Consider the following 122,130-nt stretch of genomic DNA (forward strand, 5'->3'; position numbering starts at 1 on the left):
ATGTAAACGGGTAGATTATTGAACAAGCTTATAACGAGATTAAGTTCATATGTAAACGTACTTTTAACGAAGTATCAACTAACGAATTACCAAATTAACAGGCTTCGGTCTGAATACCCCTAATATATACTATAAATCATTATAACGGTGCATCTCGACAGGCAAAAATTTATTTTATGCTAACTGTATTGCTGTTCGTATCCCCTGTGGAGACTTCATATTGCTTATGGAATACAATATATGGCATACAAAATAGTACTTCGGCCTTGAAAGCAATAAACTGCCACTTCAGCAGTTTGGCAGATCAGTTTACATTTCTATGAAAATTTCAAAGAAACAAAACATCCTGTTTACACATATACCGGCTACAGTGTCACCTCGATAATATTAATGGATGATCGAGTCACGTGTAGAAGTTCACGCAAGTGAGGGCCATTCTCATTTGGGTGTGGTCAGAAACGATTCTTTTACATTTGGCTCAAGCAGCTCACAACTTTCGGTCTTTGAACAAGTATCGTATGACTACCCAGAAAACATCTGTTTGAAGGCTAGCTAAAGTGAGAAGGCGAAACATCCCATCTACAAGGTTGTGCGCTAGGTTTGGGACCCGCCACATAAAAAACACTGCCAATGAAAATTAATCGACAACCTCGGATGAGAGACACCCCTTTTGATGACGATCATGGCAAACGAAATAAGGATTACGATTTGAGGGCATACACCCGGATTTTTTGGTCCCTTAATTGTTAAGGTGCCGCTGCCCAACTGGTTGATGTTCTCGTGAAAATAAAGACTGAAAGAAATGCGAAGGACAGGGCAAGGACTACTGGCATTTACTACAGTGGTCGAAATGCGTGAGTATGAAGAGCTTGACAACTTGGCCGACAGAGGTAATGCTCGAAAATTCTACGAAAAAATGCGGCGGCTAACAGAAGGTTTCAAGACCGGAGCATACTCCTGTAGAACTCCCAGAGGTAATCTGGTAACCGAAGCTCAGAGCATACTTAAATTATGGAGGGAACACTTCTCCAGCCTACTGAATGGCAGTAAACGTACAACGCCAGGAGAAGGCGAACCCGATTCCGAAATCGATGTCGATGCCATCGACATCGACTCGATGGAGCAGTTGTTCCATTGGCAGACCATGAAGAAGTTGAATAGCAATTGCCCTTCCGAAGAACTATAAAACGGCGGGGCCGATGGATAGCCGGCCGAGCTATTCAAACACGGCGGCGAAGAACTGATAAGGAGCATGCATCAGCTTCTTTGTAAAATATGGTCGGACGAAAGCATGTCCAACGATTGGAATGTAATCACAATCCACAAAAAAGGGACCCCGCAATCTGCGACAACTAGCGTGAGATAAGCCTCCTCAACATCGCGTACAAGGTTCTATCGAGCGTATTGTGTGAAAGATTAAAGCCCACCGTCAACAAACCGATTGGACAATTTGTTGGCAAATCAACAACCGCCCAGATGTTCACCATGCGTCAAATCTTGGAAGATACCCTTGAGAAGAGAATCGACACACCCCACCTCTTCGTCGATTTCAAAGCTGCTTTTGACAGCACGATAAGGAGCTGCCTTTACGCGGCGATGTCTGAATTTGCTATCCCCGCAAAACTAATACGGCTGTGTAAACTGACGTTGAGCAATACTAAAACCTCAGTCAGTATCGGGCAGGACCTCTCTGAGCCGTTCGATACCATATGAGGTTTCAGACTAGGCGACTTCTTCAATCTTCTCTTGGAGAAAATAATTTGACTGCAGAACTAAATCTAGCAGGTACAATCTTCCATAAGAGTGTACAGATGCTGCCGTATGACGATGATATTGATATCATTGGCCTCAACACCCACGCCGTTAGTCTGCTTTCTTCAGACTGGATAAGGAAGCGAAGCAGATGGCAGTGAACACGGGCAAGACGGAATATCTCCTGCCATTAAACAACAGTCCTCGCACTCGCGACTAGGCTCCCACGTCACTGTTGACAGTCATAACTTCGAAGTCGAAGATAATTCCGTTTATCTTGGAAGCAGCATTAACAGCAGCAACAATGTCAGCCTGGATATCCAACGCAGAATAACTCTTGCCAACAGGTGCTACTTTGGACTGAGTAGGCAATTGAGAAGTAAAGTCCCTTTTTCGATGAACAAAAATCAAACAGAGCAGAGGAAGAGGAAGACCTCCTCTCCGATGGAAAGGGAAACGACTGGCGCGCTGTTGTTAACTCGGCTATAATCGCGTAAGTGGTGTCTAGGCCAGTAAATAAAAACAAGAAGAATATTAAATTTAGTAGAGCAAGTATTAAGACGGTTGTGTTAAAATATAGAAATAAAGTACATTTTCAGGATATATTTTTTCCAAAAAAATAAAGTAATTATAAGGGAAGTGTTAAATTTAATACACTTATACAAGCATAAATCAGAATACCATTGCTCATATTACATTTATTATTTTTGTTGGTACCTAAAATTTATGCTATATGAAATATATTTTTTTCAAGAAATACATTTATTGAAAAAAGTATATTTCTATTTTTTCATATTCCACATACATTTCTTTCATCCATATAAAAATTTAAACAGTTCAAGAACTCATAACTACTTTACCATTTTTGTGCAAATGATTATATTATGATAACAGATCCCCGTTACCAAGCATCTCGACAGGCTAAAATGTACGACATACTAACTGTGAAATCTATTGCCATTGCCGTTGCCTAATATGTATGTGGGCATTTGTTATCATAACATAATCATTTGCGAAAAGGCGTCGGGTAGGTAGGTTCGAGCTGATGTCATGGATAAATTGATCCGAAACTCCTCTCTTCGCTTTCTGAGAGAGCCCATGATCTCACGGTTTGGTAAGTTCATGGGCTACGAATCAGGTGACAAGCAAAACAATGAACTGTTAGACGAAATCCCGTTAAAAATAACTGACAAAATCAGTTCGTTATTTTTCATTGTGGAGTACATAAGTAATTGTGTTGTGAAAATATAGTGTTTAGGTTTTTTTTATTAAAAATACAGTGTATAAGTGTTTTTACTAAAAATAAAGTTGGTAAGTGTATTATTAAAGCCATCGTAAATACATGTATATAAATATATTATGTTTTCCTAACGTATTGTTACAAAAGTAGTATTAAGTTGTATTTGTATTACTATATGCATCCCTGATTATGAACAATAGCTGTAGGTATATGGAATAGCATTTGTCTTGTTGTAGACATCTGGCGCCACGGCTGTCTGCTTGTCTAGTTAAACAATTGCTGAGTCTGGCGCCGCGACTGTCTGCTTGCGTCTGGCGCCGTATAGCCGTATGTTCTGGTAATTTCCAGACGCCATATTCTAGAAGGACACGTCGGCATCAGCGAGAAGTGCGTGGCTATATAAGCCGTGGCAGCGCCAACGTAATCAATCAGTGCTAAGAGTAAACTGCTATAGTGTAGACGAGTTGTGAAATAAAGAGTTGTTGAATTAAATTAAACAGTGTTGATTTTATTTGTCAATCCAGAGATACGAACCTAACAAAGTAAACTAGCAAGAGTAAATTCGTAACAATTGGTGTCAGAAGTGGGATTGTCAAATAATCCAAATTCAAGATGGTTAAATTCGGAGAATTGAGAATTCAACAATTAAAAAAGGAACTGGAGGAGCGTAATTTGCCGATAAGCGGGCAAAAGGCGGATCTGCAGGCACGATTACGTGAAGCAATGGAAGCGGATGGAATTAATGTGGACGAGTTCGAATTTGTTGGGCCAGAAACTTCTACAAAGGTAGAAGAGAAAGTAGAAGAACAACGAACTTCATCAAGTGCAGACACGAACATGCTGTTAGTGGCTATTAAGCAAATAATAGCTGAAAATACATCACAAATAGCAGAAAATGCAGTGCAAACAGAAAATCGTCTGGTACAGCAAATAGCGGAAAATGCAGCGCAAACAGAAAATCGTCTGGCACAGCAAATAGCTGAAAATATATCACGAATAACAGAAAATGTAGTGCAAACAGAAAATCGTCTGGCACAGCAAATGACGCAAATAGCTGAAAATGCATCACAGTTAGAGTCTCGCCTTACACAACAGATTACAGAGAATAATACACAAGTGCAAGAGAAATTTTCAAAATTTGAAGACGAATTAAGCACTTTAAAAAATGACGAAGAAAATTTAAAAGCAGAAGTTCTTCAATTAAGTAATCGTGTGCGAGAACTGCAACTACATGGCCCTGCACCATCAACAAATAATCAAAGATTGAAGGCACCCACATTCGATGGAAGTATTCCATTTCAAATTTTCAAACTTCAGTTTGAAAAGACAGCAATGGCCAATAATTGGAATGCAGCGGACAAGGTGGCGTCCTTGTTTGTATCATTGAAAGGACCTGCGGCAGAAATCCTTCAGACTATTCCTGTTCAAATATCATTGAACATGCTTATTTATCAGCAAAGCCGAAATTCTACTAAATATAAATATCTATTTATATATTAATATACTTACATACATACATATGTATATACATAATGCATTTACATGCAATGCACATCTACGAGTAATAATAATAAAAATGCATGGGACAAAAATCATAAATATACAGCAGAGACCAAACATTAAACACACACACGCACACTTGCAATAAATTATACACTTGAAATCAACCCCATGTCAAGCAGCAATAAAAAATATGCTGCAATACATAAAAACATACACACATACAAATATATTTAGTTATTTAAGATAGTTTTAGAAATTGTATATAAGCCAGAAAAATACAAAATAAAAATCAGAATGAATATATTCTCCCTCAATGTAAGACTTTCAATTCCCCCCACCAGCGGTAAGGATTGTTAGAAGCTATATTGAGGTATTAACATTTTTTGGTCCTTCGAGCCGGATTTAGAGCTCGGCCAAATTAAAAAGTCCTGTATTTACAAAACAGGCAATATACAAAAAAGCCCTGATAAAAAATACAGGCAAATATAATTAGCCCTGTTATTAATATAAATACAGGCAAAATTAAATTGTAAGACGGGTATATGTATATTCCCGCATATTGACTAAACATAAAATAATAATTGTAAGACGGGTGTATATTCCCGCATATTAACATCATGACAAATAAAATCAATTCAGATACATGTGATTTGGATCTTGGAATCTTCATATTTAAGAGGAAAATTCAACTCCTCAGAGAAGTAATGGAAGATCTCCACAAAATCACTACAATAAAAAGTGATCATATTAAACATTTGAAAATTGTGTTTCTTCAAATGCACAATTTCCACACAAATTATTTTTCAACAATTTTTCCTGAAGTTGAAAATTTATATTTTGAAATAACGGCGGAATATTTCCAAAATCTCAAGCTTTGTAAAGCGAGATTACAAAAAGGAGAGCCCGAAATTAGTTATATTTCTCTTCAGCGTGATGTCCTGTTTGAAGATTTTGCAATAGAAGAAAAACCTGAAATTTTGTATCGTTTTGACTCGGATTTAAAATGTACAAAAGTTCCTATCTTTTATCTGCCTTGTATATATCTATCTTCTGCTGAGGAAGAAACAGCAGAAGCAATAGAGGAAGGCAATAAACCAAAAAATGAAGCTGAAGAAGAATCACTTGAAGAACTTCGTAAGCCTTCAAAAACTGAGGAATCTCACAATATCATATCTCTTCCGGCAGGTTCACATTTTGGAGAAATGTGGGACAGTGAAGTCCAGACGAAATCGTTTGAAGATAAGGACGAAACTGAAGTATTTGAATACATTTTAGAAGACAAGCTGCGCGTAGAGGAAAATACTTTTGAGGAGCAAGGCACATTTAACGATGTGAACAATAAAATGTCTCCTTTGGAAATTGAGGAGAATGCAAAAGATGAAATAAAATATCTTGTAGAAAGAGATGTTGAAGTTGATAACGGAAGTGTTTCAAACGATGGTCCAGACAGGGAAGAGGAAAATGCAGGCGAATCGAATGAGGAATCGATAAATGTAACTATTGGTGAAGACGAACAAAAACTTTTGCATGATAAGGCACCTGATGAAAAGGAAAAATGCACCGATGCAGAAGGTGATACTACCGGCAAGAATTCAGCGCAAACGAGTACAAAAACGGTTGCAGCTTTGGATGACACAAGAACATCCAAGGGTGTATGCAGCAGCAGTAAATGCAGCAAGTCTGATGACGATAAATCAAAGAGAAAAGATGAGAAGTCCGGCGACAAAAAGGATAAAGACATTAGTGAACAAAAATCATCTTCAAACAAGTCTTCGCAGAAGGATGACAAAGAAAAGCCTTCAGTGAATATCTCTACAAAATCGTCGTCCACAGGAAAGCAGACAACACCTTCACGTAATTTTTGGATATCCGGGTTATCTTCATTAACGAGAGCCAGGGATCTGAAAACTATATTTTCTAAATATGGAAAAGTTATCGGAGCCAAGGTGGTCACCAACACCGGTACACGTTGTTATGACTACGTAACAATGCCATCATCGTCGAATGCCAGTCGTTGCATTGAGAATTTGCATCATACCGAACTCTATGGACGGATAATATCAGTAGAGCTCACTAAAAACGAAATCAGCAACTCAACAAATGTCGCCAAAACACGAGTGGATAAAACAAAAATAGATCCAGTTGGAAAAGCGGATGTAGTAACAGCCATTTGGGAGTTACTAATACCATGGCAGCTTACGTTAAAACAAACGGACAAGCTAAAAACCAAAAGACGACAACGAAGAGCAGAGAAAGCTACGAGAAGGCATTGACAAGATCAGCAACAACGAATTAAAATTAAGTGAGTTAAATTTAAGAAACCATAGCGGACATTTATCTTTAGTGTTAGTAGTAATTGTAATATTATGCCTTTTAATACTATATTTCCGTTATAAATGTAAAGCGAAAAATGCTGATAGAATCATTGTCAATATTCCCAACCGATAGAATATTAATAACATAAAAAATACAGTCCACTAGATTTAAATAATCATTTCTTTCCCTCGGCAATATGTTCAAATATCATTGAACATGCTTATTTATCAGCAAAGCCGAAATTCTACTAAATATAAATATCTATTTATATATTAATATACTTACATACATACATATGTATATACATAATGCATTTACATGCAATGCACATCTACGAGTAATAATAATAAAAATGCATGGGACAAAAATCATAAATATACAGCAGAGACCAAACATTAAACACACACACGCACACTTGCAATAAATTATACACTTGAAATCAACCCCATGTCAAGCAGCAATAAAAAATATGCTGCAATACATAAAAACATACACACATACAAATATATTTAGTTATTTAAGATAGTTTTAGAAATTGTATATAAGCCAGAAAAATACAAAATAAAAATCAGAATGAATATATTCTCCCTCAATGTAAGACTTTCATTTCCCCCCACCAGCGGTAAGGATTGTTAGAAGCTATATTGAGGTATTAACTATTCCAGACTATGAACGGGACAACTATGAGGCATTGATGAGTGCGATAGAAAGACGATATGGTAGTGAGCACCGGAAACAAATATACCAGATCGAACTGCAAATAGGGGTCAGAAGATGAACGAGTCATTGCAAGAGTTTGCAACTGAAATAGAACGACTGGCTCATTTGGCAAATGCAGATGCACCTGTGGATTACATTGAGAGGGTAAAAATTCAATGTTTCATAAATGGAATTCGTGATGTGGACACCAAACGCGCCACGTATGCATTGCCAAAAAGAACGTTTGCTGAAACGGTTTCGCACGCCCTCACACAGGAAACAGCTTCGCTACTAAGTAAACCAGCACACAAAGTACAAAGAGTTGGGATGGAACAACCGACGCTGATGGAAGAAATATTGAAGACTCTGAAGACAATTGCTGCACGGCGAGTAAATACAACAGACAGATGTTTCAACTGTAGAAAAGCGGGTCACTTTGCCCGAAATTGCAAGATAAAAGTAAACCCATCAGAATGGAAACAACCAACAGAACACCGAAAGAGGATTCACCACAAAAATGCGGATGCATTATCACGTCGCCCTTGTCCACTGGAATTTAAACATTGCTCCAAATCAGAAGGAAAAGAAGGTATAATCGACGTGCGATTACTGAATATAGATCCTGAAGATGATTGGACTCCTCACCGCATCAGAATCAATCAGCTGGAGGACCCTGATCTTACAAAGCTGGTAATGGCCAAAGAAAATGGGGTACGACCACCAAAGGAACAAATAAGTAACGAGAGTCCAACGGCAAAAGCATATTGGGCCCAATGGAACAGCATAAACCTCGTTAATGGATACCTTCATCGTACCTGGGAAAGCGAAGATGGCAAACAGTCTCGTCTGCTGATCATAGTACCGAAGTCCATGATCCCAAAAGTATTGAAAGAATATCACAATGGACCTAGTGGAGGGCACCTTGGAATTACAAAAATTATAGAGAAGATTAAACAACGGTTCTACTGGATCGGTTGTCGAGATTCCATAGCAGAATGTATAAGTAATTGCGTAGAGTGCATGGCAGCTAAAGGTCCTAAAGCCAAAAGTCGCGGTAGGCTACAACAGTACAACGTGGGATCACCATTTGAACGAGTCGCAATGGATGTTGCAGGTCCATTCCCAACCAGTACGGCCGGAAACAAATATCTACTGGTTGTCATGGACTATTTCAGTAAATGGCCAGAAGTATATGCCTTACCAAACCAAGAAGCGAAGACAGTAGCCGAAGCGTTTGTAGAAAATTGGATAACAAGGTTCGGAGTGCCCGTCGAATTACACTCAGATCAAGGCAGGAATTTCGAATCTTCCATTTTCCAAGAAGTCTGTACATTATTGGGCATCCACAAGACACGGACAACAGCGTTACACCCACAATCAGATGGGATGGTAGAGAGATTCAACCGAACGCTCGAAGAACATCTGCGGAAAATCGTTAATAAAGATCAACGGAATTGGGACAAGTGCATCCAGATGTTCCTGCTGGCGTATCGTTCAGCAAAGCACGAGAGAACTGGTTACACGCCAGCAAAGATTATTTTTGGATCTGATCTGCGACTCCCTGCTGATCTTAAGTTTGGAACGAATCCTACAGCTGTAAGAAATGATGGAAATTATTGTTCTGCCTTAAATGAAGAAATGAATGAATTGCATCTAATGGTAAGACAGCATACGCATCTGATGAGCAATAAGATGAAGGACCGGTTCGATCAAGCGGCAAATTCAAAAGGTTTTGAAGAAGGTGATCTGGTCCTGTTGTACAATCCACTTCGAAAGAAAGGCTTGTCCCCGAAACTGCAGACAGCCTGGGAAGGACCCTATATGGTGATGAAACGACTTAATGACGTGGTATACCGCATACAAAGAAATGGGAAAGCACGATGTAAAATGAAAGTAGTACATTTGGAGAGGCTCGCCCCATTTGGTTCAAGAGGATTTGTGCCTAATCGGGACGATTAGGCTTTAGTGGAGGGCAGTGTTACAAAAAGTAGTATTAAGTTGTATTTGTATTACTATATGCATCCCTTATTATGAACAATAGCTGTAGGTATATGGAATAGCATTTGTCTTGTTGTAGACATCTGGCGCCGCGACTGTCTGCTTGCGTCTGGCGCCGTATAGCATTATGTTGTGGTAATTTTCAGACGCAATATTCTAGAAGGACACGTCGGCATCAGCGAGAAGTGCGTGGCTATATAAGCCGTGGCAGCGCCAACGTAATCAACCAGTGCTAAGAGTAAACTGATATAGTGTAGACGAGTTGTGAAATAAAGAGTTGTTGAATTAAATTAAACAGTTTTGGTTTTATTTGTCAATCCAGAGATACGAACCTAACAAAGTAAACTAGCAAGCAGTAAATTCGTAACAATATTATCACTTATCAATAATAATACAACAAATATTTATATCAACAATATTCATTGCTACAATGTAATTGTTAAAGTTCAATAACTTAAAAGTTGACACAACAAATATTTATTTCAACATAACAACAATCATTGCAACAATGTTGTTGTTAAAGTTGAATAACATAAACAAACATCCGCTGCAACTCCCAAAAGTGATCGACATTATTGCTGATCAATAAATAATAATATCAACAACAATAATCAACTTCAATTCTGCTGACCATTCAACATCCGTTAAACTCTGCCGACGCCGCTGCCGTTGAACCACAGCTAGCTTAGGGTATTTTTAAGATTCTATGTATCAGTTTCTTTTAGAAATTCAATAAAGAAGAACTTAACTGGCGCCCGAGCAGGGACCAACGAGGATAAAAACTTAAAAGAAGACCTTGTTGGACAACATCGGTGGATTGCAAGTCTTGTCAGGTCAGCCCGCAGGACACCCTCTACACTTGTGTAAGCTGCAGGATCCCTAGTAGGAAGCAAACGGGACAAAATCCGAGTTACCAGGAGGAGCGACCACATCAATTTGATGTAATGTATGTAAGTTAGAATTTAAGTAATTTTGAAACATAAGTGAATTAAAAAATTAAAGTTTGATATTTGAAAGTGAAAAGAAAAGAAATAAATAAAGTACGCCAGAAATTAGATCTGAAATGTTGAAAATTTATGAAAAAAAATATACAGATATTAAGTTTAATTGAAAATAAAAATTATATTAGAGAATTTTAAATTTTATACAAACAAATTGATATTAAATCTCAAAACATAATTATTAATTAGAAAACTAAAATTTTATATAAATATTTCATAAAATATTAAACCTAAGTGAAAGTGAAATTAACTAATGAAATTGTGAAATTTAAGTGCATATAAAATTAGAAATAATCAAAAGGGCGTAAAGCGATAAAAAAATAATAACTCCTACTTTTGCAAACAATTAACTTAACGAAGTTTTCGAAGCAAAAGTAGTATAATTTAACCCAATTCTGCGATTCCTATCCAAAGGACCCTCCTGGATAAAAGGGTAAAACCAGCTACTGGTTTTCAAAAACAATAATAATAAATTAAAATAATGATATTGATTGATTAAGGCGAATCAAGAAAACTTATGGTGGTTATGGTAAAATACTCCAATTAAGTTAATAATACAAAACTAAATTTTGATAAAACGGATGGCTAATCCAAATAATTTAGTTAGACCCCCATTAATTGACATTGAAGAAAATCCCCACCAACGACAAAGACAGTTACAAAGACAAGCGACATTTCAAAACAACAGAAATATGACCCAACCTAGCGACTTAACAAATGCCATTCGGCAAGTGTTATATGAACAATTACCGATTTTATTACAACAAACTCAAAATCAAATATTTGATTTTCCCAATGTAGAGAATCAAGGAATTGACCAAGAGCAGCTAGGTAATTTAGGAGAACTAGACAAAGTGCCAGACATAGTAAAAAGTTTAAGAGAATTTTCCGGTGACCCAGCCGAGTTTGGTTCATGGAAAAAATGGTGTAAAAAATATTTTGTAAATATATGTATATGCATGTAATAAATATGTAGGTATATATAAGTAAATGCAAAAATAGAATATATGTATGGATGTTTGTATTTTTATCTTTTATTCTGCTTCTGTTTTTGGCTTTTGGGTGTGCTTTTTGTTTTTTATAAATCTGCCTTCGCTTACGGTTTAGGCAATCCTGCTTACTGCTTTACGAAGCTGCTCCTTTTTTCCTTTTCTTTCTCTGTTCCTCTGTGCCAGTCTCCTTTGTTGGTGTTGTGATTGCGTTCCAGCCCTCCGTGTTGATACTTGTGTTGTTTAACTTCGTTGGTTTAATTTCGCGCCCGTTTTCCGTTTATCCGTTTAGTTGTGTGTTCTTAGTTTTTTTTTTTTTTTGTTTTATCGCGCCCGTTTGTTGGTTGCTGAACGTACATATGTATGTATGTATTTTTTAGTTTCACAACTCCACTCTTTGTTTTTTTTTTTTTTGTTTCTTCAAGCTCACCACTCTTTTTTGTTTGGTTTTGTGGTCACTGCACTGTGTTTATTGCACTTAAATTTTCACTCCACTGTATTAATAAATATATACATATATACTTTGTGGTGTTTTCCATAGTTTTGTCACCTCGTATTTCACGATTTTTTTTTTTTTTTGTTAAGTGCACTTTTGTGTATTGTATTACATATGTGCTCACTTTTAATTTTTTTCTTTCCAATGTGTTCACTTTTTCCTGTTTCTTTTTACCACTGTAACTTTATGTTATATATATGTATTGGGTTTTTTTTTCTTTTCACAATGTGTTCACTTTTTTATGTTTCTTTTTACCACTGTAATTTTATGTTTAATATATGTGTATTGGGTTTTTTTTTTCTTTTCACAATGTGTTCACTTTTTTATGTTTCTTTTTACCACTGTAATTTTATGTTTAATATATATGTATTGGGTTTTTTTTTCTTTTCACAATGTGTTCACTTTTTTATTTTTATTACTTTGACCACTGGTGCCGTCCAGTACGGCTTCGAAGGGCCATAGTTATCTGTACAAAACTCGCGGCACTTACCTCGCAATGTAGAGTTAAGATGCACAAACGAAAAACGCTGAAAAAGTACGAAGGAACGCAAGGTGACTGTCTGAGTTCGCGGTCGAAATCAAAAAGAGGCTGGTGCCTTGTCTGTCGGTCCCTTTTGTTTCTTTTGTGCGGGGTCCTCATGTGTGTTAAATTCGTGATGTTGATATTGTGTGCGTGTGATGTGAAATGTGATGATGATGTGGTGTGAAATGAAGATGTGGTGTAGAATGATGATGTGGTGAATGTAATGTGTGTGGTGTAGAAGTGTAATGTTGTGAGGAGGGGCTGAGACTCATTTAGCCAAAAATTGTGAAATTAAAAAAAAATGCGTTATTAAAAATTGTGAAAAAATGTAAAATTAAAAGTATAAAAAATCGCGTTATTAAAAATTGTAAAATTAAAAGTATAAAAAATCAAGTTCTTAAAAACTGTGAAATTAAAAGTATAAAAAATCAAGTAAAAAGTGCCCACTAAAATAAGAAAGTGATAAACTTTTCAAGTAAGAACATTTAACGAAGTGACAATCGCAAGATAATAAAAACAAGAATTTTTTTTTAAATAATCTATTAAAAAAATAACAGTGACCAAAAAAGTGTAAGAGAAAAACTTTCAATTAAAAATAACTGCTTGATTAATAACATTTAACGAAATGACAATCGCAAGATAAAAAAAAAACAACAAGAAATTTTTTTAAATAATCTATTAGAAAAATAACAGTGACCAAAAAAAGTGTAAATGAAAAACTTCCACTCAAAAAAATAACTGTGAAAGAGTGACTTAAAAGTGCAACAGAATAACAGCCAAGCAACAGGGGTAACAACATCAGCGGACGTGTCAACAGTAGTAGCAGCAGGCATAAAGGGAACAGCAGTAACACCAACAGCATCATCAGCAGAAATTTTAAAAGAGACAGCAGAATATATTTGTAAGTTAAAATTAAAATATTCTTGTATATTAGAAATGGGAAGTATCAAGTATCAAATATAAAAAATTGTCATATTGCGATTTTTGTAAGGGCGATCACGAAATTAAGAAATGTCCTAAACTAAGAAAATAAAGAAACAAAACTATAACTAATGGTTTGTACAACCAATAAATTAAATAATTAAAAGCTGCGATTCACCACCGCAAGGGGGACCCTCCAGCTTATAACAAATTAAAATTCTCTGCGATTCACCACCCAAGGGACCCTCCAGAGAATTATGAAAAATTAATTCAACCAAAATTTTTTTAAATTAAAACAATAATTAAAGGCTCGATCAGCCACATAATAAAAATATATTGAAACCACGATTCACCACCGCAAGGGGGACCCTCCGGTTTATAACAAAGCTTAATTCTGCGATTCTGAACTCCAGACCCTCCAGAATAAAAAAGCATCTCTTCCTAGAAGGGATAAAATAAAAAAAAATTAAAAAGAAAAACCAGAAATTTAAAAATTAGACAAAATGGCTAACGGAGACGCTTTGACCGTAGACCGAATAACTCGCCTTATTGCTGACAGCAACATAGCATTACGTGAGGAAGTAGAGCAACTACGCTCACAAATAACAGTCAATACCACTAGTGCAACTGATTTTTTAACACAGACGATAGACGACAATATAGCTTGCCTAGAATCATTAGATGTAGTTAAATCCGTACCTGAATTTACTGGTAGGATTAATTCATATGTTAGTTGGAGAGAGGCTGCGCTTAACGCTATGAGCCTATACGTGAGGGCAGTAGGAAGTACTTTGCCGCACTCACAATACTAAGAAATAAAATAACGCATGATGCAAATGATGCATTAACAAATCACGGAACAGTACTAAATCTCGATGCAATTCTATCTCGTCTAGACTTTGCATATGCGGACAAACGTCCAATACACATAATTGAACAAGAATTAAGCATCTTAAGGCAAGGTGCAATGTCGGTTGTAGAATACTACAATCTCGTCAACAAAAAGTTGACGCTATTAATAAATAAAACTATTATGACACACGGAAACAACGCAGACTTGACCAAAGAATTAAACAACAAAAACAGAGAACATGCCTTAAGGATCTTCATAACAGGACTAAACACACCATTACGAGACATAATTTTCTCTTTAAGCCCACAAGATTTACCTGACGCTTTAGCAAAAGCACAGGAACTTGAATCGAATAATCAAAGAGCTCGATTTGCTTAAAACTTTATGGTTGACAGAAATAGAATGAAGCCAACTTACCCAAACAATAACCTAAGATTTCCTCAAAGGAACAATACCAATACACATTATAATTATCCGAAACCAACCCCAATGGATATAGATCCATCTGTATCCAGACTTTATAATCGAGATTTTAATATGAAGGGACAACAAAGTAATAATAATTTTTACCAACAACAAAGAAATACCAATAATAATCAAAATTTAAAACCTTTGCAAACCAATGCAAACTTTCAGGCCAATAGGGGGCAAAATCAGGAAGCCCATGGGGTAAAGCGGCAGAGAGAAAGCAATAATAGCTTTCGCCCGCAAGAAAAAAGTCAGCGAATTAACAATATAAACGAGAGCCATTTTTTAGGCGAAGAGGGGACGAACTCCCCTATCTCAAATTACATGACCCAAAATTAAATAAAAATTTAAAAGCTCTAATTGATACGGGAGCAACCTCATGCTACATTAAGCCTGGGGTTTATAATAATAAAAACGAATTAGCCATTTATAAGCTCATAAAAACCGTGAATGGCTATTCCATAATAAAATTTTACCACTTAATTACCCTATTTGGAGTCGAAGAAATCTTCTATGAAATAGAAGGATTAGAATCGGATCTCCTTTTAGGATACAATTTCCTTAAATATATTGAGGCACTCATCGATGTGTCCAATGGGAAAATTAATTATAGGGTAAAAAATAACTCAGAAAATAAAAAAAAGTAGCATGAATATTTATTTTGAAAACAAAACTAAGGAACAAAAAGCTTCCAAAAAACTAGCCGAGAAAAGTATCGGTGATATTAAAAATGAAAAAAACAAAATTGTGGAACAAGCAAGTTCTACACCGCCAGCCGAAGATTTTACCGGCAATATTATATTAAAAAAATTTATTTTGGGACAAAAAGGTCCTAAAACGCCAGCTGAAGATTTATACCAGCAAAATGAAAAAAATAATCATAAAAAAAAACAATGGAACGAAAAAGTTCTACAAAGCCAGCCGATGATAATACCGGCAAATTATATAAAGAAAATATTGTGGAAAGAAAAAGTTCTACAACGCCAGCCGATGAATTTGCCGGCAACATAAACGATAATTATTCGATACTGGGTGAAAATGGCTCAGAAATTAATGATGATAATGATTATTATTCGGAAAAGAATTCCGAAAAGTTAGATATTGCAAATTAAGATGAAAGATTAACTCAGCTTAAAGCCAAAATAAAAGAAAAAATTGCTCAAATGCATTCAAATATTAATACAAGCTTTCCCTTCATGACAAATGTAAAAGCGGAAATAAGAATGAAAAATGAGGATCCGATATGGAGCAGACAATATCCATATCCTCTATCTGTAAACTCGTTTGTAAATGAGGAAATAAATAAAATGATTAACGATAATATAATAAGACCTAGTAAAAGTCCATATAACTCACCAATTTGGGTGGTACCAAAAAAGGGCACAAACGACAATGGAACACCAAAACTTAGAATGGTAATTGACTACAAAAAAATAAATGAGCATACAATTTCTGATCGTTATCCGATCCCGGATACAAACGTAATACTGTCTAATCTAGGCAAAGCAAAATATTTTTCAACCATTGATTTAGAATCAGGGTTTCATCAAATTTTAATGACAGAAAATGATATTGAGAAAACAGCTTTTTCCGTTAATAATGGGAAATATGAATTTTTAAGGATGCCTTTTGGGTTAAAAAATGCCCCTAGAATTTTTCAGAGAGCAATGGATGATATATTGCGAGAACATATAGGAAAAATCTGTCCCGTTTATATGGATGACATAATTATTTTTTCGAAAAACGTAACTCAACACTTAAAAGATTTAGAAACAATTACAAAAATATTAAAAAATGCTAATATGAAAATTTCATTAGAAAAATCAAAATTTTTCGCTGAAGAAATAGAGTTTTTGGGTTATATAGTAGCTCAAAATGTCATCAAAACAGACCCAAATAAAATAAAATTAATCTTAAACTATCCAATACCAAAAAGTTTGCGAGCATTAAGAGGATTTTTGGGACTTGCAGGATATTATCGTAAGTTCGTTAAAGACTATGCTTCGATAGCCAAACCTTTGACAAAATACCTATCAGGAGATAACGGTAGGATTTCTAAAAACAAATCAAAAAAATTTGAAATAACTCTAGATGAAGAAGGAATAAATGCATTTAATAAATTAAAAAAACAATTAGCTTCAGAAATGGAATTGATACAGCCTGACTACTCAAAAACATTTGTATTAACTACCGATGCATCTAACGTTGCAATGGGTGCGGTACTATCACAAGGGGGTAAACCAATAACCTTCATTTCAAAAACTCTTAATAAAACAGAAAGAAATTATGCAACTAATGAAAAAGAGCTTTATGCCATTGTTTGGTCATTAAAAAATCTACGAAATTACCTCTATGGTGTAACCAATTTGGAAATACACACTGATCACCAACCATTAACATTTGCTTTATCACCCCGTAATCCTAATCCAAAAATGAAAAGATGGCACGCATTAATAGAAGAATTTTCTCCAAAATTTGTATATCAACCCGATAAAGCCAATATTGTAGCTGACGCATTGTCGCGTCTTGAAGTATATAACATTTCCGATGATTCCCAGAGTCAGGAATCTCAACATTCAGCACAGAGTAGTGAAAGCGTTCAAATACAAGAAACACAAAAACCCATAAATCAATTTAAACAACAAATAATATTATGTAAGAACAGATTTACTGTCCATGAGTTAATTGAAACCTTTGGAAATAAAAGGCATTTAATAGAATTTGATACAGTAGAAAATTTAGTAACAATTTTGAAAGAATATATTCAGCCAAAGTTAGTGACAGGGATTCACTGCACCGTTGAAGATTTGCATGAAGTCCAGGAAACTCTCAAACAAACTTTTCAGAACAAATTTGTATTCACAAAACTTTTTCCAATGGATATTATTAATAGAGAAGATCAGTCCGGATTAATCGAACAAACCCATAATAAAGCTCATCGAAGCTATAATGAAAATATCAAACAAATTGAAAAATTATATTACTGGCCAGAAATGAGGAAAAGAATGAAAGAATACTTTCGAAATTGTATGATATGTAATAAAAATAAATATGATCGTCATCCCAAGAAAATACGAATAGGCAAAGCCCCAATCCCAGAAAAAGAAGGGGAAAAACTTCATTTAGACATTTTCTACGCACAAAAACTCAAATTTATCACATGTATAGATGCTTATTCAAAATTTTTAGTATTAAAACATATAGAAGATAAATCAAATATTGAAGAAAAGGTTTTAGAATTGCTTCAAAGCTTCACAGATGTAAAACAAATTACTTTAGACAACGAACCAAGCTTTACCACACCAACATTTAAATCCTTAATGCAAAGGTTAAATATTGAAATTTATTTTTGTGATCCACGTCACAGCATAACTAACGGACAAGTTGAAAGAGTCCATTCAACAATAATTGAAATAGCCAGATATATAAAATAAGAATACAATATTGTCAGTAATTTAGAAACAATACTTAGAGTAGCACAAAAATACAATTCAACAATACATTCAGTAACAAATTTTAAACCGAATGAAGTACTTTATAATAAAATAAACCATGAAAATTTGCCAACAACTTTAAAACAAGCACAGGAGAAAATGCTAACGTTTCATAATAGACATAGATCAGATAAGCAATATCATCCCGGCCAAATCATTTACGAGAAAATAATAGGAGAGAGAAATAAATTAGAACCTAGATATAAAAAACAGCAAGTTAAGGAAAATTTAGAGAATAAAATAATAATTAATAATAGAAATAGAATTATTCATAAAGATAATATAAAATCATAATTTTATAGGTTTCCAATATGATCATTTTAATCTTGACTGCATTAATCAGCTCAGCAGCCGCTGATGTTATAGACTATACTCGACAAGACTACGTACTTATCGAAAATGGAGATGTTTCCATTTATGAAGAATACGGGGACCTATTCCACATTACTAATTTATCTTATTTTGAAAATATAATAGCAGACGAAAATAGAAATTTTTACAGTATTAACGAACAAAATCACGACAGCCTAGGAATTATTACACAGGAAACTGAATCTGAAATTTTGATAATTAAAACTTTAATAGAACAATTAAAACAAACCAATTTTCGGCAAAAAGAGGTATAAATGAATTAGGAACGCTTTGGAAATGGATAGCTGGTACAGCAGACCATGATGACATTGTAAAAATTAATAATAAATTGGACGAACTGGTAATAAATAACAATAAGCAATTTACAACAAATTCAGAAATGTTTAAAATAATAACAGAATTAACTGAAACAGTAAATAATATTAAAGGCGATACCGCCAACAGGAAAATAAAAAGAAAACGAAATCAATATGTTATTCATGAACTGCAAAATCTAATAAATACAATAACTTTTGGTAAAATTGGAATTTTAAATCCAACAATTTTACATTATGATGAATTAAAAAACATAACATATTACCAACACGGTATTATGACTATAACAGATTTAATGGACATTTCTAAATTTAAAATAGCCCAAAAAGGAGACATAATTATAATGTATGTATATTAAATATCCTAAAATACAACTAACATGTAAGTACTACGATGTAAGAGCCATAGCTCAATTAGATGGTAAGCTTATTATTGACCAGAACATAATATATTGTAAAAATAAGTTTTTTAATATTTAAAATTGTAAGACAGAAATTTCAAAAACCTATTGTAAATTAAATAAGAAAAACACATGTTTGTCAGAAATTTTAAATAAAAAACAAGGAAAATGTAACAAAATAAAAGAAAAAAATTTACAAATTGAAGAAATTAAATCAGGAGCGATATTAGTTTCAGGAAAAAACATTGTAGATAATCAAACATTAAATGGAACATATTTAATAACATTTGAAAATTATACTATAATAAATAATCAATCTTATGAAAACATTGAAGTAAAAATTTGGAATTATTTTAAAAATAACCACATTAATAATTTTGAAATATTAGAATATTTTGAAACAACCAATAAAATGTTAAAATTAGACAATATAAATATTTTAGCAGAACGGAACAAGAACATAATAGTAAATTCATATTTTTGGTATATAATTTTAATCTTGGGAATAATTTTCATAACTTACTTAATACTAAAATTAAAAAAATCTCGCGCAATTCCAAAACCAATCGAAAATGCGCAATTTCAAGAAATCACTTACAATGCTCTTTTAAATCAAATATCTAAATTAACTCAAAATAATAGTGAATCGGGGACGATTCATTTTAGGAAGGGGGGAGAATATATATTTTTTTAAAATTCCCTCGTTACGGGAATTAATTTGCATATAGCAATACAAATACAACTTAATACTACTTTTGTAACAATATTTAGTTTGGAATAGCGTAGTAGATGTAAATATTACTATAATTATAAGTTATAAGTACAAATAAATGTAATACGAGTAGAAAGTATCGTAAATACTAATAAAAGTTATAATGTAACAATATTGGTTTTATTTGTAGTCGATATTAGGTTTTAAAATTTATTATTATAAGTAAAGGTATTAAGGTTTAGGGTATATTTGTTTTTTCTTAGGCATAGTATTTGGAAATTACAAACTCCCAAAACATTTACTAAAAATTCCCTAACACATTTCTTCCATAGTGGCATCATTGGCAAATGTTATAAAAAATATGGACTTTGACAACGCTCTCTCGAATCAAAGAGTTTCGTATCAATTTATCCATGCTGATGTAGCGCATGTTTTGAGCTTGTGGCGAATGAAACACTACAATTATATAAAATTTAATATTATTTATTAAATAACGCTTCTATTCTTGTCGGCGTCTGGATAATGAGTGACGCTTCTTAAAACTAAAAATTAAGAATTCAGCTTAAGCTAAAATTCCAAGAATGTACGGAGAATGAATAACTGACAAACAGTGTTGCCATATGTGAGTGCCCACAGTACTCCCCCCAAATAAAGACTTGCTGGACTTTTTGAGGTTGAGTTTCGCGGGTGCAAATGTTTCAGGTACTTTGGTGCATAGGTAGGCTGGTTGATGTACGTGGCGAATTCATTGGCTCGGTGAGAATACGACTATGTGGCGTGCTGTCGAATACTTCATCATTGGCCAAATGAGCTGGTTTTAGGCGCTCGATAATTACATTTATAATCTTGCCGTTAACCTCGATGGCAAAAACACGTTCATTAAGTCTTTTGATCACTTTGTGTGGGCCTCAATATGGCTGGTCAAGTCGTCGTTTAGTTGCGTCGATCCTCAAGAATACGTGTGTGTATGTTGACAGTTCTTTGAAACAGAACGTTTTCTGACGGCAATGGTGGGTTGAAGGAACTGGTTTGATTTTCCTCATATACATATGAGCGAAAACCTTTAAGAAAAAATTGGGAATCTCCCGGTGGATCTCCATCTGAGAAAAATTCGCCAGGAACCCGGAGTGTTGTCCCATACAGATATTCTGCGGGAGATGCATTTAAGTCTTCCTTGTAGCAAGTTCTCAATTCCAATAATACTGTTGGTAGAACCTGAGTCCACTGAGAAATTTGATGACACATAATGGCGGCTTTGAGCTTGCGGTGCCACCTTTCTACCAGACCGTTGGCTGCTGGGTGGTATGCCGTGGTGGGAATACGTTTGCCGCCGACTGTAAAAAGCGCACTTTCGAATTGGGTACCTTGATCGGTAGTGAGCAGCTTGGGGCATCCGTAGCGGGCGATGAACGTTTTGGCGACCGTGCTTGCCGTTATGTCTTTAATGAGTACCGCTTCTGGCCATTTCGTAAATCGGTCGACCATAGTCATGTAGTACTTGAATCTCTCGTCCGGAATAGGGAATGTGGCGGGTGCTGCTTGTACATGACGGCCTATTTTGGGACGTTGACATGGAACACATTCTCGAGCCCATTGCGTAACATCTTTGTTCATTGATGGCCACATGTATCTTTGAGCAATGAGTTTCCTGTCACTCTGCCGCTGGAATGTGCGAGGTTGTGTAAAGTTTGGAAAATTCTCTGACGTAGCGGTGCTGGCACGAATGGTCTGATGTTATTTGTTGAAACGTCACAATAAATAGTCTGCCCGTTGGGATCAGAGGTAAGCGTTTGGAACCTTAATGATGTTTCGTTATTTGCAAGAAGTTGCTGCAGCTCTTCGTCCGAGGCCTGCGCTCGGGACAGCTCATTGTAGTCAATAACTGCTGGTAAATGCATCGTTTCAACCGGAGATGTATTCAATGTAAGTCGTGAATTGGCTGATGAATCCTAGCTGTCTGATCTGGCGAGGTGAGGATTTATCAGATTGTGCCTAAAGTACTTGATGGCTTCGTATACAGCTGTCAATTCTCTATCATATGTGCTGTAGTTAATCTGTGAGGGTGACAACTTTTTCGAGAAAAATCCAAGTGGCCTCCAAACGTTTTTATGTTTCTGCTCTAGCACCACTGCCAGCGCAGTATAAGATGCGTCTCACGTAATACGAAGTTCGGCGGCTGGTAATGGATAAGCTAGGAGAGTTGCGGCTGCTAGTTGTTCCTTGATGTAGGTGAAAGCTTGTTCTGATTCTGCTGTCCAAGGTACTGGTCTGCGAACGTTTTTCTTCTTTGAATCTTTTAAAAACTCGTTGAGAGGTGCCTGGGCAGTGGCAGCGTTTCTGATGTGTCGTCGGTAGAAGTTTATTGTTTTGGGTTTTGTGAAATTCCGTAGCGCCTGGACTCGGCTCGGAAGTGGTGCGAAACCGAGTTTCGAAATTCTATATCCCTAGAAAACGACTTCAGAAGTACCCAAAATTCATTTTTCCGCATTAATGCACAGGCCGTGTTGGCTAAGCCGCTGAATACTAGCCGGAGGTGTTGTATGTGTTGTTGTTCACTGGATGATGCTATCAGCAGGTCGTCGATGTAAGCATAAACGCAATCGAGGCCCGTGAGTGCTTCGTTGATAAAGCGCTGAAAAGACTGTGCCGCATTTCGGAGCCCGAATGGCATGCTGATAAACTCGAATAACCCGAACGGGGTTATTATGGCGGTTTTTGGTATGTCTTCCTGGGCCACCGGAATATGATGAAATGCACGTCTGAGGTCGATTGTAGAAAATATGTTCTTTCCTGCTAATATTGTGGCATAATCATGAAGAAGCAAGATTGGGTACCGGTCAGTTCTTTCGTTGAGTCTACGGTAGTCTCCGCATGGTCGCCAGTCTCCATTTTTCTTCTTGGCCATGTGTAAGGGACTAGCCCAGGGGCTATTTGACGGTCTGACATGACCCAAATCGATTAGGAGCTCAAACTCCTTTTTGGCCACTTTGAGGCGTTCAGGACAGAGCGGTCGAACACGTTCCATGCACGGTGGTCCGGTGGTAGGGATGAAATGTTTGACCGAGTGTTTGATGGCTGTGCGGTTCGAGGGGTTTCCCAATAGTTCTGGAAAATCTTTGAGGATAGCCGTAAATTTGTTGCTCTCGGTTAGGGCCGTAACCGCTGTAACGGGGGCGGTTGCATAATGGCCTACATTGTACGAGTCTGAATTGGGGTCTACCAAGCGACCACGTTTGAGGTCTACAACTAATCCAAATTTATGGATGAGACCTGCACTGATGATTGGATACGGTACGTTAGCTATACAGAATATCCAATGGATCGGATGTCGTAGCCCTATGTTGAGGGTGAGTGCCTTATCCCCGTAGGTTTCGATTTCGCTACCGTTTGCAGCTTGCAGTCGGAAAGGTGTTGGCATTTTTTTGTTTTTACGAGAAAGTGGAAATATCCGCGCCAGTGTCGACGAGGAATTTCGTACCCGATATGCGGTCGTAAACGAATAGTCGGCGATGTGTTATGTTGTCACCAGCATACGCGATTTTTATTGCGATTGCTTTCGTTGAATGATGCTCTGTCGAGCCTCTGAGCCAGCTTTTCGACTTGCCGTGCCAACTCGTCAAGTTGTTTTTTAATGTCACTACCAACAGCGAATTTGTGGGTCACAGCCATTATACCGGGATCTTCATGTCCTCGCTGAACTTCCATGAGGCGATCTGCTGTTCGCGCGAGAATAGTGTTGTTTTCTTCACCAGTGGCAGCAAGTGTTAGTTGTATTTGTAGAGGAAGACGGTCAAACCAAATGGTGTGCACAAATGCTGCGTCTAAATGATTTCCTCCCAGGCGGATTTCTGCCAGCAGTTCAGACGGTCGATCTCGTAGTTCGACGCCGGATAGCAACATTTTGAATCGGCGTTCCGGAGGAATGGCATAATTATTAAGCAGTGTTTCCGTAAGTATGATATACTTATCTGTTTCGAGCGGATTAGAAATAATGTTTTCAAGCACGATGAGTGTTCTTGATCCAGGCGAGCTATTACTGCATAATATTTCGTTGCGTCCGTTGTTATTTTTTGAGCTGGAACTGTGCTTCGACGGCAGCAAAGCACAATTGAACCTGCTGGTTCCAAAACGGCGGTAGTTCGATTCGTTCGAATAGGTCGATGTGTATAGCTTGTAGTAGCGGGAGCTGGGAAGGTGTGTTTGTTTCAAAAACCTGGGCACCCATCGCCCGATTTGGTTGCACAATTTTGTTGTTGGTCCATTTAACGTGTGCTGTTCAATTGTAGAGGTCACCAATTATGTGGCGAATGAAACACCACAATTACATATGTATATAAAATTTAATATTATTTATTGAAGAACGCTTCTATTCTTGTCGGCGTCTGGATAATGAGTGACGCTTCTTGAAACTAAAAATTAAGAATTCAGTTTAAGCTGAAATTCCAAGAATGTACGGAGAATGAATAACTGACAAACAATGTTGCCATATGTGAGTGTCCACAAGCTCTTGAAAATTTATTTTACCAATCCTCCTGATTAAAAAATATATAAGGGGTATTCTCTTGCTGTTGCAAGATTGCAGATTGCAAAAATACTATACCGAAATATATAGTACAAGAGCACGAGAGCACCCATTGCAGAATCTACTGATATATGAACCGGCTGATTCGGTCAATTTATTGTGAGTGACTATTATGCAAAACTTTTGTCAATGTCTATTGTGCATGACTCGTTTAACGAATATTGTGATTGAAAAAATAACAAAACAAAACAAAAGAAATTGCGAAAGATTAACGAATCTATTTTTTAAAAATGCCAAAAACTTCTGAGAAACAAAAACTTGTTAATTTTATAATTGATGAAGCTGCTTCTAATATATTACTAGATCTGGATGGTAATTGTTTATTTCACTTTTTTAAGCTTTAAAAACTCAAAAGTTTGACTTTTTAGGCGACAATAGCTATTGGAAAAATTGGATGACAGTCTTGCAATTATCTTATCGAACCATCGCGGAAATTATCAAAATGTACCTAAGTGTTTGGAATGGAGGACTATTGACTATTTAGACGAAGGACGTTACCAACAAATACTCCGAGTCTCAAGAGATCAATTTGCGTCGCTATTATCCTTGATCAAAGATAGGGCACAGTTTAACAACGCTCAATCCATTAGGCAATTTTCAGTAGAACTACAGTTAGCTACAACCTTATATCGTTTGGGTTCATCGGGTGAAAGTGCGGCGATTCGGAAAGTAGCTACACTGTTTGGTGTAGAAGATGGTGAAACGCTTTACAAGATTACAAAGAGAGTATTTTCGTTAATTTTGAAGTTAACATCTAGATATATCTCTTGGCCTGATACCAATGAAAGACAAGATACCGTTAAAACAACGTACAATGAGCTGCCGCATTGCATGGGGTATATTGATGGTACTGAATTGAAACTTGCAGAAGCACCAGTTGTTAACCATTCGGCTTATTTTTCAAAAAGCCGAATCTATTCCATAAAGGCACAAGTTGTATGCGATTAACAGTTAAGAATTCGGCATGTAGTAGCGGGGCACTTTGGTAGTGTACACGATGCTCGCATGTTTTGTACTAGTGCTCTCTCCACTCAGGAAGGCTCACTTTTTTCTTCTTCTCAATGGCTAGCAGGAGATTCTGCTTATCCATTGCTGGCCACTCTTATCACGCCATTTCGAACAAATTCACAACAAATGGACTATTCAAAGCGTAAAGCATTCAACTTGCGTCATAGCAGATATCGCATGAGGATTGAACATTGCTTTGGGATTCTGAAAGGATGCTTTGGCAGCCTCAAAGAATTAAGAATACGTATTCAGGACGAACAAAGTCATATTCTATGTTCCAACTGGATTATTGTTTGCTGTATATTGCATAACATGTTCCGAGCTACTTCTAATGATATTGAATACTCGTACGTAGACAATATAGTTGTCGATAACGACGAAGAATCAGACGAATTTCCTTCACATGAAAATGGCCGGCGAATAACTGAGGCAGAAGCCAAGCGTATATCTTTGTACACAATAATGTTTGGTGATCAATAAAACGTTAATTAGTAACATATGTATGTTACACATACTGGTATTAGGTATACCAACTCTATTTTTGATATAACTATTTATGAATATAAGTTCATACTTACGAAACCTAAAGAAATAATCTAACTGCCATGAATAATCATAAATAAATACAAATGTCATTTAGTACCTATATTTAATTGTTTTTATTTTCATATTTTTTTTTCAATTTGGTACATAGCCACTTTTTCTTTCATTTCTAATTCTAACATCTTGCATTTTTCCTCAGCTTCTATTTTTTTCAACTCTATGTCTAATTTTTTTGGCTCAATATCTAACTTTCTTTCTTGAATTTTCTTTTCCTCCTCGAATTTATACTTATCAAACTCCAGTTTTTTCGATCAATAGCAATTTTTTCTGCTTGTATAGCCGCCAATTGTCCAACGGATGATTTCGGAGGCCGAATTGACCGTTGGTATGTTAATAACGGTGTGGTGATTGGTGCGATCGAAGGTGCGGCATTTGATGGCGCAGCAGGTACACATTCTTCTTCCAAGAATTCTACTTCGAATTCTGGTGCAGGACTAACTGGACACAACTGAGGCAAAGGAAGGTTGCTTTCAACCAGTAACGGTTGCATAGCCGGCAACCGCTTTCCAAATATTTCCCTCAGCTGTTCGTAGTATGGACACATTTTAGCAATTTTTGCTGAAATTAGTAAAAAAAAATGTTTTATTTACAATAAATTTAAAATATCTGTATAATACTATCCTTCGATGGTTCTGCCGTCAGCTTCATCTTGTAGTCCTGTACCCGTTGACGCGAGCCAGTCATTGGCTTTACGGTACTGCGCCTTCAAATGTCCGACCTTCCACCGCACCAGATCCCATAAGACATCCAACAGCGATTTATGTAAAAATCGTTTATAAAACAACTGCGCAGTTGGGGCCTGAAATAATAGAAAACCGAATTAAATAAAAAAAAAACGTATAAACTTACCTCAAATTCCGCCTCTTCCATTAAAAACCCTATTATAGAGTACACCTCGCTCTCCTTCCACTTCTTGTTTGGCTGCTGCCTTTTCCTCTTCGCTGGGGGCGCAACTTCGGTATTCATATTTGTGGAAAACTGTAAAAGTTCTTTAGAATTTAAAAAGAAATTTTAAAATCTATTTAAAACTTACCTTCCTCAACAATTTAACGACGTTATATATCTTTATGTAGAATGAAAGTTAAAACAGGGTTGCAATTATAAACATGGGTTTGGCCTGACATATTCTACAGCCCTTGCAAATATTTTTCTGCGTGTGTTTGTTGTTGTGCCGTTGTATTAGGTAGAAAAATCAGCAATTCTTGCATCGTGCAAGGGTTTTGCAAGAGCAAGAGAATATCCCTATAGAGTTATAGCTGAAAAAGCGAACAACGTAAATCCCCAGCCCGAATCCGCTGATACGACCTATCTTATGAGAGCGCAATGTAAAGGATTAGCCAACACCGCTTCTACCGCCCGCTTTGCCGTACGATACCGTAGAATTTCCCACGATTTGGATTTTTCCCTTAGAAACGAGTCAGCTGACTGCTCTCTCACAACAAAGGCTTGCCACTATTTATATGCTGTAGTAATTATAAGAATTGTCTTAAATATGTTTGAAATTTTCTTAAACTAACACAAAATCAGATTCGAATGCTATTATCTATAAATATATACACTATTTTTAATAGTTTGATTTCGGTTTTGATATTTTATATTATGAAAAATTGTAATTGAAAAGTTAGATGTGTACAAAACTACATATGCGCCAGGCACGTAGCCTGGGGGGGGGCTAGAGGGCTGAAGCCGCATCACGAAATAAGGAAATTTTTTAAATAAATCGCAAATAAAAACAAGTAAGGAAGGGCTAAGTTCGGGTGTCACCGAACATTTTATACTCTCGCATGATAAAGTGATAATCGAGATTTCATTATCCGTCATTTACATATTTTTTTATTTTGCTGTAAAATTAATTAGAATTAAATTCTGAGAGATTTACCGATATTTTCGGTGAAAAATTAGGTTAGGTTAGGTTAGGCACTGTGTTCTTCGTGTTCGATATCAGGGACCTTGAAAAGCTATAGTCCGATCACGACAATTTTTCCACAAGGGATACCTCAGCTCAAATACCGTATTTGTGTAAAGTTTTATTCCGCTATCGTCATTGGTTCCTAATGTATATATTATACAGAGAAGGCATCAGATGGAATTCAAAATAGCGTTATATGGGAAGAAGGCGTGGTTGTGAACCGATTTCACCCATATTTCGTACATGTTATCAGAGTGTTAAGAAAATATTATATACCGAATTTCATTGAAATCGGTAGAGTAGTTCCTGAGATATGGTTTTTGGTCCATAAGTGGGCGACGCCACGCCCATTTTTAATTTTTAAAAAAAGACTGGGTGCAGCTTCCTTTTGCCATTTCTTCCGTAAAATTTAGTGTTTCTGACATTTTTTGTTAGTCGCTTAACGCACTTTTAGTGATTTTCAACATAACCTTTGTATGGGAGGTGGGCGTGGTTATTATCCGATTTCTTCTATTTTTGAACTGTATATGAATATGCCTGAAGGAAACGACACTATAGAGTTTGGTTGACATAGATATAGTAGTTTCCGAGATATGTACAAAAAACTTAGTACGGGGCGGGGCCACGCCCACTTTTCCAAAAAAATTACGTCCAAATATGCCCCTCCTTAATGCGATCCTTTGTGCCAAATTTCACTCCAATATCTTTATTTATGGCTTAGTTATGACACTTTATAGGTTTTCGGTTTCCGCCATTTTGTGGGCGTGGCAGTGAGCCGATTTTGCCCATCTTAGAACTTAACCTTCTTATGGAGCCAAGAAATACGTGTACCTAGTTTCATCATGATATCTCAATTTTGACTCAAGTTACAGCTTGCACGGACGGACGGACGGACAGACGGACAGACAGACATCCGGATTTCAACTCTACTCGTCACCCTGATCACTTTGGTATATATAACCCTATATCTGACTCTTTTAGTTTTAGGACTTACAAACAACCGTTATGTGAACAAAACTATAATACTCTCTTTAGCAACTTTGTTGCGAGAGTATAAAAAGATTTATCACTGACTGAATCTTTTGAAACTCTTATACACAACTCAGCTCAAACCTATAACAGTCGTACGCAACTACACTACGGTGACTGAAAACTTATCAAAAGTCATAATTAAGCGTTGTACAGATCTCCATCTTGATATGGCGAAGTTGGTTGGACAGGGATATGACGGAGCAGCAAACATGTCAGGGCATTTAAGTGGAGTGCAAACCAGTATAAAACAACTGTATCCAAAAGCACGATATGTTCATTGCGCTAGTCAGCGATTGAACCTTGCGCTTTCTAATACTATGTTATTACCTTCAATACGGAACTGCCTTGGTATTGTCAATGAAATAGCAAATTTATTTAGAAACCATTCAAATGCAAACACAACTTTCCAGGACGTTATACAGAAGCACGCACCAGAAAGCAAAAAAAGACGACTTGTTCGCCTTTGTGAAACAAGGTTTATAGAAAGGCATGAAAGCATTATAAGCTTTGTGGAGCTTTTCAAATTCATTGTACTAAGTTTGGAAATAATTTCGAGTAAGACATGGTCCATTTCGTCTAAAGCATCAGCCTTCTTAGCAGCGGTAGAGAAAAGCGATTTTTTGCTTAGTCTATTCGTCTGTGAGCAATTGTTCAGCTTAACGCTGCCACTGTCTGTGCAACTCTAAGAAAAATCTATGGATTTTGTATCAGCAATGAACCGAGCCAAAGAATTAATAAGAACTCTGCACCAGATAAGAGAAACAGCGGATGGTTTTTTCAACGATATTTTCCAAACAGCATCAAAAATGTCTAAAGATCTTTTTGATACAGATCTTATTGTGCCTAGAGTGACTTCGCGTCAAACTACTCGTGCTAATCCACCTTGCACAACCCCTGAAAGCCACTTCAGAGTTACAATATTTATTCCATGCGTTGATGCTTTGATTCAAAACATGACAGAACGTTTATTAGTGAATGAGGATATAGTCTCGTCATTTCAAATTCTACTCCCAGGTTTTGCTGCAATTGATAATGCCAAAGAATTAAAAAATTTAACTATTTACTTCGAGGAGCAAATATCACTGACAGCATTAAAATCAGAGTATCGATTGTGGTGTGCCAGCTTATCAACAATAGATCTAACCATAGAAGTGTTGAAATTACTGCAACATTGCGATGCAACGTATTTTAAAAATATTCACTACCTGCTTACAATTTTAGCAACTCTTCCAGTGACGACCGCTTCCTTTGAAAGAACTTTTTCAACCTTAAAAATAATAAAAACTTTACCACGCAGTGTGATGGGCAATGAGCGGCTGAGTGTACTTGCTGTTATTGCAGTCCACTGGAATATTAAAATAGATCCAGTAATTAATGATATGGCAAACAAGAAGAAAAGAAAAATATTACTTTTTTAAGTTACAACTACCAAATAATTTAAGTAATATGTATATGAATTTATATTGTTTTTTTTTTAATAAACAGAAAATTTAAAGTTTATATATGTTTTTACTTCAGCCCCCCCCGAAATGAAAAGCTGGCTACGGGCCTGATATGCGCATTGAGCAATGGCAACATTGTTCAAATGAAAACAAAAGAGAACATCTGATTTCTACCTTGCTACTACGGGCTCAACTTTTGACAAATTTTGTTCGCTACGGGCGGCAACTAAGGAAGTTAGGAGCTTAGTTTACGAGTTATTCGACTTTAAATTTCCATTTAAACAAGCTATTTCACCACGTTTAACACACACAGGCACATTTTTCACTTCAAATTCATTAAATTAAACTGTAAAAATTTAAACAAACTAACATTTTACACTTTTTGCAGGAAATGAAGCACTGCTATATGATAATAAGACAATTCGCTGAAATTCCTCTTTTTCGCTTAAATTCCTTTCTTCGCTAAAATTCCTCTTTCTTTATTTAGCAATCTTAGTTCTAAAAAGAAAAAATCTGACTATGGATTATATTACAAATTAAAATGAGTAAACACATCTTTCTATGCATATGGATTTTTTCTTATTTAAATTTATTAAACAAATAAGTAAAGTTATATAATAATATTACGTAATAAAATAATAAAATACTTCAGTTACCCCGAGTATTGCCTCGTATGGAGCGCGACCGAAGGCCGAAAGTACTTCAGTCACGCAGTACTCTGAACGCAATTCTAAATTATTAGGGGTATTCTCTTGCTCTTGCAAGATTGCAGATTGCAAAAATACTACACCGAAATATACAAGGGCACGAGAGCACCCATTGCAGAATCTAGTGATATATGAGCGACTGATTCAGTCAATTTATTGTAAATGACTATTGTGCATGGCTATTGTGAATTGGCACACCTTCTGCATACATTTTTATCAAAAAAACTGTAACAAAACTTTATAATTTAAATAGAAATTATAAAATCTAATTAAAATTTACCTTTCTCAACAATTTAACGACGTAATATGTCTTTATGTAAAATGGCAACTACAACAGGATTGCAATTTTATTTTTGCGTGACATTGCACGCAAATATACATGGGTTTTGGTCTGACATATTTTACAGCTTTTGCAAATATTTTTCTGCGTGTGTTTGTTGTTGTGCCGTTGTAAATCTGCAATTCTTGCACCGTGCACCGGGTTTTGCAAGAGCAAGAGAATACCTCTAATATAATAAAACGTTTTTATAATATTGTGACATGATTTTATTACAATATTAAATTATAATATAAAAATGTTATTTTACAATATTAAAAATTTTATAATAGTATCATATAGTTTTATTAATCTGTGTTTTGAGAAAGTTTTCAAATTTTGATTATAGCTTAAAAAGTGTTGGAAACAATTTTTTGTAGTTAATGAAGAAAAAAATGACGCTAGAGGAAAACAAAGGAAACGCTGTCGTTGAAAAATCCCACATATGTTTTTGATTTTTCAGATGTGACTACGCTCGTTTTCATAATTGTAAACACTCCATCTATCAGTGTGGAAAAATAGGATGACAGTCTTGCAATTATCTTATCGAACCTTCGCGGAAATTATCAAAATGTACCTAAGTGTTTGGGATGGAGGACTATTGACTATTTAGACGTAGGACGTTACCAACAAATACTCCGAGTCTCAAGAGATCAATTTGCGTCGCTATTGTCCTTGATCAAAGATAGGGCACAGTTTAACAACGCTCAATCCATTAGGCAATTTTCAGTAGAACTACAGTTAGCTACAACCTTATATCGTTTGGGTTCATCTGGTAAAAGTGCGGCGATTCGGAAAGTAGCTACACTGTTTGGTGTAGGAGATGGTGAAACGCTTTACAAGATTACAAAGAGAGTATTTTCGTTAATTTTGAAGTTAAAATCTAGATATATCTCTTGGCCTGATACCAATGAAAGACTCTTGTCTTTCATCGTTATATCGTTAAAACAACGTACAATGAGCTGCCGCATTGCATGGGGTATATTGATTAGGGCGGGTCGATTTAAAAATCGCTCATTGCTCTGTGAAAATCGTATTCTAGGGATCAAAATAAGAAACTTTGCCGAAGGAACCATACCTCTAAAACGAATTTTGATGTCCCCCAATTTGGGGCGAACTTTTGGGTAGGGGCAAATTTTGAAAAATCCCACTTTGACCCATTTAGAGTGCTCCAATCGAGTCCAAATGTATGACCGACCCCCACTAACTTTGGACGGCCGATCCACCCATGCCAGTGGCACACCCCCTGGAACTCCCCTGGGGGGTTCCCCATACAATCATTTCAAAAAATCACCATTTTTGGCCTTTACATGAAAAAATCAGCTAAATGGCTATGTTTTTATTTATTTTTATTTATTTACTAGCTGACCCCGCAGCCGTTTTCCTGTGTGAAATTATGTGTTTTGAAATGAAAAGAAAGTTCAATTTATCATTCGTTTTTTTTTTTCAATGTAACGCAGCATGATAAACAACATGTTTTGGTTTCTGTTCCGGTGCGTAAATGTAAGATAGCTTTCCAACGCGTGAGTACGCCACGTATTTTTGGGCGTGTGAAAAACATAGCAGTTATAAATTTATGCAACACATTTCTAGCGACTATCCTTGTGTCCTGTTGATCGTCATTTCAAATGCAATTTTTACTGGAAACGGAATCCGTTTGAACCGAAATGGCAATTAGATAGAACTTAAAGGAATTGGTAGAATCAAGCATTCTGCCACCTTGTATTCGATAGGTGCGTCACAATCAGTCGGGTTCCATTACACAGTTTTGGCGCTTGCAGATTGCGAAACATAATAACGACAGATCTAACTTTGAGACGCAAATGATGCAGTAGCATACCAAACCTCTCCAAAGAATTTAGAAATTCCACTGGATAATTCACGGCGTCGTCTTATTGTCAAGACGATCGATCGATTTGTATGAGCGCAAATCGCCTGGAATTTGACTTTGAAACTTCGAGTTTAAGTCAACAACATCGGTAGTTTGGCAGCTGACATTGTGCGTGCACTCAAGGAATCGTAGTTACGATAATTTGGCTAATGTTCGGATAAACATTCGTGATGAGTTCATCTTTCGTGGATCGATAAACGGCAGATGGAATTGATATCAAACCACCGGTATTGATCCATTTGCAATTTTTAGCGAAGACGATGTAAAATGTCTTCGGCAATGTCATTTTTGTTCGTATCCCATAATAGACACGGATATGAAGGCTGATATGTCGAAATGATTATCGCAAAAAGTGTGCGAACTTCATTTGCATTCCAGTGATTATAATTTTCCAGCTATTGTAATTGCTGGCGTGCTTCTCAAAAAGTTGCACACACCGTATCATTCACAGTACGCAATGACTCAAATGAAGTTGAACCGCGTACATTTATCGGGTGGATTATGTAAATTCGTCCTAAGGGATCAGTTGAGAAGACACCTGGATGTCCATCTACTGGTTGGCCTTGCTTCCTGCGTAATTATTTCTTCGACGATGTATTCCATGTATAATATCGAGGTATTTCCGAATGTCCTCGCAAACGGATCACTGACGAAAATTGATCAAAAACTCGTAAATGTTAATTTTGTTGTTAGCGGTGTGTCCACTGGCTGTACTGAATTTCCTGGGTTGAAATACACTCCTTGGCCATTCTCCAAATTAACTGCGAGACGCACAACAGTCGGAAAACAGTCGGCAAAAGTAAATATCTTACAAAGTGCTTTGGAGCAGTTCAAGTATCGACCGTATCGTTCAAGACCAATAACCGCCATGTTGCTTCCTTTGGTAAAGTACTTACAAACGTATTTTATTGATTACACCAAACTGCAATATTCAACATTGCTATGAGTTTTGAATGTGAGTTAGACAATAATGGTGAATATAGTACGATCCATGTGTTGTCAACTTCGATATTCACTCTTCTAAATTCAATGCTGAATGTTCTGCCATTGTCGTCTGGTGAGCGACGCCGATAGAGTGGATATCCATCATTTCAGGTTTGTGTTTCCGAAAGAAAAGCACGTGGATACTGTTTCGTGCATTTATTGTCAGACATACAAACCGAAGTGGGATATTGATTTTCATCACTTCGTATAATACAGGATTTTTCTCTGCATTAGGAATTTCCGCAGAAATGACTTCATCAATTTGATCAATTTGACCATCCAAAGAAGAATGTGTGCGTGCGGCAAACCTCTCTTTTGCAACTCAACAGAGTACATCTAGCATCTAACAACACCATATGTACGTTGCTTCAATATAAAGTCCATCGAAGCTGTTGCTTGAAAAGTCTTGCTATGACATCGTGACGATCGCTTGCTGATTGCCCGCGACGTATAATACCGCACGTACATATGTCATCGCATTCTGGTAGTACTCGATCACTTTGTGTGCAACACACATAACATTTTCACTGAATAATTTTCAAAAATTTTTGAAACAAACGACAAATATGAACGATTCAAATAATTGAAAAACAAAACAAAAAAATTGAAAACAAAATTTTGTATGGAAAACATTAACTTTTTGGAATTGTCCAATTTTCCGACTTTTCCTTACAAAAAGCATACAGGTTTTTTTATTTCTAAACCTTCCCCGATCCACATGGAACATTCTCTGAAAATTTCACCAAAATTGGTTCAGTCGTTCCCTTAGCGTTACTAATAAACAAACATTCATTCGTTTGTATGAAAAAAAGAAAAAGGCTGTTTTAGGCAATTTGTCAAATTTTTCTTGCCGTAAAAACCATCTTTGAACCTCAGCGAACATTTAGAAAAAAGAATTGGTCAAATTGGTCCAGGCGTTTTTGAGTTATGCGCTTACCAACACATTTTGCGATTCATTTTTATATATAAGACTAGCTGACCCCGCAGCCGTTTTCCTGCGTGAAATTGTGTTTTGAAATGAAAAGAAAGTTAAATTTATCATTTCTTTTTTTTTCAATGTAACGCAGCTTGGTAAACAACATTTTATGGTTTCTGATCCGGTGCGTAAATGTACAGAGATGATAGTTTTCCAACTCGTGAGCACGCCACGTAAGTATGTATGGCCGTGTGAAAAACATAGCGGTTCCAAATTTATGCCACACATTTGTATCCTTGTGTGCTGATGATGGTCATATCAAATACAATTTTAACTGGAAACGGAGTCCGTTTGAACTGAAATGGCAAATCGATAGAACTCAAAGGAATTCGTAGAATCAAGCATTCTTGTATGCGATAGGTGCGCCACAATCAGTCGAGTCCCATTACACAGTTTCGGCGCTTGCAGATTGCGAAACATAATACCGACAGATCCAACTTTGAGACGCAAATGCAGATGCGGTGGCATACCAAGCCTCTCCAAAGAATTTAGAAATTCCACTGGATAATTCACGGCGTCGTCTTCATTGTCAAGACGATCGATCGATTTGTATGAGCGCAAGTCTCCCGGAATTTGACTTTGAATCTTCCGCAAGTATCAACCGGAATTAATCCATTTCCAATTTTTAGCTAGCTGTAAAATGTCTTCGGCAATGTTATTTTTGTTCTTTTCCCATAACAGACGCGGATTTGAAGGCTGATATGTCGAAATGATTGTCGAGAAAAGTGTGTGAACTTCATTGCAATTGCTGGCTTGCTTCTCAAAATGTTGCACACACCGTATCATTCACAGTACACAATGACCCAATTGAGGTTGAACCGCGTACATTTATCAATAGCAACCGAAGGTAGAAACAATCGTCGTTTTTCGGTTGGATTGTGTAAATTAGTTGATAACACACCTGGATGTCCATCTACTGGTTTGCCTTGTTTTCTGTGTAAACATTTCTTTGACGATTCATTCTATGTATAATATCAAGGTATTTTCGAATGTCCTCGCAAACGGATCATTGACGAAAGTTGAATAATTTTCCCTGGGTTGGAATATACTCTTTGGCCATTCTCCAAATTAACTGCGAGACGCACAACAGTCGGAAAATGTTCATGAATTGCAAAAGTAAATATCCTACAAAGTGCTTTAGTGCAGTTCACGTATCGACCGTATCGTTCAAGACCAGTAACCGCCATGTTGCTTCCTTTGGTGATGTACTTACAAACGTATTTTATCGATTACACCAAACTGCAATACTCAACATTGATATGAGTTTTGAATGTGAATTAGACAATAATGATCAAAATAGTACGATCCATGTGTTGTCAACTTCGATATTCACTCTTCTAAATTGAATGCTGAATGTTCTGCCATTGTCGTCTGGTGAGCGACGCCGATAGAGTGGATATCCATCATTTCTAGTTTGTGTTTCCGAAAGAAAAGCACGTGGATACTGTTTCGTGTATTTATTGGCAGACATACAAATCGAAGTGAGATTGTGGTGTCGGCAAGGTCCATGAACCTTATTGGTTTTCATCACTTCGTATAATACTTCTCTTTCTTTGCATCAGGAATTTCCGTATGATTGAATGATTTCATCAATTTGATCTGGCCAAAAAGAACGCCGACCGATATTAACGCGACCTTTTCGTGGCATCATAGCGAATTTCAATATGTAATTGATCATTTTGTGTGCAACACATATAATATTTTCACTGAATAATTTTCAAAAATTTTTGAAACAAACGACAAATTTGAACGATTGAAATAATTGAAAAACAAAACAAAAAATTGAAAACAAAAATTTGTATGGAAAAAAGTTACTTTTTGGAATTTTCCAATTTTCTGACTTTTCCTCAAGAAAAGCATACAGATTTTTTTATTTCTAAACCTTCTCCGATCCCCACAGAACATTCTCTTAAAATTTCATCAATATTGGTTCAGCCGTTCTCTTAGCGTTACTAACGAACAAACATTCATTCGTTTGTATGAGAAAAAGAAAAGGGCTGTCTTTAGGGGGTTTCCGGCAATTATTCGAATTTTTTTCTCCGCAGAAACCATCTCTGAATCTCAACGAACATTTTAAAAACAGAATTATCAAATTTGGTTCAGTCGTATGAAAGTTATGAGCGTACATACATTTTGGCGATTCAATTTTATTTATGTATATAGATTTATAATAATATCTATTTTTTCTCTTTAGAAATTTATTTAGTCAGAACATATGTGAATGAAAAAATTAATTTAAGTAATTTATAGAAAAGAAACTGAAAAAAAATTATTATTTGAAGTTTTTTTTACTTTCAAGTCTGGGAAATTTCGCACGGTTCTCGAATGCCGTCGCCATAACAGCCTCTACATTTTCCGGTATAACCCGTTTGGAAACGCTAGCTAGCAATTGAACATGTCGTTCCGTTCCTTGTATGTATGATGGAATTTTTGGATCATTAAACGGTGGATCATCTTGATTTAAACATTCTTTCAATGTATCGTACGGAATGCTTCGCGTGAATGGTGGTTCAAATACGATATTTATATCATTCAAATTGATCATTTCCGTATAACTTGTGCAACTAAAGTTTATATCTGGTTTTTTTACAAACCCTAAGTTCTATTGGCTCGTCAACATCGGTTCGATAGCGTAGAATTTTCTTGATAGCACAGTCGCGCTTTTCTTTCCTATCATAAAACAACATTGATAACAAGATATTTTCCGAATGCGCATAATATGAATTATCTTTAATTACTTGATTGACAATTTTGCGTAAACGAGGTTCCAGAAATTGCATGGGCCATGTCGTATAAGTACTTCGAATCGGTGGAAAATTATTTTTTTTTCTGGAGCAGGGGGCATATTTTGCAACTCAATTTTCTGGAAGCCGTCCACCAGCTAAAAATATATAATAATAAAATAATTAAAAATGGTTCACAATTATAATAAATGAGTGATAGCAATAACTTACCGGAAGAGTTTCAGAAGTTTCGATTTGACGGCTCAGTTTTCTGGTTGCCAATCTTGGTCCAGTGCTGGTTGATTTATCCAAAGTTTCAAACAAATGCCGAAACGGAAGTTCGTTGAAGTGTGGAAGGCAAACAAACCAATGCAATGGTCTTTTTAACAGCAATTCGAATCGTCGTATAATTCCACCGTGTGGGCCAGTGTTTGTTGGCTCACCGTCAGTGCATATTCCAATTAATGTATCCAGTGATATATTTTTATCGTTGAAAAAACCATTTAATTTGATTGTTTTGTATTCAGCGGTTTCATGTTCCAGTCTTACGTAACCAATCAATTCAGAATTGGGTTCTCTCAAAATAACAAGATGAGGTTCTTTTACCATCCTAGTTTGATGCTTCTCATCAATTTTATCTATCGTTAAAGTATCATCTGCCATCGAATGAAAACGCTAACAAATTGGTATCATCTACTCTGTCAGGCACACCAAATCTGTCACATACCAAGGCAAAGTTAAAACAATCGTATCTCTCTGTGTATTGTGAACTTGTGCTTCTATCCATATAGGTATGTTGGCCTTGATGACATAGACGTTGCTCCTTGCTCTTCAGTTTCCATCATAAATGCAATGTTAATCTTCTCTGATTATGTTGATCGTGCATGAACTCTTTGAGGCGTTCGGGAACCCAGCCGCATGCACATGGAGCTGCCTTCAAATCGCATTTACATGTTCCAATGTAAAAAATTGTTTCCAGAGATTTTACATACTCTGTAAATTGTTGGGTGTTGTTTCTTCTCTTGATTTGCTCTTGATACTTGGCAAACAATTTATTCAATTTATTACATACACTTATTTTTCAGCATTATTTCCATACCAAGTTTTTCCCAAATTCCAATCAACTTATCTTGTACTTGAATAGTGAATGATTTATGGGAAAACTTTTTTTGTTCTGTTTTAGCACGTTCGCTTAAGTCAAAATAATATCTCAAGATATCCAGATGGGTTGGTAAATTAAGATCAGTCAAATCAGTAGACACACCAAAAACAGTAACATCATGCTTGGGTATATGACTCATTGGGTTTTCGATAGTTTTTGATGTAGTTGCTTCATCTTGCGTTCTAGAGGATGGTGGATTCATTGTAAACTTTTTGATTTGGAATGGTCACTTCACTTATTATTTTTTTTTTGAAATACCATAGTGATTATTGCTTTAGTTTTCCTCACTTTCAGAGGTAATAAGAATGAAATGATAATTTCAATTCTATTTCAAAATTTGCCCCTACCCAAAAGTTCGACCCAAATTGGGGGACATCAAAATTCATTTCAGAGGTATGGTTCTTTCGGCAAAGTTTCTTATTTTGATCCCTAGAATATGATTTTCATAGATCAATGGGCGATTTTTTTTGCCTCCCCACAAATCGACCCGGCCTAATATTGATGGTACTGAATGAAAACTTGCAGAAGCACCAATTGTTAACCATTCGGCTTATTTTTCAAAAAGCCGAATCTATTCCATAAAGGCACAAGTTGTATGCGATGAACAGTTAAGGATTCGGCATGTAGTAGCGGGGCACTTTGGTAGTGTACATCGTTAACTGATTTGATGCAACATGAACAATCTGTTCTTCGGGAATCACGATCGAGTAGGTATGGCTGCTTCGGTTCAAATCGTATCATGTCAGTTCATAGCGTTGCAACGATTGTTTGAATCGATTTGAAACTGCGGGTAAACTACAAGCAGACTTCCAAAGTAAACAGGACTTTTTGAATCTAGCGCCTCCTGGTGCCATCTATATGCCTGACTGGTTGGAATTTCATGACATTTCATAGGTTGGTAGTGAAGTTACTGCGTTTTAAAGGTCAGTATATTTGTGTTATCGGTGCGCTTCGAACAAAGAGCCAACATAAAATATTGTTTTAAAATTGGTAAAACTTTTACCGAAACGTTTCAATTAATGAAACAAGTTTATGGCGATGATTGCCTATCCCGTAGCAGAGTGCACGAGTGGTTTCAACGTTTTCAAAGTGGTCGTGGGCCAAAAATTCCATTGAAACTGTGAGTGAATTCCTCAAAAATCAGCCGAAATCATCATTTAAATGGAATTGAACATCTCAAAAACATCGATTTATCGCATTTTGACCGAACATTTGGGCTTACGAAAGGTGTGTGCACGGTTTGTTCCGCACAAATTGACTGACGACCAAAAATTACTCAGAATCCAACATTCCAACAAAAACTTCCTTTACAATATTGCGACTGGTGACGAAACGTGGTGTTTCCAATATGATCCTGAAACGAAACGCCAGAGTGCTGAATGGAAGCACCGGACGAGCCGAAACCCAAAAAATCGCGCATGGAGAAGTCTAAAGTGAAGACAATGCTGATTTGCGAGTACAGAAAACAGCAACAATTTTCTGCTGGATTGATTTGAGTCATGTGTGGCAAAAAATCTATCAGCTTTGAAAATGTGCGCATGTAACAAATTTTTGATCCCATCGAGTACGTAGATACATATAGACATACATTTGTTGTATGTATGTACTCGATGGAATTTACATTATACACATAACATTATGGGATGATATACAAACCGAACGCTGCCGATCATATCAATCATTGAACCAAGGGTATGCATCATTTCGGGTATTTTCTGCTAATGCGAACCTTCTCTATCGCTGATTTGAAGACAAGCGGTTTGATTCGTGCACATGAATTGAACTGACAGAATCAAACGGAGTAACGGATCAATACCCGATTATGAACAAAAATTTATTACTCGTTGGTTGTAACTTCGTATGATTGTAACTTTTTTAAATGAAATGTTCTGCGATTGACAGCCCCTTACCTTACCTGCACAACAGGGGCTCCTTTAATCTCCTCAACTGGTGTGAGTAGCTCTGCAAAGCACTACTCAAATGGGTTACTGAAGGCTGCATGCGTACGATGACCGAGAGCCAACTCCTATTACAGTGTTACACGTTCCGTGCTCATTGGACTGGTTTGCAGCCAGAAGGTAAATTCGGGTATATTTAAACGGAGCCTTCCCAAAACAGGGACGCTTTGAGAAGTAGCAGTGACCTTACCGCACAACATAAGAGGAAAGACATCAATTCCTGAAACGGCTCTCATCCGAGGAAAGATCTTCCTTTAAAGAGTTCTCCAGTGATGATGGGCACAATCAGCGGAAGCGATAAAAACCCGTCATGGGAAAACATCAGCAGCTAACTCTTAAATTGCAGCTCAGTGAGTAGCGGCTCTAGTCGCGGAAAAAACGGCATCGCTGCCGGTGGATGGCTGTAAAGGAGGGGTTGACGACCCAATGAGAGCTGGAATGAGTGGAGCCAGTGTAAGATGGTTTCTCTGGCACTTGAGGGAAGGCAAATCACTCACAAAGCCCAATCCACACTGGACAGAGACAGTAGGATTACGGCTTTCTTAGAAGAATTGAGCATGGTAGTGCAAGCCCACTTCAGCAAAAAAACTTGAGCTCGCTAAAAAGCATATTACGCCAAAGGCATCTGAGAGGAAGGGGTAGAAAGCGCACTCTCATCCGCAATCACCAAGGGGATCAACACGAGTGGCCGTTGGTCTTTACCCTGATATCTTCAATAGTGTCAGAATGGCGGTAATGTCTAAAAACTCCCCAGCTGAGGCAATGGAAACGTTAAGCACACTACAAGAGGTCTTTATGGATCAGATGCTCAATAGATATACGAGGAAACAGCATCCTGGCTAGCGGAGATCGCTCCGAAATTAGAGGAATGGAGAGTACCAGAACTCTGTATTTGGAGGGCTGAGGAAATACCGCCAACTTAAAAAACAACAAGTATTTCTTCCAAATGCGCCCGTAGAAATCGTACTGCGTGTACAGCACAAAATAAGGGCTTAAGTACTTCGGCTTGAAGAGTAATCAACAGCAGTGACGAAATCGCAGAGTAAGGACGACAAGGTCAAAGAGAAGGCTGAAGGAGAGAGTCACACAGCCCACCCCAAGGGTTGCTGGTTCTGTAATATCCACTCACATAGCTGTAGCCCAGGAAAACTTGCATAGAGCGATGGCAGCTTCGGCTGTTAACTCGAACAGGTACATTTCGGATAACCTGTGATCCCTCCTCAAAAAAGAGGTCACAGAAAAACACAGAAAAGTAATTTGGGAAACTTTTGCGATAAACAAACTGACGATGGACTTAACTGAAAATCTCGTTGCGGTGCAAGTGAGCAGAAATGTAGGAGATTTGGTACTGGCATCCGCTTATTGAGAATTGTCTGTCAAGACCAAATCCCTGGAACATCGATTGGGACAAGTATAGGGTTAAGATACAGCAATACGTCAGTGAAAACAACTGTAGGGGGATTGAAGGCAGAGCAAACGTGCTAGGAATCATTATCAACTTTCGATACTAATTAAATTGGTACGCAGTTGTGAGAATGCCGCCAAAAAGGTAGTCGTTTTTAACAGTACCGTTGTATGGAGAATAAGCGGTTATCTTCCATTTTCACACTGTCGGTAGGAGTTCTTATAGTTTTTATGTCGGGCGTTTGGTTAATGTAGCTTTAGTTTCTTAGAAAAATACACATTAAGATTATTAGAAGACGGAGCCACGCCCACTATCACGAAAATATTTGCCCACAGGTGCTTCTTGTTACTGCGATCCTCTGTACTAAATTACAGTTTTATATCTTAATATAGTGCTTAGTTATGGCACTTTATATGTACGACCGCGTAATTTTTCAATAAAAACTGTGCAAGCTTCTAGGTACCGAAAATTTAGACCCCAGTATATGTGTAATGTGAGGACAAACGCCACATTATGACAACCCTGTAATGGTTGTTGGCTGTCATTTTATTCAATTCAGCGTTAACTGCTTAATAAACAACACGTGTGTTGGGACTGTAAAAATAAAGCATCGATTATTAATTTTTCTACAAAATACTTTGTTTTAATTAAAGTACAGACTTATTACATGGTGTCAGAAGTAAAAAAATCTATTTTGTTTTCTAAAATAAAAAAATAAACATAATTTGAACACGGAATTTGGAAATAATTCTAAAACTTTATGAATTTCATCATCGGGCCATTGCTTTGCGGCGTGCATTGGAACATACAGTTAGCGTTGTCAAGCAAACAACAATTTCATCGGAATGATAATGGCGGATATACGAAAACCATTGCGAGAATTGGATTGTGCAAATATATCATCGGATTTGAAGAACTGGAAACGTGATTTCCAAGTCTACATGATGGCAAACGACAAGGACAGCGTAGCTGAACAAAAAAAAAAGTGCGTGGAGTCCCTACGCGCGGAAGAAGTTATACTTCTTAGTGATATTCCAAGAAATGCATATCATTTTGTATGAAAGAAAACTAGCGAGAGGGCAAGGATGCACATTTTATAAATTTATTATACACATTTTATAAAGCAAAGTCTAATTCAATTATCATTTCTGGGTTCCGACAGATTGATATCTATAATATTTATCTACAATTGGATTATGATATTGATACGATATGAAATGTCTTACATCTATTTTATCTATATTGCTCGCGAACACCGCATCAATAGTCGTACCTCCTTTTGTCGTAGGATCATTTCTTCCATTGATTATTTCTAATGAAAATTTCTCTCTAAAAAATGCCAGTAATGGTTCAGCTTTTGGCAATGAGAAATTTACATTGAAATCTCCCGCAAGGAGTACCGGTTGTTCGCTACACTCTACTGGTTCTCCGATAATATCTGCAAAAGCTTGCAAACCTGCTGTTTACAACGGTAATAAAGCTTTACCGATGAAAAATTTTATATCTCTCATCGATGAATTTGGTGATATACATATGTACATGTAAATGGCAATTAAATTCAATTTTTTACTATTATGATTATCGCTAGGGTTCATTTTGCATTCTACCGAACACAAATCGCCAATTCTTGTTGATGTTGATATCGTCACATCAGCATCACTCGCTTACGGAGCCTTTATATCTAAATGAGAAGTGAGAATATGACATTTGCAAAGCGCGACATGACCTGTCATTGCTTTCAATGCCATGCTAAATTTGTTTCTGTTTGTTCACTCCTTTAATGGCAACAGCTCTTGACAGTGCGGCATAAGCTAACTGTTGAGATTGAACTTTTTCATAATAGTAAACAATTTCATTGAAAGTTCCTCCTTGCGACTTGTGAATTGCCAACCCACAAGACTGACTACAGAAATGATCCTGTGAAGTATAGTCTTAACTTTTCAACGGCCAAAGCAGAGTATTTAACCAAAAGTCACACAAAGGAATTCGCAGAAATGAAACAGAAACGAAAGAAATAAAGTCACACAAATTAGATGAGAATTCGCAGAAATCAAAGCAAACGGAAGAAAAATAATGCGCAAGCATACAAACATACATAAGCGCTCTTTACTTATTGACTGCATTATTTTTGTGTAAAACCTTGGATTTTATTCATTAAAATCAACACTCAGAAGTCGTTTTATCCGTTGTAAGCGAGCCATTTTCGAAGAAACATCATTTCTAATATGCCACAAGACAAAATTAGAAATGAAGTTCATAAACCTCACGATGTCATATAAAACGATATACCTCGTAATCGCGGGTCGATTTCCAAAAAATGTAAATGAAGACTAACTACAGAAATGATCCTGTGAAGTATAGCCTTAATTTTTCAATGGCCAACGCAGAGTATTTCAACCAAAAGTCACACAAAATAGTTAAGAATTCGCAGAAATTAAAGACAAACGAAAGAAAAAGAAGTATAACTTCAGTAATGCACAAGCATACAAACATACATATGCGCACACATGTGAATATGTCAGCAACCAAAAATTGAAACATTGTTCTACAAAAACAACAATAGCATAAGCATGGCAACATTGTGTTGTTGGTAGAAAATCCGAGCTGTGCCGAAAGAAACGATCGTCGATTGTCACCGCCTCCCTTGCTACTCGAACATCTTCGCAGACAAGGTTGCGCAATATGAATCTATCGCAACCTTTTCCGAACTCGTATAAGAAGAATAACTTCAAAAATATCAATTTTTCTGTGGTTGATTGGGACCAAAGGTGCTAACATCTACAACACTTTGTTTCCAAATGATGGGTCTCAAAATGCATTGTTGGGTACAATCACGACAAAAAGACATGTACCAGCAGCAGGCAATGTAGCAGCGCATGACGTGGATGAAACAAAACAACGCACATTGTGTGAAGTGATGAAAGCATTCGATGAACATTGTCTGCCGCAAAAGAATTTGACAATGGAATCGTACAAATTTAACAACATGGTGCAAAAAGAATATCAACCGTTCAGTGAATTCTTAACCAAACTGCGAACTCAAGTCAATCGTTCTGAATTCAATTGCACTTGCAAATTATCGTACGAAAATCGAATGTTACGTGATCGTATCATAACTGGGGTTTTTGACAAGAAACTTCAGCTAAAATTGCTCAATGGACGGGATGAAAAATTAGAGCGCGTAATTGATGTGTGCAAGACATTTGAAGCAACGAAAGTGAACTAGGGTATTTTAACGTCAAAGCAGTCGATTTCAGTTGTGGTAGATGGTGAGACTGACTCAGTCAACGCAGTCAATTACAATCGGCGATTTTGTTTCAACTGTGGTGGTGATTCGAAGCCAGATCACAAAAGTAAATATCCAGCCAAGGATTTCACATTCCAATGCGGTAAAAAGGGTAATTTTCGCAAGATGTGTCGTAAAAAGGGAGCCAGATCGGAGGCAAGTATATCAGAATCCAAATCAAAGGAAAAACAACGGGTTGACAATGTTAGTTGGGCTGATTTATCAGATAAGGCGTCAACTAGACTCCGAAATATAAAAAATAAGTTACTTAGTATTAAAAATACAAATTTTAGGATAAATTCATTCGGACGAAATAAATCAAATTGGACTAAGACATACCAAATAGGAAGTAGACTAGTTAAATTTAAAATTGATACGGGAGCGGATGTCAACTGCGTTCCATTAAATATTGTCAAGGAAATGAAAATCAAAATGAACAGTGAACAAAATGACTTCCCTGTATTCGATTATAGTAATAATAAAGTTAAAATTTTTGGTATTGTCAAAATTAAACTTGTGGCTGTAAAATTTCATTTTGAGCGAATAGTAGATTTTGTTGTTGTTGATAGTACATTTAAAGCGATACTGGGTCTTCAAACATGCATTGAACTTGGATTAATTAAAAGACTGGTTATAGAATCGATTCGATTCGCGAATGAAAGGGACCAGTTTGTGAGTAAACATAACGACGTTTTCACTGGGCTGGGAAAAATTCCTGGGCAAATAACGATACATTTGCAGGAAAATTCAAAACCTGTTGTTCATTATAGAAAGCGTTTTCCGGATACAATCGTTAAAAAACTTAAACCAAAGCTTGATGAGATGGTTGACAAAGGAATCATATCACCGGTATCTCACCCAACTTCAAATTTGCAAGTGGTAGAAAAATCAAACGACGATTTGCGGATTTGTTTAGATCCAAAACCACTTAATAAGTGCCTTAGGCGCGAACATTTTTTGATTCCAACTATTGACAATCTCACCTCGGAATTAGCAAATAAAAAAATATTCACTATTGGATTGCTCAAATGGGTTTTGGCAATTAGAGTTGGATGAAAGGAGTTCAGAGTTAACAACATTCATGACACCTTTTGGTCGATACAAATTCAAAAGACTTCCTTTTGGGTTGAACATTTCTCCGGAAATTTTCCAAAAGCGCATGATTCAAATTTTTGGTGATATTCCTGGAGTCTTTGTTTATTTTGATGATATTGGAATCATGGCGCCAGATGAGGGGGAACATGATAAAATCTTGACAATCGTTCTTGAGCGTTAATGTTAAATTTAACCCGGAAAAAATTCAAAAAAATCGTAAATCTCAAGTAAAATTTATGGGCCACATTTTATCGAGTGGTAAGATTCAACCGGTTCACAAGCACATTGAAGCTATACATAAAATGAAGAAACCAACGGATAAACATGGTGTAAAACGTTTGCTGGGCCTATGCAAGTATCTGGCAAAGTTTATTCCGAATCTATCAAAACTCACCGCAGAATTGAGAAAATTAACTGGAAAAGATGTTGTGTTTGAGTGGACTAAAAACCACGATTGTCATTCAGACAGATGCGTCAAAGATGGACTTGAATCGTCCCTATTGCAAGACAGTCACCCAATTGCTTTTGCATCTAGGACCCTAAGCAAAAGCGAACAGAGGTGGGCACAAATTGAAAAGGAACTTTTGGCCGTGGTTTTTATTTATGGGCGCGAGTTCATAGTTGAAAGTGATCACAAACCACTTGAAACATTAGACTTGCGTGATATTGATAGTGTCACACCAAGATTGCAAAGAATGTTCATGGTATTATTAAGATATCCGAAAATGAAAATCATTTATAAACCCGGAAAAAGTATGTTGTTAGCTGATTGATCTCAGGAGGGGAGGAGGATGATGAGATTAGAGATGAAATGAGTGCAGCTATTCACCGAATTACAAAATCGGCTTGCGTGTCAAAAGACAATCTCGAATGCTTAAAGCGGTCATTAAATTCGGATGAAAACCTCAAACAAGTGTGTAAATACGTAACAAACGGATGGCCAGAATATCGAATCCTGAATGATTTTTGTCGAAAGTTTCATAAGGTGAAATCAGAACTACACTTTGAAACTGGTTTATTGTTTAAGAACCATAAATTGGTGATTCCAACTGGGTTGCGTGGAAAAATAGTCAAGTGGTTGCATGAACCACATCTCGGGATTGAAAAAACACTTGCGAGAGCAAGAATGTTATACTTTTGGCCAGGAATGAGCACTCAAATTAAAGAATTGATTGCATCATGCAACATTTGTGAGAAATTCAAACATAACAATCAAAAAGAACCATTGGTTCAGGAAATAAATCCCAAATATCCGTATCATATTGCATCCGTGGATTTATTTGAACATGCCGGTAGGGACTACATTTCAATAGTGGACGCATATTCCAATTTTTTGGTATCGACCAGGGTCAACAGCAAAACTTCTGGATATTTAATTGAAGTATTTTGTACTATATTTAACAAGATCGGATATCCATCAATCATTAAAAGTGACAATGTTCCGTTCAACTCGTCGGAATTTGAAAAATTTTCACGGGATTTCAATGTTAAATTTAAATGCTCAAGTCCAAGATATCCACAAAGCAATAGCTTGGCTAAAAAGGGAATGGCACTTGCCAAGAATATTTTGAAACGTTGCTATAAGGGAAATAAAGTAAAACAATTTCAATACAGAATCATGGAATATAATACTACGCCGGTAGCAAGCATGCATCGGAATTATTCTTTGGTAGACTAATTAAAACAAAACTGCCAGTGTCGGAACAATTGCTTGTCAGAAACAATGTCAAAGAGGAGACTATTCAAGAAGAAATTGATAGAAAGAAAGAAAAACAAAAATATTACTATGATCGAAATGTGAAGTCACTGCCATTATTGAAGGTGGGAGATTTGGTAATTAAAAAAAAAATGGGAGGAAATGGCATTACCGAAGAATTATTGCTAGTGATCTAATATTTGAAGAGAATATTAAAGCCGGACAGCTAGATAATTTTCCAGAAAAACAAATCGCAGGGCCAAGGATTGTAGAAAATAGTCAAAATGGGAAAATACCCATGAATCAGAACTCCAGTGGAGGGTGAAATTGATGAATCAGATGCAAATGATATTAGCGCTGTTTAAATGAGTTAAGCATCCACCCCCTCTACACGGTAAAACTGGAGCATCCTAATGCGACAGCTTAATTCACCACAGCTGATGACACCAACACAACTCACCATACCTGCACACTCACTCATCGAAAAGGCTGGACAAGGAGAAAGCAGACACAATCGTTCTCACTATCGGCACAGCAACTTTCGTTTTTTATCCATTTCGTTCTACACAAGCCGCACTTTCGCATATAGACTCCGCCGCGTCGACTCCTCACGCTACTATCTTCGCTACGAAGCTCGCATAGACACTGCCTCTTTAATACCTACGCGATTCTACCGAGATTTCTACCTTTTTTGATATCGATGCGCCGAAATTCGACCAGCAGCACCGTGAAATCATCTTCGGTATTGCAGTCTCGCCACCCCTCATATTAACATTTTTTTTAAATAAAACTTACAACATTTGTAACATTTAATTTTATAATTTTGTTATTAGATATTATTAAAATAAAAACAAAATTTATAATAAAATAAATTTTGTATCCTTATGTTCAGATGCAATTCCAGAAACTTATACTTATAGTTATTAGCACGCGTAGCGGTCGTGCTGTTAGACCACCGCAACGGTATGACTGGTAAAATTGTAACACTTATTAGTGGCTCCCGGTCTAATTTACTTTATTGATTATTGTTAATTAGAAAAAAAGAGCATGTAATGTGAGGATAAACGCCACATTATGGCAACCCTGTAATGGTTGTTGGCTGTCATTTTATTCAATTCAGCGTTAACTGCTTAATAAGCAACACTTGTGTTGGGACTGTAAAAATAAAGCATCGATTATTCATTTTTCTACAAAATACATTGTTTTAATTAAAGTACTGACTTTTGATCAAAAATATGGGTCAATGTGTGATATGTACAAGTATAACTGAAATTAAGGGATATTCCTTCTCTTATAATAGTATGGTTTGACATACCGACAAAAATGGGTGGAAAATACTTAATATAATGATTTTTTTCTTCCGGGTGACTTTGTACCCCATATATCTGAGAAAATGTGAGTTATCCACTGTGCAGCGATTTTGTGCCTTAGAGTAACATGATATCTCTTGGAAATTTTTAGAATTATGGATTTCGGTATTTGCTTTTGCAATTTTTATTGCTTCTAACGGGTGTATAACGTAATGCCGACAATCAAAATCTCGAAATTTAGAATTCTGACATTCAAAATACCGACAAATCAAGAAAAGATGGTGCTCTTAGTTCGAGGACCTCCGGCCTTCGGCCACCGCCCACGAACACGCTCTCTTTTCTTGCTCTTTTGTTTTGACGCACTCCTGTTTATTGCTTTTTTAAGCAAAAAGGGTGTTATCGAAAAATATTGCAAGTAAATACCTGAATTTTTTTGGTTTATTAAAAAGCGTGTTTTAATATGTACACGAAGCTAAGCTAATACATAGACAATAAAGTAATATTAATTATTAATATATTTTGATATACATATATACATACTTTATACCAAACTGTGTTCGGTTTTCCCACAAAATAAACTCGACAGTAGGTTCCGTTTTTTCGCGGTGGAAACGGAATTTGAAATACAGATTTTGTATTAGCACATAACACGTATTTTTACATATGTACATACATATGTGCATTGAAATAGATTTAAATAAGTGAAATAAATACACTCACTTTGTTTTTCCCCAAGGGGCGATTTATGTACTGAATATTTGTTTTTGTTTCCTTTTAAGGGGCTTTAGTTTTTCGTGAACGATTGGAGTTTTAGTTTATTTTATTTTCGCATTCGCTCAGGATTATGATTCTTTTCTATTATAAATTTGTGCCCGTTTGTTTATTACATTTGTGACTTTTTTGTGGGTTTCGCGACCGATTTGTGTGTTGTTTTTCCTCTGTTTGCACTGTTTTAATTTTTGTTTCGGTTGACACGCACTTTTATTGAATGAAATTGTTCGTGTTTACAATAAACTATGCGAAAGGAAAATATAAATGCACTGGCTATATCTAACATCGTTGGTACATAAGATCAACGGCGATCAAACGAAGTGAAGTGCAGGCAAACTAATCCAAGTATGGATGTTGTTGCCGGGTAGTGACGATGGCGAACGTTTTAATCAAATTTTAACACTAAACCTACCAGTACCGGTCAAATTAGCCGTTTTCAAACTTTTTTAAAACTTACAAATTTTTAAACGTTTTAAAACCGTTTTCAAACTGTATGACGATTCTTAGAATATGCATATAATGTTTTCTTCATTCTTTTGTTTTAGTTATGTTTTCTATTTTCCAAGAAAAATTTGTTATGTGGCCTACCTACCTTGATCGGTCAATATGACCGGTGGAAAAAAATATTATACAAGAAGACAGAGTTTACAAACCAATAAATTCATAAAATTTTTATAAACCTGGCGCATATATTGCTGGAGATGAGCAGTTTCCGTCGAAGACTAGGTGTAAATTTATCCATTCTATGCCAAGCAAACCAGAGAAATTTAGAATAAAGTTCTGGTTGGCTTGTGATGTCAATAGTAAGTAAATACATAATAAATGAGTTTCCCTATATGGGAAAGGATGAAAGGAGAGATTGTTCAATGCCCCTTGGGGAGTTCGTTGTCCTAAAACTGATAGATCCGCTCACAGGATGAGTGTATCATTAGCCAAGAAGTTACTTTCAAAAAACCACAATTGTTGAAACAATTCGTGGCAACAAGAGAGAGTTCCTAAGTTGGAAACATAACTCAATAGAAAAAAAAATAAAAACAACGTATATCGGAAACTATTAGATTTTATAATAGTACAAAATTTGGTATAGATGTGGCAAACCAGATGACAAAAAGTACAGCGTGAAGTCAAAAAGTTGTAAGTGGCCACTTCAGATGTTTTTCAATATTTTGGACCTCGCTGGAATAAATGTCTGGATTTTAGCAAAAAACAACGGGTGAAAACATTTCGTATCAGGAATTTTTGTTCCAGTTAGCTTCAGACCACTGAGATGCATACATAAAATCTCAAGAAAAAAGCTTTTACCAATACCGTCCTCAAACTTGCCAAATTAGTACCTATTCGTAAAAGTTATAAAACAACAAAAATTTGTCCGAGGTGCGAAAAATATGTTTGAGGCAAATGCAAATTGCAGACTAATATAACTTCGAAATAATGTAAGGAAAGCGAATAGAGAATATTATGTATACGTAACATTTTGTATAAAAATTTAGTTTTATTTGTTTTTTATAACAAATTTTAGAAATTATATAAAAACAAATTTGAACGAAACTTCATGAAATTTTTTTTATTTTATATACATTTAGCAATAAATCAACAATTATCTGCATTGAATAAAAAACCGATAACTTTTTTAATTACCGGTCAATTTGATGGCGCGAGTTAATTTATTTACTCGTTAGGAATAAAATATTTAAATATATAATTTTAAGTCAGCCAATGTGATTGGTTCTGAGTGATCCTTTATTTGTATAATATTTCACCGTATACACATGTACTTCAATATTGAATATATTACACTTAAACTGTACAAGTGGTAACTTGTTACTCGGCAGTCGATAATGGTAAAGTGACCTCGAGGCTATTGTCCTAGGCTATGCTTATCGCTGCTCATACTATTGAGAAGCTGGTTGTTTACTAGTAAATAACTATTTGGGTTGTTATTGTTTGTTGTACTAATAGTGCGCTTCTATTGTTCTAAGATACAGCTTTTTTGATGATTTTTCTTTAATGTTTACTGAAACATAAGGTTGTGGTTAAAGTATTAACTCTCCCCTCTCTTGTGAAAAATAGATCTCCTGATCTATACTTGAGTCTTGAGTAGATGAGTCATTCCTACACGTTCTATGGTAAGGTTGTAGTTTCTCAGATATACAATTTTTTGATAAATTATATATAGTTTAAATATTACAAATATACTTAATCCTAGGACTACAAGTACTCCTATAGTTATGAACATATTCTTGATTTGGTGTTCTTCAAATGGTATTAAAAATTTATTTAATTTTTTAATGCTGTCAAATTGATATTCGTTTTCTGATTCCAATATTTCAAGAATGTGAATTCTTTCGTTGGATGGAGTCATATGTAGAAATTCTTTCGTTTCCATTAGCTATAATATAATTTTTAATTTCTTGTTCCTGGTTGTGGAATACTTCGGAGTCAATAATAATTGTTTCATTAAATTGGATTAAATTCAATCCTTCAATTGATTTTTCGTTTAAAGTATGTTTTCCTTGTAATACGACATTACCATGTCCTAAATCTATAATCGGTGCGTTATTTTCTTGGATAACGTTACAATGGGCTCGTAACCTTCGATCATTGGTATTGTCCAATTGTCATTAGGTTCTTGTTTACAAATATGTATATATACATTTAGATGTTAATATTATTTTATCTTCACATTTACTTACGATTTTATTCATATCCAAAATGTCTTGACGATAGGATAATGGAGTAACTTTGTATGTTGTGCATTTCTTTTCAATGACTGGATATTTATAAATTACAATGAAAGTGTCGTCTACCTACATGCGTGTCTGCATATTCGAGTATGTCAATAACCGGTATACTAGTTTGTTCCTTTTCTAATATCCTTTCAATCTCGTCCGTATTTATTGCTGCTGAATAAAAATTTCCGTTCTTCGCGAAATTAATTGTCGTAGTTAAGTCAAATAACTCCTTGTATAATTCTTACAATATAACTTTTTGTTTAATCGTCTCAATATTAAATGTTTTCATCATTATTTCAAAGTTGGAATTAATTTGTATATGTTTGTTATTATTTTCAATTATGTCGTTGAGTATTGTTTTAATTTAAATCAGGTCGTCGTGGTCTGGGACTCCTGTGATAAATTTCAAAATCGATCCTAAGAAATAAAGAGATCATCTTGAGCGTCTGGCTCGTCCATTATTCAGTAGTTGTTTTCTGAGGATTTATATTCTGTTGAACAATGCTGTTTCTGTTGCGCCTTCACTAGGCATCTCTCCCTTATGTTCGGCGATAGTGTGGTTTAAGTATTTTGCTTAAGTTCGTCATATGGAATAGGTACTCATGTTCTTGATACAAAAATGATGGGTCAGTCTCGGTTAACACGTACTTGCGACCTTGTAAGTCCGTTCTTTCCTGAGCTAAAGATGTTGCTAGGATTAATGTTAGCGTTATCTTCATCATTGTTTCTGAGGTTGTCCTTTTATACGATCTTCCCTCCGTTGTTAAAATTGTGCCCTCACGATTCTCTTGTACTGTTTTCTTCAAATAGCGTGGATTTGTTTTATTTCGTCGGTTTTGTTTCTCATAAACTGTTTGTCCTGTTTTATATTCCTTTTGTGCTCGTTTTTTATTGTGGTATGATAGCATATACTCCTGCTTATTTTAGATCAGTTCTTTTATTCCTTCAGTCTTGCTCATTTCAAAAAATAATTCGATAGGTTTCCTTTTTGTAACGGAATGTATTGCCCTATTGTATTCCTTCATTGCGTTAAATAGTTCTTCAGTCGCGGTTGATTTATTTTGTTTAATGCGAATTCTAGTAATTTCCAGAATGGCTGAAAGCTGCCGTTCAACTTGTGCGTTCGATGTTGAATGGTTTGCTGCGGTCATTGAATGTTCAATTAATAGCCGTTGGAATAGAGCTTTTGCTGTGGTTTGCAAAAATTGTTGCTCTTTCTAATGCTTTTTTTCGCATTTTTTTATCACAATTTGTGTTTTAAATTCGTTCAGTGGAGCGCTGACATCTTTAATTCTGATTGACGAGGATGATTCCTGCGAGTGTATTGAGTCGTTCGTAGTTACGTTTACTAGACGGCTGAGTGCGACGGCTACTACATTTAAATCACCTTTAATATATTTAATTTTTGCTCCGAATTCTTCTATAAAATGTTTCCATCGTTTTAATTTTGAATTTGGGTTGTCCTCTGATATAGAAAAAATTAGGGATTGATGACCGGTGTAAATAGTAGTATTACTAGTGAGACCATACAGATAATTCCTAAGTTTCTTGCGTGCCCAAACGATTGCTAACATTTCTTTTTCGTTTGTTGAGTAATTTTGTTCAGTTCGCATTAATGTACGTGAAATGAATGCTATAGGTTTCTTGCCTTGTGACAATGCAGCTCCAATCGCATGATTGCTTGCGTCTGTAGTCAAATCAAATCTTTTTCCAAAATCTGGTTGGAATAATTCTATTTGTTCTTTTAGTTTATTTTTTTGTGTTTCAATTGCTTTAAGTGCTTCGTCATCTAATTTTACATGTACTGAGCTACTTTTATTCTTTAAAATATTACCATTCTCTCCTCGTTGGTAGAGTGTTAATGGTTGCGTTATGGATGCAAATCCCAAAGATCTTAAGTCTTTGTAGGGGTTTTGTACCTATCTATAGCTTCTATTTTTCCTGGATCTACTGTAAATCTACCGTTTTTAATTATACGAGTATGTCCTAAAAATGCTGTCTGTCTTTGAAAAAATTTTGACTTTTCATCCGAGATTTTCATGTTGGCTGCGTATAAAGTTGTATAAGTTATATTGTTATAAAGTTATATTGGTGATATCTTAATTTATTCTTGTTAATTTATTCTTTTTCACAATTAATACATTTTTTTCTGTATCTATCATTGCTTTCGTTTGCTTTAAACCAGTGTTTTTCAATCTGTGGGTCGCGACCCCTAAGGGGGTCGTGAACCCTTACTCGGGGGGTCGCTAGCTGAAAGAAAAAGTCGAGGTTCTTACACAACAAAAACAAAATTTTAATGAGAAAGATGTGCTTGTTTATTTTTCATTAGTTTATCAAATTGTGGTGTTATTTTTGAAACATTAATAATTAAATCATTTTCTAATTGCAGTCTATTTCTCTTTTTAGTTTTTGTCTACCATTGAAGAAAATGTCAGTTCACACAAGTATGAAGTGGCGAATGCCACTAATAATTTAAGAGCTTCCCTTGCCAGCTCTGGATATTCGTGTTTTCTTTTCATCCAAAATACGTCGACACTTTGCGAATAAAATTCCATTTTAAGCATGCCTTTGGCAGCTAATTCTAGAAGACATTCATTCATTTCGTGTTGACATCAGCCAGATCTATTGATTTGTTCAAAAAAAGGCTTTAAGATCCATCTACGCCCATTGTCAGCTTCAGAGTGCAAGTCTGGAAGGTATGTCAAAAGGTTCTCTTGTACATTATGCAAGCTTTGTATCATGCAAGGGATATGAGCCGATACTGCAAAACTTTGGGCTGATGCATTATCTTCAACAATCTTCTGAACAAGACTCAAACATTTTGTTTTGCAGAGAGGTCGACCACAAACGAAGTTTTGCATGAAATGCTTTTACTTTATCTTTAGCTGTTAAAATATTTTCTTCTCTTCCTTGAATGTTCTTGTTCAAATTGTTAAGGTGGCTAAAACTATCTGCCAAAAATGCTAATTTCAAGAGCCAAATAGGGTCAGAAAAACGGTAAGCATATTCTGATTTTGCATTTTGTAAGAACATTAACAATTCAGCTCTCAGTTTCAGAACTCTTGTCAATACCTTTCCTTTGGATAGCCACCTCACCTCTGTGTGATAAAGGAGATTTTGATGAAGCGAGCCCATATCTTCACAAACGATTCTGAATAGCCGGGTTTGCAAAGCTTTACCTTTGATAGAATTCACAATTTTTATTACCTCCTTGAGCACGTCATTTAAATCAGAAGGTACTACCTTAACAGCTAGAGCTTGTCGATGAAGAAAACAGTGTGTCCAGGATATGTTTGGTATTATCGATTTTAATTTTGCAATGAGTCCGCTATTTTTGCCAGTCATAGCTTTAGCGCCATCGCTACAAATAGCGATTCATTTTTTCCAATCAATATCGTAGTCGCAAGTGCTTTCTAAAAACATATCGTACAAACACTGGCCAGTAGTGTTTGCAGGAAGTGCTTTGCAAAATAAGATTTCTTCCGTAATACTATCATCTGCCTCAAAACGCACAAACACTACAAACTATGCACAGTCGGAAACATCTGTAGATTCATCGAACTGCAAAGCAAAATGTTGGCTATTCTTTAATTTATCGACTACTTGAATATCCTTGGCCATATCGTTTATTCTGCGTGAAATAGTATTGTCAGAAAGTGGTATTTTTCTTAATTTGTTTGCCTCCTGCTTACTGACCATAATTTCAACCATATCGAGTGCCACTGGCAAAATAAGATTTTCGGCAATTGTATGTGGTTAGTCGATATGCGACTATGTAGCTAGCTAATAATGTTGGCTCGTTTACACTGGATGCCTGAAAATAAACCAAACAATATACAAGTGAACAGTCAATAAAAATTAAGGATGCGGAATCTTTGCACACCGAAATTAAGTATAATCAAAAGTTGTATGCAAATAACAAAGAAATAAACACCAATGAAAAAAGGGTGGGGCGCTTTTTAAGAGCTGATTTATAGTGCACCCCGCGCTTTTTTCATTATTTTCTTACTTACCTGAATTATAGTATTTTGCTGTTGACTAAGAGCTTTCAACTTTCGTTCAAAGAAATCCAACGGCTTATCAGCTTCTTTTTGATGCTTGGTTGTGAGATGTCGCATAAGCTTTGACGGTTTCATACTCTCACGTGATAAAACATCGCTGCAAATTACACATTGAGGTTTATTATTTATGAATGTGAACCCGTATTTCAAATAACTGTCATCGTAATGTCTATTTTTTCGGATTCGATTCACCACCACCGCTATTGATACTCGTACCAGATGTTGAAGGCTGCGATCTTTTGAGAAATTTATCCATTTAATTCGCGCAGAGCAAGCGAAAAAACAAAAAAATTACATCTGAACCAGTGGTCGGCATTTCTTAGCACAATTGTGCAAACTAACTTCACACGTACGCTTACGCTCTATCGTTCAGTCGTTGTCGAGTAGGGATGGCAAAATTGGTTACAGAATCGATTCTCGATTCTGACTATTTTTCTATATTTTTCGATTCTAAGAATCGATTATCCGGGGGCAAAAATCGATTCTTTCGATTCTAATCGATTTTAAATTAAAAGGACAAAAATTTATTTATTAAATCACAAGGCATAAATTGAATGAATAATCGATTAAATAAAACACAAAAATAGTTAAAAACAATTATATTGTTTTGTTTATAAATAAGATACAGGGAACATTACATTTCATTTCACAAAAATAGATAAAAACAATTATATTGTTTTGTTTATAAATAAGGTACAGGGAACATTACATTTCATTAAAATTTTTTTTAAATAATTCAAGTTGTTTAAAGAAGTTTAATAAAATAAGTTTTTAAATAAATTTAAATTAAGTAAAAGAACAATAAGCTAATTGTCAGTTTAAGAAAACCATACATTTTCCGGGACAGATCTTAAAAACAGAAGCATATTTAAGTGATCTGGCGTTAGCCGGCTGCGAATTTGATTCGCAGTTAGCCCAGTATGCGAAAATAAACGTTCACAAGGTTTTGAAGTCGCAACAATTGATAAGTATTTTCTTGCAATCCTCGATACGTGAGGATACTCATTTTCGATACTTTTCCAAACAAGTAATGGATCTGGTATACTACCTCTATCTACTATCGGCCGATTAATAAATTGCCTTAATTCAATTGGTACTCCACCCGCTTCAGTAAATTTATTGTAGGAAAGGAACATTTCTTGAGAGCTGGATACTAAGCTTATAACTTGAAACTGGTCACTTAATTAATAGTAAAGTCGAATGTTAAGAATCGATTCTTAATCGACTCCGACTACTGAAGATCGATTCCGAAAACTCGAGTATTTTACGAGAAAACTCGATTCTCGAGTAGAATCGGAATCGAGTTTGCCATCCCTATTGTCGAGCCAGCAACGAATTAACATCGCGCAAGATCATAGCGCAAAACGAAATATGCCCTGCGAGAAATATTTTATGGTTCTAAATGCCTTTGATGCCATGCAATGCCTTTTATGTTCCAAGTCTTTTAAAGATAATAGGGAATATATCCTCAAAAGACAATTTGTTAATTTTCATTATACTATTAATTAATAATTAAAATTGCTTAATTTTAATTTCAATTTCTTACTGGGCTACTTTATTTTCGTGCTCACCAACACGGTGACAAATCCTCTCATGCCGACCACTCTCAGACTCTGAACTCATCGGCGACTACGCTTAACTGAGTGATGAGACTTGAAACAAAAGAACATTGCGGGTGGCGCGCGAGTTACCTTCTCTACCCTATTTGTACAGATGCTGAGAGTTTAAGAGAAGAGAAGAGAGAATCACTAAGCATCTATTTTTTTTAGAAAGAATCGCGAAGCAGGTATTTTTTAGAGAGAATCGCGAAGCGGCTATTTTTCTAATTCATTCGAGCGTGAACTTTGATCCGAAACAGAAGCAACAGCACTGCATTTCTAGATTTTATTTGAATAAAAGAAGAGGCACCTACACAAAACTGGTAACTCGCGCAGGGCGCTTGCTGTTACCGCATCGACAATCATGCCGTGCGGTGTGGCAACGTCGCCGTCGCCGACGCAGTATGACCCGCGCGAATAAGAGATAAATTTGCCAAAATAGGAAAAACTTATTACCTTTTTTAAAATTAAATTATTTCTTTGACTTATTATGACACAAGGGGGTCGCCAGAATATTTCAACCTGTAAAGGGGTCGCGAAGTCAAAAAGATTGAAAAACACTGCTTTAAACCTTTAATTCCTATCAAGAAATCGAAATCTTGTAAGGTATCAAGTTCTAAAAATTCCATACTGAATTCACTTTCTTTTTATATTTAATTAATGATTTGCCGCGTAAAGGAGCGGCTTGTTTTTTACTTTCTATTTTTATTGAGGGAATTTTGGATTTACATAATTTTCTTCTGCACCACTATCAATTAAAATATACACTGAGTTACCAAGAATAATTATTCTGAGGTTGATTGCTGAAATTATGATTCTGATGATGGTTGTATCGTGGAATGTACTCGAGGTTCTGATGGCGTGAATCATGTTGCATTGTACGGGCGATACTGTAGGCATCTGCAAATGTTGTGCAGGCTCGTGCACAGATGTCATTCTTGATAGCTACACTTCTCAGTCCAGTGACGAATGTTCTGATTGGTTTAGCTTGGATTTCTTGTGTCAATACTTGGACTATTCGTTCTTCCTTGTGTGTCATCTCAATCTTGGATAGCACTACATTCAATGCTTGGTTTAGATTGTCATAATATACATGTAGTTCTTTTTGTTATATTTTCGTCATATCTTCCTCCAGAACGTATATTTGTCGGTAATTTTTCCTCTGATCATTATTAAAGCTTCGGTATGTCCCTCGAATTGTCATATGTCTTCCATTATTGTGGTTGCTACTTTCCTCCAATTCCTGCAATCGTTGTAATCACCATTATATTGTGTTATTGATTTAAACATACTCAGATCCACTTCTTCTGGTCTGGTGTAAAAACATATTTGTTCTGTTCGTTGCGGAATGGTTGCACTTCTTCCTAATTGTAGTTCGGATAACTGTCGTTGCAGATCGGCGACTGCGTTGGTTAATGCTATTAAATTTGCTTGTTCTGTCATCTTGCTGATTTATTTGTTGATTTATTTTACTAAAGGTCGGTCTCCAGTTGTATTCTTGGAGCGCTGCTTGATATGGTATTCTTTCTATGAAAGGGTATTGTTTGCCAAGGATGGTATATTGATTCTTTACTTTCAATTTGTTGTCGGATTTTTATGTGAATCCCTTTTGATTGACGTTGTGTGGGATGATGCACTGGTAAACTTCATGGATGGTTTAAATTAATCCTTTTTTTGTTTCCAGGGACTAGGTTCTTCCCTTTCAGGCAGACTGACTAAGGATATAATTGATGATCCTTTTTTGTTGCTGCCCCACGTTGGGCGCCAGTTAATTTATTTACTCGTTAGGAATAAAATAAATATATAATTTTAAGTCAGCCAATGAGATTGGTTCTGACTGATCCTTTATTTGTATAAATATTTCAATATTGAATATATTACACTTAAACTGTACAAGTGTTACAAGTGGTAACTTGTTACTCGGCAGTCGTTACTAGTAAATAACTATTTGGGTTGTTATTGTTTGTTGTACTGATAGTGCGCTTCTATTGTTCTAAGATAAAGTTGTTTTGATGATTTTTCTTTAATGTTTATTGAAACATAAGGTTGTGGTTACAGATTAAAGTATTAACTCGCGCGGTAGGATAGGTATATGAGATTCGTCGGTAGGTTTAGTGTTAAATGCGGGTTGTATGTCGAACAACGAATGTCATGAAAACTATGATCCAATTCCCTTTTATTAGATTGATGGTATGTGTCGTCGTACTGAGTGTGGTGGTATTCTCAGGTGTGGTGTGTTGTACTAGAGTTCGCTAGGTGGAGTGGTGTATACATGTAGGGGGAGGCTTAATTTTTTTAAACAACTACCTTTGTGATAATAGCAATAAACCAATGAATTAAGTACATATCTCAATAAATTCAAAAATACAAAAATGAATTTTTATGAACAAAACTTTTATATTAATTAAAAAAATATTTACATGGTTAAAGACGTATAAAAATTCAAATTAAATTTAATAGAGTACAGTACCTGTCCAATAAATTACGAACGAGAGCAAAAAAACAAAAAAAAAATATATATATATGGCGACAAAATATTGAATATGATTCAATACAAAAATATAATAATTTAAGTTTAATGTATATAGCATATAAAAATAATTTTTTTCTAAAATTAGCCAAATATTTATGTTTTTATTAATGATTAAAGTTAGAACTATTTTTCACTTCGTTCGTAATTTATTGGACAAGTACTGTATACTTTATTTGGTTCGGCCGATTGTGGTGAAGTGGTTCGTTACCTAGCCGAGCGATTCTGAACTGTGACACTTACGCTGTAACTTGAGACTCAATTGAAAACGAACCGATCGAATAATTTCATTATTTAGATACATATGTATGTATGTATTTACACTTGAATGAAAATAAATATGTTGATAACAAATATTAAATTTTCTATAGCATAATCAAAAAGCATAATTACCAATAAAAATATATAGTAAAAAGTCCGTTCTTTTGAATGTAACTTTATTAATTAAATTCAATTTCTAATCCTTACAGCTAAGAGGTTAACGTAATGTATGCAAGCTTAAAAATAATGAGTGCAAACGCTTATTGTTGTTGCTATTATTATTTAAGAGAAAGAGTGTAAGGAAAGACCAATTAGCATGTATGGAAATTATCAAATGAGAAAAAGAGATATGGGAGGATGAGTATATAGGTAAAGAAAGAATGAAGAGAGAAGTGTATGTTGTTGGTAGTGGGAGTACTAGTATATGACTCCACCCACCTTAAGATATTTGCTACCTCGCAAATTAAAATTACATTTTTACTTAATAAATAAAATAAATATTTTTTAATATAAATAAGTTTGTAATTACTTATTCTTCAAACCTATATCGTCTTTTTAATTGTGTCTTATAATATTTGGTTTTGGGATTGTTTGAAATGTTGGTAACATAGTTTCCATTTCTATTATATTCAACCAGTTTTTTGTATTTAGGTTTAATTTTAGGGATTTGCCTATTAAGCACAATATTGTCCGGCAATTCCTTTAGTACATGATCTCTATCTTTATTAAATTTCTCAATCCTTTCAACTCTCTGTTTTCGTACAATTTACTCAGCTCTTCAATGGACTCCGTATTAAAGTTTATTAATATGAAATCAATGGGACTCATTTTTGTTGTTGTATGAATTGTATTATTATAGCAGGTGAAAATTTTAAAAAGTTTTTCTTCTAAAGCTAAATCTCTATTTTCTTTGTCGGTCTCCATTAATCTTAGATGTTCCTTTAAGGTTTCATAAAGTCGTTCTACGTCTGAGTTTCCAGTTTTAAAAAACGCTGTAGTAGGATGCATTTGAATATATAGTTCTTTTAAAAACAAACGTACTGCACTGTGTAGAATACATGTATCGTTGTCAAACACATTAGGAGGATTCTCTTGCTTTTGCAAGATTGTAGATTGCAAAAATCCTATACCAAAATATAGTATACAAGGGCACGAGAGCACCCATTGCAGAATCTAGTGATATATGAACGGCTGATCCGGTCAATTTATTATAAATGACTATGTGCATCGCTATTGGGAATTAGCACACCTTCTGCATTCATTGTTAACAAAAAATCTGTAAGAAATCTTTATAATTTAAATAGAAATTATAAAATCTATTTAAAATTTACCATCCTCAACAATTTAACGTCAAAATATGTCTTTATGTAAAATGGTAGCTAAAACAGGGTTGCAATTATATTTTTGCGAAAATAAACACGGGTTTTGGCCTGACATATTCTACAGCCCTTGCAAATATTTTTCTGCGTGTGTGTTTGTTGTTGTGCCGTTGCATTAGGTGGAAAAATCTGCACCGTGCAAGGGTTTTGCAAGAGCAAGAGAATAACCCTAATTTTATTCAATTTACCTGAATATTGAATTCGCTCTTTTATAGCTGCTAAAATTGCTATCCAATTTCTACCATTAATCTAATGAAAAGTTGCATACATTGTTGCATCGTCTGTTGTTATGTTCTTATTTTTGTAATCAATTATTGTATTTAAATCAAATAAAATATTGTTCCCTACAATGCCGTCAAAGTAATTGTGAAACGGGTATTCTATAAAATTCACAAAATAGTTAGTATTATTAAATTCTTTTAAAAATGGTAAACTAAATTGATTTCTTGTTAAAATATATCTTCCTAAAACTTTTAATGAACTTATTGTTGGTATTATTGTATAATTAATTTCCTTATATGCGTGGTTACAATTACTTATATAGGGTAGTTTTCTTCGGCTGCTAATTGAAAATTTCCAATTTCCATTGGTTCGACCGATGACTTGACAGGAATATGATTATTAATATTGTGGAAAATTTTTTCGTCCGAACCGAAGGGTTTGGGTATAAGTTATTATAACTCTGTTGTCCATACTGTTGTTGAAGTCGTTCATTATTTGTGTTATTGTTGTAGGAATGTCCCCTGCTAACGCTATTGTTGTATCGTTCACCACAGTTTTTGTATTAGTAATTTTGTCCAGTACTATTACTACTGTTGTAAAACTGATCCGCATTCGAATATCTATATATGTATTTTTTTTGCTATTTATATACCCATTTGATTTTATAATATCATAAGCATCTTTTAAATCTTTAGGATTTCGACTAACTATAATACTTTTAACTGGCTCTGGTAAAACGTATTTAAAAGAATTGAGAGCTAGAGACTCTAAATGGGTATCATAGAATCAATTCGTTTTATTAGATATTCTACAAAAATTTGTAGAAATAAGTTTAAATTTAGCCATAATATCTAAGTTGTCCATTTTGACGGTGCTTTTTGTACAGTGTTATCAAAAGTATTCCCGCGCGGTGTTGTTGCAATATTTATATTGCAGCTTCTTTTTTTTCTACTTGTTTAGTTGTTGCAGTTGAATATGCAATTTTGTTTGTTGAAATTTTTTTTTTAAATACCTGCTGTAGTGATTCTTTTTGTAGTCGAATGTTCTGGTCTTTCCAAAACGGCGAAGATGTTGTTTTTACCTTTTTCAAGATGACCTTTTACGCATTCACCAAAGAGAAAACGTTGTTGGAAATTATTAGAATCGCTATAGCTTGACTTCTTTTAAGTATTCTTGTGGTAAATGTTATTAGGATCACTATCGCAACTTCTTTCACTTGTCCTTGAGTCATTTATGTAATTTGAAGGTGGCCTTAACTTTTATAATTATTATTTTTACTTATTTTTTGCCAGGGTGGGCAAAGAAGCTATCTTTGGTACTACGGTCGGTAAATTCAGCCTCCACGAGGAAACTTCCCCAAATGGGTTGACCCTGATCGACTTCGCCGGGGCCCGAAATATGGTTATCTGTAGTACTAGATTCCAGCATAAGAAGATCCATCAAGCTACCTGGCTGTCTCCGGATCGAAAAACTACCAACCAGATCGATCATGTTGTGATAGACGGAAGACACGTCTCCAGTGTTTTAGATGTGCGTGCGCTCCGAGGTCCTAACATCGACTCGGACCACTATCTTGTTGCAGCTAAGATTCGCACCCGCCTCTGTGCAGCAAAAAACGCACGCCAACAAACACAAGGAAGGTTCGACGTCGAGAAGCTGCAATCACAACAGACAGCCGAACGATTCTCTACTCGGCTTGCACTCCTGCTCTCTGAGAGCACTCGTCAACAACTCGGTATAAGGGAACTGTGGGACGGCATTTCAAACTCCTTACGTACAGCTGCAACCGAAACCATTGGTTTTCGGAAAGTGCAAAAGAACAGCTGGTACGACGAAGAGTGCCGTGTCGCAGCGGAGAGAAAACAGGCTGCCTACCTCGCAACGTTACGATCGACCACAACACGTGCGGGATGGGATAGATACCGAGAGTTGAAGAGGGAAGCGAGACGCATTTTCAGACAGAAGAAGAAAGAGGCCGAAATGCGTGAGTACGAGCAGCTTGACAAGCTGGCCGACAGGGGTAATGCTCGAAAATTCTACGAAAAAATGCGGCGGCTTACAGAAGGTTTCAAGACCGGAGCATACTCCTGTAGAACCCCCCAAGGTGATCTAGCCACCGATGCCCAGAGCATACTTAAATTATGGAGGGAACACTTCTCCAGCCTGCTGAATGGCAGTGAACGCACAACACCAGGAGAAGGCGAACCCGATACCCCAATCGATGACGATGGAGCAGACGTTCCATTGCCCGATCATGAAGAAGTTCGAATAGCAATTGCCCGTCTGAAAAACAACAAAGCGGCAGGGGCCGATGGATTGCCGGCCGAGCTATTCAAACACGGCGGCGAAGAACTGATAAGGAGCATGCATCAACTTCTTTGTAAAATATGGTCGGACGAAAGCATGCCCAAGGATTGGAATCTAAGTGTGCTCTGCCCAATCCATAAAAAAGGAGACCCCACAATCTGCGCCAACTACCGTGGGATAAGCCTCCTCAACATCGCATATAAGGTTCTGTCGAGCGTACTGTGTGAAAGATTAAAGCCCACCGTCAACAAACTGATTGGACCTTATCAGTGTGGCTTCAGACCTGGTAAATCAACAACCGACCAGATATTCACCATGCGCCAAATCTTGGAAAAGACCCGTGAAAGGAGAATCGACACTCACCACCTATTCGTCGATTTCAAAGCTGCTTTCTACAGCACGAAAAGGAGCTGCCTTTATGCCGCGATGTCTGAATTTGGCATCCCCGCAAAACTAATACGGCTGTGTAAACTGACGTTGAGCAACACGAAAAGCTCCGTCAGGATCGGGAAGGACCTCTCCGAGCCGTTCGATACCAAACGAGGTTTCAGAGAAGGCGATTCCCTATCGTGCGACTTTTTCAACCTGCTTCTGGAGAAAATAGTTCGAGCTGCAGAACTCAACAGAGAAGGTACCATCTTCTATAAGAGTGTACAACTGCTGGCGTATGCGGATGATATTGATATCATCGGCCTTAACACCCGCGCCGTTAGTTCTGCTTTCTCCAGACTGGACAAGGAAGCAAAAGAAATGGGTCTGGCAGTGAACGAGGACAAGACGAAATATCTCCTGTCATCAAACAAACAGTCATCGCACCCGCTTACGCGATTATAGCCGAGTTAACAATAGCGCGCCAGTCGTTTCTTCTTTTCGCTACGTGGCGCCAATTGGATATTCCAAGCGAAGCCAGGTCCTTCTCCACTTGGTCCTTCCAACGGAGTGGAGGTCTTCCTCTTTCTCTGCTTCCCCCGGCGGGTACTGCATCGAATACTTTCAGAGCTGGAGTGTTTTCGTCCATCCGGACAACTTGACCTAGCCAGCGTAGCCGCTATCTTTTAATTCGCTGAACTATGTCAATGTCGCCGTATATCTCGTGTAGCTCATCGTTCCATCGAACGTGATATTCGCCGTGGCCAACGCGCAAAGGGCCATAAATCTTTCGCAGAACCTTTCTCTCGAAAACTCGTAACGTCGACTCATCGGTTGTTGTCCTTGTCCAAGCCTCTGCACCATATAGCAGGACGGGACTTATGAGCGACTTATAGAGTTTGGTTTTTGTTCGTCGAGAGAGGACTTTGCTTCTTAATTGCCACCTCAGTCCGAAGTAGCACCTGTTGGCAAGAGTAATCCTGCGTTGGATTTCCAGGCTGACATTGTTGGTGGTGTTAATACTGGTTCCTAAATAAACGAAATTATCTGCAACTTCAAAGTTATGACTGTCAACAGTGATGTGAGAGCCAAGTCGCGAGTGCGACGACTGTTTGTTTGATGACAAGAGATATTTCGTCTTGCCCTCGTTCACTGCCAGACCCATTTGCTTTTCTTCCTTATCCAGCCTGGAGAAAGCAGAACTAACGGCGCGGGTGTTGAGGCCAATGATATCAATATTATCGATATACGCCAGCTGTACACTCTTATAAAAAATTGTACTTCTTGATTAAGTTTTGCAGCTCGAATAATTTTCTCCAGCAGCAGATTGAAGAAATCGCACGATAGGGTGTCGCCTTGTCTGAAACCTCGTTTGGTATAGAACGGCTCGGAGAGGTCCTTCCCGATCCGATTTGTGTTGCTCAACGTCAGTTTACACAACCGTATTAGTTTTGCGGGGATACCAAATTCAGACATCGCGGCATAAAGGCAGCTCCTTTTCGTGCTGCCGAAAGCAGCTTTGAAATCGACGAAGAGGTGGTGTGTGTGTGTAGAATCCTGACAGTCAAAATACCGACAAATCAAAACACCGACAAATCACAATACCGACAAATCAAGAAAAGGTGGCGTTGTTCGCTCAAGATCATAACGGGATACACTTAAAATATGGAAATTCAAAATGCCGACACAGAAAGAATTAGTGTAGTGTTAGTGGATATAAAAGTTAAAAATGTAAGTGTAAAATTAATTATAAATCGGAGAAACACGCGGTTTAATTAGTTGAATTTTTAAACTGCAAATATCTCAAAAACCATAAGTCAGCGGCAACTATGTATGTATTTTTTTGATCTGGAAGATCTCCTCTATCCGTACGTACCCATTTTAACCCCGAAATCGTGGGATGCTATTCTAAAATTTACCCGTAACTATTTTCATAAAAGGTAAAAGGTACTTAACAGATGATATTCAGATGATATTTACAAAAAATTATTTGTTAAATTAAAGTAAGATGCTAAGCTATATTGACTAAATATTCTTCAGGAACATAGTTTTCCCTTTCTATTAATACTGCCTTAATGCAACTCTCTCTTTTTTCCAGGCTTCGCCGTTGAGTTTGTTTTTCACCAGTGAGCATCTTTTGAATTTGGTTTCTACCAAAACTTGTTCTTTAATCAAATTTGATATTAGATTGAATATATTCCCATGGTATTGCCCAACTAACTAAGACGCCGATGCCATGACTAAACATTATTTTGCGTTCTTGGAAGATTATATATCACGTTTTCAAATACTGACCAATAATTTGGAGCATATACTGGGGCTTTAAGCCTTTTTTTTAAGGGTTTCCCAAATATATAAGATTCTTCAAAAAATTTAGCAATTTTCATTAAATCCTTATTATCACTTTTCAATGCTTCATAGTAAGATGGTATTTCATCAGCAGGTACGAAAGCAAGACCCTTTAGTTGCTTAATTTTAAGAGAGAACTTTTCATTTCTTCCATATTTCTTTTGAAGCCTTTCTTTTTGTATACGCCTCCAAATAATTTGGCCGAAATGGAAAAAACAGTCTTTGTATTTAACGTCTGAGAAAAAGTTTTTAAAGGATTTGACGCTGGATTTTCGGATTTAAGGAAATGTTATTATTACATACGAAATTCAACAATTCATACAAAAACTCGTCATAGCATTTTTCACTTTTCTCTGTCATGATGCAATAAACAAGTGGTACAATTTCACTGCATGTGTTTGTACCTATGCGGCCATGAATTGCAAACAATTACCTCATGAAGGATGGAACAACTTTGAATGTGCCGTCAATTATCCATATGCTACTTTTTGCAAGTAAGCGGACGTTCTCTACAGTTGCCAACAAAACTATACATTGATTTCCGAACTTTTTTAATGAAACTAGAAATTGTTTCCCGTCGACTTTTTGCAAATGACACGGAATTTCCAAATCTTTTACACATTTTGGTTGTTTTAACTGTAGCTTCTGTCTTGCCCTATTGATTTTTTGATTTTGGGCGGACGGTGTTGGTAAATATTTCCGCGAACTTTTGTTACATCGAGCCGTAGCTCTTGCTATAATTTGGCACGATTTTACTAAAAAGTTAGTTGCATCATCCTTTTGTGATGTATTTGTCTTTATGACATCGGCCTGCTATGCCATTGGATCATCGCTATGCTCCATTGCACTTTTTATTAGTTCGTGTAACCCATTATCTTTTAAAATTGTTGTCACCCGTCCTTTGCATAAATTTTTTTTTTATCGCAAATCCAATATACTCGATTATCACGTTTTTTATCAATATTATACAGATAACCATTAAGAGAAAGTTTGGTACCACCTTTGTTTGAAATAAGAGTCTCCATGAAAATTATATTATATATTTCCGTTTATTCTATTTCAAAATCAACTGCCAATTTTCAAATATATTTTCTAAAATGACAGCTATGTTGTCAAAATTACAAAGGCTTTTTTCAAAGGCATCCCGATACAATTATTTTCAAACTCGGTAAAAATGTAAAATTTGCACATCAAATTGCCTTTAAATATTTAAAGTGGGCTAGAATTTTGAATTGTAAAATCTTTTGTATACATTTTATGTGCTAAACACATAGAGAGCGACATACTTCAAGCGACGTCTGTCAAATACTAAAATGCACAAGATCTTAAGGACACAGTTATGTAGTCGTACAGCTGTCTAAATAACTGTGTTCTTGATAACGTATGTATTTTAATATTTGATAGAGGTCGCTTGAAGTCTGTCATTTTCTATGTGTTCAGCACATGACTCATGAGTCTGCAGGGTTGCCCTTGTTATAATGACGAATCTTTTTAAATTTTAAAGTTAAAATTTTATAATTATGTATATTTTATTGAAATAATATTAGTCAACTGCAAAAAGAAGCAAGCTTCCTTTTTCGAGACTTTGATTGTCGGCATTACGTTATACACCCGGGATGGGATACACTTAAAATATCGAAATTCGAAATGCCGACAAAATTTAAATATGCAGCTAATTCGAAATGCCGACAAATCAAAACATCGACAAATCAGAAAACCGAAAAATCAAAATACCTTATCATGTCCTTATTTCTATCGAAGCACTGAAAGAGAATTCTGCTGACTAAGGGTTATGATCCTGAGCCACCTTTTCTTGATTTTTCGGTATTGTGATTTGTCGAGGTTTCGATTTGTCGGTGTTTTTATTTGTCGGTATTTTGACTGTCGGGATTCTAGCTTTCGAGATTTTGATTGTCGGCATTACGTTATACACACTTGCCTGCCTTTATTTCTATCGACAGACAGAGAATTCTGTTGACTAAGGATTATGATCCTGAGCGTGTTCGTGGCCGGAGGCCGAAGGCCGCAGGGCCTCGAACGAACAACGCCACCTTTTCTTGATAAATTTTAAGGGTGTATAACGTAATGCCGACAATAATAAATTTCGAAATTTAGAATCCCAACAGTCAAAATACCGACAAATCAAAATCTCAAAAACCATAAGTCCGCGGGAACTATATATGTATTTTTTTGATCTGGAAGATCTCCTCTATCCGTACGTACCCATTTTAACCCCGAAATCGTGGGATGCTATTCTAAAATTTACCCGTAACTATTTTCATAAAAGGTAAAAGGTACTTAACAGATGATATTCAGATGATATTTACAAAAAAATATTTGTTAAATTAAAGTATGATGCTTAGCTAAATTGACTAAATATTCTTCAGGAACATAGTTTTCCCTTTTTATTAATACTGCCTTAATGCCACTCTCCCTTTTTTCCAAGCGTCGCCGTTGAGTTTGTTTTTCACCAGTGAGCATCTTTTGAATTTGGTTTCTACCAAAACTTGTTCTTTAATCAAATTTGATATTAGATTGAATATATTCCCATGGTATTGCCCAACTAACTAAGACGCCGATGCCATGACTAAACATTATTTTGCGTTCTTGGAAGATTATATATCACGTTTTCAAATACTGACCAATAATTTGGAGCATATACTGGGGCTTTAAGCCTTTTTTTTTAAGGGTTTCCCAAATATATAAGATTCTTCAAAAAATTTAGCAATTTTCATAAAATCCTTATTATCACTTTTCAATGCTTCATAGTAAGATGGTATTTCATCAGCAGGTACGAAAGCAAGACCCTTTAGTTGCTTAATTTTAAGAGAGAACTTTTCATTTCTTCCATATTTCTTTTGAAGCCTTTCTTTTTGTATACGCCTCCAAATAATTTGGCCGAAATGGAAAAAACAGTCTTTGTATTTAACGTCTGGGAAAAAGTTTTTAAAGGATTTGACGCTGGATTTTCGGATTTAAGGAAATGTTATTATTACATACGAAATTCAACAATTCATACAAAAACTCGTCATAGCATTTTTCACTTTTCTCTGTCATGATGCAATAAACAAGTGGTACAATTTCACTGCATGTGTTTGTACCTATGCGGCCATGAATTGCAAACAATTACCTCATGAAGGATGGAACAACTTTGAATGTGCCGTCAATTATCCATATGCTACTTTTTGCAAGTAAGCGGACGTTCTCTACAGTTGCCAACAAAACTATACATTGATTTCCGAACTTTTTTAATGAAACTAGAAATTGTTTCCCGTCGACTTTTTGCAAATGACACGGAATTTCCAAATCTTTTACACATTTTGGTTGTTTTAACTGTAGCTTCTGTCTTGCCCTATTGATTTTTTGATTTTGGGCGGACGGTGTTGGTAAATATTTCCGCGAACTTTTGTTACATCGAGCCGTAGCTCTTGCTATAATTTGGCACGATTTTACTAAAAAGTTAGTTGCATCATCCTTTTGTGATGTATTTGTCTTTATGACATCGGCCTGCTATGCCATTGGATCATCGCTATGCTCCATTGCACTTTTTATTAGTTCGTGTAACCCATTATCTTTTAAAATTGTTGTCACCCGTCCTTTGCATAAATTTTTTTTTTATCGCAAATCCAATATACTCGATTATCACGTTTTTTATCAATATTATACAGATAACCATTAAGAGAAAGTTTGGTACCACCTTTGTTTGAAATAAGAGTCTCCATGAAAATTATATTATATATTTCCGTTTATTCTATTTCAAAATCAACTGCCAATTTTCAAATATATTTTCTAAAATGACAGCTATGTTGTCAAAATTACAAAGGCTTTTTTCAAAGGCATCCCGATACAATTATTTTCAAACTCGGTAAAAATGTAAAATTTGCACATCAAATTGCCTTTAAATATTTAAAGTGGGCTAGAATTTTGAATTGTAAAATCTTTTGTATACATTTTATGTGCTAAACACATAGAGAGCGACATACTTCAAGCGACGTCTGTCAAATACTAAAATGCACAAGATCTTAAGGACACAGTTATGTAGTCGTACAGCTGTCTAAATAACTGTGTTCTTGATAACGTATGTATTTTAATATTTGATAGAGGTCGCTTGAAGTCTGTCATTTTCTATGTGTTCAGCACATGACTCATGAGTCTGCAGGGTTGCCCTTGTTATAATGACGAATCTTTTTAAATTTTAAAGTTAAAATTTTATAATTATGTATATTTTATTGAAATAATATTAGTCAACTGCAAAAAGAAGCAAGCTTCCTTTTTCGAGACTTTGATTGTCGGCATTACGTTATACACCCGGGATGGGATACACTTAAAATATCGAAATTCGAAATGCCGACAAAATTTAAATATGCAGCTAATTCGAAATGCCGACAAATCAAAACATCGACAAATCAGAAAACCGAAAAATCAAAATACCTTATCATGTCCTTATTTCTATCGAAGCACTGAAAGAGAATTCTGCTGACTAAGGGTTATGATCCTGAGCCACCTTTTCTTGATTTTTCGGTATTGTGATTTGTCGAGGTTTCGATTTGTCGGTGTTTTTATTTGGCGGTATTTTGACTGTCGGGATTCTAGCTTTCGAGATTTTGATTGTCGGCATTACGTTATACACACTTGCCTGCCTTTATTTCTATCGACAGACAGAGAATTCTGTTGACTAAGGATTATGATCCTGAGCGTGTTCGTGGCCGGAGGCCGAAGGCCGCAGGGCCTCGAACGAACAACGCCACCTTTTCTTGATAAATTTTAAGGGTGTATAACGTAATGCCGACAATCAAAATTTCGAAATTTAGAATCCCGACAGTCAAAACACCGACAAATCAAAATACGCTATACAACCGCTAGTTTACTTAAAAATGAGAGTGTGGTTGCCAATTGTAGCACTGTATACTTTCAGCAGAGATAGAGAGATGACCATTTCATCTCTCAAAACCTCCTGAACTCTGTCAACCGTCAGACACTGGCGGAGATACCTCCGTATATCCTCCAACAAAGAATAGTAAAAATACATCCACTACGTTTTTTCTTCATGCTGGGTTAAACCACGTCAATTGGTCCATGCAGTTCATTAGGAAAGAGACCAGACGCTTAGCTCGTGATATAAATATTTCGTCAAAATTCTTTTTTTGTTAAAGTTAATGAAGGTTGAAATTTAGAGCACGATAAAATTGTAAACTTAATTTCTCATAAACTACTGGAGATAAATCGATGACACAACACGGAAAATATTCACCTTTAATAATCTGCAAAAAAGATTTTGTTTATTCATATCATTCCAAAGATATTGATTTTTTTGTCCCCATCTGCCCTTGAAACGTATAGCACAACCATCGTTGCGCAGTTTCCGACATCTGTGCCGCAAGAAAAACATAAGCGCACCGAGTGAACCGCTAATTTTCAAAATCGGTAATTTTGCAAAATTTTCATGGACCACTTGACGTGTTTCAACCCTGCTTCAAGTGACAGTGAGATAGAAACTTATGGCAAAAGAACTTTTACTTTGAACATCGGTATTCGATGACCAATAAGTTGGATGCATCTCAGACCCCTGCACTTATTTCCAAAGCTCAGGCTCTTACATCAAAATTTCTATTACATCCGTCCCTCTACTTAATTATTCACCTACGCAACTACTCAGCAATGCTAGCGGGAGTTAAGGAACGTATTTCTTATAATAGTAACAAACAGCAAAACAACCTTTTGTTTCAGTAAATAGAATGCAATCAACCTTGAGTTGGAACAATTGAAATGCACTATCACTACAACAAACAATCCTAAACAAACAAGTATCAAAACAACATTGATTTTGAATACCACACAACCATATCTTAAAACAAAACAAATATATCTAATCAACCAATATATATGTAATCAAACCTAAACAAATAATAGAATCCATATCTAAAGAAACTATCAACTAGTAATAAGTAAACATACTAGTTAGTATAAATAGAAGTAAGAACCATGTAATAAGTTTGTCTTAAGAGTATAAATAAAGAGTACACATTTCGGTGCAGCTCAAAATATATTCTTTTGACTCATTTTTACTTAATGTAAAAATTAACTCGGGCAAATGCAACTTCTCCACAATCGATCTACGCTGTGCGTTCCACCACATCACGGTCTCTATGAATTTGTCGGCATCCATTCGGACTGCGCAGCATTTCAACGTTTCATCAACTTAGACTTAACCCACATAAAAAACCTGGGATATCAAATTTCGATTCATCGTGCAATACCACTCTCTGACAGGGTGCAATCCCTCCGATCTAATCCGATAAACAAGCGCCACAAAGATGACGAAAGACCGGTGCCGTGAATGAAAGAAGTCAGACAAATATTTGTCGCAATAAAAGAGCAGCTCGCGGATGCGACACTCTTTGCACATTCCATAACAGCATAAGAACTTCGCATCACATGTGAGGCATTCAGTATTGCTTTGTGGCAGTACTCGAGTAGAAAAAGAGCGTTTTGCAACCAGTGGGATGAAATAGATACAAAAGAATTATAAACACGTATGATAGAGAACTTACACGATTTAAGAAGCCATAAAAAATTTTAACATTGGGTTGATGGGTGGGAATTCGTTGTTCGTACTGATCGTAAACCACTCGTATTCGTTTTCCAAAAGCAGTCCGTTTAATTTCTTCCTCGACAAATCTGGCAATTTAAATTCAATAGTCAATTCACAACAAACACCCAATATACAATATTACCTATTGGATAAATATTTGGTAATATATTACATGTGCCAATAACAATTTGACCGACATGTTTTCACGAACTAACACAATTCTCATGTGCATCGATCATGATGAACTTTCTCTCGCACAAGCATCAGATGCAGAGCTTCTTGAAACTGGATATACTATTTAAATGGTAAAGGAATCACTTGCGACGTCTCCACCAACAAAGTAGAAAATATACGTCAACCAGAGGCTCGGAATCTAAGTAATTGTATTTATACATATACTCTATATAACTCATACACTGACCGACAAATTTGGCATAGGTCATAGACAAGCAGTAGCAAAGTTTTAGGCCGTTATAACAATTGCTTTCTGATTTGTATACTGGCAAGTGAAAGAATCAAATAGAATTTAAAATTGTGTTATATGTTAAGTAGGCCTGATTGTGGTCCCTTTTCGACGATTTTCACACTGGAACATGGGCATATGAGAAAAATGTCCCGCACTAAGATTAGTCTAAATCGGTTGGTGGGTCTCGAGATACGTGAGTTTACCAAAAAGTAGGCGGTGCCAAGCCCATTGTTCAATTTTCACACTGGCTTCCATAAATTCCTCTAATACAATCTCGAAGGATCTCAAAATTTATTGCGCTTTTAGTAGTTTTGAACAGTTCCCTTATCATCCGACAGGTAGGTAGGAGTTCTGATAATATTTGCGCTGAGCGTATTTGGTTGTTGCACCTTTTGTAGTTTAAAAAATTTGGTCGGTGTTAATGCAATCCCTTGTCCTAAATTACAGTTTTATATCTTAATTTAGTGCTGTGTTATGGCGCTTCATAGGTTTCCGGTTAATGGCGATTTGTGGGCGTGGCAGTGGTCCTATCTTACTATTTTACTAAGGATCGTGCATTCCAAGATGCAACAAGATATCTCAATTCTTACTCAAGTTACAGCTTGCACGGACGGACAGACAGACAGTCACCCAGATCTCAACTTTTCTCGTAACTTTTTATCATTTATTTATGTATATATAGCCCTATATGTATCTCATTTAGTTTTATGTGATACATATAACCGTTAGCTGAATAAAACTATTTATACGAAATCAAATCGTGCAAACCATTGATAGTTTCATGAACTGTGGGCACAAATATGTATAGTATATCCAAAATACTTAAAGCAACAAAACTATTGTGGATTAGTGTTAGCATTTCGAAACCCCTCAAAATAGTCCTCTATTGCCAGATATTTGTTGGTTATTACATATGGTATTGAGAAAGCTATAAAAACAATATAAAAAGTAAGGAAACGATAATAAATACAAACATGTAAATATATAGAGTAGAGTCAGCCGCATTTTTCGAAATCCTGAATATCAGTTATGTAAGGAATAAAGTAAATTTTCGCCCAATTTTTTCCATTTTGGGCACAAAGATACACTGTTATTAAAAAATATATCTTCTCAATTTAATTAAAATAACTCCCATATTGGCCGATGTATGTTGAAAAAAGCCAAATGGAAGTTCAATAATTTTTATATTAGGTATATGGGCGCTAACCCCACTCGATGCAACCCATTTTTACATAAGAATGTATTATTATCAAAGGAATATTTCACCGAATTTCAATAACATATCTCCTAGATTGACCAAGAAGTCGGCCTTATGCAATGAGGTCCCATCTTGACCCGGACTTTTATAAAGTCCTCGTGTAAAATGTATAGCCTCTGGTGCTTTTGGTATTGATTTATCGCTCTTATTGTATTTGTAACAATTACGTATATGGTGAGTGCGCGCAGTTATAATTTGATTTCATCCATTTTCTAACTGTCAGTAGGGGTTCTTATATAACATAGTGGTCTTTATATTGTTTTAAAACTATTGTTTTACAAATTTCCTTTGGAATGGTATATTTTTCTTTATACATTAATTTAAGTTATACAAAAAGTTGTGATCCTTGTCTCTCCGTCAAATGAGTTATGTTTGCTTATATTATATTAAGGAATGTCTTTTAATAGCGCTATATCTGTGTTTGAAACAAACCAATTTTACATAAATTTCGTAAATATTATGAAACAAGGTCAACATATATTTTTATTTTTATTGGTAACTAACTGACCCTGCAGACGTTGTCCTGCGTGAAATTATGTGTTTTGAAATTAAAAGAAACTTGAATTTAGGTTGTGTTAAAAATCATTTATTTTAAATTTTTCTAGATTTTTTTCAATGTGATGCAGCTTGATAAACAACATTTTTTGGTTTATTTTCCGGTGCGTAAATGTACGGAAAAGATGGTTTTCCAACTCGTGAACACGCCACGTATGACTTGCCGCACACTTCTAGCGACTATCCTTGTGTACTGTTGATTGTCATCGTAGCAATTTTCATAGCCACTGCCAAGCCTCTCCAAAGATTGTAGAATTTCCACTGGATAATTCACGGCTTCGTATTTTTGGCAGCTAAAAATGTGCGTGCATTCAAGTCGTGTCTTGTGAGAACTTCAGTGGCATGCGAAGTAGCTATCGAATCGTCCATCGTTTGATTCCATTGATTATCATGTTCCAGCAATTGTAATTGCTGGCACGCTTCTCAAAGAGTTGCACACACCGTACAATTCACAAAACGCAATGACTCAAATGAAATTGAAACACGTACATTTATGAAAAGCAACCGAAGGTAGAAGCAATCGTCGTTTTTCGGGTGGACTTCTGCGCAACTATTTCTTCGACGATGCATTCCATATATAATATTAAGGTATTTCCGAATAGAGCAATGTTCTCGCAAATGGATCACTGACGAAAGTTAAGAAAAAACTCGTTAATTTTGTTGCTGGCGGTGTTTTCACTGGCTGTACTGTATTCTCTGGGTTGAAATACACTCTTTGGTCATTCTCCAAATTAAATGCGAGACGACAACAGTCGGAAAACGTTCATGAATTACAAAAGTAAATATCCTACAAAGAGCTTTATTACAGTTCACGTATCGACCGTATCGTTCAAGACCAATAACCGCCATGTTGCTTCCTTTAGTGACGTAATTACAAACGTATTTTATTGTTTACACCAAATTGCATTACTCAACATTGATATGAGCTTTGAATGTGAATTAGACAATAATGGGGAATATAGTACGATCCATGAGTTACCAACTTCGATAATCACTCTTCTAAAATGAATGCTGAATATTCTGCCATTGTCGTCTGGTGAGCGACGCCCGATAGAGTGGATATCCATCATTTCTAGTTTGTGTTTCCGAAAGTGGGACTGTAGTGACCGCAAGGTCCATGAACCATATTGGTTTTAGCCACTTCGTATAATACTGGATCTTTCTCTGCATCAGGAATTTCCACAGAAATGATTTCATCAATTTGATCTGGTGTAACCACCATCCAAAGAAGAATATGTGCGTGCGGCAAACCTCTCTTTTGCTACTCAGCAGGATATATCTAGCAACTAGCAGCACCACATACACCTTGCTTCAAGATAAAGTCCATCAAATGTCGTAAGTGTTATTTTAAAAGTCGATCCATAATTCCGCACGTATGCCACCGCATCCTGGGAGCACTTCTTGCCTTGCCTTAGGCTGCCATACGTTGATGGCAAAAAGAACGCCTATCGATATTAGGGCGACCTCTTCGTGGCTTCGTAACAAATTTCAATCTGCAATTGAGCTCTTTGTGTGAAACACATTTAAAGAATAATTTTCAATATTTTTTTTTTTTGAATAGCTGCTAAAAGACCAAGCGACCGAAATTGAACGATTCAAAATATTGAAAAACAAAACAAACAAAAGTGAAAAAAAATTCGTATAGAAAAAACTTACTTTTTGGAATTGTCCAATTTCCGGTTTTTCCTCATGAAAAGTATAGTATAAAATATTTTTATTTCTAAACCTTCCATGATTTACAACGAACAACCTCTGAAAATTTCATCAAAATTGGTTCGGCCCTTCAATTCATTTGTATGGGAAAAAGAAAAGGGCTGTTTTTAGGGTTTTTCCGGCAATTATTCGATTTTTTTTTGCCATAAAAACCATCCTTGAACCTCAACGACATATTAAAAAAAGAATTGGCAAAATTAGTCCAGGCGTTGTTGAGTTATGCGCTTAGCAACACATTTTGCCATTCATTTTTATATATGGTATCGACATACTTATTTTCATTCAAGTGTAAAAAAAGTAATAGATTTTGTGACTGTCACTTACAGAATAGCAAAATCATCTCAAGTCACAAAATAGTATCTAACTTAAAATCTCAAATTTAGAGACTTGTTACTGTATAACAGTACAGAATCGCACGGTAAGTCTATGTTTTTGATTCCATCTGCCACCTATTGCCCCTCTCTTTGTTATTCGTGTTACTCGTATTCTACCAAACATGCGATTTTGTTTGTGTTATTTTGCACAATTATTTGTATTTACGTATATGTACAGGTATATACGTGTATATGATGTTAATTTTTATGTTTTTTCCTGATATTTATTTGAGCTTTTGTTTTCATTTTATCATTTTCTCACTTTTATCAAATATTTGTTTTATACGTACTTTTATTCAGCCACATCATATCAATGTGAACTTTCAGGCATATATATTTTTGAATTGTGGTGTTTAGAAAATGGTTCATTTGCTGGTAAAACTAAAAAGTATGTAACGACCTAAACCAAGAAATGTGGAATGAAAGCAAATATATTTGCATAATATGAATATATGTATATTATCAAGTCGACAATCATCTGCATTGAATCAAGATTGAGGACGTCCTAGATTAAGTCTGATTTGCGTTTGGACTGTAGTCAACCGAATCCGTCGATCTTTCAAGCAACGACGTGTGAAGAAATATCACTTATCACCGAAGCATCAGTATCTACTAATTAGAAGCTTCGTTAACAATAAACTTGACACTACACTACACTTTTTACCGTGCTATGCTAACATTTTAAACGAAAAAAGAAAAGTTATTTTGAGACGTCCGTGCAAGCTGTAACTTGAATAAAAATTGAGATATTTTGATGAAACTTGGTGTGGAGGTTCCGTAGTACAAAAAAATAACGAGTTCGTAGATGGACGTAATCGGACCATATCATATATTGGACTTTTAATATATGGCGAAACTACTTAAATCTTTTTTATTATTTTATGGTATATTAAAACAACTGACTTTCGCTCTTTCAATACTTAATAAGGCTGTTAGTTCGCATTTAATAAATGTTTTTAATCATTTGTAATTGAAAATTAATTCTACTATGCATCAAATTAGAAAACGTTTCATGAAATATAACATTTTTAAGGTCATTCTCTATCGCGCCAAGGAAGCTTTTTTTGTAATCTTCTTATTTTTTTCTACGAAAAACTGTCGAAAAAAGGGCGGCTTTATTCAAGCCGCCGCCATTTTATCAAATTTCAAAAAAAATCCATTAGCGCGATAGCAACTGTCCTACAGATTAATAAACGCAATCGTGGACATCGTACAGGACCTTGTTTTTTACGTGTCATTTCAACAATTTATTTAACTATTATACACTCTTAGCGTGATAATATTTACTATTAATATTGACAGTCCTTGTCATCCAACCCGTACCACAAACTTCAGTCAAATGGATGCAAATCTGGACTTCTAGATCGTCAATCAGCAGGAGCTATAAAACCAGAAAAGTAGTTTAAGTCTCTGCTGGATGGTTTTGCTTCAATTTTAACTTCTTTTGAAGGGGTGTAACACCTTTACAGTATAAACACCATTATAGCAGCTAGATGGTAACCACCTTGGACGTTAGGAATCACATTTTTTACATAGATTTTGTTGTTTTGCTTATTAAAAGCTCTTCAACTCTGAAATTTTTTATCTGGAATGCTCGTAATCTTTCATGTGGAGATCAATTCGAACGAGTCTAGACATTGATCTGGTCGATTATCCATTTATCTATACATACTTTTCTGTTTTCTAAAGCGATCTGCAAAATCGTTCCCGCAAAGTTTTGATGGTGAACTGGTTCAACGACCACGTCTCATTCTGTAGTCATCGTCTGAGAAAAAATATCAATAATCCAGTGAACAAACATTATTGAAATACGAAGTGTTTTGAGAAGCTCCTAAATTTCCCTTCCGCTTTTTCCACGTTTATGTAAAGAAATTACGGCAATACCATTTTCTTTAGCTTCCCACTCCATAGTTAATAAACAACATACAAATTAAAATAAAAAATTACAGTACTTTTTCTGCGATTTTTTCTAGTTGTATGCATTGTAAACATTGTCACCGAAATCATGACAAAACTATGGTAATCAAACAAATTGAAAGCATGTGTAATAGTTTTGGGTCTTAGTGTAAAATCTTTCAAAAGAAACAACAATTTTTTTGTAAGTCTTAAGTTTCAATAAAAAATGTTCGTTCGTTTCTGAGAGTAATTTGTCACATAAGTCATTCGTAATTGTAAACTGAACTCTAATGTGCCTTGGTAGCATTAAAGTTAGCGGTTATACCAACTTATAGTAAAATTTTTATACAAATAAGATTTTAAACTAAACTTTTATTTTCAGCCTGTATGTATGTACATATTGTACTTATAATTTAATTTTAACAAATTAATTTTAAACTAACATGCACTAACTAACATATGTATGTATATGTTTATAAATTAGATTGTATAATGAGTACGTAATAACCTAAGAAGTTTGACTATAATCGCATTTAAAGAATACATACAACATTCATACCTGATTCATACATACGAGTTATTTACACACGAGTATACTGTTGTGTTTCCTTATCAAAAGTCTAACAGTATATACATATGTACATATATACACGTGTCCACATGCCCACAAACTTAAATACACAAGGTCAATCACACATATGTATGTACATATACACTGCTTTACATTTTGTTTATCCTTTCCACTGCGAAAGTGGTTGCAGCGATGTAAATTTCTCATTTAAACTAAAGAAATACTCAGGCCTTCAGGTAACACAGGGTAAATGCTTTGACTAACATCTTTATCAACTGATACTTGATACGTTAATTTCCTCTTTGCCTTTCTCACAGCCATAATTTCCGGTACATGATACTTCTCGCTGAGTTTTTGGTGATCCTCTTCAATTACTTGTGGCAGTACTTCCGATATTGCTGAATTAAAGTGGAGTACAATTTCATCATCATCCAGCTGGCGCGTCCAACGAGGTTTTGATTCAATAGGACTCATTATTTGCGGAACTAATAACCTTGAAGTATTTGTGCTCTTATTAAATACATTATGGGAAAGTGTAGTTCCTAAACGTCGTAACATAGATACTACTTTCCCATCTATCAAAGGACGCTTTAACCATCGTTCGTTGTCAATAATTGCGTGCTCATCGAATTTACTAAATATATTTTCATTGTTTCCGATATTAGTTATTTCAGAAGCCAATTGCAAATCTTTTTTTGGTATATATAAACATTTTTCTTTTGGATTCTCTTTATATGCATCAGCCACATTTTTCTCTTCACAGTTACTCTCTGTCTTAATAGATAGGTTAGTGCGATGACCAACGAAAGTTTTGTGCTTTATGAGTTTTCGTTGTAGTCTCGAAGACCTTGATGGCATTTTTTGTTTTATTGAATACCACAATCGATCACAACATTTCGGTTGAAATCTCATGGCACATTTTTTCCTCTCTTCAATAAAACTTTCTTCTTGCAGTGGTACTCCTTGGTCATAGCGTGCTTTAGCTTTTATGTTCGGGAGGACCTTAGCTATTGGGCGGCATAATTGCGTATTCGTTTGCCAATGAGACATATTCTGCGATTGTGGATGTTGATTCTCAGCGTTCTCTTTATGCATCATACTATTCATTTGAAGACGAAAGTTGCCAGATGGGCTTTCTGCGTCGTTGCTGTTCAATGTCTGCAGTGAGTACCAGTTTATCAGCCAATTATTGCAACTGAAACATAGGTATTTATCATCGCTTAGTGGCTGAAAATTAAAATCAAATAATTGTTATTATTGTTTTTAATAATTAATTCGGTTTTAGAAACTAAAAAAAATTAATTTTTTTCTAAATATAAATTGTCATTATAATCTGGTCGACAAATTGATCTACATAAGCTAGTGTGGAAGCAAGTGAAGAAGAGCTGTGTGTGTACATACAAATATTTTGATTTTCAGTACAAATCTCTATGTAAGTATTACCTCCATTACATCTTAATGTGATCTACGAGTATTGTATAATCAGCCAGAATAACTTTTGTTCAATTATACAGGCCAATAAATATTTCTTTTAATTTGAACATGGGTTTTACTTAAAATGTTCTGTTTATATAAGATAATATATGTATATGGGGCAGGACAATTTCAAATATTTGCTTTCCTGTAAGAATCAGTACAAATGCGGTGAATTTTTTAAAATGAGAGAGAAAAGGCATGATTTAAGTAAACATTTAAAGATTCTTAAAGCATCTCAAGTTGATTGATCCAAAGCTTTCAGAGACGAATATAAAAGGTGGAATTTTTGAAGGCCCTTGAATACAAAAATATAGATTTTGTGTTTTCCCGAAGAAACTTTGCAATGAGGAGAAAAATGCCTGGAACAGTTTTAATGCAGTAGTGTATGGTTTCCTTGGCACACGTTACATTCTCATTCAGGTTAATTTGAAGATAATATGAGAGCTTTTTCGGAAGAGCGTAGAGAATGCTTCCATTAAGATATAAATGAGAGACGTTACCAAGGCTAAAAGCATGATTGGGGGTTAATAATGGATACTTCTATGAAACATGACAGGAAAAATAAATTTTAATTGGAATCAATTTTGAAATATCTGTTGTTAGAATGAATCCTAAAAGTGTGATCGATATCTCTTAATAAATTACACAGGCCAACACTCAATTTGCTTCTTTGAATTTATACATATACTCTGTATAACCTATACACTGATCGACAAATTCGGCATACGATTTTTTAGAAAAGCGAGAATCATTATACGTAGTATATGGATATGTATATTTCAGCTATACATCTCACACATTGACCGATATATTCAATCAAAAGTAAATAATAGATATTGGGATCAGCAGGAGCTTAAACAGTTACTGTTGGATTTGGACAATTTTTGGTATTATTCGTGCAAAGTTTTATCAAGTTATATTATTTTTTTTTATTTGAGTACCGGTAAAATTTAATTTCTCTGGCGTATTTAGTTATTGATTTATTGCGGTTTTTGTAGTATGCAACCTTACCTTTATATTCGAGTTACCACTGTTATTTCCCGACTGCATCCATTTTCACACTGTCAAAGATTATGCATAGACGAACTGATGGATGGACGGACAGACAAAGAGTCTCTCGGATTTCAACTGGTCTTAACATTCTGATCATTTATATATGTATGTACATATGTATATCTCACTCGAGTATTTTTAGGTGATACAAACAACGGTTAGGTGAAAAAAACTATTATACTTTGTAGCAAAATGTTGCAAAGTATAAAAATTTGAGATTATTTAATATAAAACTACAAACAAAACGCAATACTAATAAGTTATTAAAAGTGATCTTGATCTGAAAATGCGACGTACGCATCGACCAACATAATTATTTGTACACAAACATATCTACATATAAACGTATATTAATGTATGTAAATATGAATGTTGATATGCTTATGCTCATTATTAAAGCTAACAAAAGGTGTAGAGAAGGAGAAATCATTAAGTGGCAGCTGCCACAAAATTGCACCGGCATTCCATTTGATTTGAGTAAAAAAATTGTAAGACATTTGGTATATTGTGTATATACATATATACATATATAAATATGTATGTAAGTGTCGGTGTACGTTAACACATTTAGTTGATCGTTAACAGGAACAGTATAAACGTAAATATGTTGCACAAAATTTACTATGTATAAATTTACATACATACATATACATATACACATAATTCATATAAATAAACTGTCATATAGACTTAGATTACGTTTACGATTACACTTTGGCAGTCGATGTCATTCATCAACACCAGGTGCAAAACAAAGCACACAAAAAACTAACTGTGTTTTTGAGGATCCTCTGCTTATGCTATGGTATGTACGTAAATACATACGCACATGATTGTAAAGGATGAAAAACATCTGCCGTATTGTCAGCATCGTTTATGTGATGGTGCATTGTCTTAACGAACTTTGCTGTGCTGCTTCGATATCGAATTATGGAACGTAGGCAACAGAAGCAACGGCAAAATACAACATATGTTGTGGTGTTGTGAATCGCAGAAAGTAAGCGACATTAAAATCCAAATTTAACAACCACCAAACCAAAAAATGAGTATGCTACTTGCAGCTGCTGCAGCTGCCAACGCCTCATGCAATGTGATCATCACCTGTTATTACTAAGCGATGAATTAAAAGTTTCTGTAAGAGTATGGTATAGCCCTTTGGCGGCCACTGCGTTTGTTTACATATGATTGCAGAAATAAAAGTACAAAATACATAACTAACTAACTTATGTATGCATACAAAAGTACATGCGTAATTATGCGACTTTCTAATGATTTTCAGATGAAGGTCTGAGCAGTTCACAGGAACTGGGTAATCGGTAAGCCTTTGCGTATATAATAACCTTTATCACACACTGGTCTCACCTTATTTTGCAAGTTTATAGATAGAAAATTTTTATAATTATATATAAATATTATTTATATTATTTATATTAATTATATATTAATTGCGGCACTTGCTGTGCCTAATTGGTAATGTTTTTTTAAATATTAAAATTCTAATATCTAATATCCTTTAGTATGTATTTATAATGCTTATGAGCATACATATGAACTCGTTTACGTGACCTCATACATATATTCACGTATCCTGCTGGAGTTGTTGTGACTCATTCTGTGCTCAACGTTATTGATTTTTTGGGAATGATGATACTCATAGAGGTGTAATTTTCTATTGTATAATATATACACACTTAACGTTTTTCAACTATTTATATTGGACACACCTGAAATTTAAATTTCGCTTGAATTAGTTCAACAATATTAGGCCCACTTCTCGGTTCGTAGATGTTGATAGTTTGATTTGTATGGCAGCCACAGATTAAGCAAGTTCTCTTTAAAAATTCTGATGATATTTCTGACATTTCCTGTCTTCTGCTCTGTGCTACAGGTACACTTTATATTATAATGTAATCAAAAATATTTTAAATTAATTTTCACCAACATTTAATTTATTTTGCTAAAACAGTATTTTTTATCATTTGTATACGATATATGAATGAAATAATTTACACGCGTATCGAGGCACCACGCAAAAATTTACCAATGTTGCCGTGCCTCGTTGTCTCCTTCACTGTAATATGTAAGCAACACAAACAATCGACACGTCCTTAACTGCGGGCAAATAACTTGCGAATGAGGCGTTCATGGCGAGAGTTCGTACCGCTTTGCAGCTGCTTGGTTGTACAATGCACTCTAGTCTACTTCGCTTGGCTGTTCAATTGCCTACCCTATTTGTGCATGTGTTTATGTTTGAGCACACTCCTTATGAATAACTCTCTTCCTCTCAACCGAAGTTATGAACAGGTATTTTTTTAAGTCCTTTCTGTGGTGCATTTATGTTTATTTATGTATTATGCTCATTTATGTATATATTTCTGTCCCAAAAAGAAGGTTTTGATATTTGCTCTGTTGAATAGATTAAAAATAATTTAAAACAAGAAGCATGAAGAAATAAATCAAAGTTTTATAATCAATTAAAAGAATGGAAACTTTAAAAATATAAATGATTAAATCAATTTTAATATAGTAATATAAACATAATTTTTGGTTTTAAAATTTGGTAAACATTATTTTTTATTATAAACAATATTGTATTAATATAAAAAATTTAAAAATCTTATTGTAGATTCAGCTAAATTTCAATGTATTAATGCTTAATTTCTTAATGCACAATTTATTCTTAAAGGATTCAGAATCTCTAACAAATTGTTTCCCCAAACTCTTTTACGACAAAAGTTTTTTGGCTTTGAAAATATTGTTAATTCACATTTCTAAATCCAAAAACTTAGGATCATAAATTTCGAAGAAATTTTTGTCCTTAGTATATTTTTAATAAGATTAATGAAATGCTTTTGGTGATTTTGCTAACTCATCGCGCCTAAAAGTATATGAAGTTATTTTAGTTTTAAAATGGAATTGTACTGCGTTATCGACTTATTTACTTAGAAATGGTTCAGACAGAGAATATAAAACCAATGAACTTAAAGCAGAGAACGTTTATCACAGAGAGGTTCACGGCGCGGAGATCGTAAAAATATTTTTGGCTAACTTGGTCGAGACAGAGAACATAAAACCAGAGAACGTCTATCATAGACGTTCTCTGATAAAACTGGAACCAGAGAACGTCTATCATAGAGAAGGTTCACGGCGCGAAGAACGTAAAAATATTTTTGGCTAACTCGGTCGCGATGGTCCAGTTTCACCACATACAAATTATGAGCGTGTTTCACCATATTTAACAGCGATTGAGCGGTTTTTAGAGTCTATGAGCAATAACATGTTAAAGTAAATAAAAGAAACCAATGCAGGGCAATATACATACAAGTGTATTTATATGTAGGTGATTTCTGGTAGGCGGAGAAGTTTCTGTATGCTACATACATATGTATGACTTTTTCTAAACTTTAGAATCTAAAGCTAACATATACAAATATGTACATATGTATGTATGTTCGCTCCTTTGCTTATATTCTTATATGTTTATATGCAAACATGTGTATTGGTATGAATTTTTTTGTGCTTATTAATGAATACATGTCCAATTTGAATATATTTGAATTACATAAATTACTTTTTCAAAGCAATATTCGTAGTTAATGCGAAAATAAAGCCTATTTTATAATTATTTTTTCAATATATCAAAACATACATACATATGTATACTTCCTAACATATGTATGTATGTATATAACAAACTATCATAATATTATTAAAAAAATGAAATATGTATATTACAATTGTGATAAATGTACATTAACCGTAAATTTTATCATTCAAAACTTATATGCACATGTATCATGACCATATATGTTTATGTTCGCTTTCGCGAATTCAAATCATATTATCACTTATCAATAATATAACAAGTGCGCGCTGCTCATACAGAGAACTTAAAAGTATAGAGAGACACTTATATGTATGTACATATGTATGTATATTTGTATACACTTCCAAACAAATAATGCACAAGCATACAAACATATGCGTACACATGTGAACATGTCACCAACAAAAAATTGAAGCATTGTTCTACAAAAACAACAACTGCTCAAATAGCAGAAGCATCAAAAGTCAATATGGCAGCCGAATTGGCGAAGCCCAATTGTAGTAAATTTTACAACAAAAACGATTTCATTCATAAACGCAGGCGTATACAAGCCACAAGCGACCTCGCTTCATTCATATAAACAGACGCCGTTACATCTCCCCGAGCATGCCTCTGCCTACAAGTGTCCTTTCGCGACGATGGCAAAAGCTAAAAATTGTCAATTCTAAAATAAGTATTTTTCCGTGGCTCGCAAAAATTTGCGTCGACATATCGACAAGCAAGCAAGCTCATACATATGCATACATATTTACGTTAGTTTGTTGTCGAAGCAGTTACAGCGGCAAGGGAAGCGGTAACAATCGGCGATCCACTGTATATTTCTTTCATGCATAACCAAACCATAATTAGGACAACGCAATGTAAGTGTCAATGGTGGTGCTGATGGTAAACGCTTGAAAAGCCACGCTGAGTACGCGGGTTCGAATCTCACAGAATTTATTTTTAATTTTTGCCTTTTATTTTATGGCAAATGCTAAAAATCATAAATTGAACATCTTCTGGTGTTTGTTCAAAGAAAGAAGTGAGAAAAGTGGCAACATAGGAGTTGTCGATTTATAATATTTGTCTAAAATATTTTTCCGTGACAAAAATCTGCGTCGATATGTATTCATGCTTATACGTATACATACATACATATTTACGCACGTTGGACGGCGAAGCTGCTACAGGGGCAAGGGAAGCGGTGACAATCGGCGGCCATTCGTTTATTTTTTTCGGCACAGCTTGGATTTTTTACCAATGTTGTGACAAAGAAGATGCGAAAAGATGCGCGCGGCACTTGTTAGTATGAATGTATGTATGTATGTACATATGTATGTGGCTCGCATTTGTCTTCGTAAACATACAAATGTGCCAAAGAAATAATATACATACATACATATGTATGTGTCATAGAAATTCTATGGGTACAAATATGGAAATGATAACGAAATAATGCGAATATGCACATTTCATGAAGGTCACTTATATACATATGTATACTTATATGTATATTGCCCTGCATTGGTTTCTTTTATTTACTTTAACATGTTATTGCTCATAGACTCTAAAAACCGCTCAATCGCTGTTAAATATGGTGAAACACGCTCATAATTTGTATGTGGTGAAACTGGACCATCGCGACCGAGTTAGCCAAAAATATTTTTACGTTCTTCGCGCCGTGAACCTTCTCTATGATAGACGTTCTCTGATACATATAAGTATGAATACATCGAATACAAAAATTAATTAAAAAAATAGGCTTTATTTTCACATTAATTACGAATATTGCTTTGAAAAAGTAATTTAATCAAAACTTTTTCAATTGCACATGTCGTCCCCTCAATATAACAATAGCGTATAATTTTTTTTGGGTTTTGAGAAAATCAAGTTTAAAGTTTTTGTCAAATCAGATGTCTATACACTTATTGAAGGAAATTTTTGAACATGAAATTATACACCATTTTTTCTAATGACATTTTGACCCACTTTGTGGAAGTAGAATTTGACGAAATTTTGACCAGACATAGAATCAATGATGGAGATTCTAAATATGCAATAAAAAAATAATGGCGTATCAGCACATACGCTATTGTTATATTGAGGGGACGATGTATTCATTAATATGCACAAAAAGAATTCATAGGAATACACATGTTTGCATATAAACGTATAAAAATATAAGCAAAAGAGCTAACATACATATGTATGTCTGTTAGAGCAATATATAGTTTTGAGCATAATTTTTATTTACCGCTCAGCCAGAGAACATAAAAGCATAGAGAAGGTGCAGGTTCGACAGCGAACATTCGTTAGATTTATAGTAGGGAATTCACCTCATAAGCACAGAAAACGCATTGTGAAATGTTAAAATTTTTAGCAGTTCCCCACATACTCAAACAGAGAATATGAAGAGAAAAAATATATGTATTTACGGCATATGATGACATTGCATATATGGCCAAGCAGAGAATATGAATAGAGATAAATATATGTACATATGAAGAATTTCGTTTTGCTTTTTTATATTTTATTCCATTTTTAACAGCGAAAAATGTGTACAAAACATATTATGTTCTCTGTCTCACATACCCAAGAATATAAAGAGACATAAACGTATGCATGCATGCTCCTTATGATCTCCCAACAACAGCATTGTGATATTTTCATGCTTCAATTTTTCAACTTGGGATTCGCAATGTATGCAAATATGCTTTTGCGTTTTGCCGTCGGCAATTGAATATTGACATGTAAACATAATTATGATATGAGTATAATTTTGTATGAATGCATGCATAGTAATATTTATAGTCAATTTGGACTTGCATATTTAATAATTTTCTTTGATTTTTTTTACATAATATACTATACTAATAAATATTTTTGTATTATATTTCCTACTAATAGAAATTAAATTTATCACAACTATATGCATATATGTACATTAGGGTGATTCAAAAAAAAAAATTTTTTGTTTTTTTTGATTGGTACTCGGAAAAATGGGTTCCTCCTCCTCTGAGAAAGCCTCTCCAAATATGAGTTTTTAATTGTACCGGGAAGGTCCTCCGCCTAACGGTTTTCTATTTTTTCTTATTATCAGATAGAAAAATTTATATCTCGCTTCTAACTACTTGAAAAAATATATTGTTAATTAGGTTTTGTAGGAAATTGAATGCTCTAAAATATGGTCTCTCATGATTTTTTCGTAAACCCAACCGTTTAAAAGATATTAACAGTTAAAGTTTGATTATTTTTGGTACAATTTTTTATTTCTTATTAATTTTATAACTCAATGAAAAAAAATTGTTATGAATAGGTTTTTGGAGAGGCTTTCTTAGAGGTGTCTAGGAACCTATTTTTAAGAGTACCAACCGAAAAACCGAAACCGAAAAAATTTTTTTTTTTTGATCCACCCTAATATGCATTGATGTTTGACGATGAATATCTCGTAAACGCTTAACTTAATCGAAAAATCATAGTAGACCATTTTTATAGAGCAGTAAATTTCCTACGAAACCATGTGTTTCATCATTCATAATAATTTTTTTTCATTGAGTTATAAAATTAATAAGAAATAAAGAATTTTTCCAAAAATAGTCAAATTTCAACCGTTAATATCTTTTAAACGGTTAGGTTTACGAAAAAATCATAAGAAACCATATTTTAGAGCATTCAATTTCCTTCAAAACCTAATTAACAATATATTTTTTCAAGTAGTTGGAAGCGAGATATAAATTTTTCTATCGGATAATAAGAAAAAATAGAAAACCGTTAGGCGGAGGACCTTCCCGTTACAATTAAAAACTCATATTTGGAGAGGCTTTCTTAGAGGTGTCTAGGAACCCATTTTTCCGAGTACCAATTAAAAAAAACAAAAAATTTTTTTTTTGAATCACCCTAATGTACATAGATCATATTATCTTATGTCTCTGCACATGCTCATAACGTAATCTTATTATCTGCTCATATGATTGCATGTATACGCATGTGCGCGTTCAGAAATTCAAATCATGATTTTATCACTTATCAATATATTATATGTGCGCGCATTGATCTGCATGTTCATACATTCATATACACTTATATGTACATATATTTGTATACACTTCCGAACAAATAATGCACAAGCATACAAACATACATATGCGTACACATGTCAATATGTCACCAACAAAAAATTAAAGCATTGTTCTACAAAAACAACAATTGTATAATTAGCAGAAGCATGGCGAGTCAATATGGCAGCCAAATTGGCGAAGATCAAATGTAGTAAATTCTACAACAAAAACGATTTCATTCATAAAAACAGACGCCGTAACTTCTCCCCGAGCATGCCTTTGCCAACAAGTGTCTTTTCGCGACGATGGCAAAAGCTAAAAATCATAAATTGAACAACATTTTGATGATTCAACACAGAAAGAAGTGCGAAAAGTGGCAATATAGCTCTTGTCGATTTACAATATTTGTCAATTCTGAAATAAGTATTTTTCCGTGGCTCGCAAAAATTTGTTTCGATATGTATGCAAGCTTATACATATGCATACATAATTACGCCACCTCGTAGGCGACGCTGTTCCAGCAGCAAGGAAAATGGTAACAATCGGCGATCCATTGTATATTTCTTTCATGCATAACCAAACCATAATTAAGACAACGCAATGAAAGTGTCAATGGTGGTGTTGGTGGTAAGCGCTGGGGAAGTTACGATGAGCACGTAGGTTCAAATCTCGACAGAATTGATTTTTAATTTTTGCTTTTTATTTTATGGCAAAAGCTAAAAATCATAAATTGAACATCTTCTGGTGTTTGTTCTAAGAAAGAAGTGAGAAGAGTGGCAACATAGGAGTTGTCGATTTATAATATTTGTCTAAAATATTTTTCCGTGACAAAAATCTGCGTCAATATGTATTCATGCTCATACGTATACATGCATACATATTTACGCACGTTGGAAGGCGAAGCTGCTACAGGGGCAAGGGAAGCGGTGACAATCGGCGGCCATTCGTTTATTTTTTTCGGCACAGCTTGGATTTTTTACCAATGTTGTGACAAAGGAGATGCGAACAGATGCGTGTGGCACTTGTTATTATAAATGTATGTATGTACATACATACATATGTATGTGGCTCGCATTTGCTTTCGTAAACATACAGAAAAAAGTGCCAAAGAAATAATATATGTATGTATATGCCATAGAAATTCTATTGCTACGAATATGGAAATTATAACGAAATAATGCGAATGTGCATATTTCATGAAGGTCATTAAATTTTTTTTGAAGAAATGAAAAGAATGAATGGAAGTGTTTATATGAGCACATTTATGTAATTTCTTTTGGCACATCTTCATTTTATAATAGTCGAAATTAATCTAATATAATAGTCAAAATTAATGTAATTTCTGAAATAATTATTTATTTAAAATTATTTTTTATTTAATTTTATAATATACAATTTTTACCATTTTTCGAAAAACAATGGTTCATATATTGTAATACAAAATAATCACGCATACATATGTGACAATGGTTCATATAATACAGTGATGCCCAGACGCACACTACCAAACTGTGTGCTTGTGTTGGAGTATGAGAGAGCTTGCTGCTACACCCAAAAAAAATACAAAACTTTAGTATTAATTAATATAAAAAAAATTTGAAAGTGATTCGACAACTTTTACAAAATTCTGAAATTAATGAAATTCCTTATTAACTTTTTATCAATTACAAAAATAAAGACAATTCACCTGTCAAAAAGAAATTAAAATTCAAAAAATTTTAAATATTGAATTTATGTTGAAGTTTTCACCTAAACGGCTGTATGAAAAAACTAAAAATCAATATTTTCATGGTTTTGAACCAAAATTGTTAATCAGCGCGCACATACAAATTACATGCGTAGCAGTCAACAGTCGTGATCAAGTGATTTTCAAATGCACATTAATTTTCCACAATGTATAGAGAGCGCTTGACTAATACGTGTGAGCAAATCTGTGAGAGAGCAATAAAGTCGGCCGCCCGCGGGCTAGGTAAAGCGCTTCACTGCTCTAACAGACACATGTGTATTCGTATGAATTCTTTTTGTGCATATTAATGAATACATGTTTCAACGTTTTCGTTCTGGTGTAGAGGTGGTCGAAGATGCGCCACCTCCAATATAACAACCCAATATAACAAATTATCATAATATTATTAAAAAAATTAAATATATTACAATAGTGATAAATGTAGATTAATCGCACATTTTATCATTCAAAACTTATATTCACATGTATCATGACCACATGTGTTTATGTTCGCGTTCGCGAATTCAAATCATATTGTTACAAAAAGTAGTATTAAGTTGTATTTCGTCACCTGAAATGCAAATTAACGTAACAACATTTTCAGAAATTTACAGTGGCATGAATGAAACACGGAATAAAATGGAACATGAGTGAAACAAAATATTAATATTGGTTAAAACTGGTTTATATATGACCACAGAACCAGAAAATGTTGAACATATTTAATATTATGTATACAATTTGAAGTAGTGAAGCGTAATCAATAAGACACTCAATTTCGAATTTTTTGATGATACGTTATTTTGCATTTCAGGTGACGATTTGTATTACTATATGCATCCATTATTATGAACGATAGCTGTAGGTATATGGAATAGCATTTGTCTTGTTGTAGACATCTGGCGCCGCGGCTGTCTGCTTGTCGAAACAATAGACATCTGGCGCCACACTGTCTGCGTGTCGACTTAAACAATTGCTGAGTCTGGCGCCGCGGCTGTCTGCTTGCGTCTGGCGCCGTAAAGCATTATGTTCTGGTAATTTCCAGACGCAATATTCTAGAAGGACACGTCGGCATCAGCGAGAAGTGCGTGGCTATATAAGCCGTGGCAGCGCCAACGTAATCAACCAGTGCTAAGAGTAAACTGATATAGTGTAGACGAGTTGTGAAATAAAGAGTTGTTGAATTAAATTAAACAGTTTTGGTTTTATTTGTCAATCCAGAGATACGAACCTAACAAAGTAAACTAGCAAGCAGTAAATTCGTAACAATTGGTGTCAGAAGTGGGATTGTCAAATAATCCAAATTCAAGATGGTTAAATTCGGAGAATTGAGAATTCAGCAATTAAAAAAGGAACTGGAGGAGCGTAATTTGCCGATAAGCGGGCAAAAGGCGGATCTGCAGGCACGATTACGTGAAGCAATGGAAGCGGGTGGAATTAATGTGGACGAGTTCGAATTTGATGGGCCAGAAACTTCTACAAAGGTAGAAGAAAAAGTAGAAGAACAACGAACATCAAGTGTAGACATGAACATGCTGTTAGTGGCTATACAGAAAATAGCTGAAAATACAGAAAATGCAGTGCAAACAGGAAATCATCTGACACAGCAAATGACGCAAATAGCTGAAAATGCAGAAAATGCAGTACAAACAGGAAATCGTCTGGCACAGCAAATAGCGGAAAATGCAGTGCAGGAAGAAAATCGTCTGGCACAGCAAATAACACAAATAGCTGAAAATACATCACAGTTAGAGTCTCGCCCTACACAACAAATAACTGAAAATAATACGCAGTTAGAAAAGCGTTTGGTACAACAGATTACAGAAAATAATACACAAGTGCAAGAGAAATTTTCAAAATTTGAAGACGAATTAAGCACAATAAAAAATGACGAAGAAAATTTAAGATCAGAATTTCTTCAACTGAGTAATCGTGTGCGAGGACTGCAACTACATGGCCCTGCACCATCAACAAATAATCAAAGATTGAAGGCACCCACATTCGATGGAAGTATTCCATTTCAAATTTTCAAACTTCAGTTTGAAAAGACAGCAATGGCCAATAATTGGAATACAGCGGACAAGGTGGCGTCCTTGTTTGTATCATTGAAAGGACCTGCGGCAGAAATCCTTCAGACTATTCCAGACTGTGAACGGGACAACTATGAGGCATTGATGAGTGCGATAGAAAGACGATATGGTAGTGAGCACCGGAAACAAATATACCAGATCGAACTGCAAAATAGGGGTCAGAAGATGAACGAGTCATTGCAAGAGTTCGCAACTGAAATCGAACGACTGGCTCATTTGGCAAATGCAGATGCACCTGTGGATTACATTGAGAGGGTAAAAATTCAATGTTTCATAAATGGAATTCGTGATGTGGACACCAAACGCGCCACATATGCATTGCCAAAAAGAACGCTTGTTGAAACGGTTTCGCACGCCCTCACACAGGAAACAGCTTCCCTACTAAGTAAACCAGCACACAAAGTACAAAGAGTTGAAATGGAACAACCGGCGCTGATGGAAGAAATATTGAAGACTCTGAAGAAAATTGCCGCACCGCGAGTAAATACAACAGGAAGATGTTTCAACTGTGGAAAAGCGGGTCACTTTGCCCGAAATTGCAATATAAAAGTAAACCCATCAAAACGGAAACAACCAACAGATAACGAGGACGGAGCATCCTCATCTCACAAGTCGTTAAACTAAAACGGAACAGTTCAAAGGGGCGTGAGCTGGTTCCCACAACTATTTGCCCCGCCATCTCGATATCACAAATAGGTCGCCATGACAACAATCTTACTATCAACGGTATCGTAAATGGACGACTGTCAACGCTTACTTTGGATACTGGTGCCACACATTCAATTATCCGACCGGATGTGGTGAGAGGAACGGTTGAACCATTAGTTGGTTGCAAGCTTCGAACGGCCACTGGAGAGGAAGCAGCTGTTGCGGGAAAAGTGTTTTGCGAAGTCATGATTGGTACCCTGGAAGTTAATCACACCTTCATCGTAGTAGAAATCACGGATGAAATTATAATGGGAGTAGATGTCATGATTGATCACGGGGTTACTTTGGATTTAAACAAGCAAATGCTGTTTTGCCAGAACATGGAGATGCCTATAAACACCGGATATGTGACCAACGTTGAAAGTAAGAGGGTGATTGTTGATGATAATCAGAGTATTCCACCAAAATCTGAGGCGATTGTATGGGCTAAAGTGAATGGAGGAGGTGGGACTGAAGAGTTGTGGATTGTGGAACCAACAAAAATAGATACACCCATATTGGTAGGAAGAACGCTTGTGAAAACTAGAGAAGACGCCACCATTCCGGTCAGAGTAGTGAATGAATTCAACACGCCTATAAGTCTGAAGAAAGGAGCAGTAATTGGACAGTACCAGAATATAAGTGCAATAGCACGATGCGAACGGTCACAAGAGAAGCCTACTATTGAGCCACAACAGATAAGTTCTACACTCCTAAATAATTTGCAGAACGAACTGCATGGAAATGAAAAAGTAAAAGCAGAAAAACTATTAGAAAAATACGCATCCATATTTGCAAACGAAGGAAACACAGGAAGAACCGGCATTGTCAAACATCGCATAAATACCGGAGACGCTAAACCAATCCGACAAGCTCCGCGTAGGGTTCCACTAGCAAAACGTGAGGATGCTAACAAAATTATTGAAGACATGCACAAAAACGGTGTAATCGAACCTTCAATAAGTCCATGGAGCTCACTTATCGTCTTAGTTAAAAAGAAAGATGGTAGCACCCGTTTCTGCGTAGATTATAGGAAGTTGAATGATGTCACAAAGAAAGACAGTTATCCTCTACCAAGAATCGACGATACATTAGACACCTTGTCTGGAGCGAAATGATTTTCTACATTAGATCTACAAAGTGGATATTGGCAAGTCGAGATCGATGAATGTCACCGTGAAAACACCGCTTTCAGTATGGGCGACGGGTTATGGGAATTCTCTGTGATGCCATTTGGGTTATGTAATGCGCCTGCAACGTTCGAGCGACTGATGGAACATGTGTTAAAAGGACTCAACTGGAAGACATGTTTGGTGTATCTTGATGACATTATCATCATGGGAAAAAGTTTTGATGATCATCTGAAAAATCTAGAGGAAGTCTTTCAGCGAATAGCATCAGCCGGATTACGCTTGAATCCCAAAAAGTGTTCATTATGGAAGAAGCAGGTCACATATCTCGGACATAAAGTGTCAACTGAGGGGATTCACATCGAAGAGGGAAAAATAAAATCAGTTAAAGATTGGCATCAACCCATCAACATACATGAACTCCGCAGCTTCCTAGGCTTATGCACGTATTACCGCCGTTTTGTACCTGGATTTGCGAACGTGGCTAGAAGTTTACATGATTTAACAAAGAAGAATCGCCTTAGCTTAAAGAACTACTTTGTACGGCGCCGATGTTAGCTTATCCAATACCTGGAAAGAAATTCATCCTGGATACAGATGCGAGCGCTTATGGAATTGGAGGTGTCCTGTCTCAACTCATCGACGGACAAGAAAGAGTAAGTGGGTATTACAGCAGAGTGCTCGAGAAACCAGAGAAAAACTACTGTGTGACGCGGAAAGAACTACTAGCTGTGGTGGAATGTGTAAAACATTTCCACAAGTATTTGTATGGACAACGATTCTTGCTGAGGACTGATCATGCAGCATTAAAATGGTTATTACAGTTTAAGAATCCGGAAGGCCAAATTTCACGATGGATCGAAAGATTACAGAATTACGACTTCGAAACGGAACATCGAAAGGGGATTCACAAGAAAAATGCGGATGCATTATCACGTCGCCCTTGTCCACTGGAATGTAAACATTGCTCCAAATCAGAAGGAAAATAAGGTATAATCGACGTGCGATTACTGAATATAGAACCTGAAGATGATTGGACTCCTCACCGCATCAGAATCAATCAGCTGGAGGACCCTGATCTTGCAAAGCTGATAATAGCCAAAGAAAATGGGGTACGACCACCAAAGGAACAAATAAGTAGCGAGAGTCCAACGGCAAAAGCATATTGGGCCCAATGGAACAGCATAAACCTCGTTAATGGATACCTTCATCGTACCTGGGAAAGCGAAGATGGCAAACAGATCCCGTCTGCTGATCATAGTTACCATAGTACAACGTGGGATCACCATTTGAACGAGTCGCAATGGATGTTGCAGGTCCGTTCCCAACCAGTACGGCCGGAAACAAATATCTACTGGTTGTCATGGACTATTTCAGTAAATGGCCAGAGGTATATGCCTTACCAAACCAAGAAGCGAAGACAGTAGCCGAAGCGTTTGTAGAAAATTGGATAACAAGGTTCGGAGTGCCCGTCGAATTACACTCAGATCAAGGCAGGAATTTCGAATCTTCCATTTTCCAAGAAGTCTGTACATTATTGGGCATCCACAAGACACGGACAACAGCGTTACATCCACAATCAGATGGAATGGTGGAAAGATTCAACCGAACGCTCGAAGAACATCTGCGGAAAATCGTTAATAAAGATCAACGGAATTGGGACAAGTGCATCCAGATGTTCCTGCTGGCGTATCGTTCAGCAAAGCACGAGAGAACTGGTTACACGCCAGCAAAGATTATTTTTGGATCTGATCTGCGACTCCCTGCTGATCTTAAGTTTGGAACGAATCCTACAGCTGTAAGAAATGATGGAAATTATTGTTCTGCCTTAAATGAAGAAATGAATGAATTGCATCTAATGGTAAGACAGCATACGCATCTGATGAGCAATAAGATGAAGGACCGGTTCGATCAAGCGGCAAATTCAAAAGGTTTTGAAGAAGGTGATCTGGTCCTGTTGTACAATCCACTTCGAAAGAAAGGCTTGTCCCCGAAACTGCAGACAGCCTGGGAAGGACCCTATATGGTGATGAAACGACTTAATGACGTGGTATACCGCATACAAAGAAATGGGAAAGCACGATGTAAAATGAAAGTAGTACATTTGGAGAGGCTCGCCCCATTTGGTTCAAGAGGATTTGTGCCTAATCGGGACGATTAGGCTTTAGTGGATGGCAGTGTTACAAAAAGTAGTATTAAGTTGTATTTGTATTACTATATGCATCCCTTATTATGAACAATAGCTGTAGGTATATGGAATAGCATTTGTCTTGTTGTAGACATCTGGCGCCGCACTGTCTGCGTGTCGACTTAAACAATTGCTGAGTCTGGCGCCGCGGCTGTCTGCTTGCGTCTGGCGCCGTATAGCATTATGTTCTGGTAATTTCCAGACGCAATATTCTAGAAGGACACGTCGGCATCAGCGAGAAGTGCGTGGCTATATAAGCCGTGGCAGCGCCAACGTAATCAACCAGTGCTAAGAGTAAACTGATAGAGTGTAGACGAGTTGTGAAATAAAGAGTTGTTGAATTAAATTAAACAGTTTTGGTTTTATTTGTCAATCCAGAGATACGAACCTAACAAAGTAAACTAGCAAGCAGTAAATTCGTAACAATTGGTGTCAGAAGTGGGATTGTCAAATAATCCAAATTCAAGATGGTTAAATTCGGAGAATTGAGAATTCAGCAATTAAAAAAGGAACTGGAGGAGCGTAATTTGCCGATAAGCGGGCAAAAGGCGGATCTGCAGGCACGATTACGTGAAGCAATGGAAGCGGGTGGAATTAATGTGGACGAGTTCGAATTTGATGGGCCAGAAACTTCTACAAAGGTAGAAGAAAAAGTAGAAGAACAACGAACATCAAGTGTAGACATGAACATGCTGTTAGTGGCTATACAGAAAATAGCTGAAAATACAGAAAATGCAGTGCAAACAGGAAATCATCTGACACAGCAAATGACGCAAATAGCTGAAAATGCAGAAAATGCAGTACAAACAGGAAATCGTCTGGCACAGCAAATAGCCGAAAATGCAGTGCAGGAAGAAAATCGTCTGGCACAGCAAATAACACAAATCGCTGAAAATACATCACAGTTAGAGTCTCGCCCTACACAACAAATAACTGAAAATAATACGCAGTTAGAAAAGCATTTGGTACAACAGATTACAGAAAATAATACACAAGTGCAAGAGAAATTTTCAAAATTTGAAGACGAATTAAGCACAATAAAAAATGACGAAGAAAATTTAAGATCAGAATTTCTTCAACTGAGTAATCGTGTGCGAGGACTGCAACTACATGGCCCTGCACCATCAACAAATAATCAAAGATTGAAGGCACCCACATTCGATGGAAGTATTCCATTTCAAATTTTCAAACTTCAGTTTGAAAAGACAGCAATGGCCAATAATTGGAATGCAGCGGACAAGGTGGCGTCCTTGTTTGTATCATTGAAAGGACCTGCGGCAGAAATCCTTCAGACTATTCCAGACTGTGAACGGGACAACTATGAGGCATTGATGAGTGCGATAGAAAGACGATATGGTAGTGAGCACCGGAAACAAATATACCAGATCGAACTGCAAAATAGGGGTCAGAAGATGAACGAGTCATTGCAAGAGTTCGCAACTGAAATCGAACGACTGGCTCATTTGGCAAATGCAGATGCACCTGTGGATTACATTGAGAGGGTAAAAATTCAATGTTTCATAAATGGAATTCGTGATGTGGACACCAAACGCGCCACATATGCATTGCCAAAAAGAACGCTTGTTGAAACGGTTTCGCACGCCCTCACACAGGAAACAGCTTCCCTACTAAGTAAACCAGCACACAAAGTACAAAGAGTTGAAATGGAACAACCGGCGCTGATGGAAGAAATATTGAAGACTCTGAAGAAAATTGCCGCACCGCGAGTAAATACAACAGGAAGATGTTTCAACTGTGGAAAAGCGGGTCACTTTGCCCGAAATTGCAATATAAAAGTAAACCCATCAAAACGGAAACAACCAACAGATAACGAGGACGGAGCATCCACATCTCACAAGTCGTTAAACTAAAACGGAACAGTTCAAAGGGGCGTGAGCTGGTTCCCACAACTATTTGCCCCGCCATCTCGATATCACAAATAGGTCGCCATGACAACAATCTTACTATCAACGGTATCGTAAATGGACGACTGTCAACGCTTACTTTGGATACTGGTGCCACACATTCAATTATCCGACCGGATGTGGTGAGAGGAACGGTTGAACCATTAGTTGGTTGCAAGCTTCGAACGGCCACTGGAGAGGAAGCAGCTGTTGCGGGAAAAGTGTTTTGCGAAGTCATGATTGGTACCCTGGAAGTTAATCACACCTTCATCGTAGTATAAATCACGGATGAAATTATAATGGGAGTAGATGTCATGATTGATCACGGGGTTACTTTGGATTTAAACAAGCAAATGCTGTTTTGCCAGAACATGGAGATGCCTATAAACACCGGATATGTGACCAACGTTGAAAGTAAGAGGGTGATTGTTGATGATAATCAGAGTATTCCACCAAAATCTGAGGCGATTGTATGGGCTAAAGTGAATGGAGGAGGTGGGACTGAAGAGTTGTGGATTGTGGAACCAACAAAAATAGATACACCCATATTGGTAGGAAGAACGCTTGTGAAAACTAGAGAAGACGCCACCATTCCGGTCAGAGTAGTGAATGAATTCAACACGCCTATAAGTCTGAAGAAAGGAGCAGTAATTGGACAGTACCAGAATATAAGTGCAATAGCACGATGCGAACGGTCACAAGAGAAGCCTACTATTGAGCCACAACAGATAAGTTCTACACTCCTAAATAATTTGCAGAACGAACTGCATGGAAATGAAAAAGTAAAAGCAGAAAAACTATTAGAAAAATACGCATCCATATTTGCAAACGAAGGAAACACAGGAAGAACCGGCATTGTCAAACATCGCATAAATACCGGAGACGCAAAACCAATCCGACAAGCTCCGCGTAGGGTTCCACTAGCAAAACGTGAGGATGCTAACAAAATTATTGAAGACATGCACAAAAACGGTGTAATCGAACCTTCAATAAGTCCATGGAGCTCACTTATCGTCTTAGTTAAAAAGAAAGATGGTAGCACCCGTTTCTGCGTAGATTATAGGAAGTTGAATGATGTCACAAAGAAAGACAGTTATCCTCTACCAAGAATCGACGATACATTAGACACCTTGTCTGGAGCGAAATGGTTTTCTACATTAGATCTACAAAGTGGATATTGGCAAGTCGAGATCGATGAATGTCACCGTGAAAACACCGCTTTCAGTATGGGCGACGGGTTATGGGAATTCTCTGTGATGCCATTTGGGTTATGTAATGCGCCTGCAACGTTCGAGCGACTGATGGAACATGTGTTAAAAGGACTCAACTGGAAGACATGTTTGGTGTATCTTGATGACATTATCATCATGGGAAAAAGTTTTGATGATCATCTGAAAAATCTAGAGGAAGTCTTTCAGCGAATAGCATCAGCCGGATTACGCTTGAATCCCAAAAAGTGTTCATTATGGAAGAAGCAGGTCACATATCTCGGACATAAAGTGTCAACTGAGGGGATTCACATCGAAGAGGGAAAAATAAAATCAGTTAAAGATTGGCATCAACCCATCAACATACATGAACTCCGCAGCTTCCTAGGCTTATGCACGTATTACCGCCGTTTTGTACCTGGATTTGCGAACGTGGCTAGAAGTTTACATGATTTAACAAAGAAGAATCGCCTTAGCTTAAAGAACTACTTTGTACGGCGCCGATGTTAGCTTATCCAATACCTGGAAAGAAATTCATCCTGGATACAGATGCGAGCGCTTATGGAATTGGAGGTGTCCTGTCTCAACTCATCGACGGACAAGAAAGAGTAAGTGGGTATTACAGCAGAGTGCTCGAGAAACCAGAGAAAAACTACTGTGTGACGGGGAAAGAACTACTAGCTGTGGTGGAATGTGTAAAACATTTCCACAAGTATTTGTATGGACAACGATTCTTGCTGAGGACTGATCATGCAGCATTAAAATGGTTATTACAGTTTAAGAATCCGGAAGGCCAAATTTCACGATGGATCGAAAGATTACAGAATTACGACTTCGAAACGGAACATCGAAAGGGGATTCACAAGAAAAATGCGGATGCATTATCACGTCGCCCTTGTCCACTGGAATGTAAACATTGCTCCAAATCAGAAAGAAAATAAGGTATAATCGACGTGCGATTACTGAATATAGAACCTGAAGATGATTGGACTCCTCACCGCATCAGAATCAATCAGCTGGAGGACCCTGATCTTGCAAAGCTGATAATAGCCAAAGAAAATGGGGTACGACCACCAAAGGAACAAATAAGTAGCGAGAGTCCAACGGCAAAAGCATATTGGGCCCAATGGAACAGCATAAACCTCGTTAATGGATACCTTCATCGTACCTGGGAAAGCGAAGATGGCAAACAGATCCCGTCTGCTGATCATAGTTACCATAGTACAACGTGGGATCACCATTTGAACGAGTCGCAATGGATGTTGCAGGTCCGTTCCCAACCAGTACGGCCGGAAACAAATATCTACTGGTTGTCATGGACTATTTCAGTAAATGGCCAGAGGTATATGCCTTACCAAACCAAGAAGCGAAGACAGTAGCCGAAGCGTTTGTAGAAAATTGGATAACAAGGTTCGGAGTGCCCGTCGAATTACACTCAGATCAAGGCAGGAATTTCGAATCTTCCATTTTCCAAGAAGTCTGTACATTATTGGGCATCCACAAGACACGGACAACAGCGTTACATCCACAATCAGATGGAATGGTGGAAAGATTCAACCGAACGCTCGAAGAACATCTGCGGAAAATCGTTAATAAAGATCAACGGAATTGGGACAAGTGCATCCAGATGTTCCTGCTGGCGTATCGTTCAGCAAAGCACGAGAGAACTGGTTACACGCCAGCAAAGATTATTTTTGGATCTGATCTGCGACTCCCTGCTGATCTTAAGTTTGGAACGAATCCTACAGCTGTAAGAAATGATGGAAATTATTGTTCTGCCTTAAATGAAGAAATGAATGAATTGCATCTAATGGTAAGACAGCATACGCATCTGATGAGCAATAAGATGAAGGACCGGTTCGATCAAGCGGCAAATTCAAAAGGTTTTGAAGAAGGTGATCTGGTCCTGTTGTACAATCCACTTCGAAAGAAAGGCTTGTCCCCGAAACTGCAGACAGCCTGGGAAGGACCCTATATGGTGATGAAACGACTTAATGACGTGGTATACCGCATACAAAGAAATGGGAAAGCACGATGTAAAATGAAAGTAGTACATTTGGAGAGGCTCGCCCCATTTGGTTCAAGGCTTTAGTGGATGGCAGTGTTACAAAAAGTAGTATTAAGTTGTATTTGTATTACTATATGCATCCCTTATTATGAACAATAGCTGTAGGTATATGGAATAGCATTTGTCTTGTTGTAGACATCTGGCGCCGCACTGTCTGCGTGTCGACTTAAACAATTGCTGAGTCTGGCGCCGCGGCTGTCTGCTTGCGTCTGGCGCCGTATAGCATTATGTTCTGGTAATTTCCAGACGCAATATTCTAGAAGGACACGTCGGCATCAGCGAGAAGTGCGTGGCTATATAAGCCGTGGCAGCGCCAACGTAATCAACCAGTGCTAAGAGTAAACTGATAGAGTGTAGACGAGTTGTGAAATAAAGAGTTGTTGAATTAAATTAAACAGTTTTGGTTTTATTTGTCAATCCAGAGATACGAACCTAACAAAGTAAACTAGCAAGCAGTAAATTCGTAACAATATTATCACTTATCAATAATAACATGTGCGCGCTGCTCATATGAGTTAATACAACAAATATTTATTTCAACAATATTCATTGCTACAATGTAATTGTTAAAGCTCAATAACTTAAAAGTTGACACAACAAATATTTATTTCAACATAACAACAATCTTTGCAACAATGTTGTTGTTAAAGTTGAATAACATAAACAAACATCCGCTGCAACTCCCAAAAGTGATCGACATTATTGCTGATCAATAAATAATAATATCAACAACAATAATCAACTTCAATTCTGCTGACCATTCAACATCCGTTAAACTCTGCCGACGCCGCTACCGTTGAACCACAGCTAGCTTAGGGTATTTTTAAGATTCTATGTATCAGTTTCTTTTAGAAATTCAATAAAGAAGAACTTAACTGGCGCCCGAGCAGGGACCAACGAGGATAAAAACTTAAAAGAAGACCTTGTTGGACAACATCGGTGGATTGCAAGTCTTGTCAGGTCAGCCCGCAGGACACCCTCTACACTTGTGTAAGCTGCAGGATCCCTAGTAGGAAGCAAACGGGACAAAATCCGAGTTACCAGGAGGAGCGACCACATCAATTTGATGTAATGTATGTAAGTTAGAATTTAAGTAATTTTGAAACATAAGTGAATTAAAAAATTAAAGTTTGATATTTGAAAGTGAAAAGAAAAGAAATAAATAAAGTACGCCAGAAATTATATCTGAAATGTTGAAAATTTATGAAAAAATATACAGATATTAAGTTTAATTGAAAATAAAAATTATATTAGAGAATTTTAAATTTTATACAAACAAATTGATATTAAATCTCAAAACATAATTATTAAGTAGAAAACTAAAATTTTATATAAATATTTCATAAAATATTAAACCTAAGTGAAAGTGAAATTAACTAATGAAATTGTGAAATTTAAGTGCATATAAAATTACAAATAATCAAAAGGGCGTAAAGCGATAAAAAAATAATAACTCCTACTTTTGCAAACAATTAACTTAACGAAGTTTTGTAAGCAAAAGTAGTATAATTTAACCCAATTCTGCGATTCCTATCCAAAGGACCCTCCAGGATAAAAGGGTAAAACCAGCTACTGGTTTTCAAAAACAATAATAATAAATTAAAATAATGATATTGATTGATAAAGGCGAATCAAGAAAACTTATGGTGGTTATGGTAAAATACTCCAATTAAGTTAATAATACAAAACTAAATTTTGATAAAACGGATGGCTAATCCAATTAATTTAGTTAGACCCCCATTAATTGACATTGAAGAAAATCCCCACCAACGACAAAGACAGTTACAAAGACAAGCGACATTTCAAAACAACAGAAATATGACCCAACCTAGCGACTTAACAAATGCTATTCGGCAAGTGTTATATGAACAATTACCGATTTTATTACAACAAACTCAAAATCAAACATTTGATTTTACCAATGTAGAGAGTCAAGGAATTGACCAAGAGCACCTAGGTAATTTAGGAGAACTAGACAAAGTGCCAGACATAGTAAAAAGTTTAAGAGAATTTTCCGGTGACCCAGCCGAGTTTGGTTCATGGAAAAAAAGTGTAGACAGAATTTTAAGAACTTACGAACACACAGTTGGTACGCCAAAATACTTTGGTATTTTGCATACCATTCGCAATAAAATAACTGGTAACGCAGACACTGCGTTAGAATCGTACAACGTACCTTTAAATTGGAGTGCCATCTCCAAATGCCTTACGCTACATTATGCAGATAAAAGGGACTTGGGTACATTAGAGTACCAAATGACCACCATAGCACAAGGTGCTAACCAGTCTGTTGAGGAATTCCATCCAGGCCGTCTATAAACATTTATCGTTGATCCTTAATAAGATAGGGTGTATGGAATTAGGCAGAGAATCGGAACAATTAATGACCAAGCTGTACAGGGATAAGGCTCTTGATACCTTTATTCGCGGATTACGTGGAGACCTTTCACGTCTTCTCGGCATGAAGGAGCCTGCTGCTTTACCAACTGCATTGCATTTATGTTTGAAACTGGAAAATCAAGCATACCGTACCAATCATGCGTCAAATAGAGGACAACAAAACATATTTAGAAATCAACCCAATAGACCAACGTCAGTACCACGCCAAGTTCCGACACCTCATTTTTCATATTTTCAAGCTAGACCATTTATTCCACCTAGAATTAACACACCGCAAAACCCAACTATGAATCCCAGACAATTAAATAATTTTTTCGAACAACCACAACAAAGGCCATATTTTACTAATATAGGTAACCAATTCGCACAGAACCATAGCATACAACGACCATTATACCAACCACCTCATCCTATGGTTGCCAAACCACAACCACGACCAGAACCGATGGACATTGACAGAAGTATCCAAACTAAGCAGATTAACTACATGAACCGACCACAATTTGATTTAGGTAAAAGACCACCCATTCCCACTACCCAGATAGCCAAACGACAAAGGAATTTTAATATTCAGACAGATACTTACCGGCAAACAGGTACAGAAGAACCAGTACCAACTATGACTGACTATCAGCAAACTATTTCAGAACAAGAAGAACAGACAGATTACGATGAAACACTTAGCGACTATACCGAAGTTATTGAAAATAGTGACCAAGAACAGCAAACCGATTCTATTTATATTAATTTTTTAGAAATAACTGACTCCTCACTTCCATATTTCGAATGTAAGGTGAGTAGCGGACAAATGCTTAAAATACTGATTGATACCGGATCCAATAGAAATTATATTCAGCCAAAATTTGTTCAGAATCCACTACAGAATGAAACCCCATTTAATGCAGTATCCGTAGGAGGTAAAATAAAAATAACCCATTACAAAATGGCTAATTTGTTTAATGATCCAAAATCAATAGTTAAATTCTTTTTATTACCCACACTCAGAACATTTGACGGAATATTAGGAAATGACAGTTTGAAGGAACTTGGTGCAATAATTGACACCGAAAGAGGTAAATTGTTCCTTAGAAACGGCATGAGTATTCCCATAAAAGAGAAAAATTTTGAATCAGTAAATGCAATTATACCCAAATTAGATCATCTCGCAAATTATCAACGAAAAGAATTAAATCATTTGTTTAAAAAATGCCCAAATTTGTTTCCAAAACCTGATGACAAACTGACCTATACCACTAACGTTGAAGCCGAAATACAAATAATCAAAAGTACAAGTACAGATCACGAACCACTTATATATAATTGTAATTGGAAAAAAGGTGGAATAGCGATTAAAAGATTGAAGTCATACCTGGATGAGTACAATAAGGAATGACTCTATAAACCAGGAAAAGAAATTATTGTAGCCGATGCATTGTCTCGGTACCAAAACAATATGAAATTAATTCAATAACAGAAACCCAACACAGTGCTCAAAGCTCTACTCATAATGTTATTCCCAGCATTGAGGTACCGATAAATGCTTTTAAAAACCAAATTTTTATTTACAAAGAACATCCTCCTGACTACAAGTTTACCATTCCATTTCCTACATTCCATAGACACACTGTTTTTCAACCAACATATTCTGATGATGATCTAATGAAAATATTGAGAAAGTACTTAAATCCTTCAGTAACAAATGGAATCTACACGACAGAAGACATAATGGGACAGATTCAAAGACTATATCTGGAAAATTTAAGATCCTTTAAAATCAGATTTACTCAAATGAAGGTAGAAATTCATAACAAGGACCGCAAAAAAAATTAAAACTTAGACACCAGGGCAGACAATATTTGTTAAGCAAAATAGCAGATTAGGATCTAAACTTTCACCACGATATAAAAAGGAAATTGTAAAAGAAGACAAACACACAACAATTATTACAGCAAATGGGAGAGTTGTTCATAAAAGTAACATCAAAAATGTTTAGTTAGTCAAATGTCTAACTTCCATAAAAAAAAACAAAAAAAAAAAAATTATTTCTAACCTTTTATAATTCACTGTTCCAGGATAATTTTACTCTTATTGTGGTTGCCAATGGCAAAGGCAAATCTCGACATTACGAACTATACAGACGCACATACCATTACCATCTATAAAGGAATAGGGAAGCTACAAACGTCATCCATAAAATTAATCCACTTAATAGATCTTCAGCAAATAGAAATTGAACTTCTAAAAATTCGTGAACATACCATTAAAGATCTTAAAACAAGTTATCTCTTTCATACTCTAACTCACGAAATAGTACAATCACTCACTGCATTAAATACACTCACTTTGCAAGACCGCCAAACTAGATCAATAAATTGGATCGGATCAGCCTGGAAATATGTTGCAGGAAATCCAGATCATGATGATCTATTAATAATACAAAATAATCTAAATAGCCTTAATACAAACAATAACAACCAGATCATTATAAATAAACAACTACAGAATAGAATTAATGACTTAACTACAATTTCAAATATGTTAAAAAATGCAATAAAGAAAGATAATTTGTTGAATAATGAAATAGCAATAAGTTTCCAAAATTAAGTAAGACTAATCAAAGAAGAAATAATAAATGTCAAATATGCAACTCAATGGGCAAAACAAAATATAATAAATACTTTACTTTTAAACGAAATAGAATTACAAGAAGTCTACAAAATATTTCAAAAAAATAATATAACAACTTTATCAGTCGAAGAAATGTTAGAGTTCGCTGAAGTATCAGTCTTACATAATAAAACAGCTATTGTTTACATTGTAAAAATTCCAGAATTAGAAGCAACCAATTATCAAAATTTATTAATAAAACCAGTTGTAAAAAATAAACTAATAGTTCACTTAGAAACAGATGAAATATTTTTGTCCGAAAAATCTATGTTAAAAGTACCAAAAAATTGTAAAATATCCAACAATATAAAAATTTGTAAAAAAGATACAACCATTAACTTAAGAGAATCCAAATGTATTTCTAAATTAGTTGAAGGCAAAGAATCGCTGTGTGATTTCAGTAATGCAGACCATATCCCAGAAATCGAAGAGATTGACAACAGCTTAATCCTACTTAACAATGAGATTGAATGAGAATATAACCATAAATAATAAAGAATTCAGCAACAAGGAGAAAACTATTTTGAAACCCGGAGCACCACTCATCCAAATGACCCCAATAGAATTGGAGCGTCTTCAAATATTATCATTGGAATCCCTACACGCACTCAACATAAAAAATAGGAAACAATTAGACCAAATAAATACAGATTCCTCCTCGAACCGAATAGATATAATTTTTCTATCGGCCATTATTATAGCAATAGTTGTAATACAAACATTTTGTATAAAACCAAAGGAAAACCTAATCCTACAAATTGGAAAAGTTCCGACAGAAATCATGAGTGAAACGAACAATTTTCCTAGATCAGTCCAACCACAATTTAATAACATACCATACTTTTAAAGCTACTTGAGGACAAGTAGGAATTTGAGGAGGGAGAGTTAATACAACAAATATTTATTTCAACAATATTCATTGCTACAATGTAATTGTTAAAGTTCAATAACTTAAAAGTTGACACAACAAATATTTATTTCAATATAACAACAATCATTGCAACAATGTTGTTGTTAAAGTTGAATAACATAAACAAACATCCGCTGCAACTCCCAAAAGTGATCGACATTATTGCTGATCAATAAATAATAATATCAACAACAATAATCAACTTCAATTCTGCTGACCATTCAACATCCGTTAAACTCTGCCGACGCCGCTGCCGTTGAACCACAGCTAGTTTCTTTTAGAAAAGAAGAACTTAACTTATGTGCATACCTACATAAATATGTGCGTATGACATTGGCAAACAAATAACGCATACACAACATACATACTTCAATGCGTTCACATGTAGATATGTATGTATGTCACCCGCAAAAATTACAAATATTGTTATACAAAAACAACAATCGTTTCAAGTAGCATCCGCAGCGTAGCAAGTCAATAGGCATGGCAGCCAAATAGTCGGTGCCCAAATTTGTAGAAAAACACACAACAACTTTTTCATTCATGAACGCAAGCGCACTTTCAACAGGCAAACTCTCTTCATTCATAAAAGCAAACACCATCTCCCCTAGCATGCCTTTGCCAAAAAGCGTCTTTTCACGACGATGGCTAATATGCTGAATACAATGCTAACGACACGACACGACAGTACGACAGTGAACTGAAAATGGCGTTATGCATCTTACTACATGAACATTCGTAAGAATGCAGCAACATAACAATGGCAGACATGTACACAAGACAACGCAGTTGTCCATTTTGCATGTACACAATTTCGTTGTGGCCATACTAATACCTTGCACTTCAATGAAATTTTAATATTTTGTTGAAAGTCAAATTTTTTATGCAAAAAATAAGTAAAAAAGTAAATTTATTATCAATTGTTATTACATATGATAAAATAGAGCTATTTTATGCTTTTATTTGTAAAATAACGTTAAGTTTGTAAGAGCTGTAAATAATTTTACATTTTACATATTAGTGGCATCACCACTCTTCCTCATCTCTCTATCTTCCATTCTACTGTCGTCCTACTGTCGTTGGCAAATATAGGAGAATATTGAAGTTAGCGAGAACGACAACCGTCGGCCTACAGTCGTGTAGTCGTGCAGCTGTCAAAATAACAGTGTCCATAAGAACGTGTGTATTTTAATATTTGACAGTTGTCGTTTGTCGTCTGTCGTCGGTATTGTATTATTGTACTATATATGCGATAGAAATTCTATTGGTACAAGTATGGAAATGATAACGAAATAATGCGAATATGCATATTTCATGAAGGTCATCAATTTTCTTTGAAGAAATGAAGTTCATTTGGCACATCTTCACTTTGTAATAGTCGAAATAAATATTATTTATTTGAAATATTAATTTATTTAAAAATTAAAATTAAAGAGAAATAAAATTAAAATTATTTTTAACTAATTTTTCACGTTTTTGTAAAAAAAATTAAAATTTTTACCACTTTTCGGAAAAAATGGTTCATTTGATACAAAATAATCAAGCATGCATATGTGTCTCAGAGAATGCTTTTTTACATTGTCTGTGTGACTTTGATATTTTTCTTCAAAGCATTACTCATTAATTATTCTCGCATGAAATCAGTCCTTTTACATACATACATATATTTTTGCTATTAAACGAGCTCATTTCTGCTAAATAGCAGCGAGAATGGTGAATTCCTTACTACAATTCTATCAGCTCTGTTAGCCGCGCAATCGAACCGTCATACAGAATTCAATTTGCACCTTCTCTATGCTTTTATGTTCTCTGGCTCTGTTAGCCGTCAAATCCAACATCATACAGAATTCAATTGGCACTTTTTCTATGCTTTAAGTTCTCTGGCTTTGCATTCTCTGATTAAAACAATTGTATGCGCACTTTAAGTATTTATTTAGTTTTTAATAATATTTAAACAGTATTTTTAACTTTAAACGGGAAAAATAAAAGGAACAAAAGAAGACAACGCACCTACTTATGTATATTTGTAGATCTTTGTTAAAAAATAAATAAGTTTAAGGAATAAAAACGTTGCTGACATTTAAAAATATATGAGCAAATGAGTGCGTTTTAATGGCTATTTATGATTTAAAATCCTTTAGACAAACAATGAACGAAATTTGGTTCATCAAGTAATCAATGCCAACATCGACGCTGAAGTGAGAACTAGAGAAAGTCTTTTTTAGGATTTGCAATTTCTGCTCGACCTGTGGAAAGCAATTTAAAATGAATGCGAAATAAGTGCAGAGAATTTAGAGCATGTCAAGACGATTTCACCATCAACAAAGGAGATAACGCGGAAACGACTTACATGAAGAAGTAAAGAAAAATTTGAATTCAAAAGGGATCGTCGAAGTATCTGGTAAGTTTACCAATGAAGCTATTTACCTCTTATAAATTTATGATGCAAATTGTGAATCCCATATATTTTATTGGATTAGGAAAACGTTTTCCAAATATTTGCATCACTTCGAGAATATTTGGTAATTTACCTATTTCTGTTTCAAGTGGTGAACGTTCGTTTATTGCTTTAGCAATGATCAAACATTTTCAGCGAACTTGCTCATCACAGGGGAGGATTCCAGAACTATGATAATTATACTAAGCCTAGAAACAGAATTAGTCAAAAATTGAGATTTCCAGACTATAATCGACGCATTTGCTGTCGCCAAAGCTTGAAAGCTTACCCTTAAGTTCCATATAATCACGATAGTCAACAGATTTCAATAAAACTGGTTTTTCATTAATTACCATAATTAGATTGAAAAAAAAAATGATTGATTATGTTTCTGCATTCTTGTTAACTGTCAAGTCTAGCTTAGCATCTAGTCAATCACATATGTATATTCCCATATTTCCATATATGTCTGAGAAATATTCTTGAATAAAAGTCTAAGTATGAACCGATTTATATGTACATTATTGACTTCTTTTCTTAAAAATAATACGGATTGCTGGCAATGAAATGTATCCAAATTTTCTGCATGCTGTACAGTTTAATGTCTAATCTTTTTAGTAGTTTTTACTGTTATATGGGGAGTAAGCCGGGTTTCCATCCGATTTCATCCATTTTCACACTGTCGGTAGCAGTTTTTATAACATTTGAGCTAGACAAACTTAGTTGTTATAGCTTAGTGGTATAGAAGACGCGTTCATTAAACTTATTAGAGGGCGGGGTCTTGCTACTGCGATCCCTAGTGCCAAATTAGAGTTTTATATCCTAATTTAGTACTTAATTGTAGTACTTTATACGGCGCATCTCCGATCTCCTCCTTACTACTTTTTCAAGGAACGCGCACCATGCTTCATCAAGATATCTCAATTTTGACTCAAGTTACAGCCTGTACGGCCGGACGGACAGACAGATAGTAACCGGATTTCAACTGATCATTTATAGGTATGTACATATATACAACCGTTAGAACTATTATACTCTGTTGCAAGAGTATGAAAACAACATTTTCCATATATATTGGAAAATTTAAATATCTAAGTATGCCATTTGAACTTAAAAATGGCCCAAGTATATTTCAGAGAACAATGAATAATATTTTACATGAATTTATATGGAAATTTTGCAACGTACATACATATACATATATTAATTATAGCACACTAAGACCTCACTACGCGTCGACTCGTTTGGCATTTTTTTCGAAGTTGTGTAATTACTGAATTTTTCAAACTGCGTTTTTTTATTTCTTCCAATTGTGATCAGTATTTCTCAGAGAATAGTTTTTAAAATTTCTAAAAAGTAATTCTCCGCTTTGTAAATTTAAATTTTGTTTCGATTTAAGGGAATCTCAAAATAAAGTTTCCATTAATTGTTATTTGATTCTCGATTGAAGTGCAAAGATTTTTCAATCATTATAAAATCATAGTTGTAGTGAAAGATTGATTATAAATTAAGGAAAATAAAAAAAGTGTATTTGTATTTTTTTATTTTTAAACCTTTTAGAGCATAATAATAATGAGTGGATGTATTACTGTTGGTCAAATTACAAATAAAAACTATAAGTTTGAATATAAAATTGGACATTTTACGAGGCTCTGATAATTGGAGGACGGAGTCATGTGTAGAAGTTCACGCAAGTGAGAAAAGTTCTCTGATCGCCATTCACTGGGTCTTTGACCAAGTATCCTCTGGGTAGTCTAAAAACATCCGTTTGAAGGCGAGCTAAAGTGAGAAGGCGAAACATCCCCTACATAGGGTTGTGTGCTGGGTTTGGGACCCGCCACGTAAAAAAACACCCCCAATGAAAAGTAAAGACCCGTGAAAGGAGAATCGACACAAACCACCTCTTCGTCGATTTCAAAGCTGCTTTCGACAGCACGAAAAGGAGCTGCCTTTATGCCGCGATGTCTGAATTTGGTATCCCCGCAAAACTAATACGGCTGTGTAAACTGACGTTGAGCAACACCAAAGCGACTCCCTATTGTGTGACTTCTTCAACCTGCTGCTGGAGAAACTAATTCGAGCTGCAGAATTCAATCGAGCAGGTACAATCTTTTATAAGAGTGTACAGCTGCTAGCATATGCCGATGATATTGATATCCGGCATTTGAGAGCTTGAACAGTTCTGGTTGGATGTGGGAAATTTTTGGTCATAAAGTATCATGCTTTAAAAGAATTATTAGTGCAAATTTGTATCCCGTTATATTAATTTCTTCTTCGTATAGTGAAAAATCAAATGGAATCTAAAATTGTGTTATATGGGAAGTGGGCGTTTTTGTAGTCCAATTTCACCACCAAAAGTTTTTGCCCACAGGCGCCCTTTGCTATAGCAATATCCTGTGCCAAATTAGAGTTTTATATCTTAACTTAGTCCTTAGTAAAGGCACTTTATAGGTTTTCGGTAAATGGCGTTTTGTGGTAGTGGTCTGATTACGCCCATCTACGAACTAATAATTTTATTGTACTAAGGAACACGGAAGATGGAGCCATTTGTAGAAGTTCACCCAAATGAGGAAAGTTCTCTGATTGCTTGGGAGTGGCTAGAAACGATTCTTTTACATATGACTCAAGCAGCTCAGGACTTTCGGTCCTAGACCAAGTATCCTCTGGGTAGCCAAAGAACATCCGTTTGAAGGCAAGACATTCCCTCCGCAGGGTTATGCGTTGGGTTTGAGACCCGCCACTTAAAAAACGCACCCAATGAAAAATAACAATCAGACTCGAATGAGAGACTTCCGTTTGATGACGACCATGGCAAATGAATTAATTGGGAAGGTGCCGCTGTCCAGCTGGTTGATGTCTTTGTTAGAGTGAAGACTGACATCAACGCAGTCCAAGAAATGCAATGGACGGGACAAGGACTGAGTAGATACTTGCGGCGTTTACTACAGTGGCCAATGAGCGTCTAGCCCCAATCCTCATCAATGCGAAATTCTTATATATATATATATCGCTGACTTGACGGAAGATAAGGACGATGTGACTAAAGATACCTTCTATGAGCGCTTGTAGCGCACCTCAAAATCATGCTTGGCGACTTGAACGCCAGGGTGGGCAAGGAAGGTATCTTTGGAACAACAGTCGGTAAATTCAGCCTACACGAGGAAACATCCCCAAATGTTTTGAGACTGATCGACTTCGCCGGGGATCGATATATGGTTATCTGTAATACCAAATTCCAGCATAAGAAAATACGTCAAGCTACCTAGCTGTCTCTGGATCGAAAAGCTACCTACCAGATCGATCATGTTATGATAGACGGAAGGCTCGTCTTCAGCGTTCACAGTGCGTTCAAGGTTGGTCGAAGAGTGTCTGGCGTCACTGTCTCTGGCGGCGAGAGCTTTTATTATAAGACTGGTGTGGGTGCCGGGCCACAGCGGAATCGTAGGTAACTGCAAGGCTGATGAGCTGGCAAGGAAAGGCACCCTAGAGTCGCTATCGGTAGAATGGGAACGGATAAGTGCTCCTGCATCCTCCTGTTCTCTACTACTGGCCTCGCGACTGCTCGGTCAGCGATGGTCCAGCATTGGTACCTGTGTGGTCGCAAAGGCCTTTTGGCCCAAGATAGATCGCAGAAGATCTGGTGATCTCTTTGCCCTCAGTAAGGCTAGTCTCTCATTAATGATGGGGCTCCTGACGGGCCACTGCCCTATTGGCATACATGCTGTAAGACTGGGAATCTTACCGGACGCCGCATGCAGAAGATGCAGTAGAAACTAGCCAGCACTTCCTTCTTGACTGCCCTGCTTTTGAAAGGTCAAGACTTAGACACTTGGGGGCACATAGCTTCAGAATATCCGCCGACCTGACGGGCATAGAAATTAAGCGCCTCTGCAAATTTGTATTGGATACTAAACGGTTTGCTGATATCTAAGTCCGAACACGGGAGTTCGTTTTTCAATGGCTTCACAAAGGACTACTTCTATTAGTCCATGTGACATCTCTTGATCAGCCATCTAACCTCACCTAACCTAACCTAGCTTCTATCTTGTTGGAGCTCAGATTCCCACCCGCCTCTGTGCAGCAAAAAATGCACGTCAACAAACACAGGGAAGGTTCGACGTCGAGAAGCTGCAATTACAACAGACAGCCGAACGATTTTCTACTCGACTTGCACTCCTGCTCTCTGCGAGGACTCGTCAACAACTCGGTAAAAGGGAACTGTGGGACAGCATTTCAAGCTCCTCACGTACAGCTGCAACCGAAATCATTGGATTTCGGAAAAAACTAAAGAACTGCTGGCACGACGAGGAGTGCCGTGGGATAGATATCGAGAGTTGAAGAGGGAAGCGAGAAGCGAGAAGCGAGAAGCATTTGCACAGAAAAAGAAAGAGGCCGAAATGTGTGAGCATGAAGAGCTTGACAAGCTGGCTGGCAAGGGTAAGGCTCAAAAATTCTACGAAAAAATGCCGCGACTAACTAAAGGTTTCAAGACCGGAGCATACTCTTGTAGAAGCCCCAAAGGTGATCTAGTAACCGATGCCCAAAGCATGCTAAAATTATGGAGGGAACCCTTCTCCAACTTGCTAAATGGCAGTGAAAGCGCAACGCCAGGAGAAGGCGAACCCGATTCCCCAATCGATGACGATGGAGCAGACGTTCCATTGCCAGACCATGAATAAGTTCGAATAGCAATTACCTATCTGAAGAACAACAAAGCGGCGAGACCGATGGATTGCCGGCCGAGCTATTCAAACACAGCGCTGAAGAACTGGTAAGCAGCATGCCCAACGATTGGAATTTAAGTGTGCTCTGTCCATTTCACAAAAAGGTAGACCCCACAATCTGCGCCAACTACCATGGGATAAGTCTCCTGAACATCGCATATAAGGTTCTATCGATCGTATTGTGTGAAAGGTTAAACCACCAAGAAACTGATTGGACCTTATCAGTGTGGCTTTAGACCTGGAAAATCACCATGCGACAAATCTTGAAAAAGACCCTTGAAAAGAGAACCGATCAGGTGCAATCTTCTATAAGAGTGTACAGCTGCTGGCGTAGGCCGATGATATTGATATTATTGGCCTCAACACCCGCGCCGTTATTTCTGCTTTCTTCAGTATCAACACCACCAACAATGTCAGCCTGGAAATCCAACTCAGAATAACTCTTGCCAACAGGTGCTACTTCGGACTGAGTATAGGCAACTGAGAAGTAAAGTCCTCTCTCGACGAACAAAAACCAAACTCTATAAGACACTCATTATTCCCGTCCTGCTATATGGTGCAGAGGCATGAACGATGACAAATCTGATGAGTCGACGTTACGAGTTTTCGAGAGAAAGGTTCTGCGAAAGATATATGGTCCTTTACGCGTTTGTCCCGGTGAATATCACATTCGATGGAACGATGCGATGGAACGATGCGATATGAGATATACGACGACATTGACATCGTTCAGCGAATTAAAAAATAGTGGCTACGCTGGCAAGGTCATGTTATCTGAATAGACGAAAACTCTCTAGCTCTGAAAATATTTGACGTTGTACCCATCGGGGGAAGCAGAGGACCTGCCTTCGCTTGATATCTCCATTTTCCACTATATAGCGAAAACAAGAAACTCCTGGCGGGCTATTGTTAATTTGGCTATAATCGCGTAAGCGGTGTCTATGTCAGTAAAGAAGAAGAAGGAAAGCGCATACCAAGTTTCACAAAGATATCTCAATTTTTACTAAAGTTATAGCTTGCACGAACGGACGGATAGACAGATAGTATATCTCGAATATTTAAACCAATAATAAAACAGTTGTTGGAGTTGAGGTTTTATCCGAAGAACGAATACCAATAACATTCATTACAAAAACACTAAAGAATTTATAAAAATTGCTTAGGGCGCAAGAGTTTTAGGGCGGCATTATGTCAAATTATCCTTAAAATTTTTTTTGTTTTTTATCTAATTTAAAAAATTGCTTTATTTATAAAAATTATAGTTTCATATTTTAAGTTCAGTTATAAGGGGATTAATTAACTTTGCATTACATTTATTCTTTCAGAACTAAATTTGCTTCGTCGCATTAACGACTGTGATTGGTTTTTTAAATGTCAAGCAAGTGATAGCTTTTTGTGCATTGTTACTGGTTACGAAAAGTGGGTTGCTTACAAGAATGTCAATAGTAAGAGATCATTGTCTAAAAAGGATGAACCAGCTCAAACCACTTCGAAGACCGATAGTAAAAAAAGGTTATGTTGTCTGTTTGGTGAGATTTTGATTTGTGATTAGCTGGACAAAATGCGTGATGCGTAGTGGTGTGTTACCAGGATTGCGAAACCTCATACATCATATTAAATACATTAATTTAAAGACTAAAACGGAGAATTTAGAAGAAAAATTAATAATCCTGACAATACATGCATATTTGAATCGGGACGCTTTAAATTAAAGATCAGAATCACATTCGAAGCGTTTTATTTTGATTTTTTTTTTTAATTTTCCGTGTTCCGGCGAAAAGTTAATTGTTAAACGTACATCATGAGGAAAGAGATGTTGCTTTTTATATACTTACCCTAACAAAGAGTTCTTTGGCTTTGAGAGGACATTAAGAAGACTTAAGTCAGGAAGGATACCACGGAAGTTTTCTGTCCTTTGTAGAGCTTGTTGCCCGATATGATCATATTTTGCGGCAAGTTTTGGATATCCCCAAGGCTTTTTTATCGTTTTATTTTGTTCATAATTATTAACTGTTTAATATCAGGGCTTTTTGAAACTTTATTTTTTTAAGTGTTCAGGATCTACAAGAAATATGAGTTCAACAATTCAAAATGAAATGGAAAATGTATTTAAAATGGAAATTTTCAATAATGTACTAGACGCAATAATATCTCAATTAGATATACGTTTTATTGGTAGGAGTGCAGTCTGTATATATTCGATTTTCTAACATTAAGCTACTTTATAACAAAAGTGTGACGAATTCCAAAGAAAATATTCAGATATATTAGGCCCTAGTTTTTCTCTTAAATTGATTAATATTTACCACCTAGATTTACCTCAATTAACTCAAGCATGGACTGTTCATCAATTATGTAAGGTAATATTGAGCAAATATGGAGTGCCAGAATGCGACCTAATGGAAGTATTTACAGCATTGTTATTATTCTTTACAATTCTTGTGACTTCTGCAGCAGCTGAAAGGTCATTTAGCAAATTAAAAATAATAATAAACAAGAAATAAATATAGTTAAAAAAAAAACTAAAAAACACGCTTTTAAAGCATATCAAACTAAAAAGTGAAAAATAATTCTTTGTATAAACTAACAATAATAATGAAGGAAAAATTCCTGCATTATTGTCAATATTTGTACATTTTTGTGTTTGGTTTCTGCACACTTAACATATCGTGCTGGCTTACCACTATAATTTTTTGTACGCGCTAATGATTGACAGCTTTTACATTGTATTTCAAAATTCGACTGTTCGACGTGTGTAAAATGTTGAGAACGAAAATGCAGCTAACTCTCTACAATTTTGAGGATTAAATGGGAGTTATCAACAAAGTTATCTTCTCTAACTCCTAAATTAATCCGGATAAACGCTGCCGTCTGTCAATGCTATAATATATGTATGTATATATATCTCTTACGTTTCGATTTATTTATATTAATTATTACATAAATTCATTTACACAATTTCGTTGTTTTTTTCATTTCCAAAAAACGTTGGGTAAACTAAACTTGTATACAGTGTGCAGCATACCTTCACAGCATACTAACTTGTACACATATGTGAAAGTTGACATTTACAGACCACCTTTGCACAAATTTACTAATAAAATCTCACATTCTCCCCGCTGTTGAGAATTTAATCCCCAAACTTTAATGTTATGACTTTGTAAGAAAAAATACAGAAAGACTTCACAACAATGTGTTTCGATGTAATAATTGCAACACCCGTTGATTTGTAACCTATCAGGGGCGATGGATATTGCGAAACCTCTGAATGATTGTTGATTTTTACTTACGTGTGAAAAAGTATTCAAGCGCTTGAGTTGTGCAAGGGGCTATGAGAATAAAAACGCGCACAGGTTTCCCGCAGCGGTACAGCACAGCATGACTATGTATGTATCATCACACTATGCGCGCCGGCTAAAAATAATGCACTTGACTACTTCACGATAGCACCCTTTGAATTAGAGTCGTGTGATTGGTGCGGACTATAGGGGGTTGTTTTGTTCATAATTGTGATTTGTTTCATTCTATGATTCTGGGTTTTATTCCAATTAAAGTTTTTAAAAAGTAGTCAAGAATACTTTTTTGGCAACCTAAGTTTAGAGAAGCCATAGTATGCTCCCTAGCTTCTTGGGATGCAATAGCCGCTTGTGGGTTTTTAATATGACTGAACTTCAAAT

General features: G+C 36.0%; 3 protein-coding genes and 2 pseudogenes across 6 annotated transcripts; 2 read left to right on the forward strand and 3 right to left on the reverse strand.

Annotated features, from left to right (window-relative positions):
- Positions 1-3,633: 3,633 nt before the first annotated feature.
- Positions 3,634-98,398, forward strand: LOC125777131 (uncharacterized). The gene is made up of 2 exons (XM_049451352.1): positions 3,634-4,354; positions 96,125-98,398. The coding sequence occupies exons 1-2, from the start codon at positions 3,716-3,718 to the stop codon at positions 96,752-96,754; spliced, it is 1,269 nt and encodes a 422-aa protein (XP_049307309.1). The 5' UTR covers positions 3,634-3,715; the 3' UTR covers positions 96,755-98,398.
- LOC125777149 (uncharacterized) lies at positions 44,369-58,329 on the forward strand. Its single transcript, XM_049451402.1, has 2 exons — positions 44,369-50,222; positions 56,047-58,329. The coding sequence occupies exon 1, from the start codon at positions 46,163-46,165 to the stop codon at positions 47,090-47,092; it is 930 nt and encodes a 309-aa protein (XP_049307359.1). The 5' UTR covers positions 44,369-46,162; the 3' UTR covers positions 47,093-50,222; positions 56,047-58,329.
- Positions 44,580-44,684, reverse strand: LOC125777944 (small nucleolar RNA U3; annotated as a pseudogene).
- LOC125777974 (small nucleolar RNA U3) lies at positions 44,913-45,115 on the reverse strand (annotated as a pseudogene).
- On the reverse strand, positions 81,923-86,884 carry LOC105225371 (protein phyllopod). Of its 4 annotated transcripts, none has more exons than XM_029550506.2 (3): positions 86,681-86,884; positions 86,395-86,563; positions 81,923-83,368 (listed from the first exon to the last, which is right to left on the reverse strand). In XM_029550506.2, exons 2-3 carry the CDS (start codon positions 86,530-86,532, stop codon positions 82,349-82,351), a joined length of 1,158 nt encoding a protein of 385 aa, XP_029406366.2. In that variant the 5' UTR covers positions 86,533-86,563; positions 86,681-86,884; the 3' UTR covers positions 81,923-82,348. The 4 variants fall into 4 exon arrangements, with proteins under 4 accessions (XP_029406366.2, XP_011202100.2, XP_049307331.1 ...); XM_011203798.4 differs by having other exon boundaries at positions 86,712-86,880; XM_049451374.1 differs by lacking the exon at positions 86,681-86,884 and adding an exon at positions 85,500-85,771 and having other exon boundaries at positions 86,395-86,526.
- Positions 98,399-122,130: the final 23,732 nt, after the last annotated feature.

This window comes from Bactrocera dorsalis, chromosome 3, assembly GCF_023373825.1.
Source record: "Bactrocera dorsalis isolate Fly_Bdor chromosome 3, ASM2337382v1, whole genome shotgun sequence".
Lineage (NCBI taxonomy): Eukaryota > Metazoa > Arthropoda > Insecta > Diptera > Tephritidae > Bactrocera > Bactrocera dorsalis.

Excerpts from the sequence above, each read along its gene's own strand:
- LOC125777131 (XM_049451352.1), top strand. The coding sequence starts at position 3,716 with ATGGAAGCGGATGGAATTAATGTGGACGAGTTCGAATTTGTTGGGCCA. Across the intron at positions 4,355-96,124 it reads ATTGGAATGCAGCGGACAAG|GTGGCGTCCTTGTTTGTATC; the intron begins GTGGCGTCCTTG and ends ACAGCGGACAAG.
- LOC125777149 (XM_049451402.1), top strand. The coding sequence starts at position 46,163 with ATGTGTCGTAAAAAGGGAGCCAGATCGGAGGCAAGTATATCAGAATCC.
- LOC105225371 (XM_029550506.2), bottom strand. The coding sequence starts at position 86,532 with ATGTCAGAAATATCATCAGAATTTTTAAAGAGAACTTGCTTAATCTGT. Across the intron at positions 83,369-86,394 it reads AAGCGAAATTTAAATTTCAG|CCACTAAGCGATGATAAATA; the intron begins GTGTGTCCAATA and ends TTTAATTTTCAG.